This window comes from Phocoena phocoena, chromosome X, assembly GCF_963924675.1.
Source record: "Phocoena phocoena chromosome X, mPhoPho1.1, whole genome shotgun sequence".
Taxonomy (NCBI): domain Eukaryota; kingdom Metazoa; phylum Chordata; class Mammalia; order Artiodactyla; family Phocoenidae; genus Phocoena; species Phocoena phocoena.
This window is the reverse complement of record NC_089240.1, coordinates 115,082,783-115,226,961: the sequence shown is the minus strand read 5'-3', so window position 1 is coordinate 115,226,961 and position 144,179 is coordinate 115,082,783. Positions and strand designations below refer to the sequence as shown.

Genomic DNA, 144,179 nt, shown 5'->3' with positions numbered 1-144,179 from the left:
GGGCCTGATTCTACACCTGCCTTGTTCCCTGTCCAAAGGCATGGGGTGCAGGGGGGAGGGGGCGGATCTCCATCAGGCCCATCAACCAACTCAGAATCTTGTGTCATCCTAGACCCTCCCCAACACCTCCTTGCCCTTATCCCTCCCCATTGTCAATTTGGCCTCTCTATGGGTCTCTGCTCGGCCCCCTCCTTGTGACCTGTCCAGACTGTCTTTCTCTCCTGCCACAGCCTCCTTCCTGCTCTTTCTCCACTCAACAGCTCGCCCCCCGACCCAGCCCTGCTTCTAGACCCTGGATGAACAGAAATCTTACCACATCGCCCTGCACAAAAACCACCAATGAAAAATGAAAATCGTTTTTAAAATCATATCTAATCTTATCATACACTAGATGATAACTTTAACATATCGGTTTAAGCGCCTTCATATTCTGAATTCATGTATAAAAAAATATAGGCCTTTTTAAACAAAAGTATTTAGGGGACTTCCCTGGCGGTCAAGTGGTTAAGACTCCACGCTTCCACTGCAGGGGACAAGGGTTCGATCCCTGGTCAGGGAACTAAGATCCCACAAGCCAGGCAGCACGGCCAAAAAAAGAAAAAGTATCTAATTTTATACCCTGATGTTTTTCACTTATTAAACCTCCTTCAAAAAAATTTTAAAAAATCAATGAACAATAATTGCAAAATATTTATCGTTGTTAAGGTTGGATGGTGAGAACAACGGGGGGGGATATTTTATTATTATCATATTTGTGCAAGTTGGAAACTGCATAATAAAACAAATCCCCAAAGGCCCTCCAGGGATCTCAGGATGAAGTCCAAAGTCCCCAGACCGACATTCAAGGCCCATGAGGAGCTGCCCCTACCCCATTTTTCCATCTCACCTGCTGGCACTCACCATGCTGCAGCCTCTCTTGGCACCCAGCTCTCCCCTGCAGCCCTCTTTGCCCATGCATCTCCTTCTAGAAGAACAGTTCTCCCCTTCTGTCATGCCTAGAAAAGGTTTCATTATCCCTTGGAAACCAGATGCAAATGACCCCTCGTCTGGGCCACCTTCCTGGACGCGACCCTCCCTTCTGGGGGCCAGGTGAGCTTACATTCTGGTGTTTGTCCGCCTGGTAAAGAGCAAACACTCGATGTGTACGTGTTTGGGAGAGTCCAGAAAGTCTTGGTTAATAGAGCAGGTGCAACATTTACTTGAACTTAGGCAAGTAGGGTAATCTCTCTTGGCTTCTGCTTCTGTCTCTGTAAAATGAGGATAATAGCAGTACTTATCTCACAAGGCTGGAGGAAGGATTCGGCGGTATTCTCTGTGGAAACAGTTTACCACAGTACCTGGCAGAGAGAGAGAGAGAGAGAGAGAGAGAGAGAGAGAGAGGGAGAGAGAGAGAGAGAGAGAGAGAGAGACTGACTTACAGACAGACTTCAATCAAATAATAAAGTGGATAATTAAGCAGCTTGTCTTAGAGGAAATGCTCCCAAGGCCTAGAGGAAAGGAACTGCCGTTTAGCTCTTGCTGGGAGCTAGAGAAAATTGTGGCAAATCGGTGATATCAAAGTCACTTCCTCTCTCGGGCCCAGGGGCGGTTCATACTTGAGCGGGGTGGGTGTGTGTGGGGGTCTTCCAAGGTCAAGGCCCCAGGGCCCGGCCCAGCTTTCTGCTTCTCTTCTGAAGAACTGTGCAGGTCTGGGGCCCGGCCCTGGCCCGAAATCCGGGGGCTACAAAGGCATGGCATTTGCAGGAAAATCAGCCCCGTTGACGATCCCCAGTCTCTGAGGTCTCCAGTGAGCTCGGACCGCCCGGGGCGTTGATGCGGGGTGAGAATAGCTAAGCGGGCCCTGCGCAGTGCCGCCCGCCCCTCCGGGCGCCCGCGGCCTCGTGCGTCAGCTGCGCGGGCGGGGGCCGGGGGGAGGGGGGCGCCGCAAGGTGAGGGCCCCGCGCTGCCTTAAGACACCGCGCGCCCCCGCCGCCGCTCAGAGCTCGCAGCGCGCCGCGCCGGCCGGACGGGCGGGCACGGGCGCCCCGCTCTCGCTGCTCCAGCCGCCCGGTGCCAGCTCGCGGCCGCCGGCGCCTCGAGAGGCCGCCCGGTCGAGCGCGCCGAGTCCCGAGGGACAGGCACGCAGCTCCCGCGGCGCGACGCCTTCGGCAGCAACAGGTAAGCGGCCCGGCTCCGCTCCCCGCGCCGCGGCCCCTGCGCCCCGCCCGGCCCCGCGCTCCGGCGCCCGGGACGCCCTGTCCGCCGCCACCCGACGGCGCCTGCGCTGCCCCGCACTGAGGCCCCCGGCGCAGCTCCTTCTCGCCTCCCCTTGGCCGGCCCCTCGCCCTCGCGTTTTCCCTCGCACTTTCCCTCGCGCCCACTCCCCCCCATCTTCTCGATGTTTCCTCGTTCTTTCTCACATTTTCTGCTTCCCATCCTCTCTTTTCTTATCCTCTCTTTGATGATTTTTCTGTCTCCGTCTCTCCCTGCCTCTCATTCTCTTTCTGTCTCTCTGTCTCATTGGCTCATTCATTGACTCTAGGTCTCTTTTCTCTGGCATTTTCTCTGTTTCTCTGTGTGGCTGTCATTCTGTCTCTTATCTCTTTCTGTCTCTCTGTGTCTCTCGTTTTTTTCTCTCATTCTCTTTCTCTCTCTGCCTCTCAATCTCTTGCGCTCTCTCTCCCCACAACCCCTGCCTCCTCCCCCGCTCTCCCCGAGCTCACCCGTCCCTACACCCGCCGCCGCCGATGCCGGGTGGGCTTGGGAATGCAGGGAGGATCCCGAATGGCGCGGGGGGGGGGGGCGGTCGCAGTAGGCATCCTCCTTGCCTCCAGCCGCGGCTGCGCTGCTGAGAAACTGGGAGGTTTATCCGCCACAGCCCGCGGTGGCCAAGGTGGCAGCTGGTTTCCATGGTAAAATAAAGTCGACAGAGAGATAGAGATCAGAGACAGTGATCCAGCCAGAGAAAAACCGAGGTGAGGGATCGTCGGAGAAAAATGGAGAGAGACAGAGATGCACACACACTCAAACACACAAGGGAAGTGTTTAGCGAGAGCCCCCGGGAGAGAGTGAGAGACAGAGAAACCGACTCCCTTTAAGTGCACGCGCTGGAGAGAGTCTGAGCAACGCAGAGACAGAGATAATCAGGAGAGACAAGGAGTAGATTTTCAGAGACCCACTTAGAGACACAGACCACGATAAAGAGAGAACTTAACGCATGGGGAGACAGAAGCCGCAGGGGGGAGACAGGGAGAGACACAGAGGGGAGAGGATCTGAGAAAGAACAAGAGCAACCAGAGACGGGAGACATGGAGAGAGAGAATCCGAGAGAGACATGGTAACAGGAGAGTTGGAGAGACATGGAGACGGTCAGAGACACATTCAGCGGGTGATATTGCACAGGTGCACTGGGGACCCACAGAGATTGTCAGGGAAATAGACTGTGAGAGAGAAATGGAGAGACGAGACAGCATCAGGGGAAGACGCAGAAGCGCACGCACTAGCGAGCGACAGAGACAGTGAGAGGCAGGGATACAGAGACGAGAGCGCATCAGAAAGAGACGGAGGGAGAGACAGGGACAAGACTGGGAGAAAGACGACGAGAGACAGAGACACGCACACACAGCTAAAGAGAAAGTGCGCTGGCGAAAGAGACTCAGAGAGAAACTGAGACGGAGAAGCCGACCGAGAGTGGGAGGGCGAGACGGGATCAACAGAAAGGAAGGTGAGAGGAGAACGACAGACTGGTAGAGACGGACAGACAGTGCGCACGTGCTAGTGAGGGACTTAGAAATAGGGACAGGCCACAGAGTGAGAGACAGGGGTGAGAGAGTCAGAGAAAACCGGTGAGATACACACACACACACACACACACACACACACACACACACACAACACACGAGGTACAGGAAAAGTGCGCTAGTGAGAGACACTGGAGAGGAAGACACAAATCGACACATGTAAACAGGCAGGGACAGAGCGCGCGCGCATGTGCTAGCAGGAGAGCTAACGGAGAGATCTGCGGAGAGACCCCCAGAGAGACCCAAACTTCGAGACCCCCAGATAGTGTGGGAGACGCGCAGGGAACGCGCGCGCGCGCGCCAGCGGAACACAGGGGTGGGGGTCGGGGGGACTCGGAGACCCCCAGAGGGAGAGGCAGAGAGACCCAGAGTAAGAGAAGGATTCATAGAAACTGCCCGAACGCGGACTGGAGCCGCGCGAGGGCCCCGGGGCCGGGGTCCTGCAGCGCCGCTGCCCGGCGCGGAAGCGCCCCTCTTCCTCCCCGGCAGGGGGACTAACCCAGCCCCGCGTGTTTCTTTCGTCCCCAGCCTAGGCGGTGAGTGTGGTCCCTGCGCCCCTTCGCCGCCCGCCGGTGCCCGCTCCGCGCCTGCACCTGCCTCCTGCCCGCCCCCGCCGCCGCCATGGCGTCCACCTGCACCAACAGCACGCGCGAAAACAACAGCAGCCACACGTGCGTGCCCCTCTCCAAAATGCCCATCAGCCTGGCGCACGGCATCATCCGCTCGAGCGTCCTGCTCATCTTCCTCACCGCCTCCTTCGTGGGCAACATAGTGCTGGCGCTCGTGCTGCAGCGCAAGCCGCAGCTGCTGCAGGTGACCAACCGCTTCATCTTTAACCTCCTCGTCACTGACCTGCTGCAGATTTCACTCGTGGCCCCCTGGGTGGTGGCCACCTCCGTGCCCTTTTTCTGGCCCCTCAACAGCCACTTCTGTACCGCCCTGGTTAGCCTCACTCACCTGTTCGCCTTTGCCAGCGTCAACACCATCGTCGTGGTGTCGGTGGATCGCTACCTGTCCATCATCCACCCTCTCTCCTACCCGGCCAAGATGACCCCGCGCCGGGGTTACATGCTCCTCTACGGCACCTGGATCGTGGCCATCCTGCAGAGCACACCCCCACTCTATGGCTGGGGCCAGGCTGCCTTTGATGAGCGCAATGCCCTCTGCTCCATGATCTGGGGGGCCAGCCCCAGCTACACCATTCTCAGCGTCGTGTCCTTCGTCATCATCCCGCTGATTGTCATGATCGCCTGCTACTCTGTGGTGTTCGGTGCAGCCCGCCGGCAGCACGCTCTGCTCTACAACGTCAAGAGCCACAGCTTGGAGGTGCGAGCCAAGGACCACGTGGAGAATGAGGACGAAGAGGGAGACAAAAAGATTGAGTTCCAGGGTGAGAGCGAGTTCCACTGCCAGGATGAAGGTGAGGTCAAGGCCAAGGAGGGCAGTGTGGAAGCCAAGGATGGCAGCAGGAAGGCCAAAGAAGGGAGCGTGGAGACCGGTGAGGGGAGCGTGGAGGCCAAGGGCAGTGAGGAGGTCAGAGAAAGCAGCTTGGTGGCCGGCGAAGGCAGCACCAAAATTCAGAGCAGCAAGAAGGCAGACAAGGGCCGCCTAGAGGTCACCCAGTGCAACATTGACTTGGGTGAAGATGACATGGAGTTTGGTGAGGATGACATCCATTTCAGCGAGGATGACATTGAGGCGGTGAACATCACAGAGAGTCTCCCAGTCAGTCATCGAAACAGCACCGGCGACCCCCCTCTGCCCAGGTGCTACCAGTGCAAAGCTGCTAAAGTGATCTTCCTCATCATCTTCTCCTACGTGCTGTCCCTGGGGCCCTACTGCTTTCTAGCGGTTTTGGCCGTGTGGGTGGATGTCCAAACCAAGGTACCCCAGTGGGTGATCACCATAATTATCTGGCTTTTCTTCCTGCAGTGCTGCATCCACCCCTACATCTATGGCTACATGCACAAGACCATCAAGAAGGAGATCCAGGATATGCTGAAGAAGTTCTTCTGCAAGGAGAAGCCCCCCAAAGACGACAGCCACCCAGACCTGCCTGGAACCGAAGCCGGCACCGAGGGTGGAACTGAAGGCAAGATCATCCCTTCTCATGATTCTGCCACTTCGCCTTGAAGTTGGTTCTAAGGTAAACCTTGAACTGTCCACAGAACACAGGGGCAGCTTTCTCTTAAATGGACCGTCCACAATCGCATTGATGCCAACCCATGCCATTCCAGGCAAAGGTTCTGCACACACCCTCTCGCAACAAGGTAGATAAATATATGGAAGAGGTAGGAACTGGGGTCTTCCCTTAAAAATGTGCCCCTGAAAGAAGGGACTTGAGGATTCTGACTGAAATTCCCCCCCAAAAAAGTTATTAGGCTCTAAATTTCTTAAAGCAACAAGGGCTATCCATTTTGGACCCATGCCTGGTATTCTGTGTGTCTCCCCAGAGCTACCATGTGTCAACTTTTGCTCTGGGGGAAAAGGAAGATGATACTGGTGAACTTAAGGACTTCTGAGTTCATGGGCAAGGGCTACAGCCCATGTTCAAGGGAAAGAAAAGCAATGGAGCAAGTCATTCATGGAGCCCAGGAAGCATGACCTGACTGACTGATCAACATATGAGACAAATTCTAGACTGAAGGGCCCCCAGAATCTGGTGCAAAGGCTATTACGGAATCTAAGGGCACTGTGTAGTTAAAAACCAAGAAGGTTTCTAGGTCATCTAAAGGGATCCAGAAAAGTGGAAGAGGATAATAGGGCATGTTTGAAATGGAAAGCTAAGTCCAAAGGAGAAGATAGAGAAATCACACACATCCGTGGGGTTAAACAGTTGACTTTTTTCTATAAAATCCTGGGTTTGTGCATGGGCTGAGACCAAAATTGTCTCATGCAAGTGGAAAATTGTCACGTGACACTATTTTCTGTCTCCTATTTGAATAATAGTGGGACCGAAATCATGCCACCATTTTCCAATTTTCCCTTTTGTGATCAAATCGAGATGCTCATAAGAATCCTCCAAATCTCCAGTATTTCCAGGAAAAAAAAAAAAAGAAATTCAACTAGGCGTGGCCAGAGTCCTACAAAACTCACACTGCCAATCAAGAGTGATGTGCCCACTAGAAATCTTTTTGTGTCCATGAGATCATAGACAAGACATATGATCTCCTCATGGGGTGAAAGTAAGGCAGGATAAACGTTTTCCTTCCTCCAGGCACACCCATCCATGCATCTCTTCCACCTGTGGCTCTCTCTGAAGCCTTTAAGCTCTCCGCAGATGTGGGAGAGAAGTATAGTCAGAAATGACAGAATGGTTTCTCAATACCTGGCAAGCATCTGACCTATTCCAGACAATCGTAAATCAAAGCGTTCAGGTCAGACTTATCCTAATTATTGCTGTTGAAATATATCACTTTGGGAAAATCTTTACAATATCTAAATTATCCCTAGGGTCAATACAGAGGAAGAGTTTTCAAATCCCAAACCCCGAAATCACTTTGGGTGGGAATATACTTGTTTATTTCTGAGGGCACAGACCGTATCGACATCACCAAATGACATGGAACCAAAAAATGGTCAAAACGGTATTTTTGATCCACCTGAAGATCAAATTAAAGCAACTCTGTGGTCAGTCACGTGTTCGAGCAGAAATCCAATGTTAATATGGGTGGAGGGAGAGGAAGGAGTATTTGATTGAAAAAAATGGTTAATCCGGTGGTTGTATACAAAGATGGCCATATTCAGAGTTTAGTCTCATTCTTCTGGGATGACCATGTCTGTATTAGAACTCAAATTTCGTTCATTTAAAAGCCAAGCTCACTTATATTTTATCTCTTCCTCCTGACAGATTCCAACATGAGCATCTCAAGGGGGAGAGGTAAACAGCAGTGTATTGGAGCTGTGAATAAGTCTGCATGGGAATTTGGCATTGCCATGTTCAGAATTTAGGAAAGGAGCAGGGTAGACCCAAAGAACATTGAGCTGACCCATCAGTTCGCTATATCCACGAAAATCCTATTGATTTCAACCCCATTAATTTGGAACTTGTGGTTCAGACAAGACATGGGGGCTGAAGTTTACCTTTGGAAATCATTCATTTTTCTACCAAAACATATAAAGTGAATTAATAGTCATAAATTTATGATACCAGTTTATTGCCAAACTCTTGTATCGACCTGTCCTCAAAGGATATCTGGGTGAAGAAATGGCCTGTGTGACCAGTCCTTCTATGCGGGGAGGGGTATTGCCTTGAAGATCTTTCATGGTCAAAGGAGTTAGAGGTTGCTATAGCCTGTCCTCTGAGTAGAAATGCTTACCTGGGTAGGAAACAGGATTTCAGACATAAGTGTCTCCAACTATTTTGTTGAAACTGAACTTCTTGTTTTATTTTTAAAGCTCAGCCCCTTCAAAGTGTATCAGAAAATTGTTTGCCAAAATCCCAAATCAAAGTGGAAGCAGAACCTGTCCGAGTGTGGTAAGTTCGTGTAATGGCACACACGACGTCCTCCAGGGCACCGAGGCTCACCGATTTCCTTTTGCAAGTTCCTCTTTGCCCTATTTCAGTCATTGTTCATTCTCATAGCAAACTGCCTTTTTCAAAGGTGAAAACCTTTTGAAAATAGGGAACTGGAAAAGAGGACCTTTGAATTCAGAGCATTCCGCTTTGCTGACATGTCCTTCTTAATGAACAATAGGGCCTCTAGTTAGCTTGGAGATAGCAACTGCCTCAAGTTTTATGCTGTTTTGAATAAAACACTATCAACTTAATGAGGTCTTACCGCACATACTGTTTTGTCATTTGAGAATCTGAAAGCACACGCAAAAGCCATCATTAGCCGCACAGACCCTCATGTGCGATAGCTTTCCCTAAATGTTTTTAAAGGAGGTATTCTTTTGCCAAGGCCACTTCATATGCGCAGTAAAAATCCCATTAAAGTCCAGGAGCCAGACGAACCAGACTTTGAAATGATGTGGTTTCCAATTTAATGATTTCCTTAGTTAAGAATAATAGAGCCTCCAGTTTGCCAGGGAGTCGCAGGTGCTTTGACTCACACACCAATTTCAACGAGCTTGGGAAGGCAGTAATAAGGAGCGAGCCCCTGGCTTCTGTGACTGTGAGGGCCCATCTTCTTATGGCACCACAAATACCAGCTGCCCGGAAGTCCTCTACACTTCCGCCCCACCCCCACCCCACCCCACCCCCGCCTACCTCCCGCCATCATGCCCACTGCCTTCACCTGCCTCACTCCCCCTGCCCCCGCTGTGCTGGCCCTTCAGGAACATCCCATGCTTGAAGCTCTGTGTGCTCATTCACCCCTGTTCATCCCTGCCCACCCAGAGCTGACAGGTTCACAGGGACCCAGGGGCCCGTGGCAGCAGGGAAGGACCGAAGTGAGCAATAGGATTAAAGGTATTTTTCTGTCTCCTCCCCAACTCCAATCCAATTTAGAGATGAGGGGATACCTACTTCAAATTCAACAGGTAAGGAAAAGTGCCATTTTATAATAGGAGGAGGTAGGCACCTCACACCAAAAACACACACACTACAACACATCTTTGGGAGCACATTCAACCCTGTAGATACTGTCCAATTATTTCAGCAAAAAAAAAAGAAAAACACTAAAAAAATGTACCTATAAAATTGTAAGGTGCCTGATATTGCCTTATTTTCTATGTAATTAACCAATTAAGCTAGGTAAAGTTACTTCAAAAGATTTTTTTCATACTACCTGAAGAGTAATATACAAGATTAAACTGGCTTTCTTTCTTAGACTTGGCCAAAATGCTCTTTAAAATGTCTGAAATTGGGGCTTCCCTGGTGGCGCAGTGGTTGAGAGTCCGCCTGCCGATGCAGGGGACACGGGTTCGTGCCCCGGTACGGGAAGATCCCACGTGCCGCGGAGTGGCTGGGCCCGTGAGCCATGGCCGCTGAGCCTGCACGTCCGGAGCCTGTGCTCCGCAACGGGCAAAGCCACAGCGGTGAGAGGCCTGTGTACCGCAAAAAAAAAAAAAAAAAATGTCTGAAATACACCATTTGGAAGAGAAAAATTATGCCATCATCTGGTAATTTGAATGCTCCAAGATAAAACCCACAGAGGTTGTTGGGATAAAACAGAGAGTACCAATTTCAACTAGTGGACTGTATTTTTTTCTCATAACTGCCTTCCCCCATAATTTGAGGAAAAAAATCAAAAGAAGTGTTTTCCCCTCATAATGTCTTTTTTATTGTATTCCTCTTTAAGACAAACCCTCGGGCTGTCAGGAGAGGCTTCTCTAAGCAAAATGTCTTTTCCCCCTAGAGCAGACAAAAGATTAAAGGAACAGTTGGCCATGAGCCAGTTACCAAGATGATAAGAGAAAATCTGGTCCGTCATGGCTTTTAACCCTCTCAGTCCTTATCTGTGTCTCTCTCATTTTCTGTGGGCCAGACAGGTGCTCCTGGCCCCCTCAAAGCCCCACCAAGCTTAGGCATGAGGAGACAGAAGCAGTGAACCACAAAGAACAGATCATAGCCTAAAAGTCAAAAAGAAGAGAGGCTCTTGTCATAAATTCTTTCCAGTTACTTACAATCTCTTCCTCTACGGCAAAGGCCCAGCTTGCTTACAGCAGTCTTCTGCTAAAAGCAGCAAGACTGGCTGAAGGAAGAACTAGGAGGGCTAAAATCCATAGCTAAAGTTCACTGCTCTTTGGTAAGTAGAATAAGAATCCTCAAGGTAAATGAAGGTCACCAATGGGTGTCAGATGTTCCCATCACTGCCTCTCAAAGCTTGCATATCTCAAAGTATACACACCAAGGGGAAAACACAGTAACTTGTACACTCACAAGAGGTTTGCTATGGCCAAGGATTCGTTACTGGATCTCTCTTGTTCTAAAATACAGGCAAAAACAAGATTGGTTTTAGTTTGGTGCTTCAAAGTTGAGTGGATTCCCCCCTCCATACATCTGTGCTACAACTTTAATGTTAAAAATTTGGTATTTTTGTCTGTTTCAGTGGTGTATTCCTTTCTGTAGTAATTCTTCTAAATGTAAGCTATTACTGTATATAAAATATGTGTTCTTGGAGATAAGGTGCTAGATATTAGATTTATGTGTCCGTAGATAGTGTCACCCTCAAAATTGGGTAGTACGTACATGTAAAGTTAGTTAATAAAATGCATGCAGAATTCTATTTGTGACCCACACCTTGGTCAGTTTCTGAAGTAGAACATAGTATATTTGTGTGTAAAGTTTTCTTTTTAAAGTGTATCCTGCAGGATGTATAAGAGGCTCCAAGGTGGGGTGGCAGGAAGTGGTGCCTTTCATTCCTTAAATCCCTGGTATAATATACGACAGGTGAGAACTTATTCTGGTACAGTTGGTCATTACTGTGACTTAATCGTCTTGGCCAAAGTCCTCGCTGGCAGTTCTCCTCAACATGCTTGGCACTGGTACGCCCGTTTTCCATTCATTGTATAGAATGCAGAATCAAAAAAGACAATCCTTTCATCCTTAAAGAGTAAAGGCCCCAGGACAGGCTATTGGAGTCCTGTTAGCAGGATGGAAAGAATGATGTAGTCTCAAGATCCAACCAGTGCCTGACTGTGAACTGGCAGGGTTTGCATCGAGCAGATCTATATTGCCACCATCCCTGCCCTCCCAGAGCAGCACCAAAAACCAGAAAAAGGCTGCTCTGTTTAGTTTTTTTTTTTTTTTCTTTGATCGGTTGCCTGAGAGATAAGAGAGCATAGATGGGTAAATACATAAAGAAGTAGTGGGACTCCTCCGGGGGTCACAGCTAAGATGTTTGAGAATTACAATCGTATAGCAATGGCATTTGCATCAGACAAGAAAAGAGAACTATGAGATGAGTTTATTATATTTTAAGAATAAAAATATTAAAGCTGAAAGCTATATATATTGAATAATTTCTAAAACTGCCTTTAATACCAAATTTTATGTGCTGTTTTTGAGACTGAAAGCAGGAGGAAAATGCATTCAGTCAATAAACAGTTTTCTTTAGTATTTTAAATTTTGAATTCGAATTTTTCCTTTTCCTTATCAAAAGTATTTGTAATTTAAAAGTGCCTTTTCAAAGGATTGCCAAACGACAATCCTGGGGCCAAGTTCCCACTGGCACAACTTACCTTCAGGTGCACAAAAGGGGTGGACTTAATCCTCCTCCCCCCAGCAAGAAGAGAAACCCCTTCACACCCCAGTCAAATCCATACACCATTACTGTTACACGGGTCAGTAGTCTCGGAGGCTCTGCCCAAGGACAAGGTTTCATATATTGTTTGGCTTTAATTGGATCCTTTCCAAAATGGTTACAGTACATGATCTTGCTGGACAGGAATAACGGACTCCTGCGTGGGGAATACAGAGAGATTGATGTTTGTGGTTTAACTAAATATTATTAAGTAATGTTTGTGTTTCTTAAATAGGTGCTGTTAATCTGTCCTTGGTATATTCTTCTTAAATATGCTGAATAAAGTCTAATTTTAATGCGTGTATCTGGTTATTATGCCAAGCTCCATGGAAAACACATAAGAGAGGGAGACACATAACTAGTTCTCGATCCCTTCTCTTTTGCTGGAACAGAGGAAACGGGGGGAAACTAATTGTAGTACGCAGCAGAATGAAACAGACGGGCTCCAATGTTTCACATCGCACTATTCCAATATAAGGAATATGCAGTGGGAGGGGGGAGTCATCTTGAGGGGCTTGCTGGAAGAGGGGAATCTGCTGAGTCCTCTGTGAATAAAAAGGATTCCAAAGTAAGGGTGGTCAGGCTTGGAAAACAAACTTATGGTTACCAAAGGGGAAAGGTGGGAGGAGGGACAAATTAGGAGTTTGGGATTAATACACACTACTATGTATAAAATAGATAACTAATGGGAACCTACTGTAGCGCACAGGGGACTCTACTCAATATTCCGTAATAACCTATACGGGAAAAGAATCTGAAAAAGAATGGATACATGTATATGTATAACTGATTCACTTTGCTGTACTCCTGAAACTAACACATTGTTAATCAACTATGCTCTCATACAAAATAACATTTTTAAAAAAACAACAAAAGTGGGGATGGGTGGGCAGAGTGGAAAAATGGGGCCAGGCGGTTTGCGGGGCTCCCAAATGCCAGCCTTAGTCTCAAGGCCATGAGGTTTGGGGGGTTGGGCTGAATAGGCTTTGTTTTAGGAAGCAGTACTGCCCAGCACCTGGCTCACCCCCACCGGGCTCCTGGCCCTTCCGTCTTGCTACTCACGACCAGGACACCTCCCTCGGCACAATTCAGCCACACCAACACCGTTGTCACCCACCCCTCCCCCACACACACACATACACCCTGAGTCCCGACTCACCAGGGTTTACACAACAAGAGGCAGGAGCATGGCGCAGCCTCTAACACCAACCATGACATGTGAAAACACCGGGCACAGATGAGATAAGCAAATATGCCTAAAACTTAAGAGCCCACTAGTTCCTCTCAAGTCGATGTGCTTGACATACTAGTAGCCCTTCTTCCCATAATCTCATCAGCAGTGGTGCAAGGAGCTGCGCCCTCCTGCTTCCACGCTCGCTCGGAGGCTCAGGGAGCTATTCATCCCTGTTTCAATCAAAGGAAAGTGCTCTTCTCCATTTTTCACTCCAAAATCTGAATACTGACCTACGCGCTGTTATTTCGAGATGTTCAAAGATGGCTGCCATGAGACCCGCCCGTGGTCGCCTTTAACCTTGGTTAATGAACAACGTCCAGGCGATGACCTTCTCGTGCTGCAGAAATACATTTACCATCTAGAAAACTACTACCACCAGTGCAAGCAAGTGAGCTCGTGAGCTCCGATCAAACTATCAGGCAGCAAACCTGGTGGGAGCAGAGTCCCCCGAAGCTGGAACACTGCTTAGTGCACAGTATTTAGAGAAGGGGCCAGGTTCCAAGGTATCCGTCGCCTCAGAGAAGTTCCTCCTCTCAGGCAGGGTTTAGGGCTCGGCCTTCGATTCCGAGACTGAATGCAAGAGGGTTGAGAGGGGGCTTCCCTGGTGGCACAGTGGTTGAGAATCCGCCTGCCGATGCAGGGGACACGGGTTCGCGCCCTGGTCCGGGAAGATCCCACATGCCGCGGAGCAACTAGGCCCGTGAGCCACAACTACTGAGCCTGCGCGTCTGGAGTCTGTGCTCCGCAACGGGAGAGGCCGCGACAGTGAGAGGCCCCCGCTCGCCACAACTAGAGAAAGCCCTCGCACAGAAACGAAGACCCAGCACAGCAAAAATAAATAAATAAATGAATAAACTCCTACCCCCAGCATCTTCTTTTAAAGAACCAAGGGCTGATCCCTAGAGCAGATCAACATTTAAAAAAAAAAAAAGAGGGTTGAGAGGACCTGAAAATGCCACTGTCAAGAGACACCTTTGACTTTCTGGAGCCACTCCATTCACCCCCCACCCCTTCCAGTCTGCTCCAGGCCCCATCACAACCCTGCTCCTTCCAATGCAGAGGAAGGCCTACTACTGGTTACTGAACTAGTTTCTTCTTCCCTGAGGCAACTAGTCAGCTCTTACTCCGTCTCCCACTCTCTCAGAATGCAGCCCCCTGACCCTGTCCCTCCTCATTCCAGACTCCCCTTCAAGGGCAACACCACCTCTTTGCTCCCTGCACCCACCAACACATATTCCTCAGCTTGAGGGCGGCTTTGAGAACGTTCATGAATTGAAGGGTATGTGTAGATAGTTTTCAAACGTTTACCTCAATAAGACCAATATTTATCAATAAAATTTATCACAGAACAATGTATGATTTTCATGACTGCTCCCCCCAAACTGCAAGCTCAAAGAATGCTTGCAATACAAATTCCCATAATTTGGGAAGTTGTAACGCCGGACTATTGTTGAGTAGAAGCAAAGAAATCCAAGAAAATTGACTCCAAAGATTTTGTATCTACACACAACTAAGTCACACTTGCACATTCTCAGCCTCCAAAGGCAGCAAACAAAAAAAGACAACCAGGGCTTCCCTGGTGGCGCAGTGGTTGAGAGTCCGCCTGCCGATGCAGGGGACACGGGTTCGTGCCCTGGTCTGGGAAGATCCCACATGCCGCGGAGCGGCTGGGCCCGTGAGCCATGGCCGCTGAGCCTGCGCGTCCGGAGCCTGTCCTCCGCAACGGGAGAGGCCACAACAGTGAGAGGCCCGCGTAACGCATAAAAAAAAAAAAAAAAAAAAAAAAAAAAAAAAAAAAAAAAAAAAGACAACCAACAACCAGAAATGTGCCGATTTAATTGAGGAATAAGACAGCAGTATCTGGTATTCCATAAATTCTATATGCCAAACCAATGCATATTTTTTAAGTGATCACCCAGATACAAAGGTGTAATATAGTTTGTACAATCAACTTAAATTGGAAATTTTCACATTTTACCTAAGAGTTAGTTGACAGTAGTTCTGATGCTCTAAGCAGATGAAGAAGAAAAAAAGGAAAAAACTTTTCATCCAAAAATCCAGTCTACTCAACTTTAATTTTTTAAGGAAATGTGCTTCCTTTGTTCTAATTGCTTTAAATCAAACCCTTTTATGGTATTGTTTCAGGAAAATATTACTTAGAATGAACCTACCTTCCAACCTGTTTTTTTTTGTCCATACAATCGTATTTTGTGTCATACAAACTGAGGCCGGACAATGAGGTTTTTAAATTGATAGATATTAAAAACATGCAATTGGAAGCATACATATATATCTCTATAGATGTTCATATAGCTACAGATATATATTCAAAAGCAAGGGTGATGTGCCTGGAAGCCTCTGGGGACATTCTTTAATCCACTTTCACCACACTGTAGATTTTAGTAATAAAACAGAAGCAGGAAAAAAATCCAAGTGTCCCTGAAACAAAATGAAAAATATCTTTGTTAACCAGACATTATAGAACATCAAATTAGCTTTCTCAAAAACGCAAAGCGGGGCTTCCCTGGTGGCGCAGTGGTTGAGAGTCCATCTGCCGATGCAGGGGACACGGGTTCGTGCCCCGGTCCGGCAAGATCCCACGTGCCGCGGAGCGGCTGGGCCTGTGAGCCATGGCCGCTGAGCTTGCGCGTCCGGAGCCTGTGCTCCGCAACGGGAGAGGCCACAACAGTGAGAGGCCCGCATACCGCAAAAAAAAAAAACCGCAAAGCATGTCCATTTTGAGGTGGGGCACTCATTCTCTAAATCTCAAGACTCGGACTTTATCAAATAAAAATCACCAGGCTCTCTTGCTGAGCAAAGAGGTTGAGTAGCGGGGCTGGAGGCAGTCACCTGGAAAAGGGTGAGAAGCCATTTGACTGAACACTGCAGGTCTCTAACCAAAGCAAAGTAATAAAAATGAGTAACTTAAGTTCTCTATTTCAAAAAGGATCAAAAGAGTGCAAGGCTACTTTCTTGTTTTTTTTTCTTTTTTTAAAAATAAATTTATTTACTAATTTTGGCTGTGTTGGGTCTTCGTTGCTGCGCACAGGCTTTCTCTAGTTGCAGCGAGCAGGGGCTACTCTTCGTTGCGGTGCGCGGGCTTCTCACTGCGGTGGCTTCTCTTGTTGTGGAGCACGGGCTCTAGGCGCGCAGGATTCAGCACTTGTGGTTCACTGGCTTCAGCAGTTGTGGCTCGCAAGCTCTAGAGCGCAGGCTCAGTAGTTGTGGCGCACGGGCTTAGTTGGTCCGCGGCATGTGTGATCTTCCTGGACCACGGATTGAACCCGTGTCTCCAGCATTGGCAGGCGGATTCTTAACCACTGCGCCACCAGGGAAGCCCCCAAGGCTACTTTCTAACACAATAAACTTTGTATAACTTGCTTCAATTTTAGAAAATGTAAATAACCATTATCTACGTAGCAAAAGCAGGAATAATCTATTTACTTACATACTCAGAGAATATATTAGTTTTCTAAATCAAAGTTTTGCATAATTAAGCTTGAGAAACAGCCCATCTCTGGGGACTTATCCTAAAGAAATGATCCCATAGAAGAAAAAAAATTACACGCAAAAGGTGTTCATAACACTGATTTATAACATTGAAAAGTTAAAATGCCCCCAAACAGATGACTACCTAAACGATGAACCAAGATGAAATAAGATAGGCATCAAAAATGACAAATATAAAGACATATAAAGCAGCATGGGGCAATATTTATAATATGGTGTCAGGTGAAAAAAGCCAGACCTCAAAGAGCTCCCAGGCATCACACCTATGAGAACACCGCATAAGCCTAAACCTGTCGACTACAGCAGAGCATGAACAAAAGAAGATACCTTTATATCTTAGGGTGACATGATTATGGACAAATTCTTCTTTAACATAGAATTCCATTGATGTTCCTACTATAAAAATAAATCTTCAGATGACATTAAAGTCTAATGACTTAATTGAAGAAAACTCTAATAAGATTTCCAAATCCCATAGTCTAAATGGGGCACCCTAAGACAATTCAGTCATCTAAGAAAACATCTTAATAACAAGATCGCAGAAAGCTTTAGGCAGGGTTTGTTACCTTTTCCTATGCCGATTGCTAAATTTATCAATAGAATGACTTTCCATCCTATATACCATCATGCCACTTCCCTCCCATCCTACAAAGCTCCTTGTCAGGAGTCAGTATGGTACAGTGATAAGACCATGGGCTCTGGAGGGACACAAATCTCCTCTGTTGGTTACTTGTTGATCTTGGGCAAGTGACAGTCTTGCCAGGCCTCAGTTTTCTCAGCTGAAAAATGGGGACAATAATACCTATTCCTACTTTTGGCTTCCTTTTTTGAATCCAACAACTTCAAAGGCTCAGGTGCATAGCTAACATATGTCTCTGAATCTAAAACACTCCTGATTTCAATTTGCTGCATATTAGTCCCATAAATCATTCAAATGTCTATGAATTCTCAACTTTTTGATGCTCTATTTAAAGTACCAAACTGTCTCCTACCCGAAAAACAAAACTCCATCAACCCTCACATTGTTCTGATAGTTGGCTGAGCTAAAGAATCTGGAGTTAGGCAGACACTTAGCTGTATGATGTAGAGCAAGATACCTATCTCCTCTGTGCCGCATAAGTGAAAAGGAATCATATCCCTGCCCAGCTAACAGGCTTGACCTGACAAAAAAAGGGTAAAACACATTAGAGGCACCCAAGAAATGAGAGCTGTCACTGATGTTCTGATCTGGGGCTTGAAAAATATGTTCACATGGGATTTATTTGACGAGTGTGGAAGTCCTTAACATCACCTGTAGCTTGGAATCACCGGGGGAGATTTAACAAATACTATTGCCTGGGTCAACCCCCCCAGCTATGCTGATTTAATTGATCTGGGATGCAGCCTGAGTGTCAAGAGTTTTTAAATCTCCCCAGGTCCTAACATGCAACCATGGTTCAGAACCTCTGGGCTAGCCTGTCTTCCTCCCTTAAGTATGAAGAGAGGTGTGGAAATTTCTCTCCTAAGGGCCACTGTACCACACAAGTCAAAAGCAACGTAAAGGATCTGGAGAAATTAAAATATTTTTTTCTACAGCTCAATTGCTTGTACTACAACTTGAGGGTAGAAAAAGGGAGATGGGACAAAACGGGAGAAAATTATCACTTTGGTGTCTTTGCCTACTTTTCCCTCAGGACAGAGAAAGTACTAAACCAATACTAGAAGTGTCCTAGTTTCTTTCTAAACCTCATAGCCTTTTTTCATTAGGTGGGGTGATACATAACAAAAAGACAATCCAACCACAGGATCTTGAATGAGGCAGTCCAAGACAAGCAGAGAAACCCATTTTCCCCCTGTCCTTTCTCTAATTGCAATTCTATAATGAAAAAAATTCACAGTCTGATCTAGAACTGGCATCCAATACACATTTCCTCCAGGGCTTTCCCAAAGTAGTCATGTGCACTTGAAAAAGAAGAAACTAGCTAAATAAAACATTTTGAAAGTCTATCACATTCTATGCAATGTGATACAAACAAACCTTTAAAGAGCTTTCCACAGTCACTTTGGGGACTCAATTCCAATATACATTAATTTGAGAATTGGCAGCTGTGAATAAGACACATGCCGAAAAGATTTTCCTAAAGCTGGAATTAAAGCCATTGCACAGAGGAATAAAGAGAAAGTGTGTTTGGAGGAAAGGGTCTTGGGGACCTTGATTCTCCCCAGCCACATTTGATTCAGTATTCAGTAAGCACTTTCTCTGGGCCCGGCACTTGCCAGGTAATGTAAAGGATAGAAAAGGGGGCTCTGGTGGGGAACAATGTCAGTGGCCGCACAACATATCACTATTTATACAGAGGTCGCAGTCCGAGACTTGGAAAGGACCCCTAACCCCTTGTCTTTCTCGCTTCCACATCTTATCAGTCACCAAGACCTGCCAATTCGAACGTGGAATTTTTTTTGAAGTGAAAATATTTTATTTACATGCTTATTTAAATACTTCTTTTCCTCAACTAAATACTTACTGTGATAACAGAATACAATTGCTTTCCCCCTCTCAGTTGGTAACCTGTGAAATTTTTTGTTTTGGTGTTTGCATACATAGGAAAACATCTTTATAACAAGTTTTAGAACTAAAGAGGAGACTGAGATTCAGTAACACTGCCACACCCATTAAAAGTGCCAGCGAATGGATGAAAATATTACCAGAATTCATATCACATATTAAACCACATTTTTTCACGTGTACGTTATTGTTAGGATTGGAAGAAAGTGGTGTTATTTACTGCAGAAACTCTTAATAGATACAATTTAATATAATGTATAAACATACGTTATATTCATTCTTGCATAATTGTATAATTTGTTATGAAAATAAAAATCAGAGATGGTAAACGTAGTTTTCACTGATTCCTTGATTGTTTATGTTTACTTTCCGAGCTCGACGCTCTATCATTTATAAATTAATGTTTTCTGTGATCTTTTCTCTAAAAACTTTATTATCACTTCCAGAACATAATTGGCATTGATTTTTCTTTTATGGGAATCTTCTGAATCCATCCCCTCCATCCATCTGTCCATCTCCGTAGCCATTGGGTCTTAAGTCACACTCTCTTCATCTCTCATCTAGAAAACTGTCTCCTAGCTTGTCTTCACTTCCAGTATCCCTCTCAAATCCATTCTCTGTCAGAGCGATTGTGATATTTCCAAAACACAAGTTTGATTGCCAGGTCCCTACTTACAAACCTTTAATAGCTTCCCATAGCAAAAGTACTTAAACCCCGGAGGGTATCAGAAATCTTTTAAGCTGCTAAAAATACAGATCAGCAAGGATTCTGATTCAGGGGCTTTGGGATAGGCCCTGGGCATCAGATTTATTGGTTTTAGGTAGTTTTAAATAATTTCCACAAGTGAATGTAAGGCACACCCAAGTCTGAAAATGACTACTATATATGCTAAAAATTCCAACTCCTTAGTCTCAGCCCACAAGGCCCTCCAGGATCAGACCCTGGCCCGCCACTTGAGGCCTTCTTCCTGCCACTTGATGCCTTAAATTTTAAACTCCCTAACCCCAAATTACCTGAAGATCTCCGTGCTTTCACAAAACTCCAGGTTAACTCTATTAGGCTCCTTACCACGACGCGTGGAAATGATCTGTTTAGAGGTCTTCTCTCTCCAGATGATAGCCTTGAGGCTAGGGGTGAAGTCTTACTCAGTTTTGTGCCCCAGTGCATAGCACAGTGGCGGGTACATTGTAGGTGGACAACAAATGTCCGTTCAAATTAACTGCTCAGCAATGTAAGCTCCATGAGGATAGGGATTTTGATCACTGCTAAAGCCCCAGCCTCTAGGGCAGTGCATGACATACAGTAGGTGTTCACTATATTCTTCTTGAATGAATGAATGAATGATGAATAAATGGCAGGAGCTTGGAGAGGGCATCACAGAGAATGTGCTATAAAGCTGGATTCAGAGGCATTTGAGGATGGGAGACAGCTATTCCAGATAGAGGGGAAAGTACCCATAAAGGCCTGAAACAACTAAAACCCCGGCAGTTTTAAGGAACAGTGAGAACCACGGCAGAGGGGTTGGAACATTAAGGGTGAGTGATCAGAAAATTAAGGGAATATTAAAAAGAGCATATAGGAGAAAAGACCACAAAAGTAGGTAGGGGCCAGATAATGAATGATAAGTTAAGAACTTTGGATTTGATACCACAGGCAACTGGGAGCCAGCAAAGATTCATAAACCAGAGAGTGAGATGAACAAATTTGTTCATGACCAAGACAGTGACAATGACGATGATGACAATAATAATGATAATAGCTGATATTTACTAAATATTTATTATATGCCTGGCTCCAAGTTAAGTGTTTCACCTGTGCGATCACTCTGAGATAGGTGCTATTATTTTCTATAAAGAAATGGAGGCTCAGAGAAGTAAAGCGACTTGCCTTGCAACACACAGCCAATAAGCAGTACAGCTGGGACTTAAGGTCAGTTCTGCCCTGACTGTTCTAGGGTGGAGATAATCAATACGGGCTGAGATGACCAAGAACTGCTTTGTACAGAAAAATACCTCAAAGAATAAGCAGCAGTTGGACAGGAAATGCTTGAGGATGGGAGTAAGAAATCAACTCAGGTATGAGATGCCAGAGAACATAAAATGCACAAGACAAGAATGCCAGAGAATGCAGCTTTTGCTTACCTCTGGGGAAAAGGAATACTTCCCTTCCTTTGAAATTTTTTAGTATGATGCTCAAAGCTAGAAGAATACTGGCTACCACAGGGCCCAGGGTTAGAATAGGTCTGTAACTACTTGCACTGGGAAAAATGATAAGACCCTGAGGTTTTCAGTATCCTTGAGAATAGAGAACACTCTGTCCTGTTAACTCCTATAGCACCTGGCACTTTGGTCCACAAATATAAGCTGAAATCAAAATCAGCTGGAATTAAAGAAGTAATGGAATTATCCCAGAGATTACACTGGCCTTGACTCCCTCTATCCTAGAATAATGTGGAAAAATTGGAAGGATGTGCCTCTATTTTTTTTAAAGAAGGGCTGGAAGGGTTGAAGGGGCATGGAAAAGGCTTGGGATAGTCTCTTTTCATCATCTATTCCTGAGGGCAATACTTCATTGCTTTACACGCACCTGTCTTCATTCTCCCAATTACAGGAAGTCCACCTGATCAAACAGAGGCCCACAGAGCAGATTCCGCAGGCATCCTTTGGTGGCTGGTTTAGCCCCACCTCAAAGAAAGTACCTCTTTCTTAAGGAGGACATAGAGAGTTGTGTTTAAGAGAATGAACTTTAGAGTCAGACCAACCTGGGTTTGAATGAATCACAGCTCCCACACTTACTAGCTGAGTGACCTTGAACAAGTCACTTAATCTCTCTGAGCCTCAGTTTCCTCATACATGCAATGGGAATAACATGACCTACACCTCATAATAATCAGACAATTAGGTGAAAATTAAGTGAGATAAATGTATGTTTCCATATTCCTTATTAGCACATTGCCAAGCCCATAAAAGAAGGAGTTTAGTAAATATTTGTTGGTTGGTTAACAATTAGCACTAATATATCTTTATCCCTTGTTGATCTTTTGGCCTTTAGAATTGAAATTTTTAATAAAACAGAGACAACTTGATATAACAAAGCACAAAAGGCCCACTACAGCTAACATTTGTGTGTTAAGATAATTGGACTTTTCCTTCAATACAGTGTATTTCATCTTGCACTGTGTGAGAACGTTCTTCACTTTAGTGACACAATATTATACGGTAGACACTCTCAAAATACATTGAACTTCACTCGCTTCTTTTAGTGAATAAAAATATATTCAACGCATAGACAGTGAGAAAGCCAACAGAAAAGCACTCTGCACCCGGCTGATACTTCTTCTGGGTCCTAGAAACTCTTTGCATCATACTGGCTTCAATTACTGCACAGTGATTGGTGGCTCAGAGTCTCAGACTCTAAACATGTTCTCTTGAGATGAACAAAACTATATTTTGAAAATAGCATTAACTCCCAAGTAAAAGTGAGGTCCAAAACCAGTTCACTCTAGACCAGATTTCTTAACAGCAGTACTATTAACATTATGGGCCAGATAATTCTTTGTTGTTCAGGGCTGGTCTGTGCATCATAAGATGTTTAACAGCATCCCTAGCCTCTACCCACTAGATGTCATTAGCATCCTCCCAGTCATGACAATCAAAAATGTCTCCAGGGCTTCCCTGGTGGCGCAGTGGTTGAGAGTCTGCCTGCCGATGCAGGGGACATGGGTTCGTGCCCCGGTCTGGGAGGATCCCACGTGCCACGGAGCGGCTGGGCCCGTGAGCCATGGCCGCTGAGCCTGTGCGTCCGGAGCCTGTGCTCCGCAACTGGAGAGGCCACAACATTTAGAGGCCCACATACCGCAAAAAATGAAAAAAAAAATAAAGTCTCCAGATATTGCTAAATGTCCTATACGGGACAAATTTGTCCCTGGTTGAGAACCACTGCTCAGGAATAAAAGACTGTGGCTGAATGCAAACAATTATATAAAATATTTAATTTACTACCCAATGGCAATGCAGCCAGGATTTATATTAAACCATAAACTCCATTATCATAATAGAACATAGCATTTAAACACAAGGAGAAGGAATCTTAAGTGTTAGATTATTGTGATCTTATGTCTGTTACATCAAACTAGAGATACATTATTTCGATTAATTTTCTTAAGACTTTAATGCATTTGTTGATATCGAAAACAAAACTTGATGCAAATAAAAAATCACTAACTATCCTCCAATCAAGATCAAATATCCATACGTGTGCCAACCACGAACATCCATTAGAGATCTGAGTAAAGTGATCAAATTAGAAGAGATCACAGCCTACTTGGTCATGCACAGACTTAGTTTCTTTAATAGCCAGTTTCTTAACAGCTGGTTAAACTAGTTATACTAAAACCAGTTAGGATTTTGGGCAAGTCACCGAACTTTAACTGAAATTTATCTTTGTCTCTACAATACAAGGTTTCCATCCTGGTACCCGCTGGTGACATTATTGGCATATTGTGGCTTATCCTTCTTCTTCCTGTTCTTTGAATCCTATTTCAAAATGTTATTTACACATCTGTTAGTGTGCTATGAACTGAAAATTGGGTAGAGGAACACCAGCCACAATGTACATCACTTCCTTTGCCTCAAAAAATGAGAGGAAGAAAACAATGGGGTGTCATTTTAGACATACTGAGTTAACAAAAAAGAAAACCACTTTTTCAGGGTTTTTTGGTTATTGTTTCTTTAAAAATAATATTCAATGCCAGCCAAGGCTGTAGAGAAACCGATACAATATTGCTGATGGCAAAAAACCATAAAGAGCCATAAAAATATTTACGCTTTTTGACCCTGTCATCCCATTACACAGACTATCCTAAGGAAATAATCCAAAATGGCGGGGATTCAACAGTGAGGAAACAGTTAAGTAATCTGCTCAATAGATTAAACAGCCATAAAAATGGCAAATATAAAGGATATGTAGAAACACACTCAATATTGAAAAGTGACAGCTATGAAGTCTTCTACTTCCATTGTTATGCCATGGATGAATTCAAATACCAAAGAGAAATGTGGTGACCACAAGGAACGGCTTGGGATGAATGCGTGATTATCCTAAATGAGTGTGAAACGCTTCAGCATTTTTTACATGAGTGGATATTGCTAATTTTAAAGTTCTCATTTTAAAAAAATCACTCTCAGAAAGATTTGTCTACAGCAAGAAAGAGTAATCAGCAATTAAGAACTATATTTTGTGTACATCTATATTCTTTATTTTTTTCATCTATATTCTTAAGACTAATTATTTAATTAAGGATGTCTTCCTCAAAAGTGAAACACCATGAACAGAGGCAATAAGCCTTGCTTCCTGCTGTGAACTTCAAAATGTAACGATGAAATGTAAAGAGATGCCATTTAAGAGTCTTACGCAGAGAGGGCTTCTTAAACAACAGTTCTAGAAAACTGATGTCAAAAGCACACTTCATGATTTTACTAATTTTTTTCCTGATATGAACAATAACCAGGATTTACTTTGGAGGTTTCTCCTACCCATGATTTAATTTAAAGATAGATATGGAGATCTCTTTTTCTCTCTCTCTCCCTCCATATGAAAAATAATTTGCTCTGATTCATGACGATGACATAGGAAGATCCTGAACTCACTTCCTCTCATAGACACACTAAATCTACAGCAATATATGGAACAAATTCCACTGAAAAAACCTGTCAGAGAGACCTCTTCACATGGGGCAAATGAGAGGGAAACCACATCAAAGGGGATAGGAAAGGTTGAGACAATCTCACCATAAACCCCAAACCCGGCATGGTGACGCACATTTGGAAAGGAACTCAAGACCTGGAGCTTCTTTCTGAGGAGCAAAGCGTTCATACCCTATATGGAGCACTCCACCCTTTAAGATTGGCACCTGTAAATAAACCCCCCAAACATTTGGTTTTGAAAAACAACAGGGCTCACACCCATGAGACCCAAGGGGCTGATACAAACTGAGGTTTGGCTCTTAAGGGCCCACACACAGTCTCCAAAATATACAAACAGCTCATGCAGCTAAATATCAAAAAAAACCAACCCAGTCAAAAAATGGGCAGAAGATCTAAATAGTCATTTCTCCAAAGAAGACATACAGATGGTTAAAAAGCACATGAAAAGATGCTCAACATCACTAATTATCAGAGAATGCAAATCAAAACTACAAAGAAGAATCACCTCACACCAGTCAGAATGACGATCATCAAAAAGTTTAGGGCTTCCCTGGTGGCGCAGTGGTTGAGAGTCCGCCTGCCGATGCGGGGGACGTGGGTTCATGCCCCGGTCCGGGAGGGTCCCACATGCCGTGGAGAGGCTGGGCCCGTGAGCCATGGCCACTGAGCCTGCGCGTCCGGAGCCTGTGCTCCGTGGCGGGGGAGGCCACAGCAGTGAGAGGCCCGCATACCACAAAAAAAAAAAAAAAAAAAAAGTTTACAAACAAGAAATGCTGGAGAGGGTGTGGAGAAAAGGAAACCCACTTATGCTGCTCGTGGGAATGTAAACTGGTGCAGCCACTATGGAGAACAACATGGAGGTTCCTTAAAAAACTAAAAATAGAGCTACCGTATGATCCAGCAATCCCACTCCTGGGCATATATCCAGAGAAAACCATAATTTGAAAAGATACATATACCCCAATGTTCACTGCAGCACTATTTACGATAGCCAGGACATGGAAACAACCCAAGTGCCCATCAACAGATGAATGGATAAAGAAGATGTGGTACATACATACAATGGAATATTACTCAGCCATAAAAAAGAATGAAATAATACCATTTGCAGCAACATGGAGGGACCTAGAGATTGTCATACTGAGGGAAGTAAGTCAGACACAGAAAGACAAATATATGATATCGCTTATATGTGAAATCTTAAAAAAAAGTGTACAAATAAACTTATCTACAAAACAGAAATAGAGTCACAGATGCAGAAAATAAACTTATGGTTACCAGGGGTAAGGGTGGGGAGGGATAAATTGGAAGATTGGGATTGACATATATACACTACTATATAAAATAGGTAACTAATAAGGACCTATTTTTTAGCACAGGGAACTCTACTCAATACTCTGTAATGGCCTGTATGGGGAATAGAATCTAAAAAACAAACAAGATATATGTATATGTATAACTGATTCACTTTACTGTACAGCAGAAACTAACACAACATTGTAAATCAACTATACTCCACTAAAAAATTTTTTTTAAAAAAAGGGCCCCCACGCAGACTCACCGGCTCCAGGGCACAGAACAGAAGCAGCCTTTTCAAAGGTACCCAGACTTGATGTGAAAGACTCCTTTGCTAATTTTAAAGCATTGGTCTGAAGGGATGGGGCCTGCTGGGATACTCTCAGGGACAGAGGCTGGTGGGTGCTCTCCCTATGCCTACGTAAGCTAGCTGGTACCATCTTTTCTTCTTTTATTTTTTCCTTTCTTTGCAGCAGGTGTCATCTTTATGCTTCAGCCAGTGGGCACCATCTTCCTCCAAATCCCTCTGCCTTGCTAAAGCCAGCAGGTGCCATCTCCCTCACCTCTTATTTTATTTCCCATTCTCCTTTCTCTTCTTGGTTTCTTTTTCTTTTACTTTCATTTTTTTCCCTTTTTTTTTTCTGTGGGTGCCATCTGTGCACTTCCCCTTTGCCTTGCTCCAGTCAGTGGGTACCCTCTGCATGCTCTCCCCTGGCCATACTCCAGAGTGCTGTATCTCCCAGAGCGGAACTTCTACACACATCTGGCACCCCAGTTTTTACATATGGTGCCCTGATTTTTGCAGCTGCTGCCAGGGGACACCTCTGCATTGCCCGGCTCTGGTGGGCAGTGGGGCTTATGCTCACACGTCCAACAGGACTGTAACCAATGGAGAAAGGGTTCTTAAACAGCTACCACTCCCCAGGCCCAGCAAGAGGCAACAGACCCAGGGGCTCCTATTACCTTATCATCACAGCTTCAGCCTAAAGGGCAGGCTTCTAATTAAGCCCATATCTTAGGGCTGACTGTAAACCCTCCCTGAGACTTTGGAGGATGGGAACTCTTATATGAGTCTGGTGCCCCAGTTTTTACATTTAGTGCCCTGGTTTTTGCAGCTGCCTCCCAGGGATACCCCTTGATCGCCTGGCTCTGGTGGCCAGAAGGGCTGGTGTTCCTCGGTCCCATGGGACAGAAACAACTGGAAAGACAGTCCTTGGCAACTACCACCCCCAGGGCACTACACAGACAGCACACTGAAAGACCTCCACAGGCTTTCTGTGAAGGAGGCCTACTTGCTACTCCTAAATCTTCGGCCTTAGGGACAGGCATTAGGTTTGGCACACAGCCGGAAGCTATGGAGCTGCTCTCAGGGAATGTACGCTGAGGAACATCACCTTTGCACTCTCCCTCTACCTTGCTACAGCTCACCAGTGCCTCCCAGAAAGGAGCTTATACACTCATCTGGAGCCCTGATTTTTGAGACTGCTGCCCGGCAGACATCTCCAGATCACCTGGTTCAGGGAGCCAGTGGGGTTTACACTTGCAGTTCCACAGAAGATATATGTCTAGTCTTTTTTTTTTTTTTTTTTTTTTTTTGCGGTACACGGGCCTCTCACTGCTGTGGCCTCTCCCGTTGCGGAGCACAGGCTCCGGACACGCAGGCTCCGGAAGCGCAGGCTAAGCGGCCATGGCTCACGGGCGCAGCCGCTTCGCGGCATGTGGGATCTTCCCGGACCGGGGCACGAACCCGTGTCCCCTGCATCGGCAGGCGGACTCCCAACCACTGCGCCACCAGGGAAGCCCTACGTCTGTTCTTTAAAAGCTGCTGCCTGAGGGTCTGGCTTTCAATCAGTCTGAATCTCGGTGCTGACTGAGATCCTCCCCTTTGAGACACCGAAAGGTTTTGGCACACCCTCAACTACTAGGAGCTACTAGAAATGAAATAGGCTGATGGACCTAGAGACTGTCATACAGAGTGAAGTAAGTCAGAAAGAGAAAAACAAATACCGTATATTAACGCATATATGTGCAATCTGATAAAACTGGTAGAGACCAGCAGTCCCCAACCTTTTTGCCACCAGGGACCGGTTTCGTGAAAGACAATTTTTCCACAGACGATGGTGGGGGGGACTGGGATACAGTGGTTCAGGTGGTGATGCGAGCGATGGGGAGCAGCAGAAGCTTTGCTCACTCACCCACCGCTCACCTCCTGCTGTGCAGCCCGGTTGCTAACAGGCCGCAGACCCCTGGTATAGACGATCTTATTTACAAAGCAGAAATACAAGACACAGACTTAGAGAACAAATGTATGGATATGGTGGGGGGGGTGAACTGGGAGATTGGGATTGACATATATACACTATTCATACTATGTATAAAGTAGATAACTAATGAGAACCTACTGCATAGCACAGGGAACTCTACTCAATGCTCTGTGGTGACCTAAATGAGAAGGAAATCCAAAAAAGAGGGGATATATGTATATGTATAGCTGATTCACTTTGCTGTACAGTATAAACTAACACAATATTGTAAAGCAACTATACTCCAATAAAAATAAATAAATAAAATAGGCCACTTGGATAATCACAAAGGTTTGAGAGACAATCAAGAGCTAGGGCAGATTTCAACAGTGAGCTTCATCTCCTACACAAGGCCAACCCTTCAAGGCTGGGAGAGGTGGCTATTTCATCTAACGCACAGGAACCAACATAGTCAAGCAAAACAAAGAAACAGAGGAATATGTTCCAAACAAAAGAATAAGAGAAAACCTCAGGGAAAAAAAACATAAGGAAACAAAGTTAAGTAATTTACCTGATAAAGAATTTAAAGTAATGGTCATAAAGATGCTTACAGAACTCGGGAGAAAAATGCATGAATACAGTGAGAATTCCAACAAAGATGTATCAATAGAAAATATAAGAAAGTTTCAAACATAAACCACAGAGCTGAAAAATACAATAACCCAACTGAAAAATACACTATAGGGGTTCAATAGCAGACTAGATGAAACAGAAAAAAGGATCAGTAAACTCAAAGATAGGGCAGAGGAACTCACCTAATCAGAGCAAAAAAGAAAAAGAATGAAAAAAGTGAAGATAGCTTAAGGGACTTATGGGACACCATCAAGTGGACTAACATTTGCATTATAGGAGTTCCAAAAGGAGAAGAGAGAGAGAAAGGGGCAGAAAAATTATCTGAAGAAATAATGGCTGGAAACTTCCCTAACCTGGGGAAAGAAACAGATGTCCAGATCCAGGAAGCCCAGAGAGTTGCAAATAAAATGAACCCAAAGAGACCCACTGAGACACATTACAATTAAAATGTCAAAAGTTAAAGACAAGGGGAGAATCTTAAAAGCAGCAAGAGAAAAACAACTTGTTATGAACCCCCATAAGACTATCTGTAGATTTTTCAGCAGAAACTTTGCAGGCCAGAAGGGAGTGACAATATATTCAAAATGATGAAAGAAAAAAAATCCAACCAAGAATACTTTACTTGGCAAAGTTATCATTCAGAATTGAATGAGAGATAAAATGTTTTCCGGGGTGGGGGTGGATAAACTGGGAGAATAGGATTGACATATATACAGTACTATATAAAATAGATAACTAATGGGGACCTACTGTATAGCACAGGGAACTCTACTCAATACTCTGTAACGGCCTATATGGGAAAAGAATCTAAAAAAGAGTGGATATATGTATATGTATAACCGATTCACTTTGCTATACAGCAGAAACTAACACAACATTGTAAATCGATTATCATCCAATAAAAATTAATTCAAAAACAAAAGTTTTCCAGACAATCAAAAGCTAAAGTAGTTCATCACCACTAAACTGGCCTTACAAGAAATGTTAAAGGGACTCCTTTATGCTGAAAAGAAAGGGCACAAATTAGTAACAAGACAACTTATGAAAGTATAAATCTCACTGGTAAAGGTAAATATATATTAGTAAAGGTAGTGGATTCATCACTTATAAAGCTAGTAGAAAGGTGAAGGGGCAGGAAAATTTTTTAATTATTAAAAAAATTTAAAAACCTAATATAAAGGTTAAAGACAAAAGTAGTAAAAATAAGTTAGGTGATACACATAATAAAAAGATGTAAAATGTGACATCAAAGACATAAAACATAGAAGGAGAGTAAAAATGTAGAGCTTTAGAATGCTTTCAAACTTAGGGTCTTATCAACTTAAAATAGACTGTCATAAGTTGTTATTGGGTTGGCCAAAATGTTCCTTTGGTTTTTAAGTAAAAATAAAAACCACATTTTTCATTTTCACCAAGAACTTTATTGAACAATGTATTCACTGTTTTGTTCCACTACCTTCTGCCATTTTTCAGGCAACTTCATAATTCCATCTTCCCAAAAATTTTTATCTTTTTGAGCAAAGAACTGTTCCAGGTGCATTTTACAGTCTTCCAGGGAATTGAAATTTTTTCCATTAAGAGAATTTTGTAAAGACCGAAATAAATGGAAATCCAAAGGTGCAATATCTGGTGAATTCGGTGGATGAATCAGAACTTCCCAGCCAAGATGTAACAGTTTTTGCCTGGTCATCAAAGAAACATGTGGTCTTGATATCCTGATGGAAGATTATGCGTTTTCTGTTGACTAATTCCGGACGCTTTTCGTCGAGTGCTGCTTTCATTTCGTCTAATTGGGAGCAGTAGTTGTTGGAATTAATCGTTTGGTTTTCCAGAAGGAGCTCATAATAGAGAACTCCCTTCCAATCCCACCATATACACACCATCACCTTCTTTGGATGAAGACTGGCCTTTGGTGTGGTTGGTGGTGGTTCATTTCGCTTGCCCCATGATCTCTTCCGTTCCACATTATTGTACAGTACCCACTTTTCATCACCCGTCACAATTTGTTTTAAAAAATGGAACATTTTCATTACTTTTAAGTAGAGAATCGCATGCAGAAATACGGTCAAGAAGGTTTTTTTCACTTAACACGTGTGGACCCAAACATCAAAGCGATTCACATAACCAAGCTGGTGCAAATGATTTTCAACACTTGATTTGGATATTTTGAGTATGTCAGCTATCTCCCGCATGGTATAACGCTTATTTTTCTTAATTAATGTCTCGATTTGATCACTATCAACTTCAACCGGTCTACCTGACCATGGAGCATCATCCAGCAAGAAATCTCCAGCAAGAAACTTCGCAAACCACTTTTTTTTCACAAACCACTTTTGACACGTCCAATCATTCACAGCACCTTCGCCATACACTGCACAAATCTTTCTTTGTGTTTCAGTTGCGTTTTTAGCTTTCTTGAAATAATAGAGCATAATATGCTGAAAATGTTGCTTTTTTTTTCTTCCATCTTCCATATTAAAATGGCTACAAAAAATTAGATTCTTTTACTATTTATTTATTTTTGGCGGTGTCAGGTCTTAGTTGCAGCATGCAGGATCTTCGTTGCGGCTCATGGGCTTCTCTCTAGTTGTGTTGCATGGTCTCCAGAGCACGTGGGCTCTGTAGTTGCAGCATGCAGGCTCTCTAGTTGTGGCTCACGTGCTCAGTAGTTGCAGCATGCGGGCTTAGTTGTCCTGCAGCATGTGGGATCTTAGTTCCCCAACCAGGGATTGAACCCGCGTCCCCTGCATTGGAAGGCGGATTCTAAACCACTGGACCACTAGGGAAGTCCCCCAAAATGCAATTTTGATAAGTTTTTTTTTAAATGCACGCTGATATGACAGCTGTCCCAATACAATCTAACAAAACTGTTTCGAATGAAGTTAAAGACAACTAAGCGCTACTAGAGCCATCTTATGGAAAAAACCGAACGAACTTTTTGGCCAATCCAATATATATAGGCCTCATGGTAGCCGCAAAGCAAAAACCTACAGAGATATACAAAAGATAATGAGAAAGGAATCTAAGCATACCACTAAAGAAAGTCATCAACCACAGAGGAAGAGACAAGAGAAGAAGAAAGGGACAGAGGAACTAAAAAACAGCCAGGAAACAAATAACAAAATGGCAATAAGGACATACCTATCAATAATTAAATGTAAATAGACTAAATTCTCCAATCAAAACACATACAGTGGCTGGAATGGATAAAAAACAAGACCCATCTATATGCTGCCTATAAGAAACTCACTTCAGACATAAGGACACACAGACTGAAAGTGAAGGAAATAAAAAAAAAAGATATTCCATGCAAATGGAAACCAAAAGAAAGCTGGGGTAGCTATATTTACACAAAATAGATTTTAAAAAGAAGACTGTAATAAGCTAATAAGGGCATTACATAATGATAATGGGTATAGAGGGTACGTATCTCAACATAATAAAGTCCACGTATGACAAACCGATAGCTAACATCATACTCAAAGGTGAAAAGGGAAAAGCTTTTCCTCTAAGATCAGGAACAAGCCAAGGATGCCCACACTCACCACTTTTATTTAATAGAGTATTGAAAGTCCTAGGCAGAACAATTAGGCAAGAAAAAGAATAAAAGGTATCCAATTTAGAAAGGAAGAAGTAAAACGGTCACTATCTACAGATGACATGATATTATGTATTGAAAACTCTAAAGACTCCACCAAAGAACTATTAGAACTAATCAATGAACTCAGTAAAGCTTCAGGATACAAAATCAACGTATAGAAATTTGTTGCATTTCTATACACTAATAATGAACTATCAGAAAGAGAAATTAAGAAAACAATCCCATTTACAATTGATCAAAAAGAATGAAATACCTAAGAATAAATTTAACCGAGAAACTGAAAGACCTCTAGACTTAAAACTGTAAGATGTTAATGAAAGATTGAAGAAAACACAAATAAATGGAAAGATATTCCATGCTCTTGGATTGTAAGAATTAATATTGTAAAAATGTCTACACTACCCAAAGGAATCTACAGATTCAATGCAATCCCTATCAAAAGTCCAGTGGTGGATTTCCCTGGTGGTCCAGTGGTTAACACTCTGTGCTTCCAATGCAGGGGGCGCAGGTTTGAACCCTGGTCAGGGAACTAAGATCCCACATGCTGCACAGCATGGTCAAAAAAATAATAATAATAAAATAAAAGTCCAGTGGTAATTTCACAGAAATAGAACAAACAATCCTAAAATTTGTATGGAACCACAAAAGATCCCAAATAGCCAAAGCAATCTTGAGAAATAAGAACAAAGCTGGAGGTATCAATCCCTTGATTTCAAACTATATCACAAAGCTATAGTAATCAAAACCGTATGGTATTGGCATAAAAACAAATACATAGGGCTTCCCTGGTGGCGCAGTGGTTGAGAGTCCGCCTGCTGATGCAGGGGACACAGGTTCGTGCCCCAGTCCAGGAGGATCCCACATGCTGTGGAGCAGCTAGGCCCATGAGCCATGGCCACTGAGCCTACACATCTGGAGCCTGTGCTCCGCAACAGGAGAGGCCACAGCAGTGAGAGGCCTGTGTACCGAAAAAAAAAACACAAAAAAAATGTAACTCAATGGAACAAAACAGAAAGCCCAGAAATAAGCCCACACATATATGGTCAACTAATTTATGACAAAGGAGCCAATAATATACAATGGAGAAAGGATAGTCTTTTCATAAATGGTGTTGGGAAAACAGGACAGTCACACACAAATGAATGAAACTGGACACAAAAATTAACTTAAAGTAGATTAAAGACCTGAATGTAAGACCCGAAACCATAAAGCTCCTAAAAGTAAGTATAGGAGGTAAGCTCCTTGACATCAGTCTTGGTGATGATTTTTTTGGACTTCACACCAAAAGCAAAGACAACAAAAGCAAAAATCAACAAGTGGGACTACATCAAACTAAAAAGTTTCTGTACAGAAAAGGAAACCATCCACAAAAATGAAAAGGCAGCCTACTGAATGGGAGAAAATACTTGCATATCATATATCTGATAAGGGGTAATATCCAAAATATTTTAAAAAACTCATCCAACTCAATAGCAATAAACCCCCCAAAAAAATCCAATTAAAAATGTGTAGAGTGGGACTTCCCTGCCGGTCCAGTGGTTAAGACTGTGCCTACCAATGCAGGGGGTGAGGGTTCAATCCCTGGTCAGGGAGCTAGGATCCCACATGCCTTGCAGCCAACAAACCAAAACATAAAACAAAAGCAATATTGTAACAAATTCAACAAATACTTTTTTTTTAAATGGTCTACATCACAAAAAAATTATAAAAAAAAATTTTTTAAATGGGCAGAGGATCTGAACAGACATTTTTCCAGAGAAGACAAAACATACAGAAGGCCAACAGGCACATGAAAAGATGTTCAATGTCATTAATCATCAGGGAAATGCAAATCAAAACCACAATGAGATATCACCTCACACCTGTCAGAATGGCTATCATCAAAAAGATAACAAATAACAAGTGTTGGTGAGGGTGTGGAGAAAAGGGAACCTTTATACACTGTTGGTGGGAATGTAAATTGGTGCAGCCACTGTAGAAAACAGTATGGAGATTCCTGAAAAAAATGAAAATAGATCCACCACATGATCCAGCAATTCCACTCCTGGGTATTTATCCGAAGAAAACAAAAACACTAATTCAAGATATATGAACCCCTATGTTCACTGAAGCATCATTTAAGTAGCCAAGATATGGAAGCAACCTAAGTGCTCATCAACAGATGAATGGATAAATAAGATGTGGTATATGTTTGTGTGTGTATGTATATATATATATATATAATATATATAATTCAGCCATAAAAAAAGAATTAAATCTTGTCATTTGGCCATTTGGGACAACATGGATGGACCTAGAGGGTATTATGCTAAGTGAAATAAGTCAGACAGAGAAAAACAAATACTGTAAGATTTCACTTGTATGTGGAATCTAAAAAATGGAACAATTGAACAAACGTAACAAAATAGAAACAGTCATAGATACAGAGAACAAACAGGTGGTTGCCAGGGGTGGAGGGGTAGGTGGAGGAGTGAAATAGGTGAGGGAGATTAAGAGATACAAAATTCCAGTTACAAAATAAATAAGTCATGGGCTTAAATGTACAGTGTGGGGAATATAGTCAATGATTATGCAGATCTTTGTATGGTGACAGATGGTAACTAGACTTATCATGGTGATCATTTTGAAATGGATAGAAATATCAAATCACTATGCTGTGTACCAGGAACTAACACAGTGCTGTAGGTCAATTATACTTCAACAAACAAACAAACAAACTCATAGAAAAAGAGATCAGATTTGTAGTTACCAGATGTGAGGGGTGGGTGAAGAGGAATTGGATGAAGTCAGTCAAAAGGTACAAACTTTCAGTTATCAGATAAATAAGTATTAGGGTTATAATGTACAATGATAAATATAATTACCACTGCTGTACGTTATATACGAAAGTTGCTGAAAGTAAATTTCAGCAGAAGAAAAAAATTTTTTTCTATTTCTTCTATTTTGTAACTATATGAGATGATGGATGTTCACTAAACTTACTGTGATCATCATTTCATGACTATGTAAGTCAAATCATTATGCTGTACACTTTAAACTTATACAGTGCTGTATGTCAACTATATCTCAATAAAAATCTCAAAAAAACTGGAAAGGAAAAAAAATATACACCCTCCAGAAAGATTTTAGGCCTGTTATGATAGATGTAAGCATTTTATTACAAAAAAATGGGCAGAGGATCTGAATAGACGTTTCTCCAAAGAAGACATACAGAAGGCCAAGAGGTACATGAAAAGATGCTCAACAGCATTAATCATCAGGGAAATGCAAATCAAACCCACAGTGAGATATCACCTCACACCTGTTAGAATGGCTATTATCAAAAACACAAGAAATAAAAAGTGCTGGCGAGGATGTGGAGAAAAGGGGACCCTGTGCACTGTTGGTGGGAATGTAAATTGGTGCAACCACTATAGAAAATGGTATGGAGGTTCCTCAAAAAATTAAAAATAGAACTACTGTAAGATCCAGCAATTCCAGTCTTGGGTATTTATCCAAAGAAAATGAAAACACTAACTCAAAAAGATACATGTACCCCATGTTCACTGCAGCATTATTTACAATAGCCAAGATATGAAAACAACCTAAGTGTCCACTGATGGATAAATGGATAAAGAAAATGTGGTATATGTATACAATGGAATATTATTCAGCCATAAAAAAGAATGTAATCCTGCTTTTTGTGACAACATGGATGGGCTTTGAGGGCATTATGCTAAGTGAAATAAGTCAGACAGAGAAAAACAAATACTGCATGCTCTCACTTACATGTGGGATCTTAGTAAAAACAAAACCAACCAAGCTCATAGATACAAAGAACAAATTGATGGTTTCCAGAGGCTGGAGGGTGGGGAGAGGATGTGGGCAAAATGGGTGAAGGGAGTCAAAAGGTACAAACTTCCAGTTATAATAAGTCATGGGGATGTAATGCACAGTATAGTGACTATAATTAATAATACTGTACTGCATGTTTGAAAGTTGCTAAGAGAATAAACCTTAAAAGTTCTCATCTACTCCAAAAATTTTGTAACTGTGTATGATGACAGATGTTAACTAGACTTACTGTGGTGATCATTTTGCAATATATACAAATATCAAATCATTATGTTGTACACCAGAAACGAATACAATGTTGTATGTCAGTTATACTTCAATCTAAACATTTTTTTAATTTAAAATACAATAAAATAGATAGGGAAACATTATACCATAATGGTATCTCCTCTATTTCATGCTCTATGTAATTCAAGAAGAACCATGTGCTTAGCACTATAAAAGATATAAAATAGGCATACGATGTGGTCCCTGTTCTCAAGGAGATTCCAAGTTAGGTGGGGAGACATGCTAAAAAAGTCAGGAGGAGGGCTTCCCTGGTGGCGCAGTGGTTAAGAATCCGCCTGCCAATGCAGGGGACACGGGTTCAAGCCCTGGTCCGGGAAGATCCCACATGCCGTGGAGCAAATAAGCCCATGTGCCACAACTACTGAGCCTGCGCTCTAGAGCCCGCGAGCCACAACTACTGAAGCCTGTGCACCTACAGCCTGTGCTCTGCAACAAGAGAAGCCACCGCAATGAGAAGCCCGCGTGCCACAACGAAGAGTAGCCCCTGCTCGCTGCAACTAGGGAAAGCCCGTGCGCAGCAACGAAGACCCAATGCAGCCAAAAATAAATAAATAAATTTTTAAAATATATATTAAAAAAAAAGTCAGGAGGAGACACGCCTAAACTCAGTAAATGGTTCAGTTTAAGAGGTTTAGAAAATACGCTGAGTAGGCAGAACAGGAGCCCAAACACCAAGGTAAGTTTAGACCTTGATAGAGAAGTATGGCAGTATTAAAGCTTTCAAATAAGAAGAGTGATATTATCACATTAGTTCCCTATTTAAACCCCCTCAACTTCCCATCATTCCTACAATAAAATCTAAATTCCCTAGTACAGTAGAGTTTTTAAGACCCTGGTAAGATCTGCTAGCTCCTTATGTCTCTAATCACTATTGCCACCTAGTGCCACCTTCCTTCTCTTGCCATCTTGAACTTCTCTGTGTTCTTTGAAGATGTCATACTCCTTCTCACTTTAGGACTTTTGAACATGCTGTCACCTCTGTTTGAAACACTTGATTATCCACCTCTTCTTCAATATCATTTCTTTCACAAAGCTCATCAAACCCATAATTCCTTCTTTGTCCCCCATCCATTAAAATATAAGATCCACAAAAGCAGGGGACCTTACCTGTCTTCTTCACCACTACGTCCCCAGCACCTAGCGCAGGGTCTAGCGCAGTGTAAAACAGAATAAGAAGCTTCTGAAGAAGAATAAATAGGGGAGTTGTAATTAATTATAAAGCATGGAAGGGCTATGTTAAGAATTCCTGCAAAATATGCCAAGGAGATGAGAGATTAGACATGATGGTCAAAGGAAGAGAGAAATTAAGATGAGTCAGTTGGGGGGAAAGGAAGTGCTACATTCACTTTCTGGGGCATGTCGAGTTGGCAGTACCAATGTGACATGCAAATGTTCAGAATATAATTGGAGAGAGGTTATGACTAGAGATACAGATTTGGGAGCTGTCAGCACTGAGGAGATAAGTGAAGCCCTGCGACTCAATAAGCTCTAAAAGGGAGAGTGTAGAAAGAAAGGACTGAAATGCTGAAAGCTGAACCCTTGATAAAGGCTAGAGTTAGGTGACAGGATGAGGGAGGAAAACAAAAGAATTCACAGCGTGGTACAAGAAGAAGAATGCCAATCATGCTGGGAGAATTTCACAGAATAGGTGTTGAGTAGTGTTTAGCTAAGAAGCCAAGGAGGATGAAGACCAGGGAAAGGCCTTAGATTTGGCAAGAGACCACTGAGAGCCTTGGAGAGTCACATATTAGTGACAGAAGCAATTCAAGTGGTGGAGCCAACCAAAGGGCACAGAGTTGTCAGCAATGTGACCATTTGGGATGACATCTAACTTCTGAAAGAAGCTGTCGTAATATAAGACTCCCAGAAAAAGGCAGCCTGAGTCAAAGTGTTAGGTAATGAAGAAAAGAAAACATAATCCATCTAACTGCACATTACACAAATAGAAAAGCCAGTAACTCACAAGGGGAGGAACCCAAAACAGAACACGCGAGGGGCAGAGACGAGCGAGGGGCAGAGACGACTCGTACGCACAGCGATACGGATGAAATTCACAAACAATCTTGAGAAAAAGAAACCAGACCCCAGTGAAGCCAGACTTAAAATAGTAGATCTCGTATGATTCCATTTACCTACAAATCAAAAACAGGCCAAATTAACCGATGCTGTTAAAAGTCAGGATAGTGGTTGCTTTTTGGGAAAGGTGAATGGAAAGAGGCCCAACAGTGGCTTTGGGCGTGCAGATCACGTACTGTTTATTAACGTGGGTGTCAGTTACAGATTGTGCTCACTGCTCTACACTTATGATGTGTGCACTTTTCTGCAGGCATATTTCAGTAAAAAGCTTAAAAACCTCAAAAACAAACATGAGGAGGCTGGTAGACTAGAATGGTGAGACACTCTCAAGCCTTCAGTTTTAAATAGAACTTTTTTAGTTCCCCAACCAGGGATCAAACCCGGGCCCCGTGCAGTGGAAGTGGAAGAGCGGAGTCCCAACAACTGGACCGCCAGGGAGGTCCCTAAATAGAACTTCTGGTGGCTGAGAGATGAGAGAAGCCCTGCCCAGTCTTCTCTTTACTGAGGAGTTGAGAGCAGCAGTATACGAAAAGCACAGAAAGAAGCCACCAACCAAGATGCCCAGTTTCTCAGATAATGTCTACATGTGTCTTAAGGCTCTGATTTCTGACAAACTTCCATTGTTAATTTTTCCATATTTGTTGAGGCTGAGAGTTAAAATTGGAGAAAAATATTTGAAATGTTCCAAACTTATCTACACAAGTGATATGACTCGAGCTAAAACCAGAACTTAAAAGTGAGGCAGGTAGAGGTGGACTGCTGCTTCCCTTGGGTTAGAAAGGGAGTAAAGCTCTCCATCTTCATTATTTCTCCAACAGGATCATCTTAGAAACCATGCCATTTTTTCACCTGCTTCAAGTATTAATTTAAACAAAAGTTTCCATCACAGTGGAACCCAAATAACAATCCCAAATGAGTAATCCTGAGAAGTATACATCTTGTTCCTCACCTATAATTGCTTACATTGACTTAATCTAATTTTACTCATTTAAAAGTTATTCAAGTCGGTTAATTTTTTATGCTTGGGAGCTAGTCAAAGGTGATTACACGTAACCCTTACTGTGCTTTGGAACACATCCCTACTGTTTAAAAACATTCACAAGAGACAGTCTTACAGCTAAGTACATAAGGTCCCTCCAGCTCCCCGGGCTTTGCAATCTTTTATCTCCAAAGCATAAAAACAAACATGATGACTTTGTTCCCTCTTCCTTCCATTAATTGTTAATTGATGCTTATTATATTATGGCTATCACCAAGTCTTTTTAGAGAATCTGAAATACACAAAGTAATTCTGTGCTTACCTGTGAAAAGGAAGAAAATCAAGACCATGATCATCGTGTACCCAAAGTACAAAATGGTGTTTGCAATGCCCGTGATTTGAAGTTTGGTAAAGAAGTAATAAACTGCATACAAAAAAAGGTAAACAGCTGTAAAACTGCTGGTAAAAAAGGCTCTCCACCACCAATGATAATCCTGCAAAAAGAGGTAGAAAAAACAAAATTTTAGATGAAATTCTAACTATCCATGGGTTAGCAATTATTGTAATAACAAGAAACATAAAATAGGCTCTGTAGGATTATGGATTAAAAGAAATAAAGGGGGAAGTTTTATAAGAAATTTAATATAATATGTACTGTCTGACTAATGTACATCCTGCTTGGGGAGCCCCAACAATGATAAACTCTTGGTTTCCAGGGGGACAATATGTGCCCTCGGGGATTGTACTTCTAATGTGTGCATCCTTTCTCTGCAGATGCTGCCTCAGCCCTGGAAGGCTTTCAGGTCAGCTTCAATTTACTGGCCAGAGTTGTGCTGGTCCTGAATTGATGCCTCAGGCCAGGTAAAAAAAGGTTAATATAGAAATTTGAGATAGACCTTTTTTTACCATTTCAGTTTTATTGGGATTTTTATTGAGATATAACTGACATACAACACTACCTAAGTTTAAGTTATACAGCATAATGATTTGACTTACATACATCATGAAATGATTTTCACAGTAAATTTAGTGAGCACCCATCATCTCATACAGATACAAAATTAAAGAAACAGAAAAAAATGTTTTCCTTGCGATGAGAATTTAGGATTTACTGTCTCAACAACTTTCATATATAACATACAGCAGTGTTAATTGTATTTATCATGTTGTACATTACATCCCTAGTACTTATTTATCTGATAACTGCAAGTTTGTACCTTTGGACCACCTTCATCCAATTCTCCCTCCCCCCAACCCCTGCCTCTGGTCAACACAAACCTGGTCTCTTTTTCTATAAGTCTGTTTGTTTCTCTAAGACAGATCTTTATGGTTAATAGGATTTGTTTTAACTGGCTAAATTCAGGACCCATGGAGGCATGACTGAGGTCAATAATCAGGTTAGTCTCATCCTGTCCCATGGGCGCTTCCTGATAGTAATTTTACCATAAAGGCACTGTGGTCAAGGGCCAAGGGGATAAAGTGTGCAGAAAAGAGTTAACATAGCAGGTCTGAGGTTGCTATCTTTGGAAGGGTCTGCTTACAAGGTTGACTCTTGGCTTATATCTGGGAATTTGGCATTTAATCATTCCCTGACTGATGAGACTGGTTTGCTCTACCTAGACTGTACAAACAATGTGATTTATGGTGAGCACTTGCTTTCCTTTTGAGAGTCTGGAATTTGGGGAGTTGCTAGGCAGAGGGTGCCTATGTGACTAGCTCCCAATAAAAACCTTGGATGCTGAGTCTCTAATGGGCTTCCCTGGGCAGACATGTTGCACATATATTCCTGCATTTTTTTACTGCTGGAGAAAGGAGCATGCTTGGTGTGTCCCCTCATGAGAGAGAGAAAGCATAGGAAGACTGCACATGGATTTTTTTCCAGGTTTCACCTGTGTCTTTTTCCCTTGCTGATCCTGTTGTGTATCCTTTTGCTGTAACAAACCCTAACCAAGAAGACATCTATACCCTGAGTCCCATGAGTCCTTCTAGTGAGTCACCAAACATGTGGGTGGTCTTGGGGACCCCAAAACATTTTCTAAGGAATAAAAATATACACATTATATGCCTATCAATGTATGTTTCATTAATGACTGTTGCAGATTTTCTATGACAAAATGTACCACAGAATGAAAGAGTAGCTAAGTATAATACATACGTAATTATATATTTTTTACCTTTATTCTTATAGCTCAAGAAAAAAATGCTCTAAGACATCATGTATATAATAATCATTCCCTAAACTCTCTTGTCACCTTTAGAGAGTCACATTAAACTACCAAAATAAGAGGGATTTAGGGGATTTAAGAAAACATGTTCAGGGACTTCCCTGGTGGCACAGGGGTTAAGAATCCACCTACCAATGCAGGGGACATGGGTTCGAGTCCTGGTCCAGGAAGATCCCACATGCCACGGAGCAACTAAGCCTGTGCGCCACAACTACTAAGCCTGTGCTCTAGAGCCAGCAAGCCACAACTACTGAGCCTGCACTCTAGAAACCGTGAACCACAACTACTGAGCCCACGTGCCACAACTACTGAAGCCCGCGTACCTAGGGCCCGTGCTCTGCAACGAGAAGCCACCGCCATGAGAAGCCCGCACCTCACAACAAAGAGTAGCCCCCACTCGCCGCAACTAGAGAAAGGCCGTGCACAGCAACGAAGACCCAACACAGCCAAAAATAAAATAATTAATTAATTAACTTAAAATAAAAAAGAAAACATGTTCACCACCAGCTTAGTTATCCAAAATGACATCAGGAAAAAATTGGGGATGGCATGGGGTAAAAAGAATTATTTATGCCCATGGTAACCAAAAGGCAATGAAATGAAAGAGAAAGGGCCTTTAGCAGCAATCTCAAACCCATAAAATGCAATCCTGGCCTAAGCTGCAAGAAAATTTTAATTGTTAAAAATAAAACATCATCGAACCTGATCTTTTATATGTCTAAACTATCAAATCAGTTCCCTATATTTTTCTATGTTAACTGAATATTACGCAGCAATTATAGTAACTAGCCAGAGAGAAATTGCTTTCTGTTGAAAATTTTCCATCAAAGTAGCATTAACTTGATAGATGCATTAAAATTAAAATGTGTCATTAGAAAAACACAATATAAAAGTGATCCCAAGTTATAGAAACCATGCAGTTAACATTTATTTCAATTCCTTTCTCAACACAGACCTCTAATTCCAGTAATGCAAGTTTAGAAAGCTTCAGATACATTTGTTTCCTATGTCTTTACCTCAGTACACAAATGAAAATAACACAGCAAAACGGTAGCTTCTGAACAAATAATCAGGAGAATTATAAAGACTAAGAAAAGGAAGCCAAACATGAAGTACATCTGATGAGACCTGAAAAGAAAAATTACAGCTTTAAAATAACCTTTAACTTAACAATACACACAAAAAGATCCATCCAACTCTATACAGTAAACTGTCACACACTTTTCTCACCTTGGGCTTTTCATTCCAAATCTTCATCTATCCATGCAGTATCATCAAATCCATGTAGTATCCATGTAGTATCGAGTATATATATATATATATATATATATATATATATATATATATATATATATATATATATTCCTTTACCTACACAGCTTCAGAGTTTGGCCATATCCTCTCTTGTTAGAATCAGTGTTGCTACTTCCTCATATTTCTCTAATCCTATAATTTAGTTTTCACTTGAGACCCATCAATTTTCTCTATACACATTTAAAAACATGCTTTCTCTTTAGAAATGGAAGGTTGTAAATGCCATAAATACCAGTGACTACATTATACAACAGAAAACCACAGAAACACACGCCATTTTGCTTTTGGAGGTCTGTTGACAGGTAGCTTCCCCAAATAGGTCTTTATAGCATGACACACATAATTCTATTAAATATACTTTCAAACATGCATCTTTAAAAACATCTATGTGTGGATTACATTTAGGTCAAACTTCGAAGGAATGAAGTAATTTCTTTCATTATTATAGAGCGAGCTGACTAAATTGGGATAAGAAATACACATTTTTAAAAGCCTTCTGAAGAGAAGAAGAAATTGGTGAACTGATCAATATCCCATTTTAAAACCTCATGTAAGATATACACCTGGGAGTGAGGATGAAGGATGGAGGTAGGAGAGAATCATCTCTAGAGTTAATAAATACATACAAAGTTGTACACAACAAGCGTGCTGTTTCTCATTGAAACAAAAATTAATTCATCTATTAGAGAACGAACTTATGGTTACCAGGGGGAAAGGGATAGTTAGGGAATATGGTATTGACATGTACACATTGCTGTATTTAAGGTGGATAACCAACAAGGGCCTACTGCATAGCACAGGAAACTCTGCTCAATATTCTGTAACAATCTAAATGGGAGAAGAACTTGAAAAAGAATAGATACATGTATATATATAACTGAATCACTTTGCTGTACACCTGAAACTATCACAACATGGTTAATCAACTATACTCCAATATAAAGTAAAAAGTTAAAAAAACTTTTTAAAATTAATTCGCCTAAAGAATCTTTCAGTTTTGCTTTAAAGTTACTTTTCCATCAAAAACATCTGGAAAACTTGGTTACTGTAATCTATTCCGCAGCATGTTAAATATTTAGTTGCTGACGAGGTAACAGATTTTATTGCTTATCTTTTGAACAATTTTGACACAATGCTGTTTAAAAGGTGAGCGATTAATGTACGTGATTAAGCCTAATTTCCAAGGACTTCAAAGTTTTGTCCAGAAGATTCCTTTGGGACAAAAGTGTTATAAACACACACAGTTGGCGACTGCATTTTATTTATTTTATTTTATCTTATCTTATTTCATTTTATGGTGCTTTTGCCCCCTCTCCAAAAATCCTTCCACAGTAACACCCGACTTGGCCAACTCCCGAAACCAAAATGCTGTCAAGAATCAGGAAGTAAGAAAAAAAGGGACTTGGAGCAACTAAAATAGCTGTCACAAAGCAGGGGCACTAAAGCTGTGGCACTTTAATCAGAGAGTACCTGTTCTTACTTCACATGCATCTCTAACTATCTTGGCTATTAGACTTCTTAAACTGCAACAGATTAAAAGTAGCAGATAAAAAGAGGAAAGTTATAAGGAAAAGGCATCTGACATCAGAACTAACAGTTGACAGAAAGGAAAATAGAAAACCATTACTTACAGCTCAGTACAGATGAAGACCCAAAATCAGTGGTCTCCAAATTATTTTTAGCAGAGAAACTCTAAATGAACTCTTGCATGGAAGGCCAGTATGGAAAACAGATACAAATCAGAGCTGCCCCTTCCCATCTTTACACACCTCCCTCCAAGGGACACCCCCATCCCACCCCTTGCAAAATCTCAAAGAAGTACAGTTTGAGACCAACTTTTCTAAGTCACCTGGAAAGGCTTAAAAAGAAGTTATTAAGGGATTCCCTGGTGGCGCAGTGATTGAGATTCCGCCTGCCGATGCAGGGCACACAGGTTCGTGCCCCGGTCCGGGAAGATAGCACATGCCGCGGAGCGGCTGGGCCCGTGAGCCACGGCCGCTGAGCCTGCGCATCCGGAGCCTGTGCTCTGCAACGGGAGAGGCCACAACAGTGAGAGGCCCGCGTACCGTAAAACAAAAAAAAAGAGGCTATTCATTTCCAAAAAGGAAATCTTTATAGACATTTCCATCCAAAAGTAGCTTTATAATTTTGTGAATTAAGTCTTAGTTTCCTAGGAAATTCCCTCAGGTCAGATTGCTATTTCCTGGATAAAACAGGGTAGCAAATAAAGTTTTACCACACCAGAATTTAACCTCTTTGACATATAAAAAATTAACTTATTAACATTTAATATTTTTGAGATTATGAAGATACAATACTCACCAAATAGTGTTTAGAATGCAAAAGAGTTGAATAAAAATACAGCCAAAAGGTAAAATGCCACTGATGATGAGGCCAAAAAGTGGTTTTCTAATGAAAGTCTGTTGAGGAATCTGACGGGGAATCTGGTTTGTGCGAACTGGATACCTAAACCGCTCGAAAATAAATGAAATGAAAATCAGAATGAAACAAAACTGAAGTAAATTTATACAGATACCATCAAAATACACAATCTTGAATCTGAATATTTCCAAGAGCAGTTATGTGGGCAGAGGCTAGACCAATGCTGTGCAACAGAAATACTATGATGCAAGCCACAAATGCAGTATCAAATTTTTTAGTAGCTGCATTTTAAAAAGTAAAAAAAACAAGAGGTAAAATTAATTTATTAATATATTTTATCTGATCTAATGATCTAACATGTCCAAATACTATCATTTAAATTTATGATCAATATAAAACTTATTAATCAGATATTTTGCATTCCTCTTGTTGTTGTTCTAAGTGGTTGAAAACCAGTGTGTATTTTACACTTACAGCACATAATTCAGACTAGCCACACTCCAAGTACTCAAAAGTCACAGGTGTCTAGTGGCCAGCATACTAGATAGGACACAGCTAAACAATAAGGATGTTTATCTTTTCCTACAAATTTCAAGGGAGAGATTGGACAAAACTTACTAGTGACTATTAAAATATGAAATAATATATGATGTCCGAAACTTCTCTCTTAGAATTTGTCTAATAATTTGCCTCTGAAAATTTGTCAATAGCTTTCAGAAAATTTTCTTTTTCTGCTCTCTGTGGAACTCCACCTCCTGTTTTGTTTTATCTGATTTCTCCCCTGCAAACTCATGCTATATCTTTACAATACAACCCTTTTGCAGTGTGGCCTCATTTAGTCTTTTTGGTATACGGCTCCTTTTCCCTATACGTGGAATAGGCTAACTTCAGATCTGTAAACTGGATTAGATGAAAACTATTACATACAGAATGGATAAACAGCAAGGTCCTACTGTATAGCACAGGGAACTATATTCAATATCCTGGGATAAACCATAATGGAAAAGAAAAAAATCTGTAAACTGAACAGCCTCATTTCTTGGATTGTATCTTAGCTTTCTTCCCCCAACTATATAGTCTTATTATTTTTCTGACTTTCTTAAAGTCAGCCTTCCTACAATATATCCTTTTAATTTTGCCCATCAGAGACAGAGGGAAATATAAGCAACCCATAAAATGAGAAATACATTAAAGAATGCCTTTTAAAGTGTTACTGTCTTTCATTTACAATTTGTAGAAGTCTTTTATCCCTAAATGATTATTCTTTGTCATTTTCTCCAATGGTACATCTTCCATTCCATGTATAGTCTACACACATGGAGGTATTATTTCAGACATCACTCAATGGTCGAAAGAAGTATTTTTAAAGTTTACCTTTTTCTTGCTTCCAATGTATGCACCCAAAAATGATAGTGGGGGCTTCCCTGGTGGCGCAGTGGTTGAGAATCTGCCTGCCAATGCAGGGGACATGGGTTCGAGCCCTGGTGTGGGAAGGTCCCACATGCCGCAGAGCAACTAGGCCAGTGAGCCACACTACTGAGCCTGCGCGTCTGGAGCCTGTGCTCCGCGACAAGAGAGGCCGCGACAGTGAGAGGCCCACGCACCGCGATGAAGAGTGGCCCCCGCTCGCCGCAACTAGAGAAAGCCCTCGCACAGAAACGAAGACCCAACACAGCCAAAAATAAATAAATAAAATTTTTTAAAAAAAGAAAATAAACTTGTTTAAAAAAAAATGTTAGTGGTACTGCAATTCCAAACCACATTGTGAGGATACCTATCAGGGTACCAAAGGAGATGGCAGCTGATGACCCTTCCACCCAAAGAATTAGATTCATGATGAAGAGGTCAGCAAAGAGGATACTAGGGGAGAAAAGTCATCAGAAAACGTTATGATTTCAGGAAAATGTTATAAACATACTTGATGTGAATGTCAGAACACTCTTTTGGTGGGAAGGATATAACAAATTACTACGTTAAACCCTAGAAGAATATTAAATCACACTGTATAAACCCAGTCATTGAGCTGGAGCTTAAACTCAATACCATATAATAAGATAGCAGTTTATTACAGGACATAATTTCTACATTCCACTCATCTTTGCAGCTCAAGAGTCTAGCAGAAAATAAATAAGGTGTGGAATAATATACCACTGAAAAACTCAATATGCAATATAGTGAACACAATTAAGAAAATACATATATTAAAAACAGATTTTAGGGGACTTCCCTGGTGGCGCAGTGGTTAAGAATCCGCCTGCCAATGCAGGGGACACGGGTTCAAGCCCTGGTCCAGGAAGATCCCACATGCCGCAGAGCAACTAAGCCCGTGTGCCACAACTACTGAGCTTGCGCTCTAGAGACTGCGTGCCACAACTACTGAAGCCCGCATACCTAGAGCCCGTGCTCTGCAACAAGAAAAGCCATCACAGTGAGAGAAGCCTGTGCACCACAACGAAGAGTAGCCCCCTCTCGCCGCAACTAGAGAAAGCCCACGTGCAACAAGGAAGACTCAACACAGCCAAAAAATAAATAAAATTAATTAATTTTAAAAAAGATTTTAGAATCCTAGACTGAATGAAATGGACTATTAAAAGCCTCAAGTCAGGGGCTTCCCTGGTGGCGCAGTGGTTGGGAATCTGCCTGCTAATGCAGGGGACACGGGTTCGAGCCCTGGTCTGGGAGGATCCCACATGCCGCGGAGCAACTAGGCCCGTGAGCCACAACTACTGAAGCCTGCGCGTCTGGAGCTTGTGCTCTGCAACAAGAGAGGCCACGATAGTGAGAGGCCCGCGCACCGCGATGAAGAGTGGCCCCTGCTCGCCGCAACTAGAGAAAGCCCTCGCACAGAAACGAAGACCCAACACAGCAAAAAGAAATTAATTAATTAAAAACAAAAGTACCAATGCCACCGTGGATGTGAGGATTAAATTAATCAGTGCTTTTAAAAAAAAAAAAGCCTCAAGACAGACAAGTATTCATTTAAAACAAAGAGTTTTACAAATATTTCCTGAAGAAAGTTCATTAAAATTATCTTACACACATCTTTATTTTTTTCACAGCCTTCCTAATAAAGATTCTGCCGTACAATTTCTATTAATAGCCCTAAGTAATGGGGGAAAATTTTTTACTATCATGCAGATATTTTCAATTTCTTTTTCTTGGCCTTCAGTACAGGAGGTAAAGAAATTTTAAAGGCTGCCTCACATGTAGTGCAGATAGGGCTTGAAGTTATTAAAAGTCCTTTTAAATTCCAGCATAGTGTAGGAGGCGTTTTCAGGAATGGTGGCCAGTTTGATTTGCTTTAAAAATATATATTTGCGGGGCTTCCCTGGTGGTGCAGTGGTTGAGAGTCCGCCTGCCGATGCAGGGGACACAGGTTCGTGCCCCGGTCTGGGAAGATCCCACATGCCGCGGAGCGGCTAGGCCCATGAGCCATGGCCGCTGAGCCTGCGCGTCCAGAGCCTGTGCTCCGCAATGGGAGAGGCCACAACAGTGAGAGGCCACGTACCACAAAAAAAAAAAAAAAAAAAAATATATATATATATATATATATATATATACTTGTCAAGGGGGAGGGGTGTGGGAGAGAGTAGGAGTGGGAGTTGGAATTAACAGATGCAAACTGGTATCTATAGGATGGATAAACAACAAGGTCCTACTGTACAGCACAGGGAACTATATTCAATATCCTGTGATAAACCATAATGGAAAAGAACAACAAAAAGAGTGTATGTATGTATAACTGAGTCACTTTGCTGTACCGCAGTAATTAACACAACACTGTAATTCAACTATACTTAATAAAAGATAAATAAAAAGTATATTGAGGGCTTCCCTGGTGGCGCAGTGGTTGAGAGTCCCCCTGCCAATGCAGAGGACACGGGTTCGTGCCCCGGTCCGGGAAGATCCCACATGCCGCGGAGCGGCTGGGCCCGTGAGCCATGGCCGCTGAGCCTGCGCGTCCGGAGCCTGTGCTCCGCAACGGGAGAGGCCACAGCAGTTAGAGGCCCACGTACCGCAAAATAAATAAATAAAAATACTATGTAATATTTCACAGCCTAACTAAGTGTAATGAGACCACTATTTTAAGTCTAGGAAATAAAGCATCATCTATCTAAAGATGAATAATTTCAAATGAGCTGATAAGGTTTTTGTTATTACTTTTTCATTTGAAATGTTTTATGGACTGGCTTAACTCTGTTTAAATTTTATTTTTCACTGTTGTGTTTATGGTTTATTTTGTATAACTTTTTATAATAAAATAATTTAAATTTTCCAAAAAAAATAAAACAGAGTTTTAAATTAGTCATTCAAAATCAGCAGGTCAACCCCTAAGTCTACTGGATAAACCCCCAGGCAAGCCCAGCTACTGTGCTTGTATGTGTGCCAGACAAGTTTGATCACAGCTACAAGCTGAGTATGGCTGTGGGTGGGTATGGATGTGGGTGTTTCTGAAAGCCTAAAAGATGAGGTTGAAAAGGTGGGCAGAGGCTAGATTGTGGAAGGCTTTGAAAGTCAGGTTAAGGAATGTAGGCTTTATCTTGTCAGCATCAGGAAGCAACTGAAGGGTTTTTACACTCAAAGCTGTGAGGTACACAGCGCAGTTTTCCAGGAAGGTGAACCTACAGCATTTCGAAGGACAAATCTAAGGGAGGAGACACTAGAGGCAAGGAGACTAAAATGTTAAGAATCTGTACAATGTGGTGATGGTTAAAATGTAAAGGATGGATATAAAAGACCTGAAGGATACAGAAGAATTAAAAGACTTCGGGTTAAAGATGGCAGATTGAACTCACACATTTAGCTCTGCTCCCTCCTCAAAACCCTGATAAAATTATAGCAAAGGAATTTTTAAAAGGCATAAATACAAAAGGATGGGGGATACAGGGGAGAAGACATTAACAGCAAATTTTGGAAACCAGATAGCGGACAAATAGTAACCAAGTTAGTAGAAAGTGGGAACCTGTATCCGAAGTCATCAGTAGGGAAAGCTGAGAGGCAACTCAGTTTATACCACAAGGGACTTCCCTCGTGGCCCAGTGGTTAAGAATCTACCTCCCAATGCTGAGGACGCAGGTTCGACCCCTGGTCAGGGAACTAAGATCCCACATGCTGCGGGGCAACTAAGCCCGTGTGCCTCAACAAAAACTCCCGCGTGCCGCAACAAAGACCCGACGCAGCCAAAAATAAATAAATAAATTTTTTTAAAAAGAAATTTTATACCACAGAGCTCCAAAAAGGTTCAGGAATTTGTAGTGCCAGGTACCTCTACAAGTAGGGGTGAACGACTGGCTAACACCAGGAGGACTGGTTGAAAGTCAGCCTTAGATGCTGATAGACCTGCAGAGCCAAACAACTCCCCTTGAAGACCTCCACATTAGACGGGAGGGCTAGTCCCTTAGAGAAGATCCCTGAAGCTCAGAAGAAAACTTTACCAAGAAAATATATGATCTTCAGAGAAATTAAAGAAGACTTTGCAGCCATGAGACAAGAAGAGGAAATTTTAAAGGACTTTTGAGAAAATAGAAGAGGTCTTAGGAATTAAAAATATGACAATAGGTGCTTATATGTGGAATCTAAAAAAAAAATACAAAGAACTTATTTACAAAACAGAAAGAGACTCACAGACATAGAAAACAAACTTATGGTTACCAAAGGGTGAAGGGGGTGGGGATAAATCAGGAGTTTGGGATTAACATATACACACTGCTATATATAAAATAGATAACCAACAAGCACCTACTGTATAACACAGGGAACTATACTCAGTATTTTGTAATAACCTATATGGAAAAGAATCTGAAAAAGGATATATATATATATATATATATATATGTATAACTGAATCACTTTGCTGTACACCTGAAATTAACACAACATTGTAAATCAACTATACTTCAATTTTTAAAAAATGACAAGAGGAATTTAAACCTTAATAAAAGGGTTGGAAGATAAAGCTGATGAAATGTCTTAGAAAGCAGTGTTTAGAAAAAGAAAGAAATGAAGAACAGGAAAAAAAAAAGGAAAATTAATGATCAACCCAGGTATATGAAAAACAGAAGTTATTTGGATAGACAGAGTTCTTTCTGAATGTATTTTAGGGATATTAAGTAATCTGCTGAAGATTGAACAGCTGATAAGAGGTAGAGCTGGGATTCTTAATCAGATGTGTATGACTTTTTTAAGAGCAAGCTTTCTCCATTCCACTGTGCTATAATAAAGTCTCTATGGTAGGAACCAACTTGACCAATCACGTCTATCTTCTCCTACCCCAAACATTTTGTCAAAGATCAGAGCCAGGGAATGTGGTGACAGCCACTTCATGCTGAACCAGGTTAGGCTTTGAGGTCTACTGTTTAGAGAATCTCTGGTTTTGTTCTTCAGTTGTAAATTCTCTCAAGGTCCATTCTAATTTTAGGATTTTAAGGCTGCCTTCATATTTACGATGTATTTTCAATTTCTTACTTAGGATCACTGCTTTGGATGCTTCCCCCTCTCTCATTATAAGTGAGTTGGTCCTTTCTAAACCTTCAGTCATTTGTTCTTTCATTTTACTACTTCTACTCCAGCCTTTCCCCCTTGTGTTCACGGTCTCTTCTGTCTATCAACACTTTTTTCAGTAAACATATCTATTCATACTTTGCTCCTGTTGGAGATGTAGTGTCCAGTCCTTTCAAACAACAACATATACAACAACAAAAGCTCCACCTTATGTCTCATCAGTTTTTGGCATCTCAATAAGGGAGTCTAGTTTCCCATGACTTAACCATACTTCTTAAAATGTTTTTTAATACCTTTCTGCTGTAATGAATTTGTTTAGCCACGATATTCCTCTGCCACATTTCCTAGCTTTGGAGAGACTCATTTCAGCTGTTATCTTTCTATGGCCAGAAAAATTACTTCTCACTTGACAAATCATAACCTCCCTTCTTATACATAAACTCAATTAACCCGTCTCAACAATTTCCCTTTTGAAAGTACACTCTAGAATGTTGATATGTGTTTAATGATTCTGTAACTGCCCTTCAATTTCATGTTTTTATATTCTAAGTATGAATTCCTTTGTCAATCTCTAATTATTTCTAGACCTTTTCATGGAATCTTAAACAACAAAACTAAAAGGAAACTTAAAAGGTAATCTGGGTCCACCTCCTACTCGAAACATTTATTCACACATTCATTAAACATTTATTGAGTACCTATGTGTTCGGCCCTGGTGTTCCAAGATAAATAAAACAAAAATCCTTGCTCTGATAAAGCTCAGTCTAGTGGGAGACAGAGATAAACAAATAAATTACAACATAGGAAATGCTATAGCAGATGATAGACATAGAAGAGTAGGAACAGAAAAGAGTGACTAAAAATGCTTTGTAGCTCACAAAACAATTTCACAATCCATTAGTTCATTTACTTCTCTAAATGACTCTGTGACACAAGCATTACAAGTAAGCAAATGGACAATCAGAAAGGTTATAGGACTTATCCAGTCACTCACCTAATACTGAGTACTGGAATTCAAACTTTCTACTTCTAATTTTAAAATTTGAGTACATGCCAATCAACCTCTGCTGACTCCTTCCCTTTTCTACCTACTGCTTTAGGGGTTACATGAAGGAATAGGACATCATTTAATAATTTTAGGGAGTTCCCTGGTGGCACAGTGGTTAAGAATCCACCTGCCAGTGCAGAGGACATGGGTTCGAACCCTGCTCCAGGAAGATCCCACATGCCGCAGAGCAACTAAGCCCATGCACCACAACCACTGAGCCTGTGCTCTAGAGCACACGAGCCACAACTACTGAGTCTACACGCCACAGCTACTGAAGACTGCATGCCTAGAGCCCGTGCTCTGCAACAAGAGAAGCCACCGCAATGAGAAGCCCGTGCACCGCAACGAAGAGTAGTCCCCACTCGCCACAACTAGAGAGAAAGTCCACATAGAGCAACAAAGACCAAATGCAGCCAAAAATAAATAGATAAATTTATTTTAAAAAACAATCAAATAGGGCTTCCCTGGTGGCACAGTGGTTGAGTCCGCCTGCCGATGCAGGGGACACGGGCTCGTGCCCCGGTCCGGGAAGAACCCACATGCCGCGGAGCGGCTGGGCCCGTGAGCCATGGCCGCTGAGCCTGCGCGTCCGGAGCCTGTGCTCCGCAACGGGAGAGGCCACATCAGTAAGAGCCCCGCGTACCGCAAAAATAAATAAATAAATAAATAAATAATTTTACTTTCTTCAATTTCTCTTAGGAAGCGTATGTTCATTAGTTTAACTGCTTCTCCATTTAAATTCAAATCCATTTTTTAACATCTTTATTGGAGTATAATTGCTTTACAATGGTGTGTTAGTTTCTGCTTTATAACAAAGTGAATCAGTTATACATATACATATGTCCCCATATCTCTTCCCTCTTGCATCTCCCTCCCTCCCACCCTCCCTATCCCACCCCTCTAGCTATCTATTTTACGTTTGGTAGTGTATATATGTCCATGCCACTCTCTCACTTTGTCCCAGCTTACTCTTCCCCTTCCCCATGTCCTCAAGTCCATTCTCTAGCAGGTCTGCATTTTTATTCCCGTCTTGCCCCTAGGCTCTTCTGACCATATTTTTCTTTTTTTTACATTCCATATATATGTGTTAGCATATTGTATTTCTTTTTCTCTTTCTGACTTACTTCACTCTGTAGGACAGTCTCTAGGTCCATCCACCTCACTACAAATAACTCAGCTTCGTTCCTTTTTATGGCTGAGTATATATGTGCCACATCTTCTTTATCCATTCATCTGTTGATGGACACTTAGGTTGCTTCCATGTCGTGGCTATTGTAAGTAGAGCTGCAATGAACATTTTGGTACATGACTCTTTTTGAATTATGGTTTTCTCAGGGTATATGCCCAGTAGTGGGATTGCTGGGTCACATGGTAGTTTTATTTTTAGTTTTTTAAGGAACCTCCATACTGTTTGCCATAGTGGCTGTATCAGTTTACATTCCCACCAGCAGTGCAAGAGGGTTCCCTTTTCTCCACACCCTCTCCAGCATGTATTGTTTGTAAATTTTTTGATGATGGCCATTCTGACCGGTGTGAGATGATATCGCATTGTAGTTTTGATTTGCATTTCTCTGATGATTAATGATGTTGAGCATTCTTCCATGTGTTTGTTGGCAATCTGTATATCTTCCTTGGAGAAATGTCTATTTAGGTCTTCTGCCCATTTTTGGATTGGGTTCAGGAACAAGACAAGGTTGCCCACTCTCACCACTATTATTCAACATAGTTTTGGAAGTTTTAGCCACAGCAATCAGAGAAGAAAAAGAAATAAAAGGAATCCAAATTGGAAAAGAATAAGTAAAGCTGTCACTGTTTTCAGATGACATGATACTATACATAGAAAATCCTAAAGATGCTACCAGAAAACTACTAGAGCTAATCAGTGAATTCGGTAAAGTAGCAGGATACAAAATTAATGCACAGAAATCTCTGGCATTCCTATACACTAATGATGAAAAATCTGAAAGTGAAATCAAGAAAACACTCCCATTTACCATTGCAACAAAAGGAATAAAATATCTAGGAATAAACCTACCTAAGGAGACAAAAGACCTGTATGCAGAAAATTATAAGACACTGATGAAAGAAATTAAAGATGATACAAATAGATGGAGAGATATACCATGTTCTTGGATTGGAAGAATCAACACTGTGAAAATGACTCTACTACCCAAAGCAATCTACAGATTCAGTGCAATCCCTATCAAACTACCACTGGCATTTTTCACAGAACTAGAACAAAAAACTTCACAATTTGTATGGAAACACAAAAGATCCCGAATAGCCAATGCAATCTTGAGAAAGAAAAATGGAGCTGGAGGAATCAGGCTCCCTGACTTCAGACTACACTACAAAGCTACAGTAATCAAGACAGTATGGTACTGGCACAAAAACAGAAATATAGATCAATGGAACAGGATAGAAAGTCCAGAGATAAACCCACGCACATGTGGTCACCTTATCTTTGATAAAGGAGGCAAAAATATACAGTGAAGAAAAGATAGCCCCTTCAATAAGTGGTGCTGGGAAAACTGGACAGCTACATGTAAAAGAATGAAATTAGAACACTCCCTAACACCATACACAAAAATAAACTCAAAATGGATTAAAGACCTAAATGTAAGGGCAGACACCATCAAACTCTTAGAGGAAAATTAGGCAGAACACTCTATGACATAAATCACAGCAAGATCCTTTTTGACCCACCTCCTAGAGAAATGGAAATAAAAACAAAAATAAACAAATGGGACCTAATGAAACTTCAAAGCTTTTGCACAGCAAAGGCAACCATTAACAAGATGAAAAGACAACCCTCAGAATGGAGAAAGTATTTGCAAATGAAGCAAATGACAAAGGATTAATCTTCAAAACATACAAGCAACTCATGCAGCTCAATATCAAATTCATTTTTTTACTGTCCATGTATATGCCACGAGGCACTGAAATTCCCTGGTACCCTATCACATTCTAAGAAATATGAATCCCAGTACCTTATGATTCCCTCTCTCATGTACCTAAGAGAGCCCCTAAACCTCTTGAGGGAAACATGTTCTTTGTATCATGCCTGGTTTGTTGCTTTTAAACTTCATTCTGTTCTACTAACAGAACTAGGAAACTGAATATGTCTTGCACTTTAAATTATTTATGATTCAGTCATTTACTGAGCACTTACTCTCTATAAGCACTCATACTTCATACAAGGCACTGGGCTACACACTGTGAAAGATACAGAAATGAGTAAGACATAGTACTGACCCTCATGAGTCTTTGAATGTAAAATGAGAGATAAGACATATCACAAAAAACTCCAATCTAAGAAATACTGTTATAAGTGTTGTAATAATGGTAATAGACATTGTGCAATTTCAAAACATGAAAGTGGTAGTATTTGAGCTAGAAATTAAAGAATGAACAGAAATTTGTCATTGGAAAATTGGAACAAAGGGATTACAAATAGATGGAATAGCTTGAGCAAAGGCATGATAATAGAAGAAAACAGTAGCTAATAACCACAACTACCATTTATTAAGCACTTATTATGTGCTAGGCACTGTTCCAAATGCTTTAATACATTATCCCATTTAATCTTCATAACAACCATATGAAGTAAATAATACTATTATTTCCATACTGCAGACGAAGAAGCCTAAGATTAGAAAGGTAATAATATTAGTAAATGATAATAGTAAATATTATTTAAAACTCCTTTTTTGGCTATCAAATTTAAAAGACAGCTGCATAATGCAGTAATTATAAATCTGTGTTGATGAGCATACAAAGCATTAAGGTGTAATTTGTATGACAATAACAGCACAAAAGGAGGGAGGAGGGAAAGGAGCTATATACGAGCATATAATATTTTTAATAATATTGAAATTAAGTTGGTACTAATCTGAACTAGATTGTTATAAATTGAGGCATTAATTGTAACCCATAACGTAACCACTAAAAAGAAGCTCAAAATAATAGTAAAAGAAAGGACAAGGGAATAAAAATAGTACACTAAAAATATCTATTTAACACAATAGAGGACAGTAATGAAGGGACAAAAAAGACCTAAAATTTATAGAAAGAAAATAGCAATATATCAGATGTAAATCCTACCTTATCAATAATTTCATTAAATGTACATGGATGAAATATTCCAATTAAAAGGCACAGGTTGGCAAAAGGAACCCCCCAAAAATGATCCAAATAAATATATCATGTCTACAAAAGACACAATTTTGATTCAGAGACACAAACAGATTGAAAGTAAAAGGATTTTACATACAGTTGACACTTGAACAAAATGGGTTTGAACTGCATGGGTCCACTCATACATGGATTTTTTTCCAATAAATACATACTACAGTGCTATACAATCTGCTATTGATTGAATCCATGGATGCAGAATCATGGATAGAGAGGACTGACTCTAAAGTTATACACAGATTTTTGACTGTGCGGGTGGTCAGGGCCCCTAGTCCCCATGTTGTTCTAGGGTCAACTGTATACAGATATATCATGCAAACAGTAACCAAAAGAGAGCTAGAGTGGCTATACTTCTAACAGACAAAATATATTTGACTTTAAGACAAAAAGCATTATGAGAGGTAAAGAAGGACTTTTATAACAATAAAAGTATCAATCTATCAAGAATATATAACAATTGTAAACATACATGTACCTAACAGCAGAGCCCCAAATATATATGAAGCAAAAACTGACAGAACTGAAGGAAGAAACAGACAATCCAACAACGATAGCTGGAGACTTGAATAAACACTTTCAATAATGGATAGAACAACTAGACAGAAGATCAACAAGAAAATGAAAGACTTTAACAACACTGTAAACCTCCTAGACATAACAGACATCTATAGAACACTCCACCCATTGACAGCAGAATACACATTCTTCTCAAGTGTACATGGAACGTTCTCCAGGATAGACCATGTTAGTCCATAACACAAGTCTCAATAAATTTAACAGTTCTGAAATCACCCAAAGTATAATGTAATTGAAAGGAATTAAAGAAGACCAAATAAATGAAAAGACATCCTGTATTCATGAATTGGAAGACTTAATATTGTTAAGATGGCAATATCCCCCAAATTGATCTACAGATTCCATGCAGTCTTATCAAAATCCCAGTCAGCTTTTTGAAGAAATTGAAAAGCCCTTCCTAAAACTCATATGGAAATGCAAAGTTCCAGAACAGCCAAAATAATCTTGAAAAAGAACAAAGCTGGAGGACTCCCACTTCCTAATTTCAAAATGTATTAAAAGCTACAGACTAAAATCAAGACTATGGGTGGGATTCCCTGGTGGTCCAGTGGTTAAGAATCCACCTTCCAATGCAGGGGACGCGGGTTCGATTGCTGGCTGGGGGACTAAGATCCCACATGTCATGGGATCTATGCCCATGTGCCGCAACAACTGAGCCTGTGTGCCACAACTAGAGAGCCCACAAGCCACAACTACAGAGCCCACGCGCTCTGGAGCCCATGTGCCACAACTAGAGAGAAGCCCATGTGCCACAATGAAGAGCCTGCACACCACAACAAAAGACCCCACGTGCCACAACTAAGACCCAACACAGCCAAAAATAAATAAATAGATTAGAGATAATCTCAGAGATTACAAATACACAAAAAGGAGCAACAAACTTACAAAAAAAGGAAAAAAGGGGCTTCCCTGGTGGCGCAGTGGTTGGGAGTCCGCCTGCCGATGCAGGGGACGTGGGTTCATGCACCAGTCCGGGAGGATCCCACGTGCTGCGGAGCGGCTGGGCCCGTGAGCCATGGCCGCTGAGCCTGCACGTCCAGAGCCTGTGCTTCGCGGCGGGAGAGGCCCACGTACCGCAAAAAAAAAAAAAAAAGGAAAAAAGACTACGGGTACTGGTCTAAGGATAGACATATAGACTAATGGAATAGGAGTGAAAGTTCAGAAATAAACCCACAGATTTATGGACACTTCATTTTCAATAAGGGAATCAAGACAAATCAATTGGAGCAGAAGAGTCTTTTCAACAAATATGTCAGGACACCTGGATATCCATGTACAAAAGAATGAAGTTAGATCCCTACCTCACACATATACAAAAATTAACTCAAAATGGATCAAAGACCTATATTTAAGATGTAAAACTAGAAGACTTTTATATGAAAACATAAGCATAAATTTTATTTTTCTTTTTTTGCGGTACACGGGCCTCTCACTGTTGTGGCCTCTCCCGTTGCGGAGCACAGGCCCCAGACGCGCAGGCTCAGCAGCCATGGCTCATGCACCCAGCTGCTCCGCGGCATGTGGGATCTTCCCAGACTGGGGCACGAACCCGTGTCCCCTGCATCAGCAGGCGGACTCTCAACCACTGCACCACCATGTAAGCCCAAGCATAAATTTTAATGACCTTGGATTAGGCTTCTTAAATATGACACCTAAAGCAAAAGCAACCAAAGAAAAAGTAAATAAAGTGAATGTCATCAAAATTTTAAAGTTTTGCACTTCAAAGAACACTATCAAGAAATTGAGATGACAATTCACAGAATGGAAGAAAATATTTACAAATCATATACCTGATAATCAACCAGTAACCAAAATATATACAGAACCCTTACAATTCAACAATAAAAAGAAAAATAATCCAATTTAAAAACGGACAAAGGATTTGAATAGACATATTTCTAAAGAAGATATGCAAATGACCAATAAGCACATGAAAAGATGCTCAATATCATTAGTCATCAAAAAGTGTAAATTAAAACTACAATGCAAGATCACTTCATAATAATTAGGATGGCTATAAGCAAAAACAGTAACAAGTGTTGACGAGGGTGTAGAGAAATTGGAACCCTCATACATTGCTGGTGGGAATGTAAAATGGTACAACAACTTTTGAAAATAGTCTGGCGGTCTCTCAAAATAGTAAGCATAGTGACCATATGACCCAGTAATTCTACTCTCAGGTATATACCCAGTATCTACCCAGTAGAATTGGAAGCATATTTTCACTCAAAACATCACATACAAATGTTCATAGCAACACTATTCATATTATCCAAAAGGTGAAAACAGCCCAAATGACCATCAACTTATGAATGGGTAAACAAAAAGTGGTATATTGATACAATGGAATACTGTTCAATCATAAAAGGAATGAAGTAGTGATACATGCTATAACGTGGATGAACTCTGAAAACATTATGCTAAGTGAAAGAAGTCAGACACAAGAGGCCACACTTTTTATGATTCCATTTATATGAAATTGTCCAGAAGAGGCAAGTCCATAGAGACAGAAATTAGATTAGTAGATTAGCAGCTGAAAAATTCCAATGGCATTTTCCACAGAGATAGAAAGAGCAACTGTAAAATTTGTATGGAACTACAAAAGACCCCGAATAGCCAAAGCAATCTTGAAAGAGAAGAATAAAACTGGAGGCATCACATTTCTTGATTTCAAACTATACTACAAAGCTATGGTAATCAAAATAGTATGGTACTGATATAAAAATAGACACACAGACTAATAGAACAGGATTAAGAGCCCAGAAATAAATCCCTGCATATACTGTCAACTAGTATTTGACAAGGGAGCCAAGAAATTGATAAGTGCTGTTGAGAAACTGAATAACCACATTCAGAAGAATAAAATTGGATCCCTATCTTATACCACTCACAAAAATTAACTCAAAATGGATTAAAGACTTAAACATAAGACCTGAAACCATAAACTCCTAGAAGAAAACATAGGGTCAAAACTCCTTGACATTTGTCTTCACACAATTTTTTGGATATGACACCAAAAGCACAAGCAACAAAAGCAAAACTTAAGAAGCAGAACTACATCTAACTAAAAACCTTCTGTACAGCAAAAGAAACAATCAATAAAATGGAACGACAACTTACAGAATGTGAGAAAATATTTGCAAATCATATATGTGATAAGGAGTTAACATCCAAAGTATATAAAGAACTCACACAACTCAATAGCAAAAAAACAATCTGGTTGACAAATAGGCAGAGGACCTGAATACACACTTTTCCAAAGAAGACATACAGATGGCCAACAGACACATGAAAAGATGCTCAACATCACTAATCATCAGGGAAATGCAAATCAAAACCACAGTGAGATATCACCTCACACCTGTCAGAATGGCTATCACCAAAAACAAGAGATAAGAAGTGTTGGCGAGGATGTGGAAAAAAAGGAACCCTCGTGCACTCTTGGTGGGAATCTAAATTGGTATAGGCACTAAGGAAAACAGTATGGAGGTTCACCAAAATTTTTTAAATAGAATTACCGTATGATCCAGCCATCCCACTTCTGGGTATATATATAAAGGAAATGAAAACAGGATCTCAAAGGGATAGCTGCACTCTCATGTTCATTGCAGCATTATTCACAACCTACTCAAGGCCTCATTAATTAGAAAGGGGCAGAATTGGGAAATGGACCCCTATGTGTATAGAGCATAGGGTGCGTGTGTGTGTGTGTGTGTGTGTGTGTGTGTGTGTGTGTGTGTGTCTGACTCTAAAGCCTATGCCGGTAGCCTCTAATGCTACCTCTCCACTTCAAAATATGGTTATGAGTTGTTATTGTTGTTTATAATTAAATTATTTAAAAATAGGTAATGCGTGCATATGGTACACAATGTGAAAAGTAAAAAGAAACAGAGAAACAGTGAAAAATAAGTATAAAATAGTCTCCTTCTCACTCTTGTCCCCCAGCCACCCAGGAGACAACCACTGCTAACAGTTGCTTTTCAAATTAAAAAAAAATTTTATTTTCACAAAAGTGGTTTGCCCCTGCATCATTTCATAGCCCATGTAACCCTGAGCCATGTTATTATGGATTCCTACTCTAATTTTTAAATTTTTCTGTGTAAAACGTTCTTCAAAATTGATCCCATAGTAAACATGATAAAAACAGCTCATAGTGCATTGCAAATGCTAATGCTTTTCAGACATTAATTGTTCAGTTTAGCTAATCAAGCTTAGTGACACAGCATATTCTAATTCTTTTATATTTTCTATTTCAATGACGTAACTTCTTTTTACAATAAGATGGAACATCTGTCTGATGAAAAATGGGCCATTATTATTCATCTGAAGCCACGAAGGCAGTTTCAGGGGAGATTTACATTTATTTCCTCTACAGTGCCTAGCATAATGCATTAAATATAGTAAAAAACAAAAACAAGACAAAATTTTTTAAAAACACAATAAATATGTTGAATGAGTAACTAAATAATGAAGAGAATAGTACATGGTTTATTGACTAGTTCTTGCTTGCAATATCCCTTGCGTGACAATCCAGTATAATGACTTTAGCACAATGGCACTTTGTTGCCAAAGTTATTCAATTTCAGATTCATCTGAGTCTTGAACTTGAAACAACAAATAATCTGAAATATTGTCAAGGACATTGCTTTCTTACATAAATATATTAAAGCATTCACCTCAGGAAAGACCACCCATTCTAGTTCCCTTGAAAAGAGTTATAGAAAAAGCAGATGGCTGTATTCAAGGTGGTAAGGGGGAGGGGAGTGCATTGTCCTTATTTTAAATAAGTCAAAAACTGCGGTACATGTATTTGATGTGTAAACTTATAATGTTCAGTCTTTTCAATGATATTACCTTTTTCCCTGGAGTTTAGGAGAAAACAAGCCACATGTAGATAAAAGATTATGAGCCTACTAAATATATCATCTATCACTGCATTGAATTGTTTATGGCGTTATACTCAGTCACAGAGCATTTGTTCTCATTTTGTCACTAATTAGTATATAATATAACTGAATTTACTACGTATAAGTTTCATTATAGGACTTCCACTATTGTGACACACTCTAGCATCAAGGACATGGGAATTTTACAACAAAAGAAAATTAAAGTACCACACAACAGTTAAGATATAATCCACTACTTTTTCCTTAAAAAAAAAAAAACTTGTCCTTCAGAACATATCAAGGAAAGAATTTTTTTTAATGGAACTTGCTATGGACTGAATTGTGTCCCCCAAAATTCATATGTTGAAACCCTAATCCCTAATGTGACAGTATTTGGAAATGGGGCCTTTAGGGAGTAATAAGGTTTACATGAGGTCATGAGGGTGCGGTCTTCATGATGGCATCAGTGCCCTTATAAGGAGAGACACCAAAGGGTTCTCTCTCTCTCTTTCTCTTTTCCCTTGCCATGTGAGGACACAGCAAGAAGGCAGCTAGCAGCAACCAGGAAGAGAGTGCTCACCAGGACCCGACCCTGTTGATGCCCTGATCTTGGGCTTCCCAGTCTCCAGAACCGTGAAAAAATAAATGTCTGTTGTTTAAGCCACTCAGTCTATGGTATTTTGTTATGGCAGCCCAAGCTGACTAAGAAAAAACATATTAAAGAATTTGGAGATAAAACCTTAAGCAAGTCAGCACCTTATCAGTGAGGTATTATGGGAAGAGCACTGGACGGGATGTAAGGGGTGCGTTCGGTTATATACAGCCTGGGCTTCATGACTGACTTCTTGTGTGACCTTGAACACACTGGTTCCACATCTCTATAATTAGGGGACTGGATGAGCTCCCATTATGGCCACTGTGCAGCAGCACCCCGACTCCCACTCTGACCATGACTGTGCCTGGGGACTGTAGTCACTAATGACACTGCAGTAACTAGGTGAGACATGAAGAAATAATCACTGAAGGCAAGGACGAAGAGAATAACACAATGTAGTGTATAAATTGCCACTCTAACATGATATATAAGGCAAGATGCATAACTGAGATGAGCATTTATGAAACCTGCTTCAAAAACAAAGATCAAAATGGAATTCCGCAGCACTATCGCCATCTCTTTGTACTAGGGTTTAAGATGTACAGAAAGATGAAAAGAATGCAGATACACCAGAAAAAGAAAGCTGCAGCCACAGAAAAAACAGTGGTCATTCAACTCCTTTCTACTCTTCATTATCGTGTAAAATGATTTTTTCCAAGATAAAGTATAAGAAAGGGGCTTCCCTGGTGGCACAGTGGTTAAGAATCTGCCTGCCAATGCAGGGGACACGGATTCGAGCCCTGGTCCAGGAAGATCCCACATGCTGTGGAGCAACTAAGTCCGTGCGCCACAAGTATGGAGCTGCGCTCTAGAGCTCACGAGCCACAACTGCTGAAGCCCACGTGCCACAACTACTGAAGCCCACATGCATAGAGCCCACGTTCTGCAACAAGAGAAGCCACCGCAATGAGAAGCCCATGCACCGCAACAAAGAGTAGCTCCCACTCACCACAACTAGAGAAAGCCTGTGTGCAGCAACGAAGACCCAACTCAGCCAAAAATAAATAAATAAATAGTTATTTTTTTAAAAAGTATAAGAAAGGGTATAATTGCATAGAGAAAAGAGAATGTGAGATACTAACCCAGGACACAGTAGTGTCGTCAGCAAAAAATTTGTCTTCCACTTAATACCTCTAAATGCTGAGGAAGTAAAGGACAGAAGACTTACTGGAGCAACTGGATTTAGTCCACTTTACAAATACTTTATAGTAACTAACACACAACTACATTTTGCTAGGTCAGCTAAAATTCCCCATGCAATTTCTGAATTTTTAATTTTACAGCTTTTTAATTTCTACATTTAACACACCAACTTACTGGAATAATAACAGTTGCAATGCTTACTCATATACATCTTAGCAGATACGTATCCAGCAGAGGTTCCCAGAAGGACCCATAACAGAATAGCACTGGTCATTAAAGCACCTCGATTGGCAGGGGAAAGGAAACCAAGACAAGCCAGAACTAAAGGCACAAAAGAGAAATATCAAACCAGTGACAATAATGGCCTCAAAAGCACATAGGACTTTATAATAAAGACAACCTTATGAAGATATTTTTATGAAACAGCATACAAGGAAATTCTCTGAAGTTATTCTCTTAGCTAATTTTTTTGACAATTTTTTCTTAATGAAAAAGTCTGATTTTCCATACAAGGCAAATGATATGTTTTCAATTTAGCCTTTAATCTCACTGTTTAAATCAAAATTAAACAAAAGATCTTCCCCTTCCCTACTCCAGTAGTCACTGCATAAACAGCAAATCATTTTTCCCACAAAAATTTCCTTCTGTTTCCTTTTATTCAAGGTAAGGGGGAAAAAAATCAAAGTGAGACTTGGTCTCAGGAAAATATAACCTTAAGAGCTAAATTTTGAAATTATCACTGACATCTGAAACAGCTAATAAGACATTTATTTACAGCAGCTTTGTTTGTGAAAATCAGCACTCTGGTTATCACAAACTGACAAACTCCATTTTTAGTTGCTAAATGAAGGCAGCCAGAGTTCCTCAGCCACTGTAAGCCTACTAACGATGCCATTGCGCTTATACATTTAAAGACCAGCACTCAGGCTTGCCATAGCATTTCAAAATGCTAGTCTTTGAATTATAACTCCCTGAGTTCATTTAAAATATGATTCTACCCACATGCTGATTTTCAAGAACGCATCTACCTTGCAAAGCAAGGAACAAGTGTATTAGACATTACAATAAATTACTCAAAACTGAAGAAGCTATGAAAGTTCCTTGATATAGGAACATATTCAGACTCATATCCTTAATTTGAGAAGGAAGAAATATAAGTACTATAAAACACACATTTCCTTAAACTTTAGGGTAGAATTTTCAAAGTTCTTTTGTACACATGAATCAAAGTTTAACATATGTTAGCAGCTCACTAAGAATGTTGAAGAAGACACATATTGATCTGAGATTACTCACATAAAGTAATAAATGTCATAATCAAAACTTGTGCTCTTGACCCAGGAAAACTGACAGCAACATTCTACTCCTTGGAGGTCTGAATACATCCCCATGAACCAGCTTCCAACCAAATTCCTTCTGGGCATCTTCCTGCATATGAGAAAGTCTTTAATAAACACGGGAGTTACTAGGACAGAAAGTTACAAGAGCTCTGAAAGTTAGAGAAAAATGAATTTTCCTCTAGAGACAGACTAGCTGGAAACCAATGGCTCATTTTGGTTACAGTAGGTCTCTGGCAGGTATGTGACCCTGTCATACAAATGAGCTATTCCCTTACCTTAAGTTTTGCATTGGAGGGAGTGTGTTAATTATATAAAGGACACAACTGGCTTGATTTTCATGAAGAAAGCAACACGATTTAACATACATAAAAGATTCAACCAAGGGACTTCCTGGTGGCGCAGTGGTTAAGAATCCGCCTGTCAATGCAGGGGACAAGGGTTCAATCCCTGGTCCGGGAAGATCCCACATGCTGCGGAGCAACTAAGCCCGTGTGCCACAACTACTGAAGCCTGCGTGCCTAGAGCCCGTGCTTCACAAGAGAAGCCACCACAGTGAGAAGCCCGCACACTGCAACAAAGAGTAGCCCCCGCTCACCACAACTAGAGGAAGACCGCGCACAGCAACAAAGACCAACGCAGCCAAAAATAAATAAATAAATTTTAAAAAAAAGATTCAACCAATTCTATAGAAATTAAACGTTCGTCAATACACAAATGATTACAAGAGTCAAAACAGTATAAATTGATAAAACTAAATTTACCCTAAATTGTAGTATTTTGCAGTGTTTCGTATACTTATCTCATGCTGCAAATTAATGAAAATCTTAAATAATGATATTTTGAAAGGTCAGAAACATGAAAAGGAATATAACCAAAGAGTTGATAGCAAATAACTCTCTAATAAACTTACCTGTACTTTTTAAGAATCAACACAACACTCTGTACTTCGATTCAGCATAATATGCAAAACTACTAGACATCAAAATGCATTGTATTCAAGGTGTTATACTCTAAGTAGAAATATAACATTGAGAACTGGGCAAAGCAGGCACTCAAATATTTGCTGAATCAAATATGTGCATTTTTACTTACGGGAAAACTCATCTAATTATATCTGATAACATCTTTATGGAGAGTCCTTAATATGATCATAGCCACCATTCCAGATAAGAAGACAGCAATAACAACGGAATTCATAATACTAGAAAACATAAAGAAGGAAAAAGAGAAGTTAAATCTCAAGTTTCTTATTTGAATACTAAAAAGAAAATGTGTGCACACGTAAAAGAAAGACATTCAAATTATCATTATGTCGATCAGTTTTCTAAGGTTAAATGTGGATCAAAGGCTGAATACATCAATATATTAAATGAACTTAAAGCTCTATCACAAGGGGCTTCCCTGGTAGCGCAGTGGTTAAGAATCCGCCTGCCAATGCAGGAGACACGGGTTTGAGTCCTGGTCCGGGAAGATTCCCACATGCCACGGAGCAACTAAGCCCATGCACCACAACTACTGAGCCTGTGCTCTAGAGCCCGTGAGTCACAACTACTGACGCCCGTGTGCCTAGAGCCCGTGCTCCGCAACAAGAGAAGCCACCGCAATGAGAAGCCTGCACACCACAACAAAGAGTAGCCCCTGCTCGCCGCAACTAGAGAAAGCCCGCGAACAGCAACAAAGACCCAACGCAGCCAAAAACAAATAAATACTTTTTTTTTAAAACAAAACTCTATCAGGGCTTCCATGGTGGCGCAGTGGTTGAGAGTCCGCCTGCCGATGCAGGGGACGCAGGTTCGTGCCCTGGTCCGGGAAGATCCCACATGCCACAGAGCGGCTGGGCCCGTGAGCCATGGCCGCTGAGCCTGCGCGTCCGGAGCCTGTGCTCCGCAGCGGGAGAGGCCACAACAGTGAGAGACCTGCGTACCACAAAAAAACAAAACAAAACAAAAAAAACAGCTCTATCACAAATGTGCATTACAAATAAATCAGTAGAAGCAACACTATTCTTAAGGTTATTTTAGAACTTTGTAAGAGTACATTCCCAAAAAGAAACAAGGGGAAATGAATAAGATCAGGAACACAGACATAGTTCCAGAACATGAAACTGAGAATGGAAGTTCAGGAATCAATGTTGAATTGATGACTGACTGACTGACTTCTTAGCTGATGGACTAAGGCTTTTAACTCTATCAAGTCTTTATCAAGCTTCGGGGTAAAGACCCCATGGACCACTTACCTACCATCTCTTACATACTGTTTCCAAAACTGAATCTTAAAATCTATGCCCAAATCAAAATCAAGACCTTCTGCCATCCCACTGCCCAGACAAATCCAGACACATCAAAAAAGTTTCACCAGAATCTTTGAAAAGGCCAGCACTGTTTTAGAAAAATGCCTTTAAGATAATGTCTAAAATATCTGTTAAATGTCATAAGTAAATTAGCTTGAGACAGAAACTAAAGTACATTTATTGTTACATTATAAATATTAATACTACTAGAGATTAGCCCCACAATCTATCTGGATGCCCTTCGCTTTCACAACCCCTTTAAAGAAAGCACTTAAATAAATTTTATCCAGGGACTTCCCTGGTGGTCCAGCGGTAAAGAATCCACCTTACAATGCAGGGAATGTGGGTTCCATCCCTGGTCAGGGAACTAAGATCCCACATGTCGTGGAGCAACTAAGCCCACGTACCACAACTACTGAGCTCGTGCACCTCAACTAGAGAGCCTGTGTGCCGCAAACTACAGAGCCTACGCACTCTGGAGCCCATGCACCACAACTAAAGAAGAGAAAACCTGCACGCCACAACTAGACAGAAGACCACAACAAAAGATCCCGCATGCCTCAATGAAGATCCCATGTGCCACAACCAAGACACAATGCAGCCAATAATAAATAAAATAAATGATAAGTAAATCTTTAAAGAAATAATAAGTAAATAAAGTTTATCTGAAGAGAGTTCTGGGTGGTGTGACAAAATGGGACCTGGACTATTGCCCAAACAGAAGATTTTCTAGAAAAGCTACAATATGATAATAATAATGAGGAGGAGAAGGAGGTAGAGGAGAAGGAAGAATAAGGATAGAAACAGGAGGAGAAGGGGGTGCTATTCTCACTTTAAAGGCGATAGCACTGTAAATCAACTATACTTCAATAAAATAAAATTTTTTAAAAATAAAGGCAATGGCATATAAGGAAAATCATCACCTCAGAAGACCATACTCATAGAATCACACCTTTCCTTACTTTCATCTTTACCTTTATAGTCTTCTTCCATCCAAAACTGGTTTATTATAGGATATGAGGATAACGGGAAAAAAATACTACATACACAGGTTCACCTATTTCTCGTCGGCTTCTCTGATCAGTCTCGTAAGTCACTAACTGAAGATCCTACTCTCGTTGTCAGCGCTTTATGACAGCCCCAATCATCACGTTCTCAGTTGGTCCATCCTTCGATTTCATGTTGAAACTACTCCTTCCACAGTCATGAAGGACTCCTAACTCTGTGGTCTGTCCTGTTGAAGATTCCTGAGGAATCAAGTCCCTTCACTCTGAATCCACTAGAATATAAGCTTCCTGCGAGCAGAAGCCTGTTGGCCTTATGCACCGCCATGTCTGAGAGCCTCTCCTAGTGCTTGGCACCCTAATAGGGATGAAAAAGAACATGTGGAGAATGAATCCACCTTCACTCACAGACATTATCTCAACACAGTCCTCTCATCTATATGACCTGCCTTGACCACTTGCAATGTTTTGGTTTCTCAATCTTTTCATCTTTCTCTGCTCTCTTCCCAGTCTTTCATGACATCCTGACTTTCCTCCACCCCAGCTGGTTACTGCTTTCTCTTACACCCTAGTTTGCTCAGACTTTGACCCCACAAATGAAAGCGTCTCTCCTGTTTTCATTCCATCTTTTGCACAGTGTCCACAGCCACAGCCCTATCCTGCCTACTTCCCAGCATGGACTACTCTTTACATGCAGACATCTTACCTCTAGGACATCTCAGCCTTCTCCTTCCCCTCAGCATAAACATTAGTATATTTAAAACAGATTTTCCTTTTTTCTTTCTCTTTGCATATGTGGAGAGGTGGGGGAGAGGAAGGAGAAGGGAACTTAGCCACAGAGAAGAAAAAATGTCACTCAAGATTATCTTGGATGGGGGTGGGGGGAGGGGGAACTGGATGAAGGTGGTCAAAAGGTACAAACTTGCAGTTATAAGATGAAGTACTAGGGATATAATGTACAACATGGTTAATATAATTAACACTGCTGTACGTTATGTATGAAAGTTGTTAAACAGTAAATCCTCGGAGTTTTCATCATGAGGAAAAAATCTTTTTCTATTTCTTTAAACTTACTGTGGTCATCAGTGTAAGTCAAATCATACAGAACTTTAAACTCATACAGTACCGTATGTCAATTATATCTCAATAAAACCAAAAGGAAAGAAAGACCATCTCTGGTGACAAAATAATTTTTAAAATACATATATGTATGTATGTGTGTGTGTGTTTGTATACATTTCCTACCAGGAAGCTACTTATTCTTTATTTCATAAAGTGCTTACCTAAACCACTGAATGCTGCTGGTATGAGACATGGACTCCAAAATATAATCCCATCTAGAACCCCACTTGATATGTTTGTTTTCCTAAAAACAAAAATACAAAATCACATGACCAAACTTTAACTGACTTTTTACTGGTTATAATCCTAAAACAGACAGAAAGTTATTCTGCCTGTACTTTCTCTATTTCTTTACTGCTAAATTCATGGAATCATGCAATCTAGCCTGATATTTTTTATCATTTTTTTATTTACTGATATTCTATCTCATTTCAGAAAGGGACTAGGAAAAAAATAATTTTAGCTTACTGCTGTTCACCAGATATAGCACCTTTTCGCTACTATTTTTCTGTAACCCTAAATCCACCCCATACTTCATTTCCTTTTGTCCAGACCACATTTTCATCTTAACTGCAACTTCATACCATGCTTACAAAGGTATATGTAATGTCACTGTAGTTTTGTTTGTAAATTTAAAAACGTAGAAACAACCAAAAATTCCCATCAGAATGGGAATAAATAAACTGTGGTAATCCATGCTAAGGAATACTACGTAACCATTAAAAGGTATGATGTGCATCTATAGGTGACAATATGTCTATGAAATAGCACTAAGCGAAAAAAGAAAGGTGAAAAGTATATGGTAAGACAAGTTATGTACAGCAAGATTCCATTCCCCCCACAAAATTATATTCATATTTTGTAGATGCAGACATTTTTCTGGAAGAAAAAATAATGGTTATACTTTTGGAGTGAGAGACTAGAAATTGGGGGGAGGGTACTAAAGGAAGGGCGAATTTTACTTATACATTTTCTATATGGTTTGCAGTCTTCACCACATACAAGTATTATCAATATTATTATTTAAATTGAACTCAACATTTGAACTAAAAGACAACTTGCGTCACTGCAACACACAAAATCCACCTCCTGCAAATAGGTTTATTATTAGGGTATTTTGTTTAATTAGAAAACAGTATTCAATTTCAGTCATTATTTCTTATGGAATATTTTAATGTTTTACATTTTTGTATGTTAAGCATTTTGAAATATTTTAGCAATGAATTTATAAAAGTTGTTTTAATACTGTAGTGCTCAGTACAGAACAAAACACAAGAAAATATAATCACCAGCTGTTTCTGCTGGTATGCAGTCAAACTCAACCTTTCAATAGCTTTCTTATAAAATATCCCCAATAAATGATCTTAAATGATAATCCCCAGTAAACATTTAAGCCATTAATGCAGTATTATCACCCCTTAAATTAATGGCATGCTCTTAGCAAAAGGAAAACACTGGTACAAGTTTACCAAGTTATGTTTGAAATGACTTATTATTTAAAATTAGGTATCTTTAAGTGTTTTTTCTGAAGTTTGGGGGTGGGTATGAAGCAAGCCAATATACACTGCTTTAAAAAAACTGAAATGATGGGTTTTAATTGAACAATGGATTTTAGTTGACACCTGATGACCTGGTGATCATGGTTAACATTATCCATGAAAGGTCAGGTTGACATTATGTGTCTCCTGATGTGAGCTATCACTTTTGTGGTCTTCCTGTCTAGAATCCATGGCCTGAGCCTGGTCATGAAGAACCATCAGACAGACGCAGGTTGATGGTCATCCTACAGACTGTAAGGTCTGTACTCTCCAAAAATTTTAAGAGGGACTTCCCTGGTGGCGCAGTGGTTAAGAATCTGCCTGCCAGACCTACTGGAGAACGGACTTGAGGATATGGGGAGGGGGAAGGGTGAGTTTTGACAGGGCGAGAGAGAGTCATGGACATATACACACTAACAAACGTAGTAAGGTAGATAGCTAGGGGGAAGCAGCCGCAAGGCACAGGGATATTAGCTCGGTGCTTTGTGACAGCCTGGAGGGGTGGGATGGGGAGAGTGGGAGGGAGGGAGACGCAAGAGGGAAGACATATGGGAACATATGTATATGTATAACTGATTCACTTTGTTATAAAGCAGAAACTAACACACCATTGTAAAGCAATTATACCCCAATAAAGATGTTTAAAAAAAAAAAAAAGAATCTGCCTGCCAATGCAGGGGACACGAGTTCGAGCCCTGGTCCGGGAAGATCCCACATGCCGTGGAGCAACTAGGCCCGTGCACCACACTACTGAGCCTACGCTCTAGAGCCCGTGAGCCACAACTACTGAGTCCACGTGCCACAACTACTGAAGCCTGTGCTCTAGAGCACTTGAGCCACAACTACTGAGCCTTCGTGCCACAACTACTGAAGCCTGTGCGCCTAGAGCCCGTGCTCCGCAACAAGAGAAGCCACCACAATGAGAAGCCCGCACACCGCAACGATGAGTATCCTCCTTTCGCCACAACTAGAGAAAGCCCACACACAGCAATGAAGATCCAACACAGCCTAAAATAAATAAATAAAAAATAATTTTTTAAAAAAAATTTCAAGAATATGAAACACAAGGAAAGACTAAAGAACTGGCCCAGTTTGGAGGAGATCAAAAACTAAACATAACATGTAATCCTGGATAGGATAGTGAACCAGAAAGGAGAAAAGTGACATTGTTGGCCAGCTGGTGAAATCTGAATGGATGAATGTGAATCAGATGGTAATGCAATGCCAATATTGATTCCCAGTTTGCACGGTTGTATGCTAGTTATATAGGAGGGTGACCTTGTTTTAGGGAAAGATACTCTGGAGGGTATAGGGGTAATGAGACAACATCTAGCTCTCAAAAGATTCACAGAAAGACTAATGATAATGGACACACACAAAGAAGAGTGAACAATGGAGCAAATGAAGTAAAATGTTAACAGTTGGGATGTCTGGTTAACAGAACTACGGGAGTTCTTTGTGTTATTCTAGCAATTTTTCTGTAGTATGAAATTGTTTTGAAATAAACTATTTTTTTAAACCTATAAGAAACTCTGAATTTATAGAACTGACAAATCCAGGGATAAATACTCATTGTATGAAAGGATTCATCTTAGCCATTTTATTAAAATATTGTTCCTATACTAAAATGTGACTTAATTTTTCAAAATTTGAATTGCATGCATCTCTTCACCAGACTGTCCATCACCTTAAGCAAGTAAACTCATATTAAGCCTTTTTTTTTTGTTTTGTTTTGTTTTTTGTTTTGTTGTGGTATACGGGCCTCTCGCTGTTGCAGCCTCTCCCGCTGTGGAGCATAGGCTCTGGACGCGCAGGCTCGGCGGCCTTGGCTCACGGGCCCAACCGCTCAGCGGCATGTGCGATCTTCCCGGACCAGGGCACGAACCCGTGTCCCCTGCATCAGCAGGCAGACTCTCAACCACTGCGCCACCAGGGAAGCCCTATATTAAGCCTTTTAAAAAGGAGTGAAGGGGCTTCCCTGGTGGCACAGTAGTTAACAATCCACCTGCCAATTCAGGGGACACGGTTCGAGCCCTGGTCCGGGAAGATCCCACATGCTGCGAAGCAACTAAGCCCGTGCACCACAACTACTGAGCCTGCATTCTAGAGCCCAGAAGCCACAACTACTGAGCCCATGCGCCACAACTAATGAAGCTTGCGCGCCTAGAGCCTGTGCTCCACAACGAGAGAAGCCACCGCAATGAGAAGCCTGCACACCACAACGAAGAGTAGCCCCCACTCACCGCCAACCAGAGAAAGCCCACACGGAGCAACGAAGACCCAACACAGACAAAATAATAAATAAATAAATAAAATAAAATTTTAAAATATATATGTTTAATAAAATTTTTAAATTAAAAAAAAAAGAATCCACCTGTCAATGCAGGGGACACGGGTTCGAGCCCTGGTCCGGGAAGATCCCACAGGTCGTGGAGCAGCTGAGCCCATGTACCACAACTACTGAGCCCACGTGCCACAACTACTGAAGCCCACGCACCTAGAGCCCATGCTCCGCAACAAGAGAAGCCACCGCAATGAGAAGCCCGAGCACCACAATAAAGAGTAGCCCCCGCTCGCCGCAACTAGAGAAAGCCCGCACACAGCAACGAAGACCCAACGCAGCCAAAAAATAAAATAAATAAAAAGGAGTGAAATAAGTGAGGGAAATTAAGAGGCACAAACTTCCAGTTCAAAATAAATGAATCACGAGTATGAAATGTACAGGGTGAGTAACATAGTCAATGATTATGTAATACCTTTGTATGGTGACAGATGGTAACTAGACTTATCATGGTGATCATTTTAAAATGGATAGAAATATTGGATCACTATGTTGTGTAACAGGAACTAACATAGTGTTGTAGATCAACTATACTTCATAAACAAACAAATAAACCCATAGAAAAAGAGATCAGATTTGTGGTTACCAGAGGCGGAGAACAGGGAGAGGGAGAATTACGTGAAGGCAGTCAAAAGGTACAAACTTGCAGGTATAAGATAAATAAGTACTAGGGATGTAATGTACAACATGATCAATAGAATTGACACTGCTGTATGTTATATATGAAAGCTGTTAAAGAGAGTAAATCCCAAGAGTTCTCATCACAAGGAAAAAGCATTGTTTTTTTATTTCTTTAATTTTGCGTCTATATGAGATGATGGATGTTCACTAAACTTACTGTGGTCATCATTTCATGACATAAGTCAAATCATTACGCTGTACACCTCAAACTCATACAGTGCTGTGTATCTATTATATCTCAATAAAACTGGAAGAAAAAATAAAATGTAAAAAAAATGAGAGAAACTTTCAAATATGCACTATGAAGTTTTGCTTTTAAATACAAAGAGAGCCTAGAAAATCTGCAGTTGTTAAATCAAGTAGTTTTTGCACCAAACATTGCCACCTGCTGGAAATAACAGTCCACAACACATACTACTCCTCCATAAGAAAATAAATCGTTTTAAAATCCTAAGGTACATTTGAGACAAAATGACAAATGCAAAAAGATAACTAAATGGTGGAACACATTTTTTTAATCCATTTAATATTAATGAATTATTCTACATCCCAGAGTTTCCAAATCTTTTATAAGACATAGCAATTGTCATAAATGCGTACAAGGTAAGCAGGTCTTTAATGCTATTTAATAATGAAGTCACAAGAAGCAAATGTAGAAATATAGATGAGAATTCTTGATTCAGGACACAGCACATGATGGGTTTCACTCGGTAAAAATACAGGCAGGGAATCAAAGAATCAAGCTGGCGGGTAACTACAGCTTCTTTTAGTCTAGCTGTTTTCAACAGGGGAAGCAGCACCCTCTAGGGGGCATAATGAAAAGGTGTGGGGATGCTACTGGTATTTAGCAGCATAGTATTGAATAGAAGGCCAGACGTCCTGCTTGGCACCAGGAGACCCACACAAAGAATTGAGAAGAACTTCTAAAAGCCCCATCCAACATTCATGTGAGTGAAAAACTGCTTATGATTATCTGCGCCTAGATTCTAACTTCATTTTACAGATAAAGTATTTTTACATAGTTTTAATATACATTGATTTTTCCCCCAGCAATGCAACTACCATGTAAATTGAGGGAAAATGGTACTATGTTTGGCTTGAAACTTCACCAAAATTGATCAACATTTGAGAAAATCATGGCATCCTTTAGAAAGATGTGATATTTGAGCCATCAATGTACAATATTCTCATAGCCATATGCGTTCGTAGATGTCATGTTTACAATGATTACACACATAGGTGCATGCATCTGACAATGACTGCAATATATACTGAAACATACATTATTTTGTTAAAAACTAATTTATCTTTATTTCTCCTTTATATTATAGTTAGGGTACTATATGGATGCCTATTGAAACTATGTGTAAGTCAGGTTTAATTATCTAGTATCTATTAATATAATTTTACAATAGTAAAGGGAGAATGATAAAACATTTGTTATTAAAAGAGGACATCGGTCTGATAGGGTTGAGAACTACTGATCCAGCTCCATTCCCTCACTTCACTATGCAGAAACTGAAGTCCAGAAAGGAAAATGAACTTGCTCAAGGTCACAGTATGAGTTTGAAGCAAACCAGCACCAAAATTCTCTGATTCGCAATTCAGTTATTGGTCTATGGTGCCTGAAAATCAGGAATGCATTTTGAAAAAAAAAAAAAAAACAAACACAACTATATATGTGGCTAGGGTCCCAAGCTAGCCCACGACTAAAGCTTATATAACTCACATACGTAGATACATGGCTAAAATTAATGTGATTAGAGTGAAACCAAAAAATCTTTGGTTGGTGGTATAAAAACGGTAAGTTTCTAAAGTAAAATATGGTGAATAGAAATACTTTAGCCATTCAAAATCTGGCCCAAACCTATCTTTCTAACCTTTCTACCAATACGATATAAACAACTAAAGTCTGGGGTACTAGACTGAATCTTTTTGGCCTTTATATACCCCAGGGCTTAACACCTGGCACGTGGAGTGCATTTACTGCCTGTTGCTGAATGAACAAACAAATGAAAAAAGTTTTGTTTCAATCAGACAAGTCTATTCACTGTTCCCCACATACACCATGTACATTCTTACCTGAAAAGCCCTTCCTAAAGCTCCTCTCCAGATTCCTAAATGCCAGGTCTTTTAACTCAGTTTATAGGCCTTCCCAGAATGCCTTGCACACTTCTACCCCTTCTATCCAAATTATCCTCAGCATCCTTCAAGGACTAGCTAAAGGCCTCTCTCTTATAAAGTCTTCTTGGTCAATTCACCCACCATAACTCCTTCCCATTCTAAACTCACACGATGTATTAAAGAGACTGTGTCAGAAGCCTGGATTCTGTAGTCAAGCTAATCTAGACTTATAATCCTTTACATTTGTGACCTTGGGCAAGTAACTTTATCTCTATGAGTCTCAGTTCTATAGTCTATAAAATGGAGATTTAAAATAGTACCTGCCTTCAGAGGACTATTGTGAATAATAGCTAAACTAGGTACTTTATAAAAATTCCCATGCTAGGCACATAATAGGCCCTCAATAAATATTTGTTATATAAATGGATGAATAAAAGGTCTTCACTCAAATGTTAATCTTTATGGTCCCATCCTTCAATAACTTCTGAACAAAACTGTTATATAAACACCAAACTTTGTACCCACTTGGGAACACGTATTATTTTCTGAAAACATAAAGTACATAAGATGTTCAATTAAAAAGCAAAAAGACAAAACTTTTATAACTAAAAATTGCTATATTTGCCTCTGAACCTTTCTGTGGCCAGTAGCTGCCTGACCAGGGGCTCAGGCCAACAACTCGGCCGATGACCACAAGCTCTGCATCCTAACAGCAGTTTGCAGGTGGCTGCACTAAGGTGGGAGAGGCGGCGCAGGAGGATGGAGATCGCAGCCCAGGTGGCTCAGGCGCCATTGCTGCTGTATGGCACTGACATCTGTAAGTCGTTTGACGTGTTCAGCTTCTCCAGCCAGGCCCCCCAGCCCCGCCCCATCCCTGTGTCAGGATCACACCTACCCCTCCCCTAGCCCGAGACTGTCTTTGTGGAAGGCTTCTGCAGTCTGCAGGAGGGTGAGAGACTGTAGTTCACCCAGCCAGGTGCCTGGGATCAATCCATGTCACAGGACCTGGTGGGATTTTCTGTATTGAGAGTGAGAAGCAACAAAAGGTGAAAAACAAGTAGAAGCACAGACCAAAGGGGACAGTCCCTGAAAATGTGGAGGTCTAGATCTTTGCCAAGATGGCAGCAGCTAGTCACACATGGCTATTCAGCACTTGAAACGTGGTCGGTCCTAAGTGAGATCAGCTCTAAGCGTAAAACACACACCAGATTTCAAAGACTTAGTTCAAGAAAGAAGAATGTAAGATATTTCTTTATCAAAAAAATGCTATACAGACACTATATACGGGCTTCCCTAGTGGCACAGTGGTTAAGAATCCGCTTGCCAGTGCAGGGGATACGGGTTCGAGCTCTGCTCGGGGAAGATCCCACATGCAGTGGAGCAACTAAGCCCGTGTGCCACAACTACTGAGCCTGCGCTCTAGAGCCCGTGAGCCACAACGACTGAGCCCACGTGCCACAACTACTGAAGCCCGTGCACCTAGAGCCTGTGCTCTGCAACAAGAGAAGCCACCGCAGTGAGAAGCCCGCACACTGCAAAGAAGAGTAGCCCCTGCTTGCCGCAACTAGAGGAAAAAGCCCGCATCCAGCTGTCTGATTTCGAATTATCACTCTTAATTACATACACAAAAATTTTCATGGTAGTTCTCAGCACGTGGTGGTATTCTAAATGACTTTTATTCACATTTTGTGATTTTTCTATATTTTCTACAATGAACATGAATAACTACTATAAGTTTTTTTTTTACTTAAAACAACAGAAGTTTATTCTCTCACAGTTCTAGAAGCTAGACGTCCAAAATCCAGGAGTTGGCAAGGGATGGTTCCTTCTGAAGGTTCTTTTTTTTTTTCTTCTTTTTAATAGATAACTGACAAGGACCTACTGTATAGCACAGGGAACTATACTCACCATCAAGCAGTAAGGGAAAAGAATCTATAAGGGAAAAGAATCTAAAAAAGAATATATATATATATGTATAACTGAATCACTGTGCTGTACACCTGAAACTTATACGATATTGTAAATCAACTATACTTCAATAAAATTGTTTCTAATTTAAAAAAATTAAAAATAAAAATTTCTAGTTCAATAGGATTTTGTAAGCTACTATGAGACACAACAACCATGTACACCTAGGGTACACAATGTGGAATCTGCAGCGGGATATAAATGGTACTCCAGAATGGTACTCTATAGTCAAAGACGATTATAAAATGCTGAGTTAGACTCAGTCAAAGGTTTCTTTATTAGGAGACTTTTAAACATTAATGTGCTTTGTGAAGCTAAGAAAGGAGACGGTAGAAAGTAGCATTTTCCAAACTTATTTGACTAGTATTCTTGGGAATGCACTTTGAGAAATGTTGACGTGTACGATTATCACTGGGTAAAAAAAAATTCAACCCAAACCCAAGACAGAAAATAAAGAAACAGCACCATCAGAGAGATCCATCACCACTCTTCCTGGAGCCCTCCCCACAACTATAACAGCAACTTTCTGGTGTTCAGGTAAAGAATATTGTGGTTAAAAGAAATTAAAGAGAAAAAAAAAGAATATTGTGGCTTGGTGCGTTCTCACTGTGTAAGTGCACTCTGCATACATAAGCTACTCTTGTATAAAACATTAGTAAATCAGGTGCTCCTGTATCTGAGAGAACGGATAGGAAACATTGTGTGTCTACTACGGGCTAGCTAAATATTTTATATGTTAGCTCACTTATCTCTGACAGCAGTCACGTGAGGCAACTATTTTAGCCCCATTTTACAGATCAGGAAATATAGACTCAGTGTAACCTACCGAAGTTCACACAGCTAGGAAATGTCAAAACCAGGATTCAAACCTTGGGTGTGTCTGCTTCTTTCCACTGTACCACGTCTGGAAGCCAAGAGCCTTCTAAGCACCCTAAATGAGTTTCAATGGGAAAGGAAAAACTCCTCTTCTGGAATACCTCCCAGGATTAAGGAAACTTAAAGAACAAGGAGTTGAGACCTAACCTCAAATAAGGCAATTCCCCAAAACCCCCATTTGGTATAGCTGCATCTGAACTTGCACTTCAGCTCTTTTGACTGCCACAGTTACTTCCTGACAGGCAGGCAGACCACTAACACCATACCATGCAGGCTCCTGGCATGAATCTAAACTTCAATTTAGATGTGCCTTCCCTTGGCTTTTACTGTAAACAGAAGCATTCCTACACTTAAATTTTTTTATTTTGCTATTTTTTTCTTCCAGTTTAATTGAGATATAATTGATATACATCACTGTATAAGTTTAAGGTGTACAGCATAATGATTTGACTTACATACATCATGAAATGACGACCACAATAGGTTTAGTGAACATCCATCATCTCATATACTGTAGATACAAAATTAAAGAAAAAAATATATATGTTTTCCTTGTGATCAGAACTCTTAGGATCTACTCCCAACAGCTTTCATATATAACGTACAGTGTTAATTATATTTACCATGGTGTACATTACATCCCTAGTACCTTTTGACCACCGTCATGTGATTCCCCCCTCCCCCCATCCCCTGCCTCTGGTCACCACAAATCTGATCTCTTTTTCTATGAGTTCGTTTGTTTGTTTGTTTTTGAAGTATAATTGACCTACAACTCTATGTTAGTTCTTGTTACACAACATAGTGATTCAATATTTCTATACATTTCAAAATGATCACCACCATAAGTCTAGTTACCATCCTATACTTAAAATTTTAATAGCCAACTGATAAGTGATAAAAATGTATAAGGGTTTCAGCTCTTCAATCAACTTCTGATAATAGCTTAGACTTGGAATACTATTCTCAATCACTGGGGAAAGGTTATTTTAATTTCTTCAGGGTGTATTTCATTCCTTTCCCCAGATTACACTTCTGTGTTTCATCCAGAGATTAGAAGACTGGACTATACTTATTGGACTAGTAAATTGCCTGTTTTCACCAATTGTACTGTGGGTAAACTGCAGGATGTAGGATCAAGTAAGCCTGACCTCTAGCTGGATGATTCAAAGTACACACACACACATTTCTAACATAAACGTTTCTCATTTTCTTTACAGTAACTCTGTAGGCAGAAAATATAATAGACCTTTAATATAGAAAGCCAGAATGGAATAGTGGAAAAACTATGAGTTTGGGGCCAAACAGACCTGAGTTTGAATATCACTTCCACCTCCTGCTAGCTACGATCCAGAGAAAATTACTTCAGCTCACTGGGCTTCAGGATCCTCATTTATAAAATGGAGATAACATTTTATAGGTGATACATAGGGACAAAAGCAAGGCATCCCCAAACTGGAATTGCTTTCAGAATGAGATTAGGAAGAATCGTGTTATAATGGCTGTCAGGCCATCTATAGAAATGACACAAACCAAGCACAATTTGTAAGTGTTCAAAGAGATTTGAGACCTAATCCCAAATAAGGTGATTAGGGCTTTGTCTCAGGAAATCAAATCTAAAGCCATAAGAAATAAGCCTTATATAAAATCAAGTATAATGAAAGCTGAATCAAAAATATGATGTATAACCTTTAAAAACTATAAAGAGAAATACATATATCTACACAGTCATAAGAAGTTTTCCCTATGAAAGGAAAGCTCCAAAGTTCATCTTCTGGAGAAGCACCTCTAACACTGTCCAAGGCTAAGAGTACCTGACCCATGAATATGAACCAGGTATCTGGTCCATGGGCAAGCATAGCACTAGTGCACCTGAATATCATCTTTTAATACTCTCTTACTTTTGCTCTGGGGTCCTATACTCACCAAGAAACTTTCTATTTATTCTATTCTATTTATATTTGCTTTCTCATATATCTTTATTATAAGCAGATGGGCTAACCAGCTGACATGAATGGTGTGGTCCACTAGACATTTATCTTCCTTCGCATAAATTACAAAATTGGTGTTCTGGTTTATATATTGGATCCTTAGGAGTGTGCCTAGTATGAATCTACCTCCCTTTGTTATACTCACAGAATTAAAATTCTGAAGCAAGATTTTTTTAACTGACAGAAACCTAGTATTGCTGAGTGTGTGAGGAAACTGCAGATCTTCAGGCCTAGCGACTTTTCTGCAAAAGAATTTGGTAAGGTATTATCAAAATGTGCCCACCCTGTTACCTAAATAACCCTACTTCTAGGAATTTTAGTCTAGGAGATAATCAGACAAATAAAAAAGTAAGGATGGGCTTCCCTGGTGGCACAGTGGTTGAGAGTCCGCCTGCCGATGCAGGCGACACGGGTTCGTGCCCCGGTCCGGGAGGATCCCACGTGCCGCGGAGCGGCTGGGCCCGTGAGCCATGGCGGCTGGGCCTGCGCGTCCGGCGCCTGTGCTCCGCAACGGGAGAGGCCGCGACAGTGAGAGGCCCGCGTACCGCAAAACAAAAACAAAAACAAAACAAAACAAAAAAAAGTAAGGATGCTCATTAAAGCATTGTTTATAATCATTAAAAATTAGACATTTGGGTTGTTTTTATCAGTATGGCACTAAATAAGTCAATTACAGCCTGTATGTTAAATATACTATGTAGTCAATAAAAAGAAGGCTGTGACTCTATTTATTGACCTGGAAAGATGTCCATGACATACACATTAAGTGAAAATAGCACATGTAATATCCCATTTGTACAAAGATGTACACATTTTAGCACCACATGCAGTGTTTTCCTTAAATATTCTACAGAAAATTATATCCCCATGAGTTCTTGCCATGGTCTATGAAATGCTGCATATTACAATCATCTTTTGAAAATTCACAATGCTTTTTAACATACTGGATACTCATAAAGCCATTGTTTTAACGTTGTTTAACCTAGCATTATCCAAAGTAACCTCATCATAGATCCCTTTTTCACATAACACCTTTTAAAATACCAAGCTAAAATAAATAAAATATGAAAGAACTAGTTTACAGAAAACTCTTTGGAAAACGCTTCGAAGAGCTGATACATTGTTCACCAGAATGTTAACAGTCAATCTGTCTGTCTACCTATCTATCTATTTACCAAAAATACATACCATCTTTATAAAAATAGCTATTTAAAAAAGGAAAAATTCCAGATGTACAAATAATAATGAATGTTATATGTTGAGGACCTACTCTGTGTCATGCTAAGGGCTTTATATATTCTGAAAATGAGGATGAAATGACATGAGAAGAACTCAGTCCTCAGAGATCACATGACTTGCCTACGTTCATGCAGTTTAGTAAGTGGCCAAGCCCCAATTTGAACTGTAGGTCAGTCCAAATGTCCAATATGTCATCCCTTTTCACTACAATAGATTGTGTCTCTTCCACAAGATATTCTTCCTTGAAGGTCTCACTGCACCCCTCTGGTTACCCATGTACCTCATTCAAACCTAAGTATGAAGTATGAGAAAGTAAAGTACTGGGCAAGGTACCTGAAATGTAGTAGATTGAGTACAGCAATTCCTGTAATTATTGTCTTTTGAAAAGTTTTAACATAAAGAACTTACCTACTTTCTTGGGCTCCTAAGCTGTGATACACAACTTTAAATTGATGCAAATTAAGGTTTTAATACTAATGAAATAGATGATATTTATATACTTGATTTGGGAAAAAAATAAGATGATGGCATGGAACACTTACTTCAAATTTCACAGAGTAAGTGTAGGTTACATTCAACTTATCTGTATTCTCCAGGAATTTCCATAGGGGGTCCATCACAAGTTAGGTGGTTTTCATCTGAATGTTTATAGCTAATAAAAGAGAGGGAAAAAAGGAAGAGAAAGGAATTTTTATACCAAACTGACATCGTAAATTTCTGATTCATGGCTCTTCAGGCACGTTAACAATAGAAGGCTGAAAAAAGAATAGGCCTTTCATTATATTCTGCATTTAAAACTCTTTACGATTTAAAATATTTTTGCTTCTAAATGTCCCTAACACACAAATAAGACTCAGTATACTGCCCAAAACACAATACTTAAGAACCTTCTCTTTGCCTGTGGATAGATTTTTTTTTAATCCTTCTATTAGCAAATGGCTTTATTTTTTGTCTTTTATTGCATCCCCCTTTCTATATACTAAGACAGAAAACTATCTTGTAACCTTAGCTATAGAGTTAGAAAATCAAATAGATGATGCAGAAATCATATTTATAAGCACCCAGAGATTTGAGGGCCTACTGTGTGTAAAATGCCATGCTTAATGATGAAAGGTACTGAGTATATAATCTATGTGAACCTTTTGTGTTTGAAAAAGAGAATGATTACTAAAACCAGAAGATGGAAAACAAAAACTAGAGAAGTTTGAAACTAGACAGGACTGGTGAAGCTAGCAAATTCCTGGTCAGAAATAGAGACTCTTCTGTCACTTGAAAAGTAAAAGAGGAATAAAGGGTGATAGAAAATCACAAGGAGAAACCATGATGCTTCCATTTTGAATTATTTACTCAACATACAGTTTACCCCTTGGCTTCTGTCTAAAGAATAATACGTAACCCTTATGGGATTGTTATCTGTACGTGTATATGCACAATAAGGCCACTCGCTCACGATTGCAACGGTTATTGGTGTGTGCCTCTTTTTATTCATTCCTGCAACCCTACTGTCTGGTACATAATGTGCCCTTATATTATACGTGTTTGTAGGATGAATGCATTCTACTTAAAGCCAAAATACAATTTAAAACAGCTATGAATTAGAGAAATAATAATTGTTAAGGCTACAGATCAAAACTTAACATTAAAGAGAAAAATTAAATTACTGCATGATAATGCATATCAAGGTTCACTGTTTAAGTATGGGTCCTGAACCCAGTACAGGAAAGCTCTGCATTTCATATGAGAGATTATGCAGCAAAAATTGTGCTAAGATCTCTAGTCAAGGTAGAAGCCCTATTTTTAACCACTGACCTTATATATTGGTTGTATAAGGCCTTACAAGCCATTTTCAGAACTTTGACTTTTACTCTAAGACGGGAAGTCACTGGAAGGCTCTGAGCAGAGGATTCACACGAGCTGAAATTTAAAAAGGAATGCTCTGAATGCTGTACTGAGAACAGACTGTGAGAAGACAAGTCTGGCAGCAAGGAGACCAACTAGGTTTTTGCAACAATCCATGTGAGATATAACCATGTCTTGGACCAGCTGATAGTGGTGAAGGTGATGAGAAGTGGTGGATTCTGAAAATATTTAAAAAATAGAGCCACATGGGGAATTCACTGGCTGTCCAGTGGTTAAGACACAGGGCTTTCACTGCTGTGGACTCTGGTTCGATCCCTGGTCAGGGAACTAGGATCCTGCAAGCCGCGTGATGCAGCCAAAAAAAAAATTCAAGCCCATGATCTGCCACAGGGTTGGACTAGATATAGGGTATAAGTGAAGAATGATAAAGAGGAATCAAGGGCGATGCCTGAGCAACTAGAAGGATGTAGTTGCCATTTACTAAGATGCAGAAGACAACAGGAGAAGCAGATTTGAAGGGAAGATTAGAAGTTCTTTTGGGAACATGTTAAGTTGGAAATGCCTACTAGACATCCAAGTAGACGGGTCAAGTAAACAGCCAGATATACAAGTCTAGAGACCTAAGCGTCATTGAGGTATCTGACGCGATGAGACAGGGTAAGATCGCCAAGGTGTGAGTATAAATAAAGAAGAGGCAAAGCTCAAAGACTGAGTCCTGGGGCCCTCCGACATTAAGAGGTTGGAGAAATGAGGGAATTCCCTGGCTGTCCAGCGGTTAGGACTCCATGCCCTCACTGCCAAGGGCCCAGGTTCAGTCGGGGAACTAAAATCCCACAAGCTGTGTGGTGAGGCCAAAAATGAAAAAAAAATAGGTTGGAGAAATGAAAAGACTGATGAGCAACCAGTAAAACAGGAGAAAACCACGAAAGTGGTAACCCAAAAGCCAAAGGCAGCAGGTGTTTTAAGGAAAAAGAGATGATCAGTTATAGCAACCATCGGGGAAATTAACAAAGTACAGAACCTGAAAGAAAACACAAGACTCTAGACCCAGAAAACTATTAGGCCTAACTCACGTCTATGACCACGTCTATTGCCTAATTCTGAAAAAGATGAATTTTAACACAGTCTTTCTCAGGGGGCTCAGATGAATGAGCTTTACTGTGATTAGATAAAAGTTTTATTGCATGCATACATACGCTATTACTATGGGCAGTATAGAATAAATGCAGCTCTAGAAAGTGATTTTCTTGGCTTTTTTACTCTATCCGAGCCTGAGAATATGAGATGTGATTACAAGCATTAAATGTGATTTTCATATAGCTGATGAGATTAGCTTCCTGTATCATACTTTGTATGTTTACTACCTTTCTACCCAAATGACTTTCAACATGAGTAGCCATCCTGAGTCAGACCTCACAGCCCATCAACCTAAAATTCTGTTCCCAGATATCAGAAGTGACAGACACAAAGAAGCATGGGCGGTTGCTCTTGGTTAGTATTCCCTGGCCTCTCTTAGTAGCTCTATTTACCCCGTTATTCATAAATATGTCCTGATCCTTTTAATCCTTCTTTTATTTCCTGTCTGCAACACCTTATGAAATAAATCTTCAAAAGTTTTTAACGTAGCCACTAATTTAAAAAGAATATCTTTTTACTAAGATAAATCAGAGTTGGAAAGTACCAGTGTTCTTCATCTTTTGGGGTCTGTTTATCTAATGAAATGTACGGACGCCTTTGCCCAAAAACATACACATCAATAAAAACTGGGAACAGATACAGATAGTTTATAAACATGTAAAACAATGCTAAATATCACTCATAATAAACAAATAAAAATTAAAAATATTAAAAAAATAAAATAAAATAAAAATTGGGTTTGATGCATCAGTATCTATATTAAAAACTCCTAATTCAGCCCTCTCCTATTGCAGATGAGGAAATTTAAACCTATGAGAGATCAAGTTAACCTACCCATGGTCAAAAGCTTGGCACAGTACATTCTTGAACTATTCTTTCCCTTTGGCCATCAGCTGTGACAGATGGAACAACCTTGGCTAAAGTAAAATAGGCCAGTAGGCTTAAAAACAATGAAGTCTGATTCATGTCGATGAACTTAGGGTTGACTTCCAAAATGGAACCAGCAGAGATGAGACAAAAAACCAAATTCCTTGTTCTGTGTTCAGAAAACCATACCACACTTACCTCCTTTAATATACTTCACATAAGTTTCAAAGGATCACTTGTCCCATCCTAATATTTCAGGTTTTATAATATTTTGCCCATATGGATCATGATTTGATACACTGTGTGATATATTCCCCCCTGTCTCTTTTAATTGAAGAGTACTATTCTTATCCTGCAGTTTCAAAGAATCTTAAAGTTGGAACATTAAAGGTCACCTGTCCAGTCTCTTACCCAATACAGAATTGCCCTTTACAATTCATTAAGCACTCACTTACTAGGGACCAGACACTCACTTACTAGGGACCAGACATTAAGCACTCACTTACTAGAGACCACTCACTTACTAGGGACCAGACACTATGCTGGGTGCCTAATTATGAAATCTCAAAGAGCTGGGTCATCTAGGCTCTTCCTACAAACGTGTAGGGATTAACTACTCACTAATTCTTGAGGTTGCTTATTCAAATGTTAGAGAGCTCTAATTGCTAGCAGATTCTTCCTTATACCCAGCTGATACCAGCCTAATAGACTCCACTGGTACTAGAATTGTCCTCTGAAGAAACACAAATCTTAATCTAATCTCTTTGTCATATGGCAGCAACTAAAGAAGAGAGTTAAGATACCCTCAATAAGTCAATTCTCTTCCAGATCTGTCAGTTCTTCCTCACATTACATGTTATTCAGATGCTTACTATAGGTTAAATGGAATAAAATTGCCTATTTGATTTTTCTTTTTTTAATTTTTGGCTGTGTTGGGTCTCCATTGCTGCGTGCAGGCTTTCTTTAGTTGTGGTGAGCGGGGGCTACTCTTGTTGCAGAGCATGGGCTTCTCACTGCAGTGGTTTCTCTCATTGTGGAGCACAGGCTCTAGGTGCACGGGCTTCAGTAGTTGCAGCATGCGGGCTCAGTAGTTGTGGCACGCGGGCCCTAGAGCGCGCAGGCTTCAGTAGTTGTGGCACGTGGGCTCAGTAGTTGTGGCTCGTGGGCTCTAGAGCACAGGATCAGTAGTTGTGGCGCACGGGCTTAATTGCTCCGCAGCATGTGGGATCTTCCCGGAGCAGGGATGGAACCCGTGTCCCCTGCATTGGTAGGTGGATTCTTAACCACTGCACCACTAGGGAAGTCCCTGCCTATTTGATTTTTCAAACTTTATGTCTAAGGTTATATCACACATGTATCCTAAAGATAAAAATTCTGGTGAGCTCTTCTACATTTTGAATTAATTTTTAAATTAATGGAACTAATTAGAAAGAGATTCTATAATTACCTTTTGGGATCAAGTCTAGCAATAACCAATCTTACAATACCCCAATTTGTTTCACTTTCCCCGTGATATGTAATGGTAATATCGACATGGCTGAAGAGGTAGAAAGTATTACTTTTGTTGAATTCAGACTGCAGAAAGATAAAGAAATTTGAAAGAAGTTTGAACTTTTCCTACAAACTAAAAAATATAAAATCTAATCACGGAATGAAAATGGGATATGTTACTTCCAAAAAAATCAAGCTATAAATTAAGCATACTGAAGTGTAAATGTGTTTTTATAAGATAAAAACTGCAGCCCTGAGCATCTGGCCTAAAATTAAGATGTTAATTAATTCTACAGTTTTAAATAGTTGTTACAAAGGAATAATATTGCAAATGTAAAATTCACAAATGCATGCATCGCTGGATTTTTAACCACACAAAACTATGAAGTAATACAAATAAACTAATAAAGTGTTATCAGTACTTAAAGTTTAAGCCTATCAAGAGTTTGGGCTTGGGCTTCCCTGGTGGCGCAGTGGTTGAGGGTCTGCCTGCCGATGCAGGGGACACGGGTTCGTGCCCCGGTCCGGGAGGATCCCACATGCCGCGGAGCGGCTGGGCCCGTGAGCCATGGCCGCTGGGCCTGCGCGTCCAGAGCCTGTGCTCCGCAACGGGAGAGGCCACAACAGTGAGAGGCCCACGTACCGCAAAATGAGTTTGGGCTTTATTTATGGTAAAAGTAATGAAGCAAGAAAAAAGAGAAGGAAGATGTGTTTCAGAATGTTAACTGTGGAGCCTCTGGGTAGTGAGATTATAGGCAATAATTTTTCCTCTACTTCTTTAGATTTTTCTGTACTTATGAAATTTTGTATAATGAGGATATATCTACATTTATAATCAGAAGCATCAAACAGATAAAAACGGAGTGAAACTCTCTCTACCAGCCAAGTATTCATTAGTTCACTCTCTAGTAGCCACAACTATATCTGAAGATAATTATCTTAGTCAATTCTTCTTAAACTTGAAAGTTTATACAAATTGCCCAGGGATCTTGTTAAAATGCAGATTCTGACTTGCTGGGCCTAGGGTGAAGCCTGAGATTCTGTATGTCTAACAAGCTGATGCTCCTGGTCCTGGAACACACTTTGAGAACCAGTGGTTAAGGGAGAGTGAGGGACTATTTTTCCATAAGGATTTGGGGGGCAGTTTTTGTATAAGAGTTGTGATGGGTTGGACTGTGTCCCCCCCCCCCAAAAGACAGGCTTAAGTCCTAACCCACTGTACCTGTGAATGTGACCTTATTTGGAAATAGGGTCTCTGTAAGACAAAAATCAATTTAAGATGAATGAGGCCATTCGGGTGGGCTCTAATCCAATATAACCAGAGTCTTCATAAAAAGAGGAAAAGGCCATGTAGAAAGAGAAACACACAGGCAGAAGGCCATGTAAAGACAGAGGAGGAGAATGGAGGGATGCAGCCACAAGCCAAGGACTGCTGGCCATCACTAGAATCTAGGAGAGAGGCATGGAACAGATTCTCCCTCAGAGCCCTCAGAAGGAACAAGCACTTCTGCTGACACCTTCATCTCGGACTTCTAGTCTCCAAAACTCTGAGACAATAAATTTTTGTTGTTTTAAGACACCCATTTTGTGTACTTTGTTACAGCAGCCCTAGCAAACTAAGATAAGGGTTAACAATATGAACTTTGCAATCAGACAGCCATTTACTAGCTATATGATCACAGACAAGTCATTTAACCTCTTTGAGTCTCAGTTTCCCCTTTTTAAAATTGGGGACAATGATAGGATTGTCCATAAGATTTTTGAGAGGATTAAACAGAATAATGTATGTAAAGTACTTAGTGCAGTGCTTGGCATAGAAAGCCTAAATATTAGCTATTATGTCACCCAGGCCTTCAATCTTCAGAGAATGAGTACAAATCAGCCTTGTCAATTACCATGTTGAGTAATCTACAACATGCAGGACTCCTAGATTACGACGAATCTCAGAATTGAGAGTGATAGACCTGAAGGAAATTTAGAGATCATTTAGTACAGTGATGATAAAGAAGACAGTAGGAGTGATCCTGAGGCGGTGTATCAGAATCAGCTTGGGATGGAAAGTAAGTACTGCTCACCACAATACTGTCCATAGTTGCAAAAACCTAGAAACAACCAAAAATGTCTATCAGTACAGTTAAATGAAAGATGGTATAAACATACAGAGAAATAAAATGCAGCTAGTAGAGCATGTACTGGTACAGAGCTATGTGCGTGATACATACTAATAGAAGCAGCACAGCATAGGGGTTAAAGACTCCACAGTCAAACTGGCTAGGTTGAAAGCCCAGGAATGGCATGTGCTGGCCTGTGTGACCTTGGCCGAGTTGCTTAACCTCTCAGTGTCTTGGTTTCCGAACCTATACTGTAGAAATCATAACAGAGTGCTGTGAGGGTTAAATCTGCCCACGGAAAGCATTTCAACCACCGTCACGCATACTCAATCTGACAGATAAAGTGGTAACAAGGCCCTTCAGGATCTGAATCCCGTTTGTCTCTCCAGACTCATCTGCTGCCATAGCCTCTACTTATAATCTGAAAAATTACTAAAGAGAATTCTTTATTCTGTGCTCTCATAGCACTCAGCTCATATCTCTGCCACTTACCACATCAAATTGTACTCAGTGTATTTACATGTTTACATCCCCTAGTAAATTGTGTTCCCCAGTAGATCACAAGCCTATGAACTTTGTCTGGATCATTCATTCACTCAACAAATATTTTTGAACATCCACTATGTGTCAGGCACTTCTCAAATATATCCTCAGAGCTAATATCCAGTAGATGCTCAAAAAATATGAGGCAGTTTGGTATGGTACAAAGAGATCAAAATTTGGATCAAGAAACATTGGGATAGAATTCAGATTTTGCCACATACTATCTTTTGTACGTGAGTCTTTCTGGGCCTTAGTTTTCTTAGCTGTAAAATGGGGCTATCATCACTTAATTCATAAAATTGTTGAGGATTAAGTGAGAAATTATACAGAAAGACCTAGCACAGCACCTGGCACAGAGTAAGGAAGTCATTAAATGTTAGTTTCCTTCCTACTAGATATTAAAATTATGCTTTAAAACTTTAACTAGATTTCCAATTCCAATCTTATTTGGGCCAAATCTCCTGCTAAAAACTACAAATGATAAATATAACAAATATCTCCTTAAAAGAAACATGAGCATGGAATGTACAACACCAATAGTTAACCCTAATGTAAAGTATGGACTTCGGATGATTATGGTGTGATGGACCAATGTAGGTTCATCAGTTTTAACAAATGTCCAATTTTGGTGGAGGATGCTGAGAATGGGGGAGACTACGCATGGGTGGGGCAGGGGGTAGATGGGAAATCTCTGTACCTTCCTCTCAATTTTGCTGTGAACCTAAACCTGCTCTAAAAAGGTAAAGTCTTTAAAATTTAAAAAAGAAAAAAAGCAACATGAGGTGACAAGAAAGTAAGGAACTACCATGCCAAATTCTAAGGGAAAGTAGGAAGCCAGAGAGGGCAGCTGGGTAAGGGAGCACTGATGCTACTATTGCCCTGAGGTCACCTTCCGGGGTGGGCAAACTTGAACTTGGGTTTGGGTAGCTTCATGAGATGAGGAGGCGGGAACTCAGGGAAGGCCCTCCCAGGTGAAAAGGCTAATATGAGACCTTCTGCACATTAAGCTGAGACCACCCACCCCCTCCAAAAGTAACATCCTCAGGGTAAAGGTGAGCCAGAAGTGAACCTGCTCCTATAGTCCCAATGGACTACTGGGAAGAAGGCCTTGAAGCTAAACAGAACAAGGCAGAGGTGGGGGGAGAGAAATAAAACTGTCCTTAAAAAGTTGTGGCCACAGACCAGCCCTGATATAGATTTGCAGGCTGGATTCACATCATCATGGTGGCCCCAGAAAGTTCAAGTTATGAATTTGTTTTAAGGTGGTCCCAGACTGGTATTTCCCAAAGACTCCTTGTGGAAGTAAAGGAAAATCCTCTCTGGAGGAAAGTACTTCGACCCTAGGACTCAAAGAAACTCCACAAACAATCTTCGAGAACAATAAATATGTAGTCCAAAAAATGGAGCATACAAGGAAAAAAGGAATTATGAGCAAGAATCAGCAGAAACCAACTTGTAAAGAGTTCAGTTCCAGAAATGATCACAAGCAGATTTAAAATTAACCAAATTTAATATATTTTAAAGACATCAAATACAAGTGTGAAAGCATTTGCATGAAACAGAAAAGTACAAAATAATGACCTAGCAGATCTGAAGAACAAAACTTGTAGAAATGAGAAGATGATTACTGAAATTCTCTTCTCTTAAGAAAAGGAACAAGTGAAAAGAGAATTTATAGACTAGAAGATAGACCAGAAGAACATAGCACAGGAAAAAAGTGGAAAATACAGAAGGGAAGTTAACAGACATGGAGGAGGGGCTTTCCTGGTGGCACAGTGGTTAGGAATCTGCCTGCCAATGTAGGGGACATGGGTTCGAGCCTCGGTCCAGGAAGACCCCACATGTCACGTAGCAACTAAGTCCGTGTGCCACAATTACTGAGGCTGCACTCTAGAGCCCACAAGCCACAACTACTGAAGCCTGCGGGCCTAGAGCCTGTGCTCCGCAACAAGAGAAGCCACTGCAGTGAGAAGCCCACACACCGCAAGGAAGAGCAACCCCCTCTCAACGCAACTAGAGAAAGCCCATGCACAGCAACGAAGACCCAACAAAGCCAAAAATAATAAATAAAATAAATTTATTTTTAAAAAAAGCAAAAGAGAGACATGGAGGAGAAAATAACATTTAACATAGCTTTAATTGGAGTCTGAAAAGGAAAGAAAATATCTCACCACGGCTGAGAATTACAGAACTGATAAAAGGCACCAATCCAGGAAACTTAAGGAATTACAAACAGGATTAAAAACAAAGCAAAACAGGGACTTCCCTGGTGGTGCAGTGGTTAAGAATCCACCTGCCAATGCAGGGGACGCGGGTTTGAGCCCTGGTCCAGGAAGATCCCACATGCCACAGAGCAACTAAGCCCGTGTGCCACAACTACTGAGACTGCGCTCTAGAGCCCACAAGCCACAACTACTGAGCCCATGTGCCACAACTACTGAAGCCCATACACCTAGAGTCCGTGCTCCACAACAAGAGAAGCCACTACAATGAGAAGCCCGCGCACCGCAACGAAGAGTAGCCCCCGCTCACCACAACTAGAGAAAAGCCCGCACGCAGCAATGAAGACCCAATGCAGCCAAAAATTAATTAAATAATTAATTTTTTTAAAAAAAAAGCAAAACAAAAATCCATGACCAGACACAGAATCATGAAACTGCATAACACCCCCTAAAGAAAGAAGTGACTGGGAGTTCCCTGGTGGCCTACTGGTTAGGATTCTGGGCTTTCACTGCCTCGGCCAGAGTTCAACCCCTGGTCGGGGAACTGAAATCCCACAAGCTGTGTGGCACAGCCAAAAAAAACTGTGACTAATAAGTAGGTATAAATGAAAGGACTATAACAGAAATACAAACCTTAAATATTAGAAGAATTACAACAATAAAAATGTAGACCACATAAAGACTTTTCAAATAAATATTATATTTCATGGAATCTAAAATGCCATCACTTATAAAACATCGTTACAGACTTCCCTGGTGGCACAGTGGCTAGGAATCTGCCTGCCAGTGCAGGGGACACGGGTTCCAGCCCCGGTCCGGGAAAATCCCACATGCCACAGAGCAACTAAGCCCATGTGCCACAACTACTGAGCCTGCGCTCTAGAGCCCGCGAGCCACAGCTACTGAGCCCACATGCCACAACTACCGAAGCCCGCACGCCTAGAGCCCGTGCTCCGCAACAAGAGAAGCCACCGCAATGAGAAGCCCATGCACTGCAACGAAGAGTAGCCCCCGCTCACCACAACTAGAGAAAGGCTGCACACAGCAAGGAAGACCCAATGTAGCCAAAAATAAATTAATTAAGTAAATAATTTTTTAAAATTTTTTTTAAAAATCATTATTTTATGTACTGCTAAAAAGAAACACTGTCAATTAACCTTTAACATGCCATCAACCGGAAGACACATCTTGATTTCATAAATGTTAAAATATGGGGAAACATGAGTCTGAGAATCAATAAAATGTGAAATATCAAAATAGTAAAGAAAATGTAATAAAACAGAACTGAAAGCAAATGTCATATCAATACATGTAAATGGGCTTAACTCACCTATTAAGAGGAAAAGATTTTTCAGAAGATACCACAAAGCAAAACTCAACATGTTGTATAAAAGAGACACATCTAAAAGAGTCTGAAAAGTTAAAAATGAAAGGATAGGCAAAGTTACACGAAGCAAACGTATGCAAAAAGAAAGCAAGAGAGCTGGACTTCCTCCTCCAGACATGATTGAATAACATGAGGCTAGATTTACTCTTTCAACTTAAACAACTTTTTCAAATGGGTAAAATATGCGAAACAACAGTTTTCAGACCTTGGACAACAAAGAACATTAAAAGAGTGATCACCCAGAGATGGGGAAGCCTCACGCTTCCTTCCCTGAGAGGATTTCCAGGTTGTGGTGCAGGGAAAGGGTACTCAAGCAGAGCCCTGCAATCTCTCCCAGTTGAGAAGACAAAGTTCAAAGTCCAGAGAGGCCAAGGGGGCTAGATTTTGTGGGGCAGATTACCAGAGAGAGGAGAGCCGCACAGAGATTTCTGGAGATAGGCAAGGGGTCTCTTTCATCAGAGTATTGTAGTGCAGGCATGTAAGGCATGCCAGTTACTGATTTATTGCCTCTCATCCCCAAATTTATGCTCTTTGACCTCTGTGAAAATTATCTGGGCCCTTTCAATATTTTAAATAGTTCTCCTTCGCAACCTGACACTGAATGAAGCTTTATCAGTAGAGGGCGCTGGATAGACACTGCAAGAGAAAAGGGTTTTGTTTCCTGGTTGATGAATGCTCACTCTGCAGCTCCTGTTTCTTCAGCCTCAGAAACCTCTAAGGAATTAATGGATCCACTTATCATAGTAAAAGAGAGAAACAAAAGACATCAGGTGGAGGGGGGTGAATAGGCAGAGTACAGAAGATTTTTAGGGCAGTGAAACTACTCTGTATGATATTATAACAATGAATACATGTCATTATACATTTGTCCAAACCCATAAAACGTACAATACCAAGAGTGAACCCTAATGTAAACTATGGACTTTGGGTGATAATGGTGTATCAATGAAGATTCATCAATTGTAACAAATGTGCCACATTCTGGTGATATCACGCGCCTCCTGATGAAAGAACACATCACTACTTTATCTTGCCAAAGAGATCAAACCTGAATCTAATCAAGCCGCTGGATCCATCTACCAATTTGAAGGAATCAGGGACAGAGGAAAATGCACCATTGTTTGGATGAATAATAAAGGAATGGACAAATGGATAGAAAGGTGACAAATCAAACACAGAAAATGCTAATTATAGAATCTAGGTGCTGGGTTTATAAGTGTCCACTATATAATTCATTCAACTGTTTGTGCATTTGAAAATGCTCACAAAAAACACTGAAAAAAGATACATAAAATGATCAAGTCTAAACTATAGCATCTAGGGATGTAGACCTGGGTGACAAAACCATAAAAGAAACTCAAGGAAGTGATTAGGGTAAAACTTAGGATAGTGGTTATTTTAGGGGAAGGAAGAGTGTTGTAACTGGGTAGGGACACATGGATACCTTCTGGGGTGGCTGGCCAAATTCTATTTCTTTTTTTTTTTTTGGCGGTACGTGGGCCTCTCACTCTTGTGACCTCTCCCGTTGCAGAGCACAGGCTCCGGACGCGCAGGCTCAGTGGCCATGGCTCACGGGCCCAGCCGCTCCGCGGCATGTGGGATCTTCCCGGACTGGGGCACGAACCCGTGTCCCCTGCATCGGCAGGTGGACTCTCAACCACTGCGCCACCAGGGAAGCCCCAAATTCTATTTCTTGATCTGGCTGGGGTTTACAAAGGTGTTCCCCTTATAACGATTCATTACACTTTATATTTGTTCTGTATGGCTTTCTGTATCTGTATTTTACAACGAAAAGGTTTTTTTTTAAGTCCATATCCTTTGACCCAGCAATTACACTTATATGAATTTATCCTAAGGTCATAATTAGAAAAGAGTACACAGAGGTTTGCACAATAATAACTATCATTTACTGAGTGCCTACTATGTGTCAGACACTGCTCCAAGAACTTTACAAGTCTTATCCTATTTATCCTCACAACAATCCTATGTGATATATACTACCCTTATTCCCATTTTACAGATGAGACTCAGAGAGGTAAAAGAATGTTCACTGCAGCACCATTAATAACAAAAATTGAAAACAGCTAATCATGATGGAATGGATAAAAAATTACAATCCATCCATACAATGGAATAGTATGAAACTATTAAAAAGTATAATCATTTTCTTGTTCTTGTATTGCCTCTCTCCATATATATGTGTGTGTATATATACATAATATACAAAATGAACATGGAAAGAAGTCCATTATAAACTTGTAAGTAAAGACAAAGGAGCAGATTACAAACATATATATATTACAATCTCACTTAGATTAAGAAATTACATATACATAAAAAGAATCTATTAAAATTGAAGAGGATTATATGAAGACTGCACTTCATACTCTTTATACCTCTGTGTTGTATGAGGGTTTTACAAACATGTATTACTTTTTTCCCCCTTTTTTTTGGCCACAGTGCACGGCATGCAGGGATCCTAGTTCCCCAGCCAGGGATGGAACCTGGGCCCCCTGCAGTGGAAGCTCAGAGCCCCAACCAGTGGACCACCAGGGAAGTCCCCAAACAGGTATTACTTTTGTAATCATCGTGGTGGTGTTCGTACAATGCTAGTGTACTTAATGAATTTTAAACTTTTTATTGATAAGACAACCATATTTGCCACTTTGATTCTAAATACCTAATTCAGCAGTTCTCAAACTTTTTTAGTCTCAGGACTCCTACTCTTAAAAATTATGAAAAACCCTAAAGAGTTTTTGTTTATGAGGGTTATATCTACCCACAGTGATCAAATTAGAACTTAAAATGCGAAAATTTTAAAACACAAGTGTACAGAAGCACACATTCCATTAGCCTTTAGAGTGATGACATCATCACACTTCACATAGCTTCTGGAAAATTCCACTGTACACTCATGAACGAGTGAGAGTAAAGAAGGCAAAACACATCTTAATATTATTATGGAAATAGTTTTCACCTGGCAGACTCCCTGAAAAGTTCTCAGAGAGTCCCAGACCTCACTTTGAGAATAGCTGATATAATTAGTCCTGCAAAAAAGATGAATCACACTATAACACTATAAACAACTTTTCTGAAACTTCCCTACAGCTTTAAGTTTGCAATGGAAGGAAGTCTGCCTGTAAAGGGGGGAAGGAGAAGGACATCAACATCTATCCAAAATAAATATCCTTAGGGACTTCCCTGGTGGTCCAGTGGTTAGGACTCCATGCTTCCACCGCAGTGGGCATGGGTTCAATCCCTGGTTGGGGAACTGACATCCCACATGCGGTGCAGTGTGGCCAAAAAAAAAAAATCCTTAAATAAAAATGAATGAGAAAATTCTCAAGAAAGCGTTCCTCTATATATAAAAGTGATGACAAAAGACAACTGCTGGTTTCACTTAACCTTGGTAATCTTAGGGTGGCAACCCACAAATGTTGATAAAAGTTACTGCTACTCTGGCCAACTGGGGCTCTTTCAACCTATTGGTCCATTTATTCTTCCCAGACCTTCAAAGATGTGGTCTTTAAATGGTTCCAAAGAACAATTCCAGGGAATTCCTTGGCAGTCCAGTGGTTAGGACTCTGTTCTTTCACTGCCGAGGGCCCGGGTTCAATCCCTGGTCAGGGAACTGAGATCCCACAAGCCGTGCAGTGCAGCCAAAAAAAAAAATGGCGGATAAATAATAAAACAGGTGCCTCAGATGTGGCAAAAATCAACAAGGTGGTGCATGAATGACTGAAATTCAAGAAGCACTGCCCTTTTCTCTGGAAAGAAACAATTAAGGGCACCACCAATTAGACACCAAAACAGAAACCTGGCAGGCATACTCTGCTCCTCTCTCTCCCTTCCCCTTCATCCCCACTGCTGATCCACATCGAGCCTCCCCCTTCATCCCCATTGCTGAACCACGTCAAGTCTCCACATGTAACACAGATTATAAGCAATGCTTCCCTGGTTGAGCCCTTCCATGCCAATTCAGCCTCCATGGCAGCCCCAAGACACTTCTATTACCCTAGGGCCCAGTAGAAAACAGTTTGAAAACCACAAGACAGATTTCAAAAACAGTGTGATTGGGACTTCCAAGACAAAAAGATCTGAGTTACCATTGCAACAAAAAGAATAAAATACCTAGGAACAAACCTACCTAAGGAGACAAAAGACCTGTATGCAGAAAACTATGAGATACTAATGAAAGAAATCAAAGACAACACAAACAGATGGGGAGATATACCTTTCCTGGATTGGAAGAATCAATATTGTGAAAATGACTATAATACCCAAAGCAATCTACAGATTCAATGCAATCCCTATCAAACTACCAATGGCAATTTTCAGAGAATTAGAACAAAAACTATAAGATACTAATGAAAGAAATCAAACAGAACACAAACAGATGGGGAGATATACCATTCTTGGATTGGAAGAATCAATATTGTGAAAATGACTCTACTACCCAAAGCAATCTACAGATTCAATGCAATCCCTATCAAACTACCAATGGCAATTTTCACAGAATTAGAACAAAAAATTTTATAATTTGTATGGAAACACAAAAGACCCCAAACAGCCAAAGTAATCTTGAGAAAGAAAAATGGAGCTGGAGGAATCAGGCTCCCTGACTTCAGACTATACTACAAAGCTACAGTAATCAAGACAGTATGGTACTGGCACAAAAACAGAAATATAGATCAATGGAACAGGATAGAAAGCCCAGAGATAAACCCACACACCTATGGTCACCTAATCTATGACAAAGAAGGCAAGAATATACAATGGAGAAAAGATAGTCTCTTCAATAAGTAGCACTGGGAAAACTGGACAGCTACATGTAAACGAATAACATTAGAACACTCCCTAACACCATACACGAAAACAAACTCAGAATGGATTACAGGCCTAAATGTAGGGACTCCCCTGGTGGTCCAGTGGTAAAGAATCTGCCTCACAATGCAGGGAACATGGGTTTGATCCCTGGTCGGGGAACTAAGATCCCACATGCCGCAGGGAAACTAAGCCCTCGGGCCACAACTACTGAGCTCATGCACCTCAACTAGGGAGCCCGCGTGCCACAAACTACAGAGCCCATGTGCCCTGGAGCCCGTGCACCACAGCTAAAGAAGAGAAAACCCACACGCCACAACTAGAGAGAAGCCTGCACACCACAATGAAAGATCCCACATGCCCACAATGAAGAACCCGCATGCCACAACTAACACACGGCACAGCCAAAAAAATAAAATTAATTAATTAATTAAATGTTTAAAAAAAAAAAGACCTAAATGTAAGACCGGACACTATAAAACTCTTAGAGGAAAACATAGGAAGAACACTCTGACATAAATCACAGCAAGATCTTTTCTGACCCACCTCCTATAGTAATGAGAATAAAAACAAAAATAAACAAATGGGACCTAATTAAACTTAAAAGCTTTTGCATAGCAAAGGAAACCATAAACAACACGAAAAGACAACCCTCAGAATGGGAGAAAATATTTGCAAATGAAGCAACTGACAAAGGATTAATCTCCAAAATATATAAACAGCTCAATATCAAAAAAACAAACAACTCAATCCACAAATGGGCAGAAGACCTAAATAGACATTTCTCCAAAGAAGACATACAGATGGCCAAGATGCACAGTAAAAGATGCTCAACATCACTAATTATCAGAGAGATGCAAATCAAAACTACAATGAGGTATCACCTCACACTGGTGAGAATGGCCACCATCAAAAAAATCTACAAACAATAAATGCTGGAGAGGGTGTGGAGAAAAGGGGACCCTCTTGCACAGTTGGTAGGAATGTAAATTGATACAGCCACTATACTATGGAAAACTGTATAGAGGTTCCTTAAAGAACTAAAAATAGAACTACCATATGACCCAGCAATCCCACTACTGGGTGTATTCAAAAAGACACATGCACCCCAATGTTCACTGCAGCACTATTTACAATAGACAGGACATGGAAGCAACCTAAATGTCCACTGACAGATGAATGGATAAAGAAAATGTGGTACATATATACAATGGAATATTACTCAGCCATAAAAAAGAAATGAAATTGAGTTATTTCTAGCAAGGTAGATGGACCTAGAGAGTGTCATACAGAGTGAAGTAAGTCAGAAAGAGAAAAACAAATATCGTATATTAACGCATATATGTGGAATCGAGAAAAATGGTACAGATGAACCTATTTGTAAAGCAGAAATAAAGACACAGACATAGAGAACAAACAAACGTATGGATACCAAGGGGGAAAGGGGGCAGTGGAATGAATTGGGAGACGGGGATTGACATATATACACTATTGATACTGTGTATAAAATAGATATCTAATGAGAACCTACTGTATAGCATAAGGAACTCTACTCAGTGCTCTGTGGTAACCTAAATGGGAAGGAAATCCAAAAAAAGGGATACATGTATACATATAGCTGATTCACTTCGCTGTACAGCAGAAACTAACACAACATTGTAAAGCAACTATACCCCAATAAAAATAAATAAATAAAATAAAAAAGATCTGAGCTGGAGTCCTATGTCTGCCACTTACTAGCGGTATGACCCTAGTCATGTCCCTTACCGTCTCTGAGATTGAATTTCATCATCTGTAAAACAGCAGTAGTAGATTCTAGCAACAGGGCTATTCTAAGGGTTAAATTAGTCACTGTATATAGAGTGATATAACATTGCTTCTGGCTCATAACAGGCATTCAATGCTATTTTCCTTACCATTGCATACAGGACCTCCTGCCATGATCTGGCTTCTGCCTACCCGCCCCCCGCTTTTTTTCTGGCCCTGCGGCTCAACATGCAGGATCGTAGTTCCCCAACCAGGAATTGAACCCGGGCCCCCTGCAGTGGAACCATGGACTACTAATCACTGGAACGCCAGGGAATTCCCCCACCCCCCTTCTGCGCTTCATCTCTACCTGCACCCCCCAAACCACAAATCTTACAAACACACTCGACTATTCACAGTCCCCCAGTCACAGTATGCTGTTTCAGACTTCCAAGCTTTGGACCACACTGATTTCCCTACTAGAAATGCTCACCCACGCATTCATCTGACAAATACTTTTTCATTCCCTCCATTATATCCTCACTGCCCCTTAGTCTCCTAGCACATAACATTTTATCACAGCGATTTGCTTACAAGTCTATCTCCCTACATAGGACTGTGAACTTCTAGAGGGCAGGGACCACTTGTCTTTGTATCCCCAACACCTAGCCCAAAACCGAGAAGATGGTAGGTGTCCCATTCATGTTTGTTAAGTGACTATAATAGAAAGCAAATTGTAAATGAAGCAACATTCTTATATTTCTATAGTAAGTTCTCAATACTTACATGGATAATGCAAGCATCTTTCAATATGCCATGTTGGGTAATAAAACATCCTATTGGAAATCCTGGTGTGCAGTACTTTTTTCCATCTTCCATATAATGACACCATATCACTGGCATGTTATCAATAATCCTAAATATAAATATTTTTTAAGGAAAAGATTTAAAAAGCATTTAAAATCAAGCAATACTAACATCATCTCACATACATTTAAGTTCAGATTTTTTTTTTTAACAATTTTTTTTTTTTTTTTTTTTGCGGTATGCGGGCCTCTCACTGTTGTGGCCTCTCCCATTGCGGAGCACAGGCTCCGGACGCGCAGGCCCAGCGGCCATGGCTCACGGGCCCAGCCGCTCCGTGGCATGCGGGATCCTCCCAGACCGGGGCACGAACCCATGTCCCCTGCATCGGCAGGCGGACTCTCAACCACTGCGCCACCAGGGAAGCCCTTAAGTTCAGATTTTTAATCAAACTCAAGTCACAAAAAATAGTATACAATTTCAGTAGGTATTAAATAGTTATTAAAACTACTTCTGAAAGGAAGTGAAAAATTAAGTCATGTGATTTCAGATGCCAAACACAACAGTGGTGTTGATAATTCAGTTATATTCCTCTCTTCAAGAAATCCAGTTTTTGGGCTTCCCTGGCGGTGCAGTGGTTAACAACCCACCTGCCAATGCAGGGGACACAGGTTCAAGCCCTGGTCCGGGAAGATCCCACATGTTGCGGAGCAACTAAGCCCTTGAGCCACACCTACTAAGCCTGCGCTCTACAGCCCTCGAGCCACAACTACTTTAGCCTGCACGCCTAGAGGCTATGCTCCACAACAAGAGAAGCCACAGCAATGAAAAGCCTGCACACTGCAACGAACAGTAGCCCCTCGCCGCAACTAGAGAAAGCCCGCGCACAGCAACAAAGACCCAACGCAGTCAAAAATAAATAAATAAATTTATTTAAAAAAAAAGAAATCCACCTTTTTCTTTTGTTGCTTTTTTTAAACACGTTTATTGGAGTATAATTGCTTTACAATGGTGAGTTAGTTTCTGCTTTATAACAAAGTGAATCAGCTATACATATACATATATCCCCATATCTCTTCCCTCTTGCGTCTCCCTCCCTCCCACCCTCCCTATCCCACCCCTCTTGGTGGTCACTAAGCACCGGCCTTATCTCCCTGTGCTATGCGGCTGCTTCCCACTAGCTATCGGTTATACATTTGGTAGGGTATATATGTCCATGCCACTCTGTCTTTGTCAAGCTTACCCTTCCCCCTCCCCATGACCTCAAGTCCATTCTCTAGTAGGTCTGCATCTTTATTCCCGTCCTGCCACTAGGTTCCTCATGATCATTTTTTTCTTAGATTCCATATATATGTGTTAGCATACAGTATTTGTGTTTCTCTTTCTAACTTACTTCACTCTGTATGACAGACTCTAGGTCCACCCACCTCACTATAAATGACTCAGTTTCATTTCTTTTTATGGCTGAGTAATATTCCGTTATATATATGGGCCACATCTTCTTTATCCATTCATCTGCCAATGGACACTTAGGCTGCTTCCATGCCCTGGCTATTGTAAATAGAGCTGCAATGAACATTGTGGTCCATGACTCTTTTCTTTTTTTTTTTTTTTTTGTGGTACGCGGGCCTCTCACTGTTGTGGCCTCTCCTGTTGCAGGGCACAGGCTCCGGACACACAGGTTCAGCGGCCATGGCTCACGGGCCCAGCCACTCCATGGCATGTGGGATCTTCCCGGGGCACGAACCCAAGTCCCCTGCATCAGCAGGCAGACTCTCAACCACTGCACCACCAGGGAAGCACCATGACTCTTTTTGAATTATGGTTTTCTCAGGGTATATGTGCAGGAGTGAGACTGCTGGGTCGTATGGTAGTTCTATTTTTAGTTTTTTAAGGAACCTCCATACTGTTCTCCATAGTGGCTGTATCAATTTACATTCCCACCAACAGTGCAGGAGGGTTCCCTTGTCTCCACACCGTCTCCAGCGTTTATTGTTTATAAATTTTTTGATGATGGACATTCTGACTGGTGTGAGGTGATACCTCATTGTACTTTTGATTTGCATTTCTCTAATGATTAGTGATGTTGAGCATTCTTTCATGTATTTGTTGGCTATCTGTATATCTTCTTTGGAGAAATGTCTATTTAGGTCTTCTGCCCATTTTTGGATTGGGTTGTTTGGTTTTTTGATATTGAGCTGCATGAGCTGCTTGTAAATTTTGGAGATTAGTCCTTTGTCAGTTGCTTCATTTGCAAATATTTTCTCCCATTTCAAGAGTTGTGTTTTCATCTTCTTTATGGTTTCCTTGGCTGTGCAAAAGCTTTTAAGTGTCATTAGGTCTCATTTGTTTATTTTTGCTTTTATCTCCGTTTCTCTAAGAAGTGGGTAAAAAAGGATCTTGCTGTGATTTATGTCATAGAGTGTTCTGCCTATGTTTTCCTCTAAGAGTTTGATAGTGTCTGGCCTTACATTTAGGTCTTTAATCCATTTGGAGTTTATTTTTGTGCATGGCGTTAGGGAGTGTTCTAATTTCATTCTTTTACATGTAGCTGTCCAATTTTCCCAGCACCACTTATTGAAGAGGCTGTCTTTTCTCCATTGTACATTCTTGCCTCCTTTATCAAAGATAAGGTGACCATATGTGCATGTGTTTATCTCTGGGCTTTCTATCCTGTTCCATTTATCTATATTTCTGGTCCTGTGCCAGTACCATACTGTCTTGATTACTGTAGCTTTGTAGTATAGTCTGAAGCCAGGGAGCCTGAATCCTCCAGCTCCATTTTTCTTTCTCAAGATTGCTTTGGCTATTCAGGGTCTTTTGTGTTTCCATACAAATTGTGCAATTTTTTGTTCTAGTTCTATGAAAAATGCCAGTGGTAGTTTGATAAGGATTTTATTGAATCTGTAGACTGCTTTGGGTAATAGAGTCATTTTCACAATGTTGATTCTTCCAATCCAAGAACGGTATATCTCTCCATCTATTTGTATCATCTGTGTCTGTGTGTCAGGCATTCGCTTTTTGATGATTAAAGCAAATCATCTTCCCAGCTCCACTCAAAAACCAGCTACAGTGCTGGACACCCTATGCCAAACAACTAGCAAGACAGGAACACAACCCCACCCATTAGCAGAGAGGCTGCCTAAAATCATAATTAGGTCACAGACACCCCAAAACACACCACCGGATGCGGTCCTGCCCACCAGAAAGACAATATCCAGCCTCATCCTCCAGAACACAGGCACCAGTCCCCTCCACCAGGAAGCCTACACAACCCACCTAACCAACCTTAGCCACTGGGGGCAGACAGCCAAAACAACAGGAACTATGAATCTGCAGCCTGCGAAAAGGAGACCCCAATCACAGTGAGTTAAGAAAAATGAGAAGACAGAGAAACACACAGCAGATGAACAAGTAAGGTAAAAACCCACGAGACCAAACAAATGAAGAGGAAATAGCAGACAACCTGAAAAAGAATTCAGAGTAATGATAGTAAAGATGATCCAAAATCTTGGAAATAGAATGGAGAAAATGCAGGAAACTTTTAACAAGGACCTAGAAGAACTAAAGAGCAAACAAACAATGATGAACAACACAATAAATGAAATTAAAAATTCTCTAGAAGGAATCAAAAATTCTCTAGAAGGAATCAATAGAGCAAACAAACAATGATGAACAACACAATAAATGAAATTAAAAATTCTCTAGAAGGAATCAATAGCAGAATAACTGAGGCAGAAGAATGCATAAGTGACCTGGAATATAAAATAGTGGAAATAACTACTGCAGAGCAGAATAAAGAAAAAAGAATGAAAAAAATTGAGGACAGTCTCAGAGACCTCTGGGACAACATTAAATGTACCAACATTCGAATTATAGGCGTCCCAGACAAAGAAGAGATAAAGAAAGGGACTGAGAAAATATTTGAAGAGATTATAGTTGAAAACTTCCCTAATATGGGAAAGGAAATAGTTAATCAAGTCCAGGAAGCACAGAGAGTCCCATACAGGATAAATCCAAGGAGAAACATGCCAAGACACATATTAATCAAACTGTCAAAAATTAAATACAAAGAAAACATATTAAAAGCAGCAAGGGAAAAACAACATATAATATACGAGGGAATCCCCATAAGGTTAACAGCTGATATTTCAGCAGAAACCCTGTAAGCCAGAAGGGGGTGGCAGGACATATTTAAAGTGATGAAAGGGAAGAACCTACAACCAAGATTACTCTACCTAGCAAAGATCTCATTCAGATTCAACGGAGAAATTAAAACCTTTATAGACAAGCAAAAGCTAAGAGAATTCAGCACCACCAAACCAGCTTTACAACAAATGCTAAAGGAACTTCTCTAGGCAGGAAACACAAGAGAAGGAGAAGACTTACAATAACAAACCCAAAACAATTAAGAAGATGGTAATAGGAACATACACATCGATAATTACCTTAAATGTAAATGGATTAAATGCTCCAACCAAAAGACATAGATTGGCTGAATAGATACAAAAACAAGACCCGTATATATGCTGTCTACAAGAGACCCACTTCAGACCTAGGAACACATACAGACTAAAAGTGAGGGGATGGAAAAAGTCATTCCATGCAAATGGAAATCAAAAGAAAGCTGGAGTAGCGATTCTCATATCAGACAAAATAGACTTTAGGGCTTCCCTGGTGGCACAGTTGTTGAGAGTCCGCCTGCCGATGCAGGGGACACGGGTTCGTGCCCCGGTCCAGGAAGATCCCACATGCCGCGGAGTGGCTAGGCCCATGAGCCGTGGCCACTGAGCCTGCGCGTCCGGAGCCTGTGCTCCACAACGGGAGAGGCCACGACAGTGAGAGGCCCACGTACCGCAGAAAAAAAGAAAATAAAAAGACTTTAAAATAAAGACTATTACAAGAGACAAAGGTGGACAGCTTTTTCTTTTGATTTTCATTTGCTGTATCATAAGATTTTACACAAACTTTTACACGTTTCTGTCTTGTTAAAACTATTAAGAAAGAAAATTAAAAATATTAAGAGATTTGACTAAATGGTATAAATCAACTGTCACAAAACAAGCACTTTATCTTACAAATAAAACTTTTCTTCAGAGACTTCAGTATGCCATCATTCTCAGCACTATCTCCTCTACATTTCAGTTCATACCTAAAATGATTACAGTAGACACACACACACACACACACACACACACACACACACACACTGCTTTCACCACTAAACAGAAGAATTTGCCTTCCTCAGTAAAGGTGGGGTATAAAATCCATTGTAGCAGGAATTCCCTGGCAGTCCAGTGGTCAGTACTTCATGCTTCCACTGCAGGGGATGCAGGTTCCATCCCTGGTTGGGGAACTAAGACCCCGCAAGCCTCACAGTGCAGCCAATAAATAAATAAATAAAATCCACTGTAGCTTTCTAAAAACTACCCTGATCTACAACACTTCACTTAAAACTGATAATAAAATTGGTTATAGTGCTGGTTACACAACTCCATGAGTATACTAAAAAGCATAGAATTGGACACTTATGAATTGTTGAATTATTTGGTATGTGAATGATCTCTCAATAAAACTGTTAGCAAAAAAAGTGATAATAAAATATTTGATACTCTTAATATGAAACCTCTTGTTTACAAAGTCTAGCTACAGGAGATTATCAAGATGAAGTGCCAGTGTGGTTCATCAGAAAACAATAAGAATAAACAATGAAAATTTAACACTTCATATCCTGAAATCATACAAATATTAACCCTAAAATTCCTTATTCGCAACTGAACTAAACTGTCATGTTTCTTCCGTCCAAAGGATAGCATTTCTTGAAAAGGCGCACTTTTCTCTTAGGATAATGGTACTCCACAGGGGAACTGTGTGCAACTTTAATCATCGAAAAGCGAATGCCTGACACACAGACCAATGGAACACATCAATAGAGAACCCAGAAATAGACCTACACAACTAGGCCCAAGTGATTTTTTCACGAAGATTTAAAAGCAAGTAAGTGGAGGAAGAACTGAAATTGCTGAAAAGGTCTTTCCAGCAAATGGTACTGAAGCAATTGCACATCTACAGGCAAAAAAAAGAGAGAATTTCAACCCAGACCTCACACCTTAATACAAAAAATAACTCAAAATGGATCAGACTTAAATAAAGTCAAATTATAAAACTTTTAGAAGAAAGTCTTCAGGACCTAAGGCTATGCAAAGTCTTCTTAGACTTGACACCAGAACCATGATGCATAAAAGGAAAACTTGATTACTGGACCACATAAAATTTAAAACATTTGCTTTGTGAAAGACCCTATAAAGAAGACGAAAACACAAGTCACAGACTGGGAGAAACTATTTGCAAACTACTGTTGCAATAAAGGAATCATAACTATTGATAGAATATACAAAGAATTTTGAAAACTAAATAGAAAAAGAAGAGAAAATGGGCAGCATGAGGGAGCCTTGTGCTGATGGAACTATGCTGTGTATTGACTGTGCTGGTGTGTACACAAATCTGCATCTCACACACACATACACACACACACACACACACACAAGAGCGCATGTAAAACTAGTGAAATCTGAAAAAGGTCTGTGCATTGTCCAACGTCAATTCCCTGGTTTTGCTATTGTACTATAATCATGCAAGATGTTACCATTGGGCAAACCTGGGTAAAGGGTACACAAGACCTACCTGCTCATTTTTTTGTAGCTTCCTGTGAATCTGTAATTATTTCAAAATAAAAAGTTGTAAAACAAGCTAACGTCTGATGGTTTCACATATATTAAAATTGATCAAATTATACACTTTCAATACGTGTAGTTTATTGTACTTCAGTTATACTTCAATGAAGTTGAGAAAAAAGAAGAAAAAAGTTAGTGCCTCCATAACCGTGGCTGCTCTTGAAAACATCCTTACTCTATCCCCATACCTATTAAGGTATCAAGGGCAATATCAATAGACACTGAGAGTCCAATTACATCTACTTATATCATCCTACCCAAAATATGCAAGAACAAAAAATTAAACTTTTTTTATGAAGCAAAAATAAAACTTGAAAGGTAAAACCTTTGTGTGGAACCACCAACTACTGCAGATAGCTTAAAGAGCATATAGTGTCATCCCTCAGTATCAGTGGAGGATTGGTTCTAGAACTCCCAAGGATATCAAAATCCACAGATACCAAAATCCACCATTGCTCAAGTCCCTCATATAAAATGGTGGAGTATATTATGCATGTAACCTACACACATCCTCCCCTATACAGTTGACCCTTGAACAATGCAGAGGTTAGGGGGCCAACCCTCCCTGATGTTGAAAATCTACCTGTAACTTATAGTTGGCCCTCTACATAGATGGTTCCTCTGAATCGGGTTCCACATGCAGGGATTCAGCCAACGACAGATCATATATTGAAAAAAATCGGGGTATAAGTAGACCCACGCAGTTCAAACCTGTGTTGTTCAAGGGTCAGCTGTACTTCATACCATCTCTACATTACTTATAATACTTAATACACAATGTAAGTGCTATGTAAATTCTAGTTTTGCTTTTGGGAACTTTCTGGAATTTATTTCCCCGAATATTTTCGATTCCAGGTTGGTTGAATCTTCAGCTGCGGAACCCTTGGATTTGGAGGGCCAACTGTATTAATGTATTCTTCTGGCAACGCCGGATTCTACCTCCTTTCCTCTTTCTTTACCTCCTTTTAAAGCAAAGACTCTGGTGCAATTATGGTTGACCCTTGAACAACACAAGTTTGAACTACCCGGGTTCAGATACATGCAGATTTTTTCAATAAACATACAGTGGGCACTCTGATTCCATGGGTTCCACATCCACAGATTCAACCAACCGTGGATGGCAAATGTAAAATTTAATACACGATCCGTGGTTGGTTGAATCTGCAGATGTGGAACCTGCCTATGTGGAGGGCTGACTATGGGCTTGAGCATATGTGGATTTTGGTATCTGCAGTGAGTCCTGGAACCAATCCCCCATGGATACCGAGGGATGGCTGTATATGTAGTCAGTTTTGAGAAGATTCATTTTAAAATAAGATTTAAAATAAGATCAACTGAATAATCTCATAAGGAGATGATGTTATTCATTCTCCAAATAGTACTTGTCCAAGATTTTCAGAAGGGCTTTTCTTTCCGGAGTCTTGACAGAAGTCAAAAAAAAAAAAGAGGTTCAAGTAAGGTAAAAAAAAAATCAGCAAAGAAATCAGTCCTTATAATATCTAGCCTCTCCACTTTTAATGGTAGATTCTTCTAAAAATATGACCCAGAATCTTTCTATTTATGATTTATAGACCTCATTATATGTTCCTCTTTAAACTATTTAACCTCTGATAATTATGAATTCATTATTTTAAATGCTCATGGTACTGCTCTTGACTTTCGTAATGCAGGTAATCACAATCAAAAAGAAAACAACACTTTTTAGGATTAAACTTCAAATTACATATAAGCACGAATAAGGAAACAACGGCTTAAAGTCTGTACTGATTCTAACCTGGGACATTTAGAAACTGTAATTATCAATTCTGATCAAAGGGGAATTAAAAAACAAACACCCCCAAACATTCCCACATACTCACAAATCAAATAGTTACTAGGTGAAAAGAATTACAATTACCTTTAAGTAAATTTGAATGTAAAATGGCTTAGGTCGAAGATAAAATAAATGGTAGGCCTCTGTAATGTTTTAAATTCTCATACTAACACCCTACATTTACACCTGGTATTTTAATAAAAATCAGACCTGATTTTATTTCTGCTTAATTAGTAGAAATAAAGTAATACCAAAGGGAACTACAATCATTTTTTTAAGAAGTACATCATTTGTTGCTATTCTCAAATGAATGATCACACTGAATCTTATAATAACTACTCACTACTAAACTGAGCACCTTCATCCATTAAAAACCTTAGTAGAGGGCTTCCCTGGTGGCGCAGTGGTTGAGAGTCCGCCTGCCGATGCAGGGGACGCGGGTTCGTGCCCCGGTCTGGGAAGATCCCATGTGCCGCGGAGCGGCTGGGCCCGTGAGCCATGGCCGCTGAGCCTGCGCGTCCGGAGCCTGTGCTCCGCCACGGGAGAGGCCACAACAGTGAGAGGCCCGCGTAACGCAAAAAAAAAAAAAAAAAAAAAAAAACCTTAGTAGAAACCTACCTTAGTACTTGATATTTTAGAAATAAGATACAACTCTGCAAAGATATTTTTTCAAGTTCAAAGTGTAGTAAATTTATAATTTTCCTTTCTTAGAAAGAAAAATCGAGTATGGCAACTTCCTAGTTTTTTAAGCACTTGTCTCACCTTGAAAACTCTCTATTCTAATCATTTTTTCTGTTACGTTTATTATAAAATTACCACTACATTTCTTAATATATTCAGGGCTTTCGTTCACTAACTTTAAAAACTTAAGGCGGGCTTCCCTGGTGGCGCAGTGGTTGAGAGTCTGCCTGCCGATGTAGGGGACACGGGTTCGTGCCCCGGTCCGGGAAGATCCCACATGCCACGGAGCGGCTGGGCCAGTGAGCCATGGCCGCTGAGCCTGCGCGTCCAGAACCTGTGCTCCGCAGTGAGAGAGGCCACAGCAGTGAGAGGCCCGCGTACCACAGAAAAAACAAAAAAACCAAAAAAACTTAAGGCACATTTTAACACAATTATATCATAATTATGATATAAATTAATCACAATTATATCAATTATATTGGATATAATTATAATACTTACAACTTACGTATTATAAGGTAGCACAGATTCCACTGAGTCCAATCTATTTACAAATAGTGCTACTGATGACTACAAGAAGGGGAAAAAAAATCATTACTAATACAAAGTAATATAAGGTAGCACTTACAAAATACATAATGAAGTAAGTGAAAGGTAATTGGGTCTATTGCTCCCATCAATTTATAACTGTATAGTTATAAATTTATAACTTAGCACAGTGTTATAAATTTATAACACAGTACAGTTATAAATTTTTAAAACAGTATAGCTATAAATTCATAACATTTCATTTATCTGGCATCATCGGGGTCTTTGAATACATAAATTTTTCAGATACCTCAGCCATTCTTAACCTTTTTAAATTATAGAACCCTTTGAGAATAGGATGAAAGCTATGGCTCCTCACCCCAGAAAAGCACACATATTCACCAAATTCCCTGTTCAGCTTTAAGAGGCTTCATAGGGCCCCTAGAGTCCATGGAACTCAAGTTAAGAACTTGAAATAATTAAAGCTCCCTGCATAAGTGCTTTTTTTGCATTATTGTAACCATTTTTATAAGAATTATTCTAAAATACACTTCACTCTTTCCTATTTTAAACAAAACATTACGATCACAATTTAACCTTCCTTGATGATTCAGGGTCATTTTGAGCATCAATCATTGCACCTGCTTTGACTCTGTGACATCTCCAGTATCAAATGAGATGAGAACAGCTATTTGCCCCAAAACTGAATGGTAAGAGATAACTATTTACACCCCTGCTACCCACACTCCTCCACCCCTACCAAAGAACATAAACTTGTTTGTAAAGAGTTTCTTTTCTTTTTGTAAAGAGTTTCTCTTTCATTTTGGCTGTCAGCTGTCATTATGCCTTTTCTCCTTTCTTTTTTCCCCCTAATCTGCTATAAGGTAAGCCCTCAATGTGTGTAATAAATGATCAGATTTGTTAATACTATGTGAAAAAGGACATAAAAAAGAATGAAATTTTGCCATTTGCAACACCATGGATGGACCTGAAGGGTATTACGCTTCGTAAAATAAGTTAGACAGAAAAAGACAAATACTGTATGATATCACTTATATGTAGAATCTAAAAAATAAGATGGGGCTTCCCTGGTGGCGCAGTGGTTGGGAGTCCGCCTGCCGATACAGGGGACACGGGTTCGTGCCCCGGGCCGGGAAGATCCCACATGCCGCAGAGCGACTGCACCCGTGAACCATGGCCGCTGAGCCTGCACGTCCGGAGCCTGTGCTCCTCAACAGGAGAGGCCACAACAGTGAGAGGCCCGCGTACCGCTAAGAAAAAAAATTAATTAATTAAAAAATAAAAAATAAGATGAATGAATATAACAAAACAGAAACAGACTCACAGATATAGAGAACAAACTAGTGGTTACCACTGGGGAGAGGAATGTGGGGAAGGGCAAGATAGGGGTAGGGAATTAACAGATACAAACTACTGTGTATAAAAGAAATAAGCTGCAAGGATATATCATACAGCACAGGGAATATAACCAATATTTTATAACTTAAAAAAAATTATTTATTTATTTATGTTTTATTTTTGGCTGCGTTGGGTCTTCGTTGCTGCACGTGGGCTTTCTCCAGTTGCAGCGAGCGGGGGCTACTCTTCGTTGCAGTGCGCAGGCTTCCCATTGCAGTGACTTCTCTTGCTGCAAAGCACGGGCTCTAGGCGTGCGGGCTTCAGTAGTTGTGGCACGTTGGCTCAGAAGTTGTGGCTCGTGGGCTCTAGAGCACAGGCTCAGTAGTTGTGGCGCACGGGCTTAGTTGCTCCACGGCCTGTGGGATCTTCCCGGACCAGGGCTCGAACCCATATCCCCTGCATTGGCAGGAGGATTCTTAACCACTGCGACACCAGGGAAGTCCTATAATAACTTTAAATGGAGGGAATTCCCTGGCGGTCCAGTGGTTAGGACTCAGTGCTCTCACTGCTGGAGCCCTCGGTTTCATCCCTGGTCAGAGAACTAAGGTCCCATATGCCACACAGCAAGGCCAAAAAAAAAGCCTATGTCAAAAAGACTTTCTGAGAGCATGAAGTTAGTTCATGAACATTATAACATCTCTTCTGGCTCTTCACAGGACGCTTTTGCTTACTTCCCTGGATCTCAGCTGTGCTCTTGATAATTTACCAGACAGGAATTTTTAAATCACTAAAACAGCAGAACCTGGGTAATTCTTTTTCAAAATTTCATATGCTGCTTTTTAAAAGATTGAACATCTGCTATCATCTATACCATGTGGTTAGATTTTTCTTTTTTAAAGACAAGGACATGGAAAGTTATCACACTTGGGAACACATGTAAATAACCTTACTATAACTCTGTAAACAAGAGAACTGTACCTACACTTAGTGAAATCTAATCAGAAATTTAGCAATGGCAACATATATGAGTTATAGTTTATAAAGGTGAATAGGCAAAGGTTTCTAAAGGACAGCAGATAATTAAAGATAATAGCTCTCATCTAGAGTCCCCAAACTGACAAAGTACATAAGATTTCAACTATATTTTAAAATGCAGGACTTCCCTGGTGGCACAGTGGTTAAGAATCTGCCTGCCACTGCAGGAGACATGGGTTCAAGCCCTGGTCCGGGAAGATCCCACGTGCCACGGAGCAACTAAGCCCGTGCGCCACAACTACTGAGCCCGCGAGCCACAACTACTGAGCCCGCGAGCCACAACTACTGAAGCCCGCGTGCCTAGAGCCCATGCTCTGCAACAAGAGAAGCCACTGCAATGAGAAGTCCGTGCACCACAACAAAGAGTAGCCCCTGCTCGCCACAACTAGAGAAAGCCCACGCACAGCAACAAAGACCCAATGCAGCCAAAAATAAGTATAAATAAATAAATAAAATTTTAAAATAAATAAAATACATATTTGGAGCTTACTATATTTATAAGAACCTTCATAGTTTCTCAAATCAAGTGGAAAAAAGATAGATTAATCAATAAATGGTGTTAAGACAACTGATCACCAATCTGAAAAAAAAATTAAGAGGGCTCCTCTCATATATTACAACAGAAAATGTTAATCTTATTTAAATGTTAAAATTAAAACCATAGAAGTAATATAAGAAACCATAGGAGGGCTTCCCTGGTGGTGCAGTGGTTGAGAGTCCGCCTGCCGATGCAGGGGACATGGGTTCGTGCCCCGGTCTGGGAAGATCCCACATGCCGCGGAGCGGCTGCACCCGTGAGCCATGGCCGCTGAGCCTGCATGTCCGGAGCCTGTGCTCCGCAGCGGGAGAGGCCACAACAGTGAGAGGCCCACGTACCGCAAAAAAACAAACAAACAAAAAAAAAACATAGGAGAATTATTTTATAACCTTTATAACCTTGGCTGGTATGGTAAAGATCTCTCAAATAGGGCACAAAACTCAGAAAGTTAGCGTGCAGCAACAAAGACCCAACGAAGGAAGGAAGAAAGAAAGAAAAGAAAGAAATTCGTTAAAGATTATATTTCTTTGCTAGGAAGCCTGCTGAAATAAAGAGCCAGCACTAGGTATTACCAGTCAGAGAAAAGGCAGGTGTAAAGTAATTTTTAAATGCTATTTCTTAGTTACACGTGTTTCACAAGATCATGGCTCAAAACACCACCATCAATACTTCTCACAGGAAAAGGCAAGCTCCAGGATTCAGAGCAAGTTTGCTGCACCTAGAACTGGCCTCTAAAAACCCCAGCTTTCAACTTGGCTAAGTCTATAGTCAAACCACACCTCGCACTGTTCTCAACTCTGTAATGCCTGTGTGGTTCCTTCTAAGAGAACATTACCCCACACACTCGACTGGGCAAACAGGTCAGAAAATAAGTCTTACTATTCATTAATACTTTTTGAATTGATTACCTGCCAAAAAAAAATTTTAGAGTGAGTTTACAGTTACAAAAAGAAGACTGCCAAGGAAAGGAGTCAAAAAATTATTGGGGTTTGGTGGACGTGCGGAAGAGGAATTGTGCCGGAAATTTCTGGCTAGAGAAAACTCATAATGATAATGGTTACCATTTATTTAAGGCTTACCAGGTGCCAGGTGTTTTTGTCAGTGCTTTTCATACGTTGTCTCATTTTATTCTCACAAGTCTGAGAGGTAAACGATATTATCTTGCTGTTTGAGGAGAGGGCCCAGGAGAAACCAACGTGAATTAACAAGAATTAAGGAGGTAAAAGTGTGTGACCACAGGAGTGAGGGGTGACAGAAACATGGTGGGACTATATCTAAGGAAGACCTAGTGAGTGTGTGAATCTTGAAAGGCAGATTATATTCAGTATAAGGGGGACAGTAGGGAGGGGAAGTGGGAGAGAGGGAGAAGACACAGAGTAGGAGGAAAGAACCTTCGAGCGGGAGGGGGAGCGGAGGAGTTATGATGGAGGAGGAGTTGAGAGGTGGAGGAGCAGCCAATTGGAAGGGGGAGAGGTAGGAACCAAGGGGAGGGGGAATGGCTGAGAGGGAGTAGGCGGGACAGAGCCGGAGCAGGAACTAACTAGAGGGACCAAGATAAGGGAAGAGGCCGGGGCCGAGAGGGAGGGCGGAGCCTAGAGGGAAGAGGGGAAGCGAGGGGGTGGAGTCGAGAGGGAGTGGAAAGGAAGAAGCCGGAGACCGCGGACAAGGAGCGGAGACAACAGCGTAAAAAGAGGAGCTGTGAGGTGGGCGGAGGAGAAGCTGAGAGGGAGTTAGAGGAAAAGAGACGAAGGGGGAGGAGCCAAGAGGGAGGGAAAGAGGATCAGGGAAAAAGAGAGGTCCGGATCCGCCAAGTGCGAGGCTCAGCATTGAGACCTTGAAACACACCCTCAGAGGGGGCTTTGGCATTCTGGGTCAGAGTCTGAGAGCTCCCAGCACTGGTCGGCCCCGGTGTGCCCCATACTGCAACCCGAAGCCTCCCCTCACATCTCACTTCCCCCCTCTAGTCCTCACCTTGCAGGTAGCAGTCTCTCAGTCTGCCTCGAAGAAGTTGACCTGAGCCAACGCGGGAAGATAAAAAGCCGCGCAGCGGGCGGCCTTAAACCCCGGGAGCAGCCCCAGCCCAGGCAGCCACCCGAGCCCGGGGAGGGTGGGCCACAGGCGACAGAGGTTGGTTCCCAGGCGGAAACCACGAGTACACATTCTAGGAGCCGGTTCAGCGCTTGAGGACACACACCATGGACGAGATCGGAACCAGTGGAGGGGAGAAGCGGAAATGATAAGGAAGAACCGTGGACGGACAGGGAAGAGCCGAGACCGGCTGGTGGGACTAGAACTCCAGGCAAGGCCACTTGTTCGGGCGAGACATTGGCTCGGAGTCCGGTTGCTAGACGGCCTGGCTGGCTTTGTGAGCGCGCGGAGCACGCATGCGTGCGGGTCCCCGCCGCGCCTTCCACCGCCCCTCACCCCTCCTCCCTTCCCCCCACCTCCCTCTCCGTCCTCCCAGCATCCCCAGCCCAGCACTTTCCCGCGGTTCTGGCGGTTCCTCGCGCGCGCAGCCTTCAGAGCTGCCTCGCGGTGTCCGGGGGGCGGGGGGGTGGTGGGGTGAGGAGGGAAGCAGCCTGAGAGGTTTCAACTTCCCAGCATCACAGAGTCTCGCGTCCTCCTGATTTTGCCTCTCTTAGTACCAATAGCAGGGTTACCGCCCCGCCATCTTCAGTTCTTGCTGCCAGGGTGGGCGGGAGGGGAATTCCTGGGCCTTGCTGCCCAGTGTGGTGGTTATTCGGCGCTTGGAATGCAGCAAGTACGAAACTGATGTCTGTAAGTGTACATTGTACACTAGGTTTCAAAGAATTTGCACGGTAAAAAGAATGCAAAACCTCTCCAACTTCATATTGATTACATGTTGAAATGATAATATTTGGAGTCTCTTGCATTAAATAAAACATTAAAATTAATTCCACCTGTTTCTTTTTTGTGGCTTAAGTTTTTTTATTGAAGTATAGTTGATTTACAATGTTGTGTTAGTTTCAGGTGTACAAGACAGTGATTCAGTTATACATATGTGTATATAGCTATTCTTTGTCAGATTCTTTTCCATTATAGGTTATTATAAGATATTGAATATAGTTCCCTGTGCTATACAGTAGGTCCTTGTTATCTATTTTATAATAAGTGTGCATCTTTTAATCCCAAATTCCTAATTTATCCCTCCCTCTACTTTTTGTGTGTGGCTACTAGAACATTTAAAATTACGTATGTGGCTCTAGTTATATTTCTGTTGGACGGTGCAGGTCTGGGGAAGGGGGAAGAAAGGGAAAAAAACTGAAGAAGAGAGAGGGGAAGAAAGGGGGTTGCTCTTAAGATTCTTAAAGTTTTCTTTCTCTAAGCGGCAGGGATCTTATTTTGCGACCTCTGTAAGAATCCTTGTCGCCCTTACCTTCTGCTCCTTGTGCTGTCTTATAATGCAAAGTGCCTGTACTTGGACCTAGAAAGTATTGTAGGTATCATAGGACAAAGATAGTAGAAGAGCGTATTATTTTTCCTCCTTGTGTCTCAAGAGCTTTGGAGAACAAGAGGTCATTTGTTTATGCTGAGACGTGTGCGCCTCCCCAAGGGCCTTTCTGTGCAAGTTCCCTGGCTCCAAAAGGTCTGCATCTTCTGCTGATTGGCAGGGGGGGCAATTCAAGACAGAACAAAGGCAGCTAACTGGCCAATAGCAGAGGCAGGTCGAAATTTAGCGAGTTAACTCCTGGATTAGAGGGGTAGAAAAAGTTGTAGGACAAAGGAATGGAGAAAATGTACCAACGATCAGAATTAGGGGAGTTGTTAGTAAAAACATTGAACGTGGGGGCTTCCCTGGTGGCGCAGTGGTTAAGAATCCGCCTGCTGATGCAAGGGACACGGGTTCAAGCCCTGGTCCTGGAAGATCCCACATGCCGCGGAGCAACGAAGCCCGTGAGTCACAACTACTGAGCCTGCATGCCACAGCTACTGAAGCCCGCGCACCTAGGGCCAGTGTTCACAAGAGAAGCCACTGGAATAAGAAGCCTGCGCACGGCAAGGAAGAGTAGCCCCCACTTGTGGCAACTAGAGAAAGCCCGCGTGCAGCAACGAAGACCCAATGCAGCCAAAAATAAATAAATAAATTTATTTTAAAAAAAGATTGAACCTGACCAAAAGAGCTGGAGACATCCCTGTAAAGATTTGGAAAACAGGATAACACGATCAGAAGGGGCACCATTTTTGAGAAGAGGACCAGAAGAAGGGAGCTAGTAAGCGAGAGAATGGTCATGGTTGGAAGTAACCAGAGCTTGAGTAAAAGTTTTGTGTTTCACCACTGCGTGACCACCTCTCTCCGGCCTGCCTTTGGATGAAAAAGAGTATAAATGAAAATAAACTGGATGCTCCTCCAGTCTCTCAGGCCTGGGCCCGAACATCTAGAAGATGTGCTAGGACCCAGCAGGCGTAATCTGCTTCGGGACGGGGCAGACTGCCAAGCGCCCGCAGGATCCTGCTAAGCGAGGGGGCAGGTTCTGGGCACTCCCTGGAGGAGGAGTGCCACCCACATCACCAGCAGGACGCCTGGCCCCGCCCCTCCCCGCACTCTCGAGATTTTGAGAAGCAGGAAAGAGCAGTGGTCAGCGTATCACCATCCTCATCCTCTACAACTCCAGTAGTGCCATTGAAGTCTTCCATTAAAAATCCCTGCAGGGCTGTTTTCTGTTAACCTCAAGAAGTAAAGCATCACCGAAGGTTACGTCCCCATCGTCAGCAACAAGATACAGCCCTCCTGATGTCATCAGTGTGTGATTATCACCCGCTCTGGCCCACTGCTGGTCCCAGAGATACAGCATATTCTCTGTGCTACAGGGGCTCTAAGAGTTTGTTTCTGCTTCCCCACAACCCTAGAAGATGCAGAAGCCCCAGAGCAGCCTTGTGGGAGTAATCCTCTAGGCAGGCCTGGTTTTCCCCAACACCAAAGCCCCCCTCCCACCATGAGCCAATTTGACCACGTCTTACAGGAGTAAGGCCTGCCTGCCATCTCCAGCCAGCCCTGTACACCTTCTCATCTTGTATGCAAACAGGGACCTTTCAATTTCTATTGGCCAGGATTTCCAATACAATGTTGAATAGAAGTGATGAGAATGGACATCCTTGCCTTGTTCTCCATCTTAGGCGGAAAGCATTCAGTCTTTCACCATTAAGCATGATATTAACTATAGGCTTTTTGTAGCTGCCCTTTATCAGGTTAACAAAGTTCCCTTCTCTTCCAGTGTGCTGAAAATTTTTATCATGACTGGTTATTGAATTTTATCCAATTTTTGGCATCAATTGATGCAATTTTGTGTTTCTTCTTAAGATTATTGACATGATGCATTACATTGATTTTAAAATATTGAGTCAGGCTTGTATTTACCGAATAAACCCCACTTGGCTGGTTGCTGTGTAAAAAAAGCAATAACAAAATAAACAGGACTACACTGTGGTGTAGAATGCAAATTTGTAAGGCTTTTAAAATAGAAAATTCAAAGAAATTAATTTCTTTTATAATTTTTTATTGAAATATAGTTGATTTACAATGTTGTATTAGTTTTTGGTGTTCAGCAAAGTGATTCAGATATATAGGTAGGTAGGTCGACAGATACATATTCTTTTTCATATTTTTTTCAAGTGTGGTTTACTACAGGATATTGAATATAGTTCCCCGTGCTATACAGTAGGACCTTGTTGTTTATAAAGTCATTCTATATGTAATAGTTTGCATCTGCTAATCCCAAACTTCCAATACATCCCTCTCCCACCCCCCCTCCCCCTTCACAACCACAACTCTGTTCTGTATGTCTGTGAGTCTGTTTCCGTTTCATAAATAATTTCATTTGTGTCATATTTTAGATTCCACATACAAGTGATATCATACAGTATTTGTCTTTCTCTTTCTGACTCACTTCACTTAGTATGATAATCTCTAGGCCCATCCATGTTACTGCAAATTATTTTGTTCTTTTTTATTGCTGAGTAGTATTCCATTGTGTGTGTATATATATGTATATACATACATATATATGTGTGTGTGTGTGTATATATATATGCCACATCTTCTTTATCCATTCATCTGTTGATGGACATTTAGGTTGCTTCCATGTCTTGGCTATTATAAATAGTGCATTGGGGTGCATGTATCTTTTCGAATTAGAGTTGCTATATGATCCAGCAACCCCACTCCTGGGCATATATCTGGACAGAACTCTAATTCTAATTTTAGTTTTTTGAGGAACCTCCATATTGTCCTCCATAGTGGCTGTACCAACTTACATTCCCACCAACAGTGTAGGAGGGTTCCCTTTTCTCCACACCCTCTCCAGCACTTGTTATTTGTCAACTTTTTAATGATGGCCATTCTGACCAGTGTGAGGTGTACTCTCATTGTAGTTTTGATTTGAATTTCTCTAATAATTAGTGATGTGGAGCATCTTTTCATATGCCTGTTGGCCATCTGTATGTCTTCTTTGGAGAAATGTCTAATTAGGTCTTCTGCCCATTTTTTGTCTGGATTGTTTGGTTTTTTTGTTATTGAGTTCTATAAGCTGTTTATATATTTTGGAAATTAAGCCCTTGTTGGTTGCATCATTTGCAAATATCTCCTCCCAGTCCGTAGGTTGCCTTTTGGTTTTGTTTATGGTTTTCTTTGCTGTGCAAAAGCTTAAAGTTTGATTAGGTCCTATTTATTTTTGCTTTTATGTCTATTGCCTTTGGAAACTGACCTAAGAAAGCATTGGTACAATGTATATCAGAGAATGTTTGCCATGGGAGACGGACCTAAGAAAACATTAGTACAACCTATGTCAAAGAATGTTTTACCTATGTTCTCTTCTAGGAGTTTTATGGTGTCATGTCTTATATTTAAGTCTTTAAGCCATTTTGAGTTTATTTTTGTGTGTGCTGGTGTATTCTAACTCCATTGATTTACATGTGGCTGTCCAGCTTTCCCAACATTGCTGAAGAGACTGTCTTTTCTCCATTGTATATTCTTGCCTCCTTTGTCAAAGATTAATTGACCATAGGTGTGTGGATTTATTTCTGCACTCTCTATTCTGTTCCATTGATCCATATGTCTGTTTTTGTGCTAGTACCATACTGTTTTGATTACTGTAGCTTTGTAGTACTGTCTGAAGTCTGGGAGGGTTATGCCTCCTGCTTTGTTCTTTTTCCTCAGGATTGCTTTGGCAATTCTGGGCCTTTTATGGTTCCATATGATTTTTAGGATTATTTGTTCTAGTCCTGTGAAAAATGCCATGGGTAATTTGATAATTAAATCTGTAGATTGCTTTGGGTAGTATAGCCATTTTAACAGTATTAATTCTTCCAATACAAGAGCATGGGTTATCTTTCCATTTCAAAGAAATTAATTTCTTAATGTAGGCTATGCCCCAAACTCCAGGGAGACACGGGTTCTCTCTCCTGTGCCATTACGAGTATTTGGTGGAAAAGTAAAGAACATTTTATTAATTTTATTTGCCTACTTGTATCTCTCTCTCTACTGAAAGTAAGCATTAGAGCACAGGATCCATTTCCTACTGATCTTCAAATCCATAGTGAAGATCTGGGCACTTAGAACATAATACATAAATTCAGAATAAATGAATTAATGAATGAATTCACTTACACTGTCACAGACATTTTATATGTTTTACCTCATTTGGAAATCAAAAGAGGATGCAATCAAGAGATGTGAGTAAATGTAGATAACGAGGATAATACCCCCCTTATTTATGTAGCAGTAGAGTTTGCAAAGTTTGTGTCCATCCATTATTTTACCTGACTATATGAGGTTGGCAGGGTAGTTATTTAATGTGAAGTAACTGAGAACAGGAGAAGTTAATTTGCTCGTCCAAGGTCACACAGCTAATAGGTGACCAAGTCAAGGCTAGAAAGCAGGTCTCCTGATATCTAATATAGTTCTTAAAAATAACGGTATTAAAAGAAAGTGAAAGACTTCCCTGGTAGTGCAATGGTTAAGAATCCGCCTGCCAATGCAGGGGACACAGGTTCGAGCCCTGGTCTGGGAAGATCCCACATGCTGCGGAGCAACTAAGCCTGTATGCCACAACTACTGAGTCTGTGCTCTAGAGCCCACGAGCCACAACTACTGAGCCCACGTGCCACAACTACTGAGGCCTGCCTGCCTAGAGCCTATGCTCCGCAACGAGAGAAGCCACTGCAGTGAGAAGCCCACACACTGCAACGAAGAGTAGCCCCCCACTCGCCACAACTAGAGGAAGCCCATGCACAGCAATGAAGACCCAACCCAGCCAAAAGTAAATAAATAAATAAATATTTTTTTAAAAAAAAGAAAGAGAGGGACTTTCCTGGCAGTCCAGTGGTTACGACTCTGTGCTTCCACTGCAGGGGGCCCAGGTTTGATCCCTGGTTAGGGAATTAAGATTCCACAAGCCACATGGTGTGGGCCAAAAAAATAAATTAAAAAAAAAGGAAGTGAAAAATGTCTGGTAATAAAAAAGAAATAAACTCATTTTATAACGTAGCTGTTACGCTTCCAGCTACATCAACTAAGAATGTTCCAGAAACAAGTAAAGAATTGAGCAAAGCATATAAATCTCAAGTTCGGAGCTATCTTTGACAATGGCACATAGAGAGATTTAACCATGCAATTCGTGACATGCAGTGTCACTCAGACAGTTTTGTAAAGGGAAACACAAGGAATGGCACTTCACAAAAACAGATGCTTCAGGCCACATTAAAGAAAATGCAACTACTAAGTGTTTAATAGTTATTTTTTCCCCCATGTTTCTAACCATTTGGAGTTAAAAATATCCAAGCTGCAGTTCCCATCCTCTTTCCAGTTCACTTCAATGTGTCCATACCAAAATTGAGTAGTAGAACAAAGGAATACTGTGATCCAGTGGAATCATGCTCTAGTTAAACCATGTTTCTAAATCAGCATATCGGAACATCAGAAAGGAAACTAAATGTGCCATGGTAGGCCAGTGTGTCAGCTCCAGAGGCTACATCATAACTTTCATAGGGTGCCAACAGGGCCAGACTAGCTTATTCCCTGGGCTTCCTAACTTGACTCACTTTTTCCTTCCCCATTGCCCAAAATCTAAATATGTTTCTCTCAAACTGACATTGCAAATGTGATCACGTCACACTCTTCTTTAAAATCCTTTGCTGGACAGCTCAATGCAATGTGGGTCCTGGATTGGACAAAAAAAGGACCTTAGTGGAAAAACTGGTGGAATCCCAATGAAGTCTGTAGTGTAGCTAATAGTATTGTACCAACCTTGATTTCTTAGTTTGATCATTCTACCGTGGTTATGCAAGATGTTTATGTTAAGGGAAGTTCAGTGAATGAGACCTTGCTGTACTACTTTTGCAACACTTCAGTAAATCTAAAATTATCTTGAAATAAAAAGTGGAAAACATCTTGTCCTGGTTCTTCATTGCCCTAAGGATTAAGTACAAACTCTGCCTTTGCTCGGGAAGACCTGCATGACCTAACCCTTCGCCCTCACATACATACACCACTCCCGCATCAAAATTTAGTGCAGGGGAGGAGGGTGGAGGATGGAGATGCCACTCCCATAGTCAATCTACTCTCTGATCCTGCTCCAAAGAACTACTTTCAGTTACACGAAGAGGCCGTTCTCTCTGGTCTCTGAACAAATTGATCCTTGCTGTTCCTTGGTATAGTAGCCTCTGCAGACCCTGCCACCCCCCTCTCCCACCTTTTGCTTGGCTGAAATCTTGCTTGTATATTTCAGTTAATGTGGAAAGTTACCTTTCCTAGCATATCTTCCCTGACAGCCCCCCACTCCGCATATATACCACACCACACACACATACCACAGAGTTGGATTAAGTGCCCCTTGTATGTGCTCCCACTACACCCTGTGTATACTTGTGATTTGTCACTTTCACACTGTATTAAAGTTCTGTCTGCCTCCCCCATTTAGTCAATTGTTAACTCTGGATCTTCTCCTTTTATCCACACCTACCACTTTCGTACAACAAGGCAGCCATTGAAATAGCTTGATTTCACAGGCTTAACACTTTGAAGATTAAGTTTTCCATCTGAGTAATTATTCTTATAATTTATATGCTCTGTGATATGGTGAGAATGGAGAGTTTTAGTTTTTTCCCTGATACTAGAGTTTCTGACTGAATTGTATTTCTGCACCAATATCAACTTGTTATCAAAAGGGTACCTATATTCCTTTATTACAGCGATCATTGAGAAATGATCACCACAGACTTCCCTGGTGGTCCAGTGGGTAAGACTCTGCACTGCCAATGCAGTGGGCTCGGTGTTTGATCCCTGGTCTGGGAACTAAGATCCCACATGCCACCCGGTGTGGCCAAAAAAAAAGAGAGAGAGAGGGCTTCCCTGGTGGCGCAGCGATTGGGAGTCCGCCTGCCGATGCAGGGGACGCGGGTTCGTGCCCCGGTCCGGGAAGATCCCGCATGCCGCGGAGCGGCTGGGCCCGTGAGCCATGGCTGCTGAGCCTGCGCGTCCGGAGCCTGTGCTCCGCAACGGGAGAGGCCACAACAGTGAGAGGCCCTCGTGCCGCAAAAAAAAAAAAAAAAAAAAAAAGAGAGAGAGAGAGAAAAGGGAAGTGTCATGGCAGATTCATTGGTCTCTGGCTTGCACAACTGGATGGATGGTGGAACCATTCACTAAGGCATGGCATATTGAAAGAGGACTAGATTTAAGGGGATAGAGAGAGATTAAGAGGGGTTTTGGGGGGACCTATTGTACTTGAGGAGACTTGAGAGTTACAAATTGAGATATCAAACATGCAGCTGAACATATAGCCATGGAATGGGAGATGCAAATTTGGAAGTTGATGGCTTATGGATGATAAAAGAAATCACTTATTGGGAGAGTACAGAATGAGAAGAGAAGAGGATCCAGGGCAAGCCTTTGAAAAAAATTCAACAAATTTGTAGTCTAGTAGAGAAGGATAGGCAAGCTGCAGAGTTGTTAGAGAGAGATCAGGCAGAGATGTAGGTGGAAAGCCAGAAGAATGTGTTGTTAAATATAAAAGAGCTTGGAAGCCCAAGGGAAGAGAGTGTTTCAAGGAGAAAGTGGCCAAGAACAAAAAATGGCCAAGTAAAATAGCAGAAAACATCTTATCTTTTAGATGTGGTGACACAGATGTCATTTCCGACATGAAAGAGCTATTTTGGGGAAATGACCTGGATAAAAGCCAGATTGGAGTGGGTTAAGAATTGAGTGAGAGGTGATAAAATGGAGTAGCTGGTATAGATAACTCTTTCTTTTTTGACAACTCTTTCTTTTATTTGATTTTTAATTATATAATACATAAATATATTTTCCTTTAAAAAATGAAAACGTTACAGACAGGACTAAAATCCTCTTTGACTGCTGCTACCAATCCTGGTCGTCTTCCTCACCTTTCAGAGGTAACCATAGTTATTCGTTTGGTGTGTCCTTCCTGGCCTTTTTCTGGGTATTAACATATTAATGTTATAGATAATAACATAATTTAATGTAGACACATATATATACATGTGCATATGTTTTACATAAACATATATAGTAAAACATGATGTACAGAATGAGCCACTTCATTATTTTAATAAATGCACTACCGATATTACACACTGTATCATAATTTATTTGGCATTCCTATACTGATAGTCATTTAAGTTGTTTCTATTTTTTCCCCAGTCGCTCACAATTCTGCAGAAAACTGCCTTATATACACTCACCCTGTCAAAGAAGGCAACAAGAAGGGAATGCTCATTTAAATTTTAATAGACACTGCCTGCACTTTTTATATTTTAATAGTTATTGTACTACCAAACTGCCCTCCCAAATGGCTGTACCAATTTTCCCTCCCACCAGCAGTGGGAGTCTCATAAGACTATTGACTACCCATTATCCCACACCAGCAACAACTCTTTCAAGATGTTCGGCTGTGGAGGGGAGGAAAACTATCCTGTGGTAGCCAGAAGGGGATGAAAGATTGAAAGAGACAGTTTTGTATGTGAGAAAGGCTTGAGCATGTTTTATTTTTTTGTTTTGTTTTGTTTTTTTTAATTAATTTTTATTGGAGTATAGTTGATTTACAATGTTGTGTGAGAGCATGTTTTAGTGTGCGTGAGAAAGCTCCAGTTGAGAAGGAGAGGTTGAATATACATGAGGAAAAAGAGATAATGACATAAAATTCCCAGGAAAGCAGGGGAGGACATCATCCAAGCACAAGTAAAGGAATGGCCTTCAATGAGAAGAGGCATCATTCTTCTCTTGCATTGGTTTGTGCATCAGAATTCCCTGGAGAGCTTGTTAAAACAGGTTGCTGCCCCTTCCTCCACCAGAGTTTGTGATTCTATAGATCTGGAAGTGGGGTCTACAAATCTGCATTTCCAGCAAGTTCCCAGGCACTGTTGACTCTCCTGTTCTGTTCTGGGGAATTAATTACACTTTGGGAACCACTATCCTATGTAGCAGGGGAAAAGGAAGGTAGGGTGGATGTAGAGATGGGTAAGATACGTGTGTTTGGTCGCCAGAAAATGACGGGAGTTCCTATCTAACGGCTTCTACTTTCTCTATGAAATAAGAGTTGTGGTCAAATATTGAACGTGTGGGAGCAGGTGGGAGGTGGTGCTGGGGTAGGAGGTTAGAGGAGAGTGGAGAAAGTTGTAAAAAATGGTTGCAGAAGGAAGGTGAGTGAATTGACTAAAAATATGTAGTAAAATTCCTGGGCCATACTGAAGTCTCATTTGAGGTCTATGATCATGGATTTTACAATAGGCTCAATCTGCCCAATTGTATGACTTTTTCCAGTAGACATGGAGAAAGTAAAACATCAGTTTTACCCAAGACTGAAGTTTTGCTACTCTAGTGTCTCAAGAAGACATCCAGCAGCTCATGCTAGAAATCTGGCATCACCATTGATTCCTCCCTCACCCTGCATAACCAATGCATCATTAATATTAATAGCTAACACTTAATATCAATCATGCTTATTATGCTCTAAGAAATGTTATGTATATTAACTCATTTCATCCTGATACTTCCTATAACTACTATTATTATAGTCATTTTATAAATGAGGACACTGAAATTATGGATTTGCCCGAATCCATGCAGCTAGGAAGTGGCAGAGCCAGGCTTCAAACCAGACATTCTAGCACCAGGATCTAGTTCTTAGGTAGACTCTTCTGCACTGTTTCAACTTCCCAACTACCTTTTTTTTTTTTTTTGGCCATGCCATGGGGCATGGGGAAATCTTAGTTCCCTGACCAGGGAAGTGCTGAGTCCTAACCACTGGACCGCCAGGGAACTCCCCCAACTATCTTTCTAATCTATCCACTTTTCATCCTGTCCACAACCCCTATCCTAGTCCAAGCCACGCCATAGCTCACACAGCCTTAAAGTCCTTTTTCCAGCTTCCATGCTTGCCCCTTTATGACTCATTCTCCACGGAGCTGCCAGAGTCAGCTTTCAAAAATACCAATCAGCTCAAGTGCTTCTCCTGGATTAAAGCTTTTCGGTGGCTCCCACTGTTCTTAGCATAAACCCCGCAAATCCTCCCTATGACTTAAAGCATCCTGGATAATCTGACACTTTCCTAACCTTCTGGCTAGATTAACTGTCATTGTTTTCCCTAAATCACCATATTCCAGCCTAGTGGCTTCCTTTAAGTTCTTCACATACTTCTCATTCTTTTCCTCAGCAGGGCCTTTGCACATACTGTCGCTACTATCTAGAATGTTCTTCCCATGAGCGATTGCTTTTTATCCTTGAACTCTCAGCTTCCATGACAGTACCTCCAGGGAGATCTTCCCTGGCTATTGTAAGTAGGCCTCCTACACTTGCACACACATTTTTAAAAACATTCTCTATTACTGCAGCTTACTTTATTCAAAAAATAGTGGTTTTCAGACAAATGTCTTATATTAATGCATATATGTGGAACCTGGAAAATGGTACAGATGAACCAGTTTGCAGGGCAGAAATAGAGACACAGATGTAGAGAACAAACGAATGGACACCAAGAGGGGAAAGTGGTGGTGGGGAGTGGTGGTAGGATGAACTGGGAGATTGGGATTGACATATATACACTAAGATGTACAAAATAGGTAACTAATAGGAACCTGCTGTTTAAAAAATAAAATAAAATTCAAAAAAAGTAGTGGATTTCACTATTTTTTCTTTGTTTTCTTGTTCATTTTCTCACACCCCCACCACTAAATGTAAACTTCATGAGGGCAGGGACCAAGTGCATTTTATTCAGCATTGTATACCAGTCCCTACCATAGTGACCGACACAGAGTAGGTACCCAGTGGGTATTTGGCAAGGGAATGAATTAATGAACTGGGGGCAGCCGAACAGTGACGTCAGACAGGAAGCTGGATATGCAGGTTGAGGAGCCCAAGGGAGGGATCTGGCACAGATAATATAAACGCTGGGGCTGGGAATTCCCTGGCGATCCAGTGGATAGGACTCCACGCTTGCACTTCAGGAGGTCCAGATTCAATCCCTTGTTAGGAAGCTAAGATTCTACAAGCCGCAGGTGCAGCAAGAAAACAAAACAAAACAAAACAAAAAATCCCCAGCCTGAGGCTACAGAGATAGTATTGTAGAGGACCCCCTGGGAATGGGTGAGATTACCTAAAGGATGAGGAAAGAATGAATAAACAAGAGGCTCTAGCAATGAGACTGAAGAAACTCTAATATTTAAAGATGGACTAGACAAGTCCCTCCCATCAGGAAATTTGCACAGCCCTCTTAGATAGCCTAATCCACCAGAGGGCAAACAGCAGAAGCAAGAACTACAATCCTGCAGCCTGTGGAACAAAAACCACATTCACAGAAAGACAGACAAGATGAAAAGGCAGAGGGCTATGTACCAGATGAAGGAACAAGATAAAACCCCAGAAAAACAACTAAATGAAGTGGAGAGAGGCAACTTTCCAGAAAAAGAATTCAGAATAATGATGATCAAGATGATCCAGGACCTCGGAAAAACAATGGAGGCAAAGATTGAGAAGATGCAAGAAATGTTTAACAAAGACCTAGAAGAATTAAAGAACAAACACCTAGAAGAATTAAAGAACAAACAGAGATGAACAATACAATAATTGAAATGAAAAATACACTAAAAGGAATCAATAGCAGAATAACTGAGGCAGAAGAATGGATAAGTGACCTGGAAGACAGAATGGTGGAATTCACTGCTGTGGAACAGAATAGAGAAAAAAGAATGAAAAGAAATGAAGACAGCCTAAGAGACCTCTGGGACAACATTAAATGCAACAACATTCACATTATAGGGGTCCCAGAAGGAGAAGAGAGAGAGAAAGGACCCGAGAAAATATTTGAAGAGACTATAGTCGAAAACTTCCCTAACATGGGAAAGGAAACAGCCACCCAAGTCCAGGAAGCACAGAGAGTCCCATACAGGATAAACCCAAGGAAAAACACGCCAAGACACATAGCAATCAAATTGGCAAAAATTGAAGACAAAGAAAAATTATTGAAAGCAGCAAGGGAAAAATGACAAATAACATACAAGGGAACTCCCATAAGGTTAACAGCTGATTTCTCAGCAGAAACACTACAAGCCAGAAGTGAGTGGCATGACATATTTAAAGTGATGAAAGGGAAGAACCTAAAACCAAGATTACTCTACCCAGCAAGGATCTCATTCAGATTCGATGGAGAAATCAAAAGCTTTACAGACAAGCAAAAGCTAAGAGAATTCAGCACCACCAAATCAGCTCTACAACAAATGCTAAAGGAACTTCTTTAAGTAGGAAACACAAGAAAAGAAAAGGACCTAGAAAAACAAAACCATAACAATTAAGAAAATGGTAAAAGGAACATACATATCGATAATTACCTTAAATGTGAATGGATTAAATGCTCCAACCAAAAGACACAGGCTTGCTGAATGGATATAAAAACAAGACCCATATATATGCTGTCCACAAGAGACCCACTTCAGACCTAGGGACACATACAGACTGAAAGTGAGGGGATGAAAAAAGATATTCCATGCAAATGGAAATCAAAAGAAAGCTGGAGTAGCAATACTCATATCAGATAAAACAGACTTTAAAATAGAGAATGTTACAAGAGACAAGGAAGGACACTACATAATGATCAAGGGATCGATCCAAGAAGAAGATATAACAATTATAAATATATATGCCCCCAACATAGGAGCACCTCAATACATAAGGCAACTGCTAACAGCTATAAAAGAGGAAATCGACAGTAACACAATAATAGTGGGGACTTTAACACCTCACTTACACCACTGGACAGATCATCCAAACAGAAAACTAATAAGGAAACACAAGCTTTAAATGACACAATAGACCAGATAGATTTAATTGATATTTATGGGACATTCCATCCAAAAACAGCAGATTACACTTTCTTCTCAAGTGCGCACATAACATTCCCCAGGATAGATCACATACTGGGTCACAGATCTAGCCTCAGTAAATTTAAGAAAATTGAAATCATATCAAGCATCTTTTCTGACCACAGCACTATGAGACTAGAAATCAATTACAGAGAAAAAAATGTAAAAAACACAAACACATGGAGGCTAAACAATACGTTACTAAATAACCAAGAAATCACTGAATAAATCAAAGAGGAAATCAAAAAATACCTAGAGACAAACGACAATGAAAACACGACGATCCAAAACCTATCAGATGCAGCAAAAGCAGTTCTAAGAGGGAAGTTTTTATTTATACAAGCCTACTGCAAGAAACAAGAAAAATCTCAAATCAACAATCTAACGTTACACCTAAAGGAACTAGAGAAAGAAGAACAAACAAAACCGAAAATTAGCAGAAGGAAAGAAATCATAAAGATCAGAGCAGAAATAAATGAAATAGAAACAAAGAAAACAATAGCAAAGATCAATAAAACTAAAAGCTGGTTCTTTGAGAAGATAAACAAAATTGATAAACCATTAACCAAACTCATCAAGAAAAAGAGGAAGAGGACTCAAATCAATAAAATTAGAAATGAAAAAGGAGGATACAACAGACACTGCAGAAATACAAAGCCTCCTAAGAGACTACTACAAGCAACTCTACGCCAATAAAATGGACAACCTGGAAGAAATGGACAAATTCTTAGAAAGGTATAACCTTCCAAGACTGAACCAGGAAGAAATAGAAAATATGAACAGACCAATCACAAGAAATGAAATTGAAGCTGTGGTTAAAAATCTTCCAACAAACAAAAGCCCAGGACCAGATGACTTCACAGGTGAATCCTATCAAACATTTAGAGAAGAGCTAACACCCATCCTTCTCAAACTCTTCCAAAAAACTGCAGAGGAAGGAACACTCCCAAATCATTCTATGAGGCCACCATCACCCTGATACCAAGACCAGACAAAGATACTACAATAAAAGAAAATGACAGACCAATATCACTCATGAATATAGATGCAAAAATCCTCAACAAAATACTAGTAAACAGAATCCAACAGCACATTAAAAGGATCATACAGCATGATCAAGTGGGATTTATCCCACAGATGCAAGGATTCTTCAATATACACAAATTAATCAATGTGATACACCATATTAATAAATTGAAGAACAAAAACCATATGATCATCTCAATAGATGCAGAAAAAGCTTTTGACAGAATTCAACACCCATTTATGATAAAAACTCTCCAGAAAGTGGGCATAGAGGGAACCTACCTCAACATAATAAAGGTCATATATGACAAACCCACAGCAAACATCATTCTCAATGGTGAAAAACTGAAAGCATTTCCTCTAAGATTAGGGACAAGACAAGGATGTCCACTCTCACCACTATTATTCAAAATAGTTTTGGAAGTCTGAGCCATGGCAATCAGAGAAGAAAAAGAAATAAAAGCAATACAATTGGAAAAGAAGAAGTAAAACTGTCACTGTTTGCAGATGACATGCTACTATATATAGAGTACCCTAAACATGCCACCAGAAAACTACTAGAGCTAATCAATGAATTTGGTAAAGTTGCAGGATACAGAATTAATGCACAGAAATCTCTTGCATTCCTATACACTAATGATGAAAAATCTGAAAGAGAAATTAAGGAAACACTCCCATTTATCACTGCAACAAAAAGAATAAAATACCTAGGAATAAACCTACCTATGGAGACAAAAGGCCTGTATGCAGAAAACTATAAGACACTGATGAAAGAAATTAAAGATGATAGAAACAGATGGAGAGATACACCATGTTCTTGGATTGGAAGAATCAACATTGTGAAAATGACTATATTACCCAAAGCAATCTACAGATTCAATGTAATCCCTATCAAATTACCAATGGCATTTTTCACAGAACTAGAACAAAAAATCTTAAAATTTGTATGGAGACACAAAAGACCCCAAATAGCCAAAGCAGTCTTGAGGGAAAAAAACGGAGTTGGAGGAATCAGATTCCCTGACTTCAGACTATACTACAAAGCTACAGTCATCAAGACAATATGGACTGGCACAAAAACAGAAATATAGATCAATGGAACAGGATAGAAAGCCCAGAGGTAAACCCATGCACCTATGGTCAACTAATCTATGACAAAGGAGGCAAGGATATACAATGGGGAAAAGACAGCCTCTTCAATAAGTGGTGCTGGGAAAACTGGACAGCTACATGTAAAAGAATGAAATTAGAACACTCCCTAACACCATACACAAAAATAAACTCAAAATGGATTAAAGACCTAAATGTAAGACTGTACACTATAAAACTCTTAGAGGACAACATAGGAAAAACACTCCTTGACATAAATCACAGCAAGATCATTTTTGATCCACCTTCTAGAGTAATGGAAATAAAAACAAAAATAAACAAATGGGAAATAAAAATAAACAAATGGGACATATATACACAAACATGTATTCAAAGCTTTTGCACAACAAAGGAAACCATAAACAAGACGAAAAGGCAACCCTCAAAATGGGAGAAAATATTTGCAAATGAAGCAACTGACAAAGGATTCATCTCCAAAATTTACAAGCAGCTCATGCAGCTCAACAACAAAAAAACAAACAACCCAATCCAAAAATGGACAGAAGACCTAAACAGGCCTCTGGGCCTGTTTCCTCTCCTGTAAAGTGGAGGTGATCACGGCTCCCTCACAAGGCTGCCGTGGAGCCCTCTCAACGGCCCTGGCCCCCGAGGAGCCTTGGGCAGAACCCTGACTTCTCTTCAGCCCAGTTCTGTCTGACCCGAGCCTTGGAGGCCAGCCACAGCCATCCCCAGGCCCCGCGTCTCTCAGCACGTCTAGGGGCCTCCTCCCTCTCCTCTCACAGCAGCCTCTGGGCAGGACGGGCTTCTTCCTCGGAGAATGGAATCTTGCGCCGATGGCCTTCGTTAAGGCCCTGCCAAGGTCCGGCTCCCCGCCTGCCAGCTACGGAAGCTAAGGTGAGGAGGGCCAGGACTCCTGGCGACACAGCCTCCAACTGTCCCAGGCCGCCCCTGCTCGCCTTGCCTGGGGACCGCGGCCCTGGCCCCGCAGGACTCTTACCTGCAGGACTCTTACCTCATCAGCCATCTGGGTGAGATCCCGCTTCATCGCATATGCGTCTTCCCCATCTGCATAGTATCTGGGCTCCACTTTGCTGATCCTGGGGGCAGCAGGTGGAGAGAAGGAGGGCGACCCAAATCGGGGGCAATTCTCCTCAGCCTTCTGGCATCATCTGCTAGTGGGGCAGGGTGTCACTGCCCCCCCAAGGACCCTTTGGGAGACATTTCCAACATGGTCTTCCCTCTGCTTTCTCCAACAGTAAGTAGCACCCAGCTCCTTTATTCCCCCCCACCCCTGGCATCCTGCCACTGCCCCTCGTCCCTAACCTGGCCACCAAGGATCTGTGTCTGTGGTTTCCTGTGAACTGAAGCCCTGAATTTGGCAGTCCCCTCCCCTCCCCTCCCCGCCCTGCTCCCTGTCACTTCCTGGGCATGCATGGCTGGCTTGTATACCTAACAACTGGAACCGGGGAGGGGTGCTGCTGCCTGGGCCTCTGTTCTTGGTGGTCGTTACCAGGCAGCGTGGCCCCTAGCCCGAGCAGCTCAGGGGCCAAGCCTGCGCTGGGAGGTGTGTATGCAGACCTGGGCACCCTGCCACTGAAAAGGGAGCCAGTCTGGATGGCCCAGAACGGCCCTGCCAGCCTTAAGACCCTAGAACTGTCAACCACCAGAGGCATTTGCATCCAGGCCAAAGATCCTGCCTCAAATACCCAGCCCGGAGGCCACTTGTCTTCCCAACAGTCCCTCCTCGTCCCCCACCAAGCTGAAGTTGACGCTGTCTCAGTGGGCCCTCCATGGACAGCCCACCTCAGCCTCACTTTCCAGCAGCTTTCACCATAATGTACTGGGCAGAGCAGTTCCCTGCTAGGTTCTCTCTGTCCTGCACTGGGCACACAGAGACGGCCACATCCCTGAGTGGACCCAGCCTCATCCACTTGGACACCCAGGGCTCTAGATCCCTCCACTGCTCTTGCCACTGGCCCTTCCTGCGCGGACGTGCTCAGATTTATCCTTTCTTCTGGTCCCGCTTAGATGCTTCTGGGTGCCTGGTCACTCAGTTCTGCTCCTTGGCTTCTGTTCCTGTCCTGGGCCCTTGTCTCTGCTTCCGAACCTCTTCACCGTGCTGCCCTTCCAGCATAGCCGCCACCAGCATCAAGCAAGAAACACCAAGCGTCCTCCGGAAGCGCGACATGCCTGAAGCAGCCTGCGGCAGGCAGGTGCTCTGCCCCCAAGAGTGCTGTCCACGGCCCGCTCCCCCATCTCAGCTAGCCCTAGCCACCCTCACGCCCCTGCCTGGAAGGTAGTTCAGCCCATCTCAGCCACCTGGATAAGCCAGACCTGGGGACCATCCCACTCCATGAGAAAAATGTAGATCTACTTACTTAAAGTTGAGGATGTTGGAGTAGAGGCGCAGAGCAGCCCGGTTACTGCAGGGGAATAAGGCACTGCTGAGCTGTACAGACGAGGCCAGGCAGGGACAGCACATCCAGGTCTTGCCCCTCCTCCCGGTCCCCCTCCCCACTAAGCCCACTTCCCGATCTTCTCCAAAAGCCAAGGCAGCCCAGGATCCACATCGAGGCAGTATCCCCGCTGATGGTGGTGGGATGAATTGGGAGATTGGGATTGACATATACACACAAATATGTATAAAACTGATAAGAACCTGCTGTATAAAAATAAATAAAAGAAAATTCAAAACAAAACAGACAGTATCCCCCTACCCACCCCCCCTTCCCTCGGCCGGGGCTTCCACCTCTTCCTGACATGCAGGGAGACGTATTTGGCATTGAAGTTCTCGATCATGGCTCCGCAGGCCTGGTCCATCAGCTTCTGAGCCAGGCCAAGGCGCCGGTGGGAACGCTTCACAGCCTGGTGGGAGAAAGGTGGGACCTCGGGGCGGCTCCAACTAACTTCGGCCCCCGCCCCCACCAGAGCCTGGGTGGGCCCTACGCACCAGCGAGGTGATGTGTCCATGGGGCACGTTGTGCGGGCCCCCTTCCCTAGAGCAAGAAGAAAGGAGAGAGGCTAGGCGTGAACCCCGAAGTGCGTCCAGTCCCGGGACGGGGGAGAGCCAGGACTCTCCAAACCCCAGGCAGCAGCCAAAAGACATGTGCAGTGTCAATGGAATACTGTTCAGTGCTAAAAAGAAAGGCGCTCTCAAGCCATGAAAAGACGTGGGGGGAGACTTCAACGCATATGACCAAGTGAAAGGTGGTCTGAAATGTTTACACACTGTATGATTCTAATCATATGACCTTCTGGAGAAGGCGAAACTATGGAGACAGTAAAGAGATCAGTGGTTCCCGGGGAGAGGGGAGGGAGGAAGGGCAGTGAAACTACTCTGTTTGATCCTATAGTATCGGATACATTGTTATACCTTTGTCCATGGAACATAGAACTCAAAGAGTAAAACAATGTAACTATGGGTTTCTGCAATAATGTAACAGTATCGGTTCACCCATTGTAACAGATGTGCCACAAGATGTTAATGTGAGAGGAAACTGAACTAAGGGAACAGTCTATTAATTAACAAAACGAAACAAAAAAACCCAACCCAGGCAGCATCCATCAGACGCGTGCGGTGTCGGTGTCCCTCCTCCCCCCACCCCCAGGTCAGGCACCAGGCTTGTCCCTCCGTCCTTGGTGACTCACATTTTGGCCAGGACATACCCCACAATCTTCCCATTCTCATCCTCAGCGACGTAAGAGAGCTGGGTGACAGGGAGGAAAGAGAAGGCAGAAAACAAGTTCCTGTCAGAGCTGGGGGCGCCCTTATCGGACACCTGGCCCCAGCGCGCCTGCCTGTCGCTGTTTGCATGACAGAAGCCCATCGGGCAGCGAGTTCAGTGACAGCTCCTGACCTCCAGGCCAAGTGGCTTGGTTTTCCCACATCACACCGTGCCCCCTTTCCTTAACCCAGAAGAAGTGGACGGACACAGGTGGGAATACTGCCCCTACCTTGGCCCTGTTCTTCGCCCCTCTTCAAGGCGCCTCCTATCCATCTCCCGCCACCCCAGCCGGAAACACTCAGGGCCTCATTGACCCATGCGCCCCCCGGACTCTTCACGACCTTGTGCGACCTCGCCGGCTCGTCCCAAGCCGACCCAGGGTGGAATTTCCTTGGTCTGGTTTCCCTCATCCCCAAATTCAACAGCTGCCCACCTGGGGCCAGGAAAGGCCATGGGAGAAATAATATTTCATCTGGTAGTTCTCGGGCAGGCACAGGAGGTTGCAGTGCTGCATGTTCATCAGGTCCTCTGGCTGCGGGAGAGGAGGGCAGTGGAATGCAGTCAGGCCGGGGGCTGCGGTGACTAAGTAGGCCTCGGTCGTGTTAGAACCCTGCTCTGTCTACTCAGCGACCCCCGCCCCCCCACAGGGCTGGGCGGGCGCTGGGACTGTCTCCGCACAGGCCTGGCCCACAGCCGCTGTGCAAAAACTGACTGTTCCAGGAATGAACGTTGAGCTCCAGGAAGCTCCCCGACACCATCCAACAGAAACCCGACATCCGGAAAGAAAGAGTTCGCAGCCCCGGCCCTGCCCCCCTGGCTCCTCCGGCCTCCTCTTGGCGTAGATTCAGCCCCACGGGGACGTGGCCTTCACTTTTCCGCGCCGGGCGGCCGAGGGCGCCCAGGGCGGCTGGCCCGGTGATCGGCCGGGCTCCTCAGGAGCACGCGCACGCGGCCACCGGGCCCCGCTCCCACGCGGCGCGGACAGCCTCCGGCCCCGGCCCCTCACCCTCGCATTGCGGATGTTCATAACGGCGGCGGGTCTCGCGGCTCCCAGCGGGTCGTGAACACGCAGTCAGCTGCCACCGCGCTCCGAAGAGACGTCGGGGCTGCCAAGGCAGGGCTGTGGCTGGGGCTGTGGCTGGGGCTGGGTCGGGGATCACGGGGACGGCGCCAGAAGATGACGCGCCCGCCGGAACCGACCACCGGCCGGAAGTGCGCGCCGCTGAGCCCGCCCCCCCGGGCCCGCCCTCCCGGCCGCTCGGCCTTGCGCAGGGAGGGCCAAGGGCGGGGTGGGGCCTTTCCGCGGGGCGGGCCGGGCCAATGGCCGGGCGGACCCTGGCGCAGGGCGGGCCTGTTGGCAGGGTGGGAGGGTCCAGCGCGTGGGGCGGGTCACTGGCAGGGCGAGCAGGTGCTCTCCAGCCAAAGGCGGTAGTTGGTCCACCACCCGACACCCCACAGACGCTCACACACACGGGCAGTGGAGCAGGCTTGGCTTTATTCTGCGCCTCGGCGGGCGGGGTCGGCGGGCGGAGACCGGGCGCTAAGGGCCGGGGCCGGGGCCGAGGCCAGGGCGAGGCGGCTCAGGAGGTCACTCAGCATCTCCTCGCACATGGCGAGGCACCACGGCACGTGGAAGCAGCCTGCGGGGAGAGGCGGGACGGCGGGTTGGGAGGGCCGTGGGCAGCCGAGTGCCCCGAGCCCCTGGGCCCCGCCCTTTCCCCCCACTCACCTTTGAAAGGACCACCCCTTGATGGTGAGGGCGATCTTCCCTTCTCGGTTCAGGTAGGCAAACCATTCCCCGTACTCGGGATCGCGAAACTGCAATAACAATGAGGCAGTGACAGGCAGCGCCTGCAGGAACCGCCCAGATGCCACAGGCCTGGGAGAGGGGCGTTCACCGGTCCCACTAAACCGCTACCTCGGGGTCAGAGCCCGGGCTGACCCCCGGCTCCAGAATCAGTGCTCTTAAATGAGGTCCCGCCTCCTGGACAAATATGAAAGCAAGGGGCTTTTCCTTTTTCTTTGGGGGGGTGGAGTTTTGAGTCTGCAGCTAGTTACCCCACTTGGGGAAGGGGCCGCCGGCTGTGAGATGAAACCTTTCAAGATGGAATTTAAAACAAAAACAAAAACAAAAACCCTGCTTGGGACTACTGAGCTTGCGCTCTAGAGCCCGTGCGCCACAAATACCGAAGCCCGCGCGCCTAGAGCCGGTGCTCCGCAACAAGAGTAGCTACCGACCGCAGTGAGAAGTCCGCGCGCAGCAACAAAGACCCAGCGCAGCCAAAAGTAAATAAATATAATTTTTTAAAAACTATGAAAAAAAAAGAAAAAAAAAAAAAAACTATGTAAAAAGAAACAGAACCCTGAGGAAGTGCTGACCTACCATGTAACTTTGTAACAAGTTATTCCTTTGGAGCTCCTGTTCCCTGCTTCAGAGGACTGTCTTGCAGTGGATGAGACTGTAGATAGCGCTACATTGTAGATATCCCGTACAGAGGTCTGACTTCTCCCTTGCTCACCACAGGTCCCAAACACATCTCCCCCTCCCTCGGAGCCACCTGAAGCCTGGCCCTGCCCAGCAGCTCTGTTGACCCTTTCCAAATTCCTCGCTTCTCTCCTGCCCAGTTCCTTCCAGATGCTCCAGGATAGACCTCAGAGCCCTGGCCTAGGCCCTTCCTCCCCAGATAGAGACCTGAGTGGAACCCCTTCTCAGAAGGACCATAGAATAAATCAGTGACATTGAAGTCCACTACCAAAAATGTCTTTTTAAATGGGGACCTATGAGTAGGTGTATTCTTCATAGGGGGGGAAACTAGTTCTGTATCTGTTCATTCTATCTTTCCAGTGACATTACCCATGTCCTTACTTATTATTCGACTACTGGATATGACACGGGAAGATAACAAAGGATTTGACTGTTTTCCTGTCCAGCCTTTCCATGGATGTCTGAATTTTTGCTTTCTGTATTGTTATGACGATTAGTGCATAGTGAATTACCTGTTGTTTATAACTTTTGTGATTGTTCGATACAATCTCTCTTTCTTGAAAATGTATTCCTTAAATTTCACTTTATGCAGTTAAGAGCGATCACCTCAAACACATGTTCTCTATGAACGCATTCAATATTAATATATATCGCCTCTGGTCTTGTGGCTCCCGTGTTTGGAAGCAGTGACGAGCGTGTGCAGTACTTGGAGCTGCCTCTCTAACCACAGCATAACACGAGCACATTTGGAATTTCTACTGGTGACAGAGTCGGACACTGCTAATACTGTGGTTCACTGCTTTCATTCATGATGGACGTGAATGCTGGATTTCAGTTAGAGGTTAGGGCAAATAAAGGTGGGATTTTCTCTCAGGTTTCAAAGCCCACAGACCTCAGAATAAGACCCCCCTGTTGTAATGCCTCCCGTACTGGGGTTTACTCATGGAGTGAGTCGTGGCTTTAGAAACACATCGGGAATCTTCCTTCATTCCCCGTCAGGCTCAGCACCCGAGGTGCCCGTCGGCAGCAGCTGGCACAGCTCATCACTCTGCTCACGGCACTCGGGCCTCTGCGGGGGGGCGGGGGGGCTGGCTTCCTTCCTACCTCGCAGATGATCCTCTCTCCTTTGCTGGGCCTGCCTATTCCCTCTTCTCCTTTCCTTCTGTACTCCAAGGTTACCTTGCCTCACGCGGCCAGCCCACACCTCTCCCGCTCGACCACACTCTGACCCCCGAGCCGCTGCAGCTCCCACCCCGGGCCAGGCCCCCACTCGCTAGCCAGGATGACAGCCACAGCCCGGTCTCCCTGCCTTCGCCTAGTGCCCTCCGGCCTCCCCTCCCGAAGCCCCAGCTTTTTTCCTTCCCACTAGCCCCCCAGTCCCCTGACCTTGCTTTATTTCCCAGAGCTCTCATCACCATCTGTGTTTGTTGGTTTACTTGTTTATAGTCGGTTCCACCAGCACCAAATGTGAGCTCCAGTGGGGCAGGGGCCACTCTCTTGACTGAACAGAGAGCACCAGGGCCAGGACTTCCAGGAACTCTCAGACCTACTGAGGGAACACGTCCGGTGAGGGGGGGAAGGAGGGGGTGTGCCGTGCCTGCGGTCTCCACACCGCTGAGACCAGGAAGCAGCACTTACCTGGCGGAAAGTGTACTCGGCCACCTGGTAGAAGATGTTCAGCAAGGCGGAGTCCCTGCTCTCACTGTAGCCCATGAGGAAGGTGATCGTGGCTTCGCTGTGCGGCCACCAGAGCTTCATGGCCCACTCCAGCTGAGAGCAGAGCGGAGGCAGGCATCTGAGAGCCCTGGACCCCACTCCACCACCCCTCTCAGCAGGAGAGTCACCCCCATCTTTCGGGCCCTGGCTCAGACTCCATCTGGCCCAAGCTCTTGGAGCTTAACCACGGGATGAACGTCTCTGGGGGCCTTAACCGCCCATCAGATCGCGGCTAGCTTCCTGAGCCAGATGTAGCCCAAGTGGCCCCTCCCAAAGGGCAGGGCTGGGGTGGGCGCCCCTTGAGCCCTGGAATCGAAACCCCGGCTGCTCCCACTGCTGATGCCTTAGGGTCACTCAGAGAGCCTTTCCAAGATGAAGGACCATGTGTCTCCGCGTGGGCATGGCCTGCGCTCCCTCACGGCCTCCCTGTGCACGTGAGCTCGAGGGCCACCGGCACAGGAGTCGAGCTTCCCACTGGGGTCACACCAGGCAGGTTCACTCCTCTGAGCCCCGGGTCCCCCTCTCTGAAATGGGTGATGACAACACACACCTCCCTGGGCAGAAAGCCTTCGACAGGCTAGTACCATGTAGCCCTGGGTACATCCCCACCTGGGTGGGGCATAGGCCATCAGCACCCTGGAAGTAGAAGAGACCTCCGCTCTGGACCTCCCATCCAGAGCGGAAAGGCAACAATAGGAACTTGTCGATAACGTGGGCTCGAAGTTTGGGGTCACCTCTGTGGATGGCGTGACGGAGCAGGAACCAGCCAGTTTCCAGCGCGTGGCCTGATGAGCGCTCGGGTAAGGCAGGCCGCGTGTCCTCCCCCAGGCAGGGGGCTCAAGCGCTGTGCTGACCGCTGACTCCCTTCCTCTCTGCCCCACTGTGGGGCCTGCTTTGAGCCCCCCAGCCCTGCCGGTCTGCCCCAGAGTCACCCTCCTGTTGCTGACACGCCAGCGTGGGAGGCCCGTCCCCCCTCCCCTGCCTGGTCCTTGGTGTGCTGAGGGCGGAGGGAGGAGGGCACTCCCCGCATCTGGAGTCCAGAACCAAGGCTGAGCGCCCCCCTCCTCCCGGGCCGCCCCCCAGCCCACCCGGCCCCTCACCTGGGTTCTGGTGTCTCCCCAAGCAGCCAGAAAGCCCCTCGCCATCCTCTGACACATTCTCCAGCACAGCCTGCCCACCCCTCTGCTGAGGGAGAAGTAGAAGGTAGCTTGGCCTTCAGCACCCCCTGACCCTCGCCCCATCATCCAACAAGAAAGACGCGCCCTCCCACCCCCCCTCCCTCCTGATCTGCAGGCTTGGGTGGCCTCGCTCAGAGGGGCTTTGGAGGAGGAGCCGATTCACTCCCAAGGGTCTGGACCTGTCCTAACCCTTGCTTTGGGCCTGGACCCTGATGTGGGGAGCGTAAGGCACTGAGCGGACTGAGACCAGGGGGACTGGGCTGTGCAGAGGCCTGGGACGAAGTTGAGTCTGGCCAGGCTTTCTGCTCCCTGACGTGCCTGGGGCTCTGGCACCCACCCCGGCTACCCCGGGGCCCTCCTTCCCTTCCCAAGGGTTCTGGGCCGCACCTCGCCCCATCTCCCCGTCTGTAAAGGGAGCCATCGGCGCCTGGCTCCGGGGGTGGGTGCGGGCGGAGGAGGCGCCCCGGGGGTGGGGCATAGGGGGTCGCCCTGCCCCCCAGCTCCCCAGACCCTGTCTGGCGGCCGCCGTCCGCCTGCTGCCCTGCCCCCACCTGCACGTGCCGCAGAATCCTCCGAGCGCACCAGTCCCCCAGCTCCGCGTAGCTGCCCGCCAGCTCGTCGTTGGCCTCCCCGAGCTGCTCCACCAGGCTGAGCAGCATCATGGGCACCGCCATGGACTCCGCGGCCGGGGCCCCAGGGAGCTGGGGCCGGCCCAGCCCAGAGGGGTCCTCCCGCACCCAGTGCACGATCTGATCCATCATCTCCACCACTTCGCTCTGGGGAGGGATGAGGGGAGGCCCAGGCTGAGGCTGCATCCCATCCAGTCTGGTCCCCCAGGTGCCGACCTGCTGGGTCCCCAGCCCTGGGGTGAGAGAACCATGTGCTCCCAGCCACTCATAGGACACCTTCACCAAGGCCTACTCTGGGCCTGGCCCCAGGCTGGGGGCTAGGACTCCCACTCTGGGGGCGTAGACCATTCCCAGACTGTGAGGTCACGTTTGAAAGCAAGAGGGGGCCCAGGGAGGAGGGAGCGGCCCTCTGCCGGCCTGGGCAGGGCACGGATTGATCCCTGTGAAACAGAGCAGAACCCTGCAGAGACTTCTGGGGGGTAGACCCCCTGTGTCCCCCGCCTCTTGTCTGTAGAAAAGCTTTAGCCTCCTAGGCCTTCCCCGAGTTCCAAAGAGCAAATATAATCATAGAAGTGAGAAAATGCAGAAGCAGAGGAAAACAGATAAGCAACACAAAATAAGAGTTTAGCCATAAGAGAAAGTCATGGACCTTTAGTTGCTCCTCAAGGGCTATAGATCATACCCTGAGTCATATCCCTGAGTTGTTTTGCAGATACTAAGACCCCCACCGGGTGGAAGAAGGTAAGGGCATGCTGACCACCGGCGTGTAGATCCCAGACCACTGGAACCAGAAGATTGATGATGTTGACTCCTTCCCGAAATACCACCTGGTTACCTCACCACCAACCAGTCAGAAGAACGTCCATAAGCTGATCAGGTATCCCGCCAGCCCCTCC

At 42.1% G+C, this 144,179-nt stretch overlaps 2 protein-coding genes and 1 pseudogene across 2 annotated transcripts; 1 reads left to right on the top strand and 2 right to left on the bottom strand.

Annotated features, from left to right (window-relative positions):
• The first annotated feature begins 4,400 nt into the window (after positions 1–4,400).
• On the top strand, positions 4,401–5,912 carry GPR101 (G protein-coupled receptor 101). The gene has a single exon (XM_065901368.1). It carries the CDS (start codon positions 4,401–4,403, stop codon positions 5,910–5,912), a length of 1,512 nt encoding a protein of 503 aa, XP_065757440.1.
• Positions 5,913–30,133: 24,221 nt separating this feature from the next.
• Positions 30,134–117,188, bottom strand: LOC136142270 (transmembrane 9 superfamily member 2-like; annotated as a pseudogene).
• Positions 117,189–117,684: 496 nt separating this feature from the next.
• LOC136142269 (N-alpha-acetyltransferase 11-like) lies at positions 117,685–138,302 on the bottom strand. Its single transcript, XM_065900275.1, has 9 exons — positions 138,282–138,302; positions 137,709–137,807; positions 137,217–137,257; positions 136,501–136,546; positions 136,300–136,415; positions 135,929–135,973; positions 134,548–134,647; positions 119,639–119,708; positions 117,685–117,824 (listed from the first exon to the last, which is right to left on the bottom strand). Exons 1-9 carry the CDS (start codon positions 138,300–138,302, stop codon positions 117,685–117,687), a joined length of 678 nt encoding a protein of 225 aa, XP_065756347.1.
• Positions 138,303–144,179: the final 5,877 nt, after the last annotated feature.

Coding starts and splice junctions, on each gene's coding strand:
- LOC136142269 (XM_065900275.1), bottom strand. CDS start 138,302: ATGAACATCCGCAATGCGAGG. Junction 134,648..135,928: donor TCCAACATCCTCAACTTTAA/GTAAGTAGATCT, acceptor TGCTGCCCCCAG/GATCAGCAAAGTGGAGCCCA. Junction 119,709..134,547: donor ATGAGGTAAGAGTCCTGCAG/GTAAGAGTCCTG, acceptor TGAGGTTAACAG/AAAACAGCCCTGCAGGGATT.
- GPR101 (XM_065901368.1), top strand. CDS start 4,401: ATGGCGTCCACCTGCACCAACAGCACGCGCGAAAACAACAGCAGCCAC.